This window comes from Microcaecilia unicolor, chromosome 8 (genome assembly GCF_901765095.1).
Source record: "Microcaecilia unicolor chromosome 8, aMicUni1.1, whole genome shotgun sequence".
Classification (NCBI taxonomy): Eukaryota; Metazoa; Chordata; class Amphibia; order Gymnophiona; family Siphonopidae; genus Microcaecilia; species Microcaecilia unicolor.
The window spans coordinates 41606415-41728229 of record NC_044038.1 but is presented as its reverse complement, the minus strand read 5'-3'; the positions used below and the strand labels follow the sequence as shown (position 1 = coordinate 41728229).

General features: G+C 42.3%; 1 protein-coding gene across 2 annotated transcripts; it reads left to right on the top strand.

Moving 5' to 3' along the window:
- The first annotated feature begins 14004 nt into the window (after window positions 1-14004).
- On the top strand, window positions 14005-119562 carry ABAT (4-aminobutyrate aminotransferase). 2 transcript variants are annotated; one of them, XM_030212166.1, is made up of 16 exons: window positions 14005-14100; window positions 42889-43012; window positions 52911-53008; window positions 66030-66059; window positions 71887-72004; window positions 86667-86716; window positions 89006-89086; window positions 89919-90011; window positions 92251-92313; window positions 94661-94724; window positions 94842-94990; window positions 99889-100026; window positions 110299-110466; window positions 111080-111226; window positions 118251-118362; window positions 119183-119562. In XM_030212166.1, the coding sequence occupies exons 2-16, from the start codon at window positions 42943-42945 to the stop codon at window positions 119302-119304; spliced, it is 1503 nt and encodes a 500-aa protein (XP_030068026.1). In that variant the 5' UTR covers window positions 14005-14100; window positions 42889-42942; the 3' UTR covers window positions 119305-119562. The 2 variants fall into 2 exon arrangements, with proteins under 2 accessions (XP_030068026.1, XP_030068025.1); XM_030212165.1 differs by lacking the exon at window positions 14005-14100 and adding an exon at window positions 22249-22467.
- The last annotated feature ends 2253 nt before the right edge of the window (window positions 119563-121815 follow it).

Below are 121815 nucleotides of genomic sequence, written 5' to 3'. Positions count from 1 at the left end.
CTCCATCAGTTTGATAACTAGAGGTATCGAAGCCACTGGGCGATAGTTGGAGATGACATCTGGCTTGATCTTTAAATTCTTTGGGATTGGGGTGAGAAGGATGTTTCCATGGCCTGACGGGAAAAAACCGGCGTTTAACATATGGTTGAGGTAACAGGTCAGATCTTCAATGTAACATTTTGGTGCAATTTTTAGAAGATGGGTTGGACATACATCTAATCTACAGCTTTTATTTATGAATTTACGTAAAGCCGCAGTCACCTTGTCAGGCAACAGGCGATTGAATTTGATCCATTGTTTCTTTGAATCTTTCCAGACTCTAGTGGGGCTTTCAGCACATCCCTAACTTTCACATGTCTACACTGCTGACTGGTGTGCTGCATCACAATACATGTGGCTTGAAAAATTTGGGAAACAATTATGTGGGGGTATAAGATATGTAAACAGCATTATCTAAATGGGTTGCACCCCCATCATTAGCTGGGCAAGAATCATTTAGGCTATTTTGCACCCTGCCATCACCTCCCTGGGAATAAAAATATAGCACAGTATATCCTTCAGTGCTGTAAGGAACAGCTCCAGAAAACCCCAGCCTGAACGTCAAAGAAAAATTACCACACGATGCTCAACACTAACAACATGCAAATTATATGCACGCTGTTAATTTTACCACACTAAAGGCGCAATCAAATAATACTTTACAAGCAATGTGGTGTATCACAATTATCATAGAATATCCACACTTGTGTATAAGAGCTTTCCAAACTTTTCTTCATATATCTTTCTAATGAACAAAATTTAAAGGACCTCAGCATGGGTGTCTAGCAGTCATTACACTTCAATACCGCCTAGAACTTTCCCAAAATCATCATCGGTCCCCAAGCTATTATTTTATTTTATTTTGTCTCTTCCCACTTTTCTATTAATTAAATGTAGTACTTAGCTTTTAGTAAGCATGGCCGGCTATAGGGTTTCTGCAATCTGACATGTCACATGTTTCACCGGCAAGTGGCTTTTTCAAAGATGACCCCCCCCCTCCCCCAATATTAAATGCCTGCCATTCATGCCAACGGCCACACTCTAATATCATCAAGATGTTAGTGTTGAGCATTGGAAGTTAAAGGGGGAGGAGAGTGCCTAGCGCATGCCCACAAGAGCTGTGCAGTAGGCAAAGCTCTTGTGCACATGCCCAATCAAGAGAAAACAGCTGTGATCTCTGGAGCAGAACCCCTGGGCAATAAGTAAACCAGATAGCAAAAAATGTAAAAATATACAAGTAAAAAACATTTTTAAAAACATAATACTGGAGACGAGACTAGAAGCAAGTTGCAGAAACTGCAGAGCTGCACACAGAGCTACAGCTTTCCAATAGCCACAACCTCCTGCATCAGGAACTAGAGATTAGCGAGGGACCCCTGAGATTAAGCAAAGATCAGCTGCCCCCATCCTTCCCTCTACTCCCAGGCACCTCTGTAACTCTGCACACTCACCTGAATGCCTGCTCAGAGCTGTCGATAGGTTTTAGTCATTAGGACAGGGGGATTTTGTATGCCGTTTTCTCCGAGCATTGGAGGGAATGGCAAATGACCTGAGCGTGCCCTGTGGTAGTGGTTTTATAACTTGCGGTAAGCACACATTAATGCTTACTGCAGCTTAGTAAAAGGACCCTAATGTCTATTAAATGCTCTCAGCTGGCTTAATTGTTAAAATATTTGATCATTTGAATAACTACCAACTTCTCTTGCTGTTACTATAAGACTTCATTGTCCAGCTAGACCTTTAGGCTCAAGTACAAACTGAGTGGGGGGAGGGGAACTCCCCAGGTTACTTCAGTTTCCCAGTCAAGGCAGCCTGCATGTTCTACTTCTTTGGTTTCTCCTAGTAAGCCAGTAGGGCTCCTACACCTGTTGGTCAGCATTTTACAGGACCAGGACACTGTATCAGTGACTTCACAGTGAGAATCCTGAAAGGTAACTTTAAAACCATACAAGAACGTAAGACCTTTGAAGTCAGAATGATTGAATATTTTAACACCCAACAGAAAGGACTTAACAAGGATCTGGGTTTCCTAGCCCATAATAAACCATAAAGCTGTATGTCTCTGTTGATCACCCCATCCCTCACCTATCCACACCCATCCTGTTAGAATATCAATGATATGCTTTGATGTCCCCATGCATACCTCCGACCCACCCCATCCTCCCACCCTGTCAGACTGTCATAGTAATGCTTGAATGTTTTCACTTATATACACTGTCAGCTAGCACATTTGCTTATTTCCGATGTGACGAAGAAGGGCAACCTTCGAAAGCTAATCAAGAAATGTATTAAAGTTATGTCCAATAAAAAAGGTATCTTATTTTCTTTTCCATGTTTTATTTTGTTTGACTTCTATTGATAATCCTAGTAAGCAGAGAGAGAGAGTGGCTAGAGCATACACTGCTAAAAAACAGTAGCAAGCCAGCACGGAAAAGAGGTCCATGGTAAAGGAAGGATTGGCCAGGAGGAAGAAAGGAGCCCCAGCCCCCATTGAAAGAAGGGCCAATTACCTGAGACAAGAGGGAAGAAAGGATTTCCCTGGGAGGGAGCCACAAACTGCAGCCTGCCTGAAGGAAAGATTTCCCCAAGGAGCTGTGTGAGGCAGAGAGGCCTGTAACAGGTGGATTCCAAGGAATGGCAGAAAGGCTAGTAGAGACAGTGAAAGGGAATGCGTGTCCCTGTTAGCTGGCTGAAGTGTGAACTCACAGCTTCCTCAGAAGCCTGGTAAGATAGGGTAGGAAAGGGAGCTGTGCAGCTGGCTAAGTTACTTGAGTACGGCTTAAAAGGTTTCAGCCCTTCTCAGAAGAATGAAAGCAATAGACTGGGTTGGAGGGACAGGAATTGCTGGGGGTCAGAAGCCTGATTAATTGGGGTAAGACTAACACTGTTCCTAGGTTGTTAAAAGAGACTGGGGAGGAAAGGTCTAGGGACTAGGAGTCCAGGAGCCTTGCCTGACCAACTATCTCTGTGATTGCATGTCAGCTTACCCATGTTAAAAGGAAGCCATAAAACCACTCTATCTAAGTTGGACCTATACCTGGAGATAACAAAGATTGTTCAACTGTTTTAAAGAAGTGTGGACTCTCAGGTCTGTCTGGAGAAAAGCAGCATGGCGGGAGCACGACCCCTCTTCTTGTCACACTCGGTATCTCTGCAGTCTATCCTTGTACTGTGAAATGACCGGTCTCATTCGAAAACATGGCATTCACTAGCAATGCAAACAGATCATGAGAATTATAGCCTTTTGTGTTGGTGTCTCTGATCTGTTTAATGTTGAATGAAATTGCTTTTCATTTACAATTGTTTGATGAACCCCTTTGGGTAAATATTGACCCTTTATATCTGTAAGCACAGCTCATTCACAGATAGTAGAGAGTGCATTTATTTGTTTATCTGAGGTACATTTGACTTGTAGTGTGCAGCTAATACTAAACATGTTCTACACTACAGTATTTCATTTATTCAGACAGTCATTTTGTCCAGAAGATGTGATTTATGGACATGATCCAAGTGTTGGAAGTAATTTCAGCCACAGGGCTGACTGTTGTTGGAAAATATGCATCGTGTAGTATTTATTTATTTTATTTATTTGCTGCATTTGTACCTGTATATATATGGCCGCCCTTGCTCTCAGTAAAATACAGGTCAATGGCTCAGGCTAAAGAGCTAGGCCTCTACAAGCAAATGGCTCATAATAAGAGCTGGGCTTCTCTTAAAAATCCAAAGTCATCTCTGATACAAAATACATTTTTCTGCAGCACAAGCTGAACTGAGTTCTCAGGGAGCTGGCACGGGAGGGGGTCTTTTGCTCTTATAAACATGCCTGGGACTGGCATCAGTGAAGAGTCATGAAAGATGTTTTGGGCTAATGAAAGTAGATAAGGGGGTAGATGTACGTAGTTAGAGAGTACTCAGAGGGAGGGGGAGCTGAGAATAGCTGAGAAGAGCAGAATGACCGATGAAGTCATCTCGCCACCTGTGCTTTGCACCCCTTTTGTGTATAGTTGGAACCTGGGACCTAATGAAGTCACCCTTATCGGTTCCTTATCAACTGATAAGAGATAGCAAGTTCTGCTGACAAAGCTGGATCCCATTGGAATCCATTGGGTTGAGACAGTATAAAGGAAGCACCCCGAGAAGTGTAAGACGCAGAAGGAGAGACAGAGAGAGAGAGAGAGAGACAGACGCAGATGCAGATGCTGATGGAGGAGAGAGACAGAGTACCACTGAGAGCTGATGTGTCGTGTGATTCTGTTCCACTGTATGATTGACTGAATTGCTGGTATCCTCATTATTGGGTAATGTATCAATGCTAATTAATACTAATAAACTATATTTCTTTAACTAATTGAAACTGGGTTCCTCTTTAATTACAGACTTAGCTACGGCTGAGCCTGTACCTAACTGCCATGAGCAGATTCAAGGTTGGGAAAGCTAGATATTTGGAGGGATATGTAACTTTGCCCAGAGAGAGATGAGACGGGCCACTGCTTCCGCTGCTTGATTAGCAAAGGCAGATTCTGAGAAAATAAACATACCCCACTTTTCCCCACCTGTTTGCAGGCTCAATGTGGCTTACACTATGTTGCAAAAGGTATAATCATAAACAGAGTAAGAGGTATGGTCTAATTTAACATATTACTTTGTAAGAAATTAGGTAGATAGGTCAGTAGAATTATTTGCATAACACAAAATAAAACAGGTAAGATATAATGACCAATAGTGATAATGTGATTAACATTATGTTTGGCACCACTGCTCCGGTGCTCTTTAAACAGGATTTTCTTTCTTTTTTCTGAAGGCAACTCATTTGGTAACATTTTGAAATCAGTGTTCTGCTGTTGTGGAACCAACTTTCCGGGGAGATTGGACTGCTAGAATGAAGTGTATCCTTTTCACATTAAAAGACTTGATTGTTTTAAGATTGGTCTTAGTTTTGCTACTTGGATTGTTTGCTGATGAAGTCAATCCTCTGTTAGATAGTGCACGAAAACATGGTGGCTTTATATTGTCACCTTTGCAACTAATTGCTGATCAAATTTATTGCTGTGTCTTGGATTCTGTATAAAGTCTATGTATTATTAGACTTTGGTTATAAATTATCAGATATGCCCTGTAATCTCATGTGGGTATTTTTTATTTATTTTATTTTTTGTTACATTTGTACCCCGCGCTTTCCCACTCATGGCAGGCTCAATGCGGCAGGCAATGGAGGGTTAAGTGACTTGCCCAGAGTCACAAGGAGCTGCTTATGCCAGGAATTGAACTCAGTTCCTCAGTTCCCCAGGACCAAAGTCCACCACCCTAACCACTAGGCCACTCCTCTACTTTCAGTTAATGCACAGAAAAGCTCTTTACCATGTGTTAACTGAATGACAGGTGACCTGTTAAAGCGGGCACATCTAGTGCCACCTGATCAGCCACGTTAATAGTTAACATGTGGAAACTTACATGTATTAACTGTAAGATACAGTTTACACCCATTTTGTGTCTGTCCCATTCTGCATTATGTTGGGAGGAATGGGGTGGGGGGGGGACTGAAGGTCTGCCAGACATCCAGACCCCATGCTGCTTTCCTGGGGGGGGGATGGGGGGGCACTAGGCCACCAGGGCCTTGCAGTTGGAGGAAGCCCCTGTGTTTGACAGTTCCGGGCTGTCAACCAAATGTGGGAGGATTTGAGGCACAATCCTCTCACACTTTTACCCCATGATCAGAGATAATAGTGTGCTTAAATTTGCATGCTGTTATCTCTTATCATAGGGGCAGTATAGCCCCCCACTGTTCCAGTGCTATTTTTAGAGCACTGTTTGGAAAGGCAAGGGGCTTCTGATCATCCACCTATCAATGCTGAGACTTGGCAGGTCTGTAGGTGCCCTGTTATAAAACCACCCTATTTGTGCCCCGAGGTTCTGCTGGTTTTCAGACTTCCCACCTTTCTCCAACTCTTACTCCTGGGAATCGGCCCCACTGCTGGCCTTTCCCTTCTCCACCTTTCCTCCTTAGCCTCATGGGTACAAGACTAAGGTGCTGGTGAAACCCAGTGCAAGAGACCCACAAATCATGTTGCTAAATTTCTAAATTGCATCTTATCCAGGGCTTCTTCCTTTCCACAAGGAACACCCTGCACCCAGGTTTTATACCTTCTTCCAATTCCTGACAAATCTACTGCTGTTGGACTTCTTCAGAATACACCACCCCTCATTAACTTGACTGGCACTGCTCTGGAGCAGGGCCCTAGAATGTTCTCCTTCCACTGCATAGGAAGACACATATTTATTTATTTAGATTTTGCTCACACCTTTTTCAATAGTAGTTCAAGGTGAGTTACATGCAGGTACACTGGATATTTCTCTGTCCCAGGAGGGCTCACAATCTAAGTTTGTACCTAAGGCAATGGAGGGTTAAGTGGCTTGCCCCAAGATCACAAGGCGCAGCAATCGGATTTGAACCGGCCACCTCTGGCTTACAAGACCGGTGCTCTAACCACTAGGCCACTCCATGAAACAGACCACCACAGTGTATGAGGAAATGTATGCTTATGGTAGGCAGTGGGTTTCCCCTTTGATCACTGCTGCTCACTTGAGTAGATATGGTCTACTTCTGAACACTGAAATTAAAAGCAGAATTCCAGATTTGGGGTTTGTCTTTATTTCAAAAGCATTGGCTGACTTGTATAATATATCCTAACTTTTTACTCATATTCCCCCTCATTCTATATAGCATGCCTAGAGATTGGCACCAAAATCAGTGCAGGTTCTATACAATGCTCGTATTTTAAACAGGTTAACAAGCTAATGAGCGCTGACAACAGCACTTAACAAGCAATAATGAGCACTAATTGGCACTGATTAGAATTGAGGCACACAACCCCCTAAGCGTATTCTGTAACGATGTGCGCTGAACTTCTAATGCACGCAGGCAAAAAGGGGCATGTTATGGGCGGGGAAATGGGCATTTCGTGAGCATTCTGAAATTTACATGTCTAGTTACAGAATATGGTCCAGTGCGCCTAAATTTACGTGCTGGGTTTTACACCACATTTTCGTTGGTATAAATGGATGCGCGTAGATATAGGCGCTAAAATATCAACTAATTGTATTCCATAATCGGCGCCTAAATCTAGGCACCGATTATAGAATACGCTTAGTCTACACTGATTTCAGCGCCGATTTTTTAGGCGCCATATATAGAATCTCCCCCATTATGGCATCATTATTCGCGCGTGCCTCTTCAGTGTATTTATGCCTTTGCTTTTAATTCAGACTGTCTTCAGGCTCTGCCGTGAGGTTTCCTAACTAATCTTCCCCTTCCCTCATCTTTCTAATGCTTGAGCAGATTCCCTCCATTCGATGTTCTTCAATTAAGAATTTCTCCTAGAGACCCACACAGAGGTATAAAGCACTGACCTTTTCTTCAGGGTTCCTGCTCTATCAGTGAGATTGTATGGAGGGAAAGTCACTGGCAAGGGAACAAAAAATATTAGATAAGTAAATGATGCACTTAAACATATTAAAAAAAACCCCATGCTAATATTTGATGAAAACCACAGCATTGTCTCTTTCCTGCCAAGTGCTGAGATTTTGTTGTCTTACATAATTTGCTGGATAGCACAGAACAGGAAACTTGCAATGCAGCAAATGCCTTTTATACAGCTCATAATTGTAATTAAAATTATTACATTTTCTATTTCTGCTTGTGATTTTTTTTTTTGTTAATTCTTGAGGGCTTATTGTTTCAAGACTGTAGGCTTTAAGTCAAGAAATCAGTTTGCTGCTGTTTTTATTCTACTGATTCCCAATGATTTTCTAGGATCCTTGTGGAACTCTCTAAACATCATTCATCCCACGGTATATATAGATATGCAAAAATACAGCGGAAGCAGAAAATGTAAATGTTACTTAGATGTACTATGCAAATATCAAGGGGGGAGACTTTTTGACCAAACCTGATTTTAATCTTACTTCCTAAAGCAGTATGGTACAGTATTTGTACTCCTTGATTCTGCTTATTGAAATCAGTTCTGCAGGTCCCATAATGCATCGGGTCAGGACTAAAATTTCCCACATTGAAGTGGGTAACTTAGAAGCTCTGATAAAGGCTCCTGTCTATTAAAGCACTGGTGAGGCAAAGGGGAACTTCAGGCCAGCTAGTATCACTTTGTAAATTGGAGCTAGGAGGGCGCTGGTGAACTTCCCAGAGGCTTGTAGGACTTCATCAGTGCAGATCACAGTTGACTAATTTTTTTTTTAGTTTACTGGAAGTCTTGAGTTTGTGTATTTCTATTAATCTAATCTAAACCGACACTTTTAGCCTGCTTATTCCCTATATAGGTCTGAAGCAGCTTACAATTTTAAAACTATATAGTTACAAGCACTTATAAAACTTACATAGTTAAATCCATTTAAATATATGAATTCACAAATTTATTAAATAAATGTTTTCAAATCCTTCTGAAAGAAAACATATGAAGGTTGATGCTTAAGACCAAGTTGTAGATTATTCCATACTTGAGGAGCCTGGTATAAGGAAGAGGTCTCCAAAGCTCTTTTGAATTTAATACCTTTAAATGATGGGTCGACAAGGTCCATCTGGTGTATTGATCAATTAGAATTTAGTCTGGATGAGCACAAGACAAATTGAGTGATCTGAACTAGTATTAAACTGTGCGTGCCAGATCTTAAAAATTATGCAGCAAGCTTTAAAAAATATTTGTGCCTGCAACAGCAGCCAGTCTGAGAGTGGTCTGGGCCCCCGGGCACAGAGGACCATTGGGCTCACCCCTGGTCCTGCTGCCGCCCCCTCCCCCTGCCACTGACCTTTTCCTCTAGTCCTACATCTAAATCAGCCATCTGCCACTGACACCGGAACTCCCTCTGCCGTGGCCCGTGCTTGTGAAAGAAGGAAGTGGCATCAGAAGGGGCGGGCCGCAGCAGAGGGAAGTTCTGGTGTCAGAATCAGATGGAAAATTTAACTGCTGGTGCCCCCCGCCTGTGAAGGGGGGGGGGGTCAGGGATGGGAATGCAGGAGGGGGAGAAGACAGGGGCATCCCAGTTCCGGAGAGAGAGAAGGATGTCACACCTTGGGCATGTGGAAGGGAGGCACTGGACCCTCCCCAAAGCCCTGGGCCCTCGGGGGGGGGGGGGGAGCCCATATGGTCAGTCCACCCTTGCTAAACAATGATTTTGAAACAGTGTCTATCAAAAGCGGAGAAGTAGAACCCTGAATAATTTGGAACAATAAACAAGCTGCCTTAAATAATATACGTTCATTCACAGGAAGCCAATATAATTTAGCCATATAACATGAAACACTGACATATTTATGCATCCTAAAGATTAATCTTACTCTGGTGTTCTGAATAAACTGAAGCTTCCTCAAATATCTTGAATTCAACCCTGAGTAGGGAACATTGCAATAGTCCAGATGTGGAAGTATCGTCATCTGGACAAAAGTGCAAATGCTTCTGGATGGAAAAAATGTCTCAACTTGAAGATTGCCTTTCTCCAGAGCTGACTGGACCTTATGTCAGAGAAGAATCAAGGATAATCCCCAAAACTCTACACTTGCATTCATCTGGTTTAGTCATGTTCATTTTTCTCACCCTGTTTAGAAACACAAAAACAGATTTGATATTCATTTTCTTTTCTTTTCTTATTTTTGAAAATCATTTTTATTGGTTCCAATACAAGCGTACCATACAACTAAGCAACAATGACAACAGAACACGATATTTGTACAAATACCAACTTCCCAACTCCCTTCAACCCCTCACCCCCTTCCCAATGCTCCTGGTTCTTCCAGTTCGTAGTTGCCAAAGACAAAACAACGTCACTGGTTAAGAATTATAGGCTAATTGTGTGAGAGAGTTCCAAAAGGGCTCCAAGCGAAGTTGAAACTGACGTACCAGAGTTGAATCCATTGAGGCAAACAAGCCTCGCTCCATGGCAGCCAGCTTTAGCATAAGTGAATGCCACTGCACCACAGTAGGAGGTTCAGCCACCAACCAAGTTTGTAATATACGTTTCTTCCCCAGCCAAACAGATTGTTTAACAAAGCCCAAAAAAGCCTCAGGGCACAGGCTGCACAGTATAGTAGACGTCGGACTCTATTGCCTGCGCCAAAGATGACTAACATGCAAAGATACAAGGTTCCAAAAGTCAACATCTTAGGACATCTCCAAAACGTGACCTAACGTTGCCCCATTCTGTATTAACTTTAGACAGGCATCATTCAGTCGAAGCATGGCTAGAAAGGCTCCATGGGGGGAAACACATAGTCGTAAGAGAAATTTATATTGCAACTCACCATGCAAAGCATCACGTATGATAGTCCCCCTGCAGGGCAGCCAAGAGGGGGGCAAGAGAGGCAAAATTCCCTGGGCCTGGGCCTCTAAGGGGGGGGGGGTCTGCACCAGGGTCTCTCTCTCTCTCCTGCTCCTGACAGGACCCGAGTGATCGTGTCCTGACAGGAGCAGGAGAGAGAAAACTCCAGCGCCGGGCCCCCCTTGGTGGCTGAGGAGGACCCAGAGCTTCCTCCAATGCTGCTCCTCTGCCCATTGCTTGCTGAGCGGCTGCTTTTCCTCTCACCGAGCTTGCGCGCCTGAGAGGAAAAGCAGCCACAGGAGCAGGCAGTCAGCACTGGAGGAAGACGTCTTCTGCTGGTGGAGCCTCAAGATCCCCGCCAGCCAAGGTATTTAGGCAGCGGCAGTGATCGGAGGGAGGGGGCAGCAGAAGACGACAATTGGGGGGGGCAGCAGCGGCCCTGCCCCAGGCCCGGTTCAGTCTGTTAGCGGCTTTGCCACCTTGTTAAGTTCACATCTTTTAAATTGCTCTTCAGTAAGGGAGATTCCAAAATCCATATTCCATTTATCAACATATTGTGCATAATTAAGGTCAGATGTTAAGTCTTTAAGGGGTCCTTTTACTAAGGTGTGCTGAAAAATGGTTTGTGGTAGTGTAGGTGTGGGTTTTGGACGCTCGACGATCCATTTTTCAGCGTGCCTGTAAAAAAGACCTTTTTAAAATTTTTGCCGAAAATGGACATGTGGCAAAATCAAAATTGGCACACATCCATTTTGGTTCTGAGACCCAGCCATTGACCTAGCAGTAAAGTCTCACATGGTAACCGGGCGGTAATGACCTACGTGCATCAAATGACACTTGGCGCACATCCGCTATGCGTGTCCGGAAATAAAATTTATTTTTTGGCTGCGCGTATCAGACACACACCAGAAATGAAATTACCGCAAGAGTCACTTGGTAGCCAGGTGGTAACTCCATTTTGGCGCGCATTGGGCAGGCATAGATGCTTAAGCGGCTTAGCAAAAGGGCCCCTTAGGATTTCTTTTACAAGGCTGCGCTAGCGGTTACCACACTGCAAATGAGAGGAAGCTCATAGGAATTGAATGGGTTTCCTCTTATTTGCTGCACCGAGAATTGGTAGCACGGCTTTGTAAAAGAGGCCCTAAGTTGCTTGTGATAACATTTCAAGGGTACCAGCAATTGTGCATCTAGCCAATAAATGTCAGTATAAGTTTCATGAGCAGACAAGGAAAGCACTTCAGGTTGGCCCACGTGAGCGCCTTAATTGATAATATTGGAAATAAACTCGCACTCCCAGACGATACTCCTCCTGTAAGTCATGTAATGGTCTAACCTTAGATATTCATTTTCTTAATAGAACATAGTAGGAAAAGAAAAATATTCCTTAGTAATGCAAATATATATAATGAAAAAGAAACCAGGAAATCTATCAGGGTGAGCAGACAAGGTTTGTGTAGATTTTTAGGCTATGTCACTTCTTCAGTGAAGCCATCTTTCATGCAGACAATGCAGCTGAAAATCCAGACCACCTCAGCGCTATTCAGGTGATATCAAGGCAGTCCAGGGGTGAAGCTAAAGTAGAGCCTGGAGTTACCAAGTTAGGGCCTGATTCTACATTTGGTGCTGTGAATGGAAAACATGCCTACACGTATTTTTAGGTTGGTTTATAGAATATGCATAGCTCTGTCCAAGTGACTTAAATTTAGGCACGGCCATCTACACCAGTGAAAAGCTGATGGAAATACCCACGCTAACTTTAGGCACGGAACGGTTTATTCTATAACTGTGCATAAATTTTAGGAATGCCCTCGCTCCTCCCCTGGCCACACCCACTTTTGAGATCCACGTGGTAGAATTTACACAGCCTTTATAGAATACGCTTAAGTGAGTAGTGCATGTAAATTCTAATGAGTGCCAGTTAGTGATGATAATTGCTTGTTACCATCCAATTATCAGCTCTGGTTGGCTTGTTAACCAATTGAGTTGCACGCGCAAATCAGAATAAGCCCTGATTTGCACATGCCACTCCTATCACACTATCAGGGGCATTTTCGAAAGAGAAGGGCGCCCATCTTCCGACACAAATCGGGAGATGGGCGTCCTTCTCTCAGGGTCGCCCAAATCGGCATAATCGAAAGCCGATTTTGGGCGTCCTCAACTACTTTCCATCACGGGGACGACCAAAGATTCTGGGGGCGTGTCGGCAGTGTACCAAAGGCGGGACAGGGGCGTGCTTAAGAGATGGGCGTCCTCAGCCGATAATGGAAAAAAGAAGGGCGTCCCTGACGAGCATTTGGCCAACTTTACTTGGTCCCTTTTTCTTCACGACCAAGTCTTGAAAAGGTGCCCAAACTGACCAGATGACCACCGGAGGGAATCGGGGATGACCTCCCCTTACTCCCCCAGTGGTCACCAAACCCTCCCACCCAAAAAAAAAAAAATTTTTAAAACATTTCTTTCCAGCCTCTATGCCAGCCTCAAATGTCATACCCAGCTCCATCACAGCAGTATGCAGGTCCCTGGAGCAGTTTTTAGTGGGTGCAGTGCACTTCAGCCAGGCGGACACAGGGCCATCCCCCTCTACCTGTTACACTTGTGGTGGTAAATGTGAGCCCTCCAAAACCCACCCGAAACCCACTGTACCCATATGTAGGTGCCCCCCTTCATCCGTAAGGGCTATGGTAGTGGTGTAGAGTTGTGGGGAGCAGGGTTTTGGGGGGGGGGGGTTGGGGGGCTCAGCACCCAAGGTAAGGGAGCTATGCACCTGGGAGCAATTTGTGAAGTCCACTGCAGTGGCCCCTAGTGTGCCCGGTTGTTGTCCTGGCATGTAAGGGGGACCAGTGCACTACGAATGCTGATTCCTCCCATGACCAAATGCCTTGGATTTGGTCATTTTTGAGATGGGCGTCCTTGGTTTCCATTATCGCCGAAAACCGAGGTCGCCCATCTCTAAGGTCGACCATCTCAACATTTAGGTCGACCATGTCTTAGGTCGACCTAAATGTTGAGATTTTGGGCGTCCCTGATCGTATTATCGAAACGAAAGATGGACGCCCATCTTGATTCAATAATAAGGGATGCCCCAGCCCTTCGTGGGGATGTCTTCAGAGATGGGCGCCCTTAGAGATGGTCATTCCCGTTCAATTATCCCCCTCCACATAGAATTTGCAGGTTAGCAAATTGAATCTGGATAAAGTTAAGACAAGCAAAAGGCTGGGTACTGGTCTGAGAATCTCCAGTACCTAGATAAATGTTAGTGCCCACTTTATACATGGATGTTCAGCACTGGTATCGGGAATGGCCTTGAACTGAATATCAGATGGTTTTTGTTTGTTTGTTTTACTATTTTTTTTAAAATAAACGCAGTGGGTGGTGTTTAGAAAAATGCAGACTGCTGCGGGCTGAATATGTCTTAAAAATCCCTGGGATCATAAGTTCATTGTTACTATTTAACATCAATGCGAGAGTCCAAGAAGTACTGAAATTAGCTTACTATAGCACAGCTAGTATTTGGCAAGTGTACAGTTCAGAAATGCTGAAACAAGGGACTTACTAGGCAAAGTCCATGGACTTTACGCAGCCTTTCCAGGCTTTGGCCAGCTCAGAGAACCATTCAACTATCGCAGGATGCTCGATCAGTGAACTTTTTTCATTGCTGAGAAAAATTATTTGAATGCATAGAGGGCAAATTGGATTCTGCCTGATCCATTCATTGCATATTTGATGCAGGCCAGCAAGGTATTGTTTGACAGCGTTTTTTTTTTTTTTAAATACATAGTAGATAGTAGATGACGGCAAAAAAAGACCTGCATGGTCCATCCAGTCTGCCCAAGACAAACTCATATGTGTATACCTTACCTTGAATTTGTACCTGTCCTTTTCAGGGCACAGACCATATAAGTCTGCCCAGCAGTATTTCCCGCCTCCCAACCACCAGTCCCGCCTCCCATCACCGGCTGTGGTGCACACATTAGTACAGCTTAGTGGATATGGCCGCAACATATGTGTCATACCTCCCAGCTTATCCTTCTGGCCAGCAACATTGATATTTCTTCCCATTTTCCAGGATCTTCTGTGTATTGTTTGGATTATTTCCAAGCAGATAAAAGTATTCATGTGTGAGTCAGGGGCAAGTTTCCTGGACTACTCTTTGGGCTCCTTTTACTATGGTGCGCTAATGGATTTAACACATGCTAATGATTAGCACGCGCTAAATTCTAAGAAGCCCATTTTATTCCTATGGACTTCTTAGAATTTAGCTCGCACTAATCATTACCATGCACTAAATCCATTAGCGCATCTTAGTAAAAGGAGCCCTTTGAATCCTCAGAGCCATCCTATTAGGAAAAGAATGGAAAATAAAAATGAGGACGTTATAATGCCTTTGTATCATTCCATGGTGCGACCGCACCTCGAATATTGTGTTCAATTCTGGTTGCCACATCTGAAAAAAGATATAGTGGAATTAGAAAAGGTACAGAGAAGGGCGACGAATATGATAAAGGGGATGGGACGACTTCCCTATGAGGAAAGGCTGAAGCGGCTAGGGCTCTTCAGCTTGGAGAAAAGATGGCTGAGGGGAGATATGATAGAGGTTTATAAAATAATGAGTGGAGTGGAACAGGTAGACGTGAGGCGTCTGTTTACTCTTTCCAAAAATACTAGGACTAGGGGGCATGCAATTTAAAATGAATCGGAGAAAAATTTGTTGCCAGAGAATGTGGTAATGGTGGTTAGCGTAGCAGGTTTTTAAAAAGTTTGGACAGCTTCCTAAAGGAAAAGTCCATAGACCGTTATTAAATTAACTTGGGAAAAATCCACTGCTTATTTCTGGGATAAGCAGCATAAAATGTAATGAACTTTTGGGGGGGATCTTGCCAGGTATTTGTGACCTGGATTGGCCACTGTTGGAAATAGGATGCTGGGCTTGATGGACCTTCAGTCTGTCCTAGTGTGGCAACACTTATGTACTCATTTTCAGATCTCTGGGAACTCTCCTGCTCCTCTAAGTAATTTTAGCAGCCAGTGGTGCAGCCTTCACCTCTCTAATCCGCCTTTCTACTGTATCTGGTCTGATTCTCTTTTGCCTTGTCCACATTCATTTAGGCCAATTTTATGTAGACTCACACAGAGCAGGAACTGTTTGCCATCCGTGGGGGTGATTTTAAAAGGGACTTGCACATATAGAACAGTGTTTTGTGTTCACATAGGCTTTTAGAAAATTACTCAGGGTGTGCACGTGTAAAAGTAGGTGCACAGAAGTCATTGTGTTCTTTTGTGTAATATATGCATAAGTATTTCCAAGGATGGAGAATAAGAGGAATAGGAGCCAGCCTGATACTTATCTGCATGCTTCATAAAATACTTGTGTTTCTTCTTACATAGTAACATAGTAAATGACGGCAGATATAGACCTGTACGGGCCATCCACTCTGCCCAACAAGGTAAACTTATTTTACATGGTATGCAATGCTTTATATGTATACCTGAGTTTGATTTGTCCTTGCCATTCTCAGGGCACAGACTGTAGAAGTCTGTCCAGCCCTCTTCTTGAAGCTAACATTGAAGCCCTTTAAAATTTACACTCAAGCCCATCCATATCTATTGAGTCACGATCAGGGCGTAGACTGTAGAAGTCTGCCCAGCACTGGTTTTGCTTCCCAATTACCGTCATCGCCACCCAATCTCAGCTAAGATTCCGTGGATCTATTCCTTCTAAACAGGATTCCTTTGTGTGTATCCCATGCATGTTTGAATTCCATTACCGTTTTCATCACCACCTCCTGTGGGAGGGCATTCCACGTATCCACCACCCTCTCTGTGGAAAAAATACTTCCTAACATTACTCCTGAGTCTGCCCCTCTTCAACCTCAATTCATGTCCTCTAGTTCTACCGCCTTCCTGTCTCCAGAAAAGGTTTGTTTGCAGATTAATACCTTTCAAATATTTCAACGTCTGTATCATGTCACCCCTTGGCAACTGCTAACATTTTATCTCTCCCACCCCAGTGCTGCAGGTTTTCTGCAGACCATGTGAGGGCTATATGGCTGCATCTACTTTAGGTTGCAGGAACCATGTGATGTTTCTTTTGGCTCTTGGTGCTAGCTTGGTGGCATCCATTCTGCCACTGGGCATTGCTCTGCAGTATGTCAGTTTTGTGAATCAGTTAAAATCTTGGACTGGTGCACTTCATCCTGAATACTCACCAGATATGCCAGCCCATGAGATTTGAACTTGCCAGTGCAAACACTAATGGCTCTTTCTGTGCTAGCTGGGGGGAAGGGAAAAGACGATTGCATATGGGACCAGTGGAATGGGAGGGGAGGGAGAGAGAGAGAGAGAAGAGATGGCAGCAGTGCTTGATGTCTGCAAGTTTAAAGAAACTTATAAAATTCTTGATGTGTTAAGTTTTTACTTACACAGTTGGTAGTATGAGAGCTTTTCTTTAAGGGTGTAATTTATTAAAAAAGAAAAGAACACAGCTAAGGTGACAAGATGGATGACGCCAAACAAACTTCTACTGGACTCAGAAAAAAGTTCACAGCAAGAGTTTATTCTTTAAAAACTGGACCACAGCAAGAGTTTATTCTTAAAAAGTCCAGTTTTTTAAGAATAAACTCTTGGTGTAATTTATTAAAGACACATGGTGTAATGCATTTTATATACCCCCTTTCTGTGATACAACCCAAGTGGTTCACATATTATATACTGCACTGCAACCCAATGGAGCCCCATTCTAATTACACCAGAAACCAAAAAGATGTTGGAAACTGTTGAGCTAAAACCCCACTTCAGAAGTCCCCTATGCAAGCATTCCATAGGTGAAACAGAGAAAACCCAAAATATTTTAGTATTACTTTACCCTCTTCCAAATTAGGTTGAAGTTAGGAGTGAAATGAGCTGACACCCCACCCCCTAACATAGGCGCCCCGTATAAGAGGCTTGTTGGGGAAGCTAAGCCTCCCCAGCCCAAATGCAACCTTCCTCTACTCTTTTGGAGTGCTGCTTCGTGCTTCCCAATCTAGCAGAAGCATGAAATATAAACTGGAGTTTCCCCTCCCCGCCCGATTCTCTGTTCCCCGATTCAGCGGCTGTCAACAAACAGAGTGTGCGCAGGGCCATAAACAACCTCCTTGGCCATAAAGCTCTGCACGTCGCTTCCTGGAATCCTGCCTGAACAGGATGCTGCATCATAGGGGGTGGGACCAGAACAACTGTCAGCAACGTGCAGAGCTCCATGGCCCCGCACACAGTGTCTGTCCACCGACGGCCACTGAATTGGAGGGGCAGCGGGTCTAGAAGAAAGGCAGCTTCTTTTTCTTTCTGTGGCTGGGGGAAGAAAAGAAAAGAGAGACGGTAATGTTGGAGATAGGAAAAAGAGAGGATGATAGGGAGGGAAGAGACAGAGGCACAATGCTGGATATTTGGGAGGCCAGACAGAGGAGCAAGGCTGGATATTTGGGGGGAGAAGAGGCAGATGGGCAAAGCTGGATATTGGGGGGAGAGAAGAGACAGAGGAGCAAATCTGGATATTGGGGGGGGGGGAGAGACAGAGAAGCAAAGCTGGATAGTGGAAAGAAAAACAGGGAATACTGCATGGTGGACGAAGAGAGGCTGAGATGAAGAGTGGTGAGTGAAGAAGAGAGAGGGAGGAGCAATGCTGGATGGGGGGGGGGTAGGGAGAGAGAGAGAGAAGAGATGTTGGATAGTATGTGAGGTGGGAGAGAAAGAGAGAGAGGAGATCCTGGGTGCCTGGAGCAAGGGAAGAGAGAGAAGAGATGCTGCATGGCAGGGAGGAGGGAGAAAGTTGGATGGAGGGAGAGAAACAGAGAGGAGATTATAGCAGGTGGGGAGACATACACACACACACACACATACACAAAATCTTAGATGGTGGGGTAGGAGAGAGAGAAAAAGAGGAGATTGTGGATGTTGGGGGGGGGGGGGGGGGAGGAGAGAAAGAGAGAAAAACAGATCCGATATGGCTGAGGGGGAGTTGAGACACACACACACACCCTGGGTGAGGGAAAAAGATGGAACGCAGGGAAAATGAAGCATGGATAAGTCTGAGTGGTCAGAGAGGCAGAAAAATGGAAGAAAGCAGAAAAGAAAATATCAGTGTCTGGGATGGATGTAGTGGAAGATGTGAAGAAGACATGCAAAGAGAGAAAAATGATAAATGGAAAGGAGATATAGAAAGAGTTAAAAGAAGTCAAGTCGCAGGAGGAATGTGAACGATTACAGGAGGACCTTGCGAGACTGGGAGAATGGGCGTGCAAGTGGCAGATGAAGTTCAATGTTGACAAGTGCAAAGTGATGCATGTGGGTAAGAGGAACCCGAATTATAGCTACGTCTTGCAAGGTTCCACGTTAGGAGTTACGGATCAAGAAAGGGATCTGGGTGTCGTCGTCGATGATACGCTGAAACCTTCTGCTCAGTGTGCTGCTGCGGCTAGGAAAGCGAATAGAATGTTGGGTGTTATTAGGAAGGGTATGGAGTCCAGGTGTGCGGATGTTATAATGCCGTTGTATCGCTCCATGGTGCGACCGCACCTGGAGTATTGTGTTCAGTACTGGTCTCCGTATCTCAAAAAAGATATAGTAGAATTGGAAAAGGTACAGCGAAGGGCGACGAAAATGATAGTGGGGATGGGACGACTTTCCTATGAAGAGAGGCTGAGAAGGCTAGGGCTTTTCAGCTTGGAGAAGAGACGGCTGAGGGGAGATATGATAGAAGTGTATAAAATAATGAGTGGAATGGATCGGGTGGATGTGAAGCGACTGTTCACGCTATCCAAAAATACTAGGACTAGAGGGCATGAGTTGAAGCTACAGTGTGGTAAATTTAAAACGAATCGGAGAAAATTTTTCTTCACCCAACGTGTAATTAGACTCTGGAATTCGTTGCCGGAGAACGTGGTACGGGCGGTTAGCTTGACGGAGTTTAAAAAGGGGTTAGATAGATTCCTAAAGGACAAGTCCATAGACCGCTATTAAATGGACTTAGAAAAATTCCGCATTTTTAGGTATAACTTGTCTGGAATGTTTTTACGTTTAGGGAGCGTGCCAGGTGCCCTTGACCTGGATTGGCCACTGTCGGTGACAGGATGCTGGGCTAGATGGACCTTTGGTCTTTCCCAGTATGGCACTACTTATGTACTTATGTACTTATGTAAGACAGAAAGGCAGTAACCAGAGACTGCGACCTGCACAATTAGAAAAATTAGATGCCAAACAGCAAAGGTAAAGTTATTTTTAATGTAGAATGAAGTAGCCATATTAGTCCACTTTAAAGGTTAACAAATAAAAATAAAACAAAAAATGTAAAATAAGAAGACAACCCTTTATTGGACTAAATATATATTTTTGGCTTACTTCAGTGGTCTAAACCTCCTTCCTCAGGTTAGTAAACTCCAAAAAGCTAGTCAAAAAATTTATTAAATTAGTTCAATAAAAAGGTATCACCTTATTATACATTTTTGTTTCAAATATTTAGTCATTTTTAATTTAGTGAGTGGAATGTGTCCGTTTTTTTTTAAATTTCAATCTGTTATCTTTATATTTTGCAAGTACAGAAGAACATGCATCAGAGTTTTTATTTCTCTGGTATTGCACTATATGCAGAATCTGGTATATTGGTGTTTCAGTTAAATTTTTGTCTACATATTTCTATTTTAATTTGGGGTTACCTATTCTTTACGCGGTGAGGGCCTGTTTATGTTTGTATGTGAATAAATATTTAATAGTGTCCCAGTGCTTCAAATCAACACAGTTTTTTCATTTTTTCTTTCAAAACGGGGATCTTCAGATTTAAACCTTCCCGCCATTCGGAACAGCTGTTTCCGTACATCGGCGTCTCATACATCCTCATTGATCCACCCGTATTGAAATATTTTTTCTACTATTTAATTCCTTATTAATATTTATATACGTATATGTACTTCTGAATGATTTTATATTCAAAATTTTAAAACTTAGCTAAGTTTTAAAATTTTGAATATAAAATCATTCAGAAGTACATATACGTATATAAATATTAATAAGGAATTAAATAGTAGAAAAAATATTTCAATACGGGTGGATCAATGAGGATGTATGAGACGCCGATGTACGGAAACAGCTGTTCCGAATGGCGGGAAGGTTTAAATCTGAAGATCCCCGTTTTGAAAGAAAAAATAAAAAAACTGTGTATGTGAATAAAGCCAGGTATAGTGTTAGCACTGAATGTCTGAATAAGATGGATTCATACTAATCTCACTTGTTCAGATTTCCCAATAGGTGTATTGATGTTCTATTGAAATGTGTATGGTGCTGCCTTTTAATAGGTAAGCCCTTTCTGTGTGACTCGTGGAAGTTAGTGCTATTATAGACAAGTTCCTAGAGGAAAAGTCCATAGTCTGTTATTGAGATAGCCATAGGGGGAAGCCACTGCTTGCCCTGGCATTGCTATCATGGAATGTTGCTGCTATTTGGGTTTGCCAGGTACTTGTGACTTGGATTGGCCACTACTGGAAATGGGATACTGAGCTAGATGGACCATTGGTCTGATTCAGTATGGCTATTCTTATGTTCTTATGATACAGTCAATTTGCTTTATAGGTCCTGAGTGACATTAAGGTTTTGTATTACTTTTCAATATACTACTACTACTACTACTTATCATTTCAATATGCCCATTGTTAGAATTTGGACTTGATTTAGCTCATAGCATTCTCAGTAGTAGCTCAACTTTCACTTGCTAACTTTGAATCTCACAAATTAGGGTGGTACTTTTCACATTTGGGATGGGACACCCTTGGTATCTCTGCACTCTGGAAATTGGACCTTGGCACTGGTGCTTTTGTGTCATCCAAAAATTCTGGCTGCCCATTCTGTACAAATGTACTTTCCTTCCAACTATACTGTTCACTTATCAAGCTCGCAGACAGTTTGAGCAACCACTTTATACTTTGACATATGATACATATCTAATATCTAAATTTAATAAGAGGTATTTCTTGTGACTATTTTAATTTTTTTTTCTGTGTTGTCAGATAATTATGGATGTAAGCACCACCCCTGACCCCGCCCCCTTTAGCCTCCCCAAACAGTTGGGCCACCGACCGCCTATACATCCACACTTTCTTGCACTATTTAAAAGATTTCCTTAGTGCAGCTCTGAAAGCAGCTGTGAGAGAAACTTGCATGACAGAGCTCATATCTTCAGCTCTTCCTGAGTCAGCACCCATTAAAGTTCACTCAAACAGCAAATGACAATACTTTCCCTCCCACATACACAATCAAGAACAAGACTAGAACCTATGCAATAAGAAACATGGCAGAAAAAAAGTATTACAGAGGTTACATGTTTATGTATGTTATAAATTCCTTTTGCACAAGAACGCCAAATCTTGTGATCATAGTGCATTAAATGGCTTTGTTTCTCTTTGAAAAGTGTTGTGCAGTCATTGTGGGATCATCTTGTTTTCCAAGCTTTCTAGCTTCCATGATGCATTCCCATGGAAGACACAAAGCTTTGGAAACACTAATTGCTCTTCTGCAGTAATTGACATGGGGTGGTGAAAAACTTGGAAACGAATATCTCTAAGCAAAAAATATACTGAACCTGGCTGTCCTGCTCCTATTTGCATGGAGGCAGATTGCTTGCTGTTTAAGTATATGTGAGAAGCATTACTTAATAGAAGGTTCAGTTTCTGTATCTTTAAATAAGATAGGACTACAAATATCTCTCATTCTGTAGTTTTATGTGAAAGGCTCGTCCTGAGCACATGCCCCAGTTCCCTGTGTCTTGTGGGTCTCTCCCTATTGGGTAAAGGTTCTCTAAGCTTGCTGGGTAGGTGGCTTACCTCCCCTCCCCCTTTTCCTCTCTCCATCCAGTAGAGGGAATCTGCATGCAGTGTACTTATTTTATGAACCGTAATTACTGTGCCTTGCTGCATTAGCCTTTTAAAGCTTTTGTAAGATCATCACGTTTTCATTAATAGAAAAGTATTTACAGCGTCACTCTCAACTTGTTGAATTCTGTCCAGCTCACGCTTGGAGAAAGAGCTGGTTGAAACACACTCCCAGTTGCAAAGGCGAGACGCTTGTGCAGTACTTCTAACTGTAAGTTATGTGCTTTTTGCTTGATTTTTGCATTAAAGAAGTTTCTTGGATTCAAGTGTTCCGAGTCTCTTCAGTGACGTTATATACTCTGGTTTATCTGAGAGTCAGGCTTAGTGTTTTGCCTGAGAACATGTTTGCAAGGGCTGCAGCACTGGCCCTTGGTCTTGGTCTTCCAACTTGAGAAATGCTTTGGCATGGTTGCAGACAATTTCTCTATACTTTAGTAAGAGGACTGGCTGTTTATGCCATGTCACAGTGCTTTTGAAACTCTAAAGCATCACCCTGTGTGCATTTACGCTATATTTCTGGGGGGATTCTGCACGACTGTGGTACGCAGAACTCTCTTCTGTGAGGAATTTTGTACTTGCTTCATAGAATTCTGTACAAGCGGCGGTAACAGCAGCTTGCATTTTGGCAGTTCTGCCCGCCCGGGTGAAAATAACGATATGTCATTGTGCTAGCCACAGTTCTGATTACCAAACGACAAGGAGAAAGCAAACATCTGTGTGCTAGGTCGGGTCGTTGCCTGCCTCCTCTGCTCGTTTGAACTGCCGTAGGGCACGTACAAGCCACACGGTTCTAACGAGTAGCCCAACTCCGGGCTGCGGGGGGAGGAGGATGAAGCCCAACGCGCAGCTGCTTTCTGCCTTTTATCAAGTGATTGGCACCACAAGGGACATTGAAATATTGATACTGTATTTTTGTCCCTGTGCGAGAGAGCAAGTTGGGGGGGGGGGGGGTGTTTAATGTGTCTTGGCAGAGAGGGTAACGCCGAGCACAATTATAAGGCCACTTTAACTGAACCTTTTTCTGGGGAAGGACTTTTTAGGCTTTCATGACATTATGGCAGCAGTAACGCAGTACTGGATCAGATGTATGTGGCGTTATGTTGTCCATTCCTGAAAGAAATTTGAACGCCCACACTATGCAAGTGCAACGTTCCACGGTAAAAGGAATACCCTGGAATAGTCTACTAAACAGACGCTTAGAGGGGAGTGTATGCTGGGGTGGTACATAACAAGGTTGAGTGAACAGGATGGGCCAGTCCTGGTTTTGCATGTACTTTAATTCTGAGCTCTAGAGAAAGGACAAGGTAGGATTAATTTGTACCATGACTGTGCTCTGAAAAATTGGGATAAATCAAATTGTTGTACCCATCACCACCAGCACTACTGTAGATTTTTCCTGCTCCTGCACTTCTTGGTGCCATAGGGGCAGTATACAGGTGTGGTCTTTTTTTTTTTTTTTTTTGCTATTTAGTGCAGAATCTTATAGTAAACCCTAGTTTGTTGCACTCACATAAAAAGAATGTTGTCCTCCCTCTTGATTCACAGATGTATAGGGTGAGACCATGTACCTCTCATAACACAGATGGTGGTTTGGAACATCAGCCACAGACAGCCCTGAGGAAAATGGCAACAAATCTTTGCACTACTGTCAGCGGCGTCTTCTCATCTCCCAGGCCAGTGTTGCATATGTTGGGAGCCCAGAGCAGAAATGTATTATGGGGCCCTAAAGCTCACCATAGTAGGCTGCATCTTTTAGGTTTGGGCCTGGGGCTTCCTGTAACATGGGGGTCCAGGGAAATTGCCCTGTTTTTCACCTCCTCGCTCCCCATGCTGGCCCTGCTCATCTCCCTTGCTAGACTATGGAGGTCCTGCAACTGTGGAGCAGATTGCTCAGTAAGCCTCAAGACTCTGGTGGTTTGGAGAGCAGCAGAGGTTCCAAGTTATCAGTTCCAGGCTGGAGAGTTTGAGATAGTCCTGGATTTCTGGCCACCCCATCCTGGTGTATTATGGGACTTGCAGTACTGATTTCAGTGGGCAGGATCAAGGTTACAAGTTATTTATTTATTTATTGCACTTGTATCCCACATTTTCCCACCTATTTGCAGGCTCAGTGTGGCTTACAAAGATCTGTTATGGCATCACCATTCCAGGGTAGAGATACAATTGGTGTTACAAAGAGATCGGGGATGACAAAAAAGAACTAGGCAAACAGTGTAGAAGGAAGACGTGCAGAAAAGGGAAGAGTGGTAAGTGTTATAATTTAAGCTATGGATTCTCGTGGTAGGCCTTGTTGAAGAGAGAGGTTTTCAGAGATTTGCGAAAGTGAATTATATCGTTAATTGTTTTCAAGTTAGTTGGTAGTGCATTCCACAGCTGCGTGCTCATATAGGAAAAGCTGGATGCATGTGTTAGTCAAGTTATTGGTTCCAGAATGGAGATTTTGGAGCAGTCCTGAATTCTGGCTTCCCCCATCCTGGTGCATTATGGGACTTGCAGTACTGATTTCAGGGGGCAGACTCAGGCACTACAAATACCACACTGCTTTGGAATGTAAGGACAAAACCAGTACTGGCCAAAAAGAGTTCAGCCTGGAATTGGGTAACTTGACATGTCTGGAGCAGAGGGGAGAGTGAACAGCTAGAATACTGTGTCCTCCTCCCCAAGGCTGTTGTAGTGCTTGAATTGTTCAGCTCTGTCAGTGTTGATGGGCATTTGATCTAATAATTATAGGTTTTCCTTCCGTGGTTACCATGGTAACATAGTAGCACCTCTGAAAGCTGTCATAGTGATTTAAAATCAAAATGGCTTACCCTGTATGGTATACTGCTCCCTCGCTTCCATTTCTACCTGCTCCATAGTTGCTATGGCAACTAATTAGAGACACGCTTATGATTTTCTCAAGGTATTTACTAGCAAGTAGGAATCCACACTGACATCTGAAACATTTTGTGATGCCTAGATTTCTTGTTGGACTAGCAAGCCCTAACCAATTACACGGCAGCTCTTAAAATGCCCGATTACACTGTTCTCCTTCCCCCAATAAGATATCCGCTGAATTGAGCTAACATAACAACAAAGCTTCGCCATACTCAGACAAACCGAAGGTCCTTCAAGCTCTGTATCCTGTTTCCAACAGTGGCAAATCCAGGTCACAAGTACCTGGCAGGATTCCAAAACAGTAAAACAGATTTTCTGCTGCTTTTCCTAGAAATAAGCAGTAGATTTCCCCAAGTGCTTCTTAATAATGGCTTATGGACTTTTCTTTTAGGAAACTATCCAAACCTTCTTTTTTAAACCTTTCTACATTCTGTGGCAACGAATTGAAGTTTAATTACATGTTGAATGAAGACTAATTTTCTTCAGTTTGTTTCAGATGTACTTAATATTTTCAGTGTGTGCCCCTTAGTCCTAGTATTTTTGGAAAGATCAAGCAAGCGATTCATGTGTACCCATTACACTCCACATAGAATTTTTTAGACCTCTATCATATCTCCCCTAAGCTGTCTGTTCTCCAAGTTGAAGAGCCCTAGCCTCTCTAGCCTTTCCTCATAGGGAAGTCATCCCATTCCCTTTATCATTTTTGTCACTCTTTACCTTTTCTAATTCTGCTGTATCTTTTTTGAGATGCGGTGACCAGAATTGCACATAATATTTGAGGTGTGGTTGCACTATGGAGCAATGTAAAGCCCTTATAGCATTATTATTAGCATTTGTATAGCGCTACCAGTCGCACGCAGCGCTGAACATTTTTGTTTACCATTCCTTTCCTAATTCTTAATATTCTGTTTGCTTTCTTAGTTGCCACTGCACACTGAGCAGAGGGTTTCAACGTATCATCAACGATGATACCTAGATCTTTTTCCTGGGCAGAGACTCCGGATGTGGAACCTTGCATCACGTAGCTATAGTTTGGGTTCCTCTTTCCCAAATGCATCACTTTGCACTTGTTCACATTAAATGTCATCTGCCATTTGGATGCCCAGTCTCGTAAGGTCCTCTTGCAGTTTTTTTTACAGTAGGTGTATTGATGTTCTAGTGCTTGCTGCAGTGTTTAAGATGCTGCCTTTTCCTCAGTGTACACCTATGTGTGACTCATGGAAGGAAGTTACTGCTTATGGTAGACAGACCTTGAGGTGGGAGGGGGCCAGAGCCCAAAGTGGAGGGGGGCACATTTTGGTCCCCAACCCCCACCAGCTGAAGCACCGCCAGCCAAATCAGGGGCCCAGAGCAAATTTGGGGGAGCCCAGGCCCCCATGGCCTCACATAGCTATGCCAGTGCTTATGGTATGGTAGACTTGCTCTGTAGTTCCTGTGTGACATTTGTTGTGTTTTTGTATTAATTTCCACTGTCTACATTTTCTGACCATTCATTTCATTTCATCATGATTAATAAAAATACTAACTTTCTCATTTAGAGGAGGGGGTGTTTAAAAAAAAAGAGCCCCTGGTGTCATGCTAGGTACGCCACTGATTTTTAGCATACTTTAGTAAAGGGCCACTCAGTCTGTCAGCAGATCTTTTCTAAAATACCACCGAAAAGGATATATACCGACCTGGACGTTTCAGTTCTGATTTCTACATTCTATGTAAATTAATTTCCTTTTCTTCCCTTGGTGACAGCAGAAATGTTGCTGCATTCTTGCCAATAATGAACGTCGACAAGAAATATGATGTTTGTGTCAGTGTGTACATTGAACTGGGAACAATCCAGTAAGAGAAATTTTTTTGCTGATCAGTAGCAATTTTGGTCCAAGTGACATGCTGGATAAAACCAGTTTGCTAAAATTTTAGCACATCAGTTAATTCATCAATAACAAAGCAATATAAATCTCTAGTCCAGCCAATAGATCCAGCTTAGTAAGGCCTTTCTTTCATATTGTCCTGAACCTTTGCCTTTTTTTTTTTTAATGGACTGGACAACAATTCAGCTCAAGCCATTAGAGAAGCCTTGCTTTAAGGTGGTTCAAAATGCTAATCTTGACATCATTGCATTTTGCAAAGCTGAAAGCAAAATTTAAAGAATTTCTGGGAAGTCCACCAATAGACAAAGCAATAGTCCAAAAAGCAGGTATGTTGGTATTAAGAATCCAGTTAATAGTGCTCTTTTACAAGATAAAAGATACAAAAAGGACATTTCAAAGTCCTAAAATTTTGAATGGAATTATTTCAACTGGTGTCTCTTGTCCTGACCAGTGAAGAGGAGAGAGAAATATATGTAGCATGGTCATCCTTTAACTTAGGGGGTCTTTTACATCCATATTGACCAATTTCCGCAAACTATTGAAAACCTATCTCTTCAACAAGATATATCACAAAGATCAACATGTATAACTGTATAGTCTTAAAACTTCCAGACTGTCTTATAATGTTTTATAATGTCTTTCTGCTCTAACGCCCTCATGTATTTCACCACCATGTAACACAAAACCCTCTGTAAACCAAATGTATATTCACTGCTATTTCCAGTATCCATGACGAAATGTAAGCCACATTGAGCCTGCAAAGAGGTGGGATAATGTGGGATACAAATGCCATAAAATAAATAAATAAATTCCTATGGACATCGCTAATGTTTAGCGCGCCCTAAATATTAGCACTCTCTAAAAACGCTAGTATGCCTTAGTGAAAGAGGCCCTTAGCTACCTAGTGCTGCATCTGGTGCCTGCAAGGTTTTAATAAGAATTACATGTGCTTTGAGGACATTGCAGCTGTATTTATTTATTTAGATTTTGCTCACACCTTTTTCAGTACATAAGTAATGCCACACTGGGAAAAGACCAAGGGTCCATTGAGCCCAGCATCCTGTCCACGACAGCAGCCAATTCAGGCCAAAGGCACCTGGTAAGCTTCCCAAACATACAAACATTCTATACATGTTATTCCCGGAATTGTGGATTTTTCCCAAGTCCATTTAGTAGTGGTTTATGGACTTGTCCTTTAGGAAACCCTTTTAAAACTCTGCCAGGCTAACCGCCTTCACCACGTTCTCCGGCAACGAATTCCAGAGTTTAATTATGCGTTGGGTGAAGAAACATTTTCTCTGATTTGTTTTAAATTTACTACACTGTAGTTTCATCGCATGTCCTCTAGTCCTAGTATTTTTGGAAAGCGTGAACAGACGCTTCACATCCACCTGTTCCACTCCACTCATTATTTTATATACCTCTATCGTGTCTCCCCTCAGCCGTCTCTTCTCCAAGCTGAAAAGCCCTAGCCTCCTTAGTCTTTCTTCAGTAGTAGCTCAAGGTGAGTTACATTCAGGTACTCTGGATATTTCTCTGTCCCAGGGGGGCTCACAATCTAAGTTTGTACCTGAGGCAATGGAGGGTTTAAGTGACTTGCCCAAGATCACAAGGAGCAGCAGCGGGATTTGAACCGGCCACCTCTGGAGTGCAAGACGGGTGCTCTAACCACTAGGCCACTCCTTCACTCCTCCTCCTCCAGGCTGCTTTGTGTATAAAACTCCCTAGGAGCAAGATGTTTCAGACAGGTTATAGTGCTAATTTAAAATAGTGATAAATGAAGCCCATCCAGTCCTGCGAGTTCTATTCTTGGTGCAGTGCCATAGACCTAGTTAGTGTCTAGCATCCCCCTCACTTTTTTTGTGTGTGTTTTCTAAAAGTCTAAGATTACTTGTGTTGCTGCAGTTCTCTGCACGATTGTCAATCTTATGTGTTTTCCAGCAGCTGAGATGAAGCCTCTCCATGAATATAAAGCAGATTGCTGGATTGTACGAATATGAGGAAGCCTGTGGGGAAACAAATGAAAATGCCAGCAGTCAGAGGCTGTTCTGTTTTTCTGCCTTCTGACCTGTTGGTGGCTTAGAGATGTTCTACCCATTCCTGCATGTGACTGTTACTGGACATGCTCTGAATTCTGAGAGGGATCCCAGTATACTAGAATAAGCTTGGATTGTAAAGTCAGATTTGATTGTTCAGATGCACAGTCTGGTCAGTCTTCTTACACCAGCGTCAAGAAGACTAGTTTATTAATTTATAATCCAGCAATCTTGCAGGGTAAACGTTGCTTTAAGCTCATTTTTGACCTTTTCAGGCTGAGACTGAGCATGTTTTTTATGTTGACTTTTAGTCAAAGGCCTACCATAGAGTATGCCTCACTTCTTGGAAATGAAAACACTTGAAAGTTAATGCTTGCATAATTGGTTAGTTTAGTACCTTCTCTGACCCTTGCTTGCTGGCCTTATCAGTACTGAGTGGGTTGATCAGTGACTGGGCCAAGGGTACACAAATAGTGAAATTAGGAAAATGAATGATCTGTTGCAACAAATTATAGCTCTTATAAAATAGTGTGTATTTCTATATCATAAGAAAAATCTCCTTTAGAATACCTAGCGTTAGATTTGGACTGTCAAACTAGAAAGATTTCTGATCTGTTTTTCTCTTAGAATTGACTTTGTATTTGTGTTCATCAAAATGAATATAGTCTTTTTTTCATATTCAGTATGCGTTTTAGAAATTTATGGTCCTTAAGAAAATTCTCTGGATCCTGAAATAGTGACAGAACTTTGTTTAATCATCCTAAATATTAAATATTCCAGAATCTTCTTGACACCGCTAACAGAGGTGCCCCTTACAGCCCCCAGAGATAAAAAGAGACCTGTTTATTAAGGTGTGTTTACTACATGCTAAAAATTAGTGTGCGCTAACCGTGTAGACGCCCATTATGGGCATCTACACGGTTAGCACTCGCTAAGCTAAAAACGCTAATGCGCCTCTAGTGTAGCTTAGTAAACAGCGCCCATAGTATAAGAAGGAAAAGATCTTAATTGTCATTTTTTTCACTTAATTAAATGCTTAGTAATAAGTATGTTCTTGCACTTGGGATTGTAATCAGCTATATGTACAATGCAGCAACAAGGTATCGGTGTTTCTGATGAGACCGCTGGTTTTACTTCTTGGTTATATGCCGCATCAGGCAATATTTTTACAATTAAAATCTTTCAAACCTTTATAATTTCACTTTTACTGGTTACAGTAGAAAACCCATTGCTTAGAAGTTAATTCCATTGCCTGTTGAATCTTTTGGAAAAACAATAAGGGTGCAATTATATAAAACTGCGCACCACAATTTAGCCACCCAACTATCACTTAGGGGGTCTCTTACTGAAGCTGCATTTAAGCATCTAGCATGAGTTTATCGTGTAATGGTTAGTGCAGGTCCATTTTGTCTACCATGCAGTAAAAACAGCTAGCAAAGTAAAAAAAATCTTGCACTAGCTACTTAATGCTGGTAAGGGTGGGCACAAAGTGTCACTTCAAGCAGGTCAGAGGCATGGTCAAGAGTGATAGCTTGTGCATGGGTCTGTACCGCACATTAGCTATCACAATTGCCGATTAGCTGGTAGCTGCATGTAGTACCACCTCAAGAGAAGACGGTTAGTGCAGCTGTGCTACCAGCAGTTCCAGTAGCATGGCTGCTGTGAAAAGTAGGTTTGTGGCATTGCTCCCCCTTGCACATCGTATGCTTCCCCCAACACCCCCTTGATCAGTTCCACACCCACGCATAAATTCCCCCATGAAGACTACTGAAACTTGGATCCCACATCTCCAGAGAAAACCTTCTCCCCCGAGAGGCTGCCTTTTCCAAACCTCCCTCCTCCCCCAGCATTTCCCCTTTGCTCCCACCCAGTCCTTGGCCGGGCTCCAAAATGGCTGTTGTGATAGCAAGACTACCGCTAGGGGTTATGGCGGCTATTTTGGAGCACATCTGAGGCCTGAGTGGGAAAAGAGAAAGACTGCTGTGGCCTGGTCACCACTGACCACCATGGACGGTCACAACTAGATCCCGAGAGGGATCGTGATGGCGGGAGAAGGGTTTCTGTGCAGAAACCCTGCCCCTCTGTAGAAGCTGAGTCAGAGCTTCGGGTTGCCTTCATGGGAGGATCAAATGTAAGGAGGTTGGATCCGGGACGCCTGGCGGGTAGGTGGAAACAGACAGTGGGGACTGGAAGATGCATCACCACATCTACCATTCCTTTATTTCTTTGTGCGTTCCCCCCACTCCCGTTTGTTACATGCAGTGGTAGAGTACCATGCTATCTGGTCCTGAATGTAACATGGTGCTGTGCAATAAGGCTCTGCCCTGTGTAGTAACATAGTAACATAGTAAATGACGGCAGATAAAGACCTGAACGGTCCATCCAGTCTGCCCAACAAGTTAGTAAATGCAGGGCAGATGCTGGACACACTCCCTGCATCTACCAAACATTTACTGTACCTTAGTAAGAGTCCCTTAGGTGTGAAAGTGTTCTTATGGAATACTAGTGTAAATTGTACCCACTCAAGCCAAGTCTGTGGCTGGCGTAAATGTGTGCACCTAAATGTAACACTTCAGATCATAACTTCTGGAATTCTGTAAGTTAGGGGCCCTTTGTCAAGCCCTTACGATGCAGTTAGCACATGCAAATTGGCTACCGCAGAAACATAGTAAAGTGTTTTGCAGTATTTTGTATGCTTGCTCACATTACCCATGCATTATGGATTCTTTTTGTTATGTTAATATCTTTCTGAGGAGGTGTGTCATGAGCGGAAAGTAAAAAAACAAAAAAAACAGCACCACGGGCCTTTAAAAATGGAACACAGTTCTTTAATGAATGAGCCTTGACAAAAAGACCCGACACGGGCTGTGTTTCGGTGACTAGCACCTGCGTCAGGGGTCTCAAACTGTATTGCCAAACAGAAGGGTTTCAATAAGTATAACAAACCATAATGCCACAGACACTACCAAGAGGATTGTGCAATTGATACTGAAAATGCAGGGTTAGCGCAGCTTAGCGCCTCATAAATAGGGTTTAGGAAAGCAGCTAAAAACATCATGACATCTTTGCTAAGTGAACTTCACTCCCACTTTGATCAACATAAACTGTTTCTGGCGGTCTCCCTAGATCTCTTGGCTGCCTTCGACTTTAATCGCTCTTTTCTTCTCTCTCATCTATCATCTCTGGGAATTTCAGATATAGTTCTGGCCTGGTTCACATCCTTTCTTTCCCACCGCTCCTTTTCAAGTGCTTATTCCCACTGCTATCTCTCAAAAATGGCAACTTCAGTGTGGTGTTCCCCAGGGTTGTATCCTCTCCCCATTACTTTTCAGTCTGTTCTTGGGTTCTCTTAGTGGCTCTTATTCAATTATTTGGTATCTCAGCTTATTTCTATGCGGACGACATTCTTCTTATTTTTCTAACTCATTCCCCTCTCTTAATTGCCCCGCTGCAGGCTTGTCTTAATGCTGTAGCAACTTGGCTCTTTAAACATCGCCTTATTCTTTAATAAGGATAAAACTGTAGTGTGCTGGTTCTCGGGATTCACCATCCTCTCCTATCACCCTTTTTGGATCTCTGTTCCAACCAGTGCTGTCATTTTGCTATTTAGGTATCATTTTGGACTCCTTCCCTCGCATTCATACCTCAACTCTTTCATGTATCAAAACTCTGCTTCTTCACTTTTGTCGTTTCTTTGACCACGATAACTTTCACACTCTTGTTTTCTCACTCTTCACGTCCCATCTTGACTACTGCAATATCATTTATGCAGGACTTCTCCGTGCCACATTGAAGAGACTACAAACTTTATAAGATTTTGCAATAAGACTTTTGTACTGTGCTCATCGTGCCGATCATGTCACTCCCTTGCTGAAGTGACAGCACTGGCTTCCTGATGAATAGCAGATCAAATGCAAATAGCCCTTCTAACTGTCAAAGCTTTTAGGACCGGCATTCCTGACTATCTCTCACATTTTACGATACCCTATTCTCCTGCTATAGTTCTTCACTCCATTAATGATCACCCTTTTAGTTCTTCCCAGCCCAAATTTGCTCACTTAGAATCTACCAGACACAGTTCCTTCTTTTTCCTCTCCCCCCACATTTGGAATACACTTTCCCTTTCCCTCTGTAGTGACCCCTCCCTGAAATCCTTTAAGGTCAATCTAAAGACCTGACTTTTCAAACAAGCTTTTGGGGATTGATGGCTCCCTTGAGATTCCCTGTGATAGTTGTGACCACTACATTCTATATCTCTGTTTTATTGTTCTGCTCCTCTATCCTCTCATTTAATTAAAATCAATTTGCACCTTTCCCATCATTAAAGGCGCTCTGCTCTGTTCCTGTCTAAATTTTTAGATTGTACACTGCTCTGCTTGGAAGTTAGAGCAGTATAGCAAGTTTTAATAAGGCATAAACCGTACTTTATAATTAAGGGTTATGTGATTCGATTTTTGTGAAGTTTCTTATTTTGTTTTACTTGTGCTTTAACTGATTTCAATATTTAGCCTGTTCTCCCAATAAAGCCCAGAACAGGTTATAAAAGAACATATATCAAGGGCTCCTGTGTTAATTTTTTGTAAGTGCTGCTCACTATTAGGAACATTAGTGCATGACCTGCAAAAATAAAAATGGTCATACAAAGTGCCACATTTAAGTCCCAGATTAGAATGTGTTAAGCCCAGATTTTACTGCACTTTAGTAAGAGTCCCTTAATATGCGTAAGTGGGAGCTGCCGCCTGTACCCTGCCAACGCTCTTCCCCATTGAATGCCCCTTGCATTTGAGTACATTCTTTATAGAATACAGTACCATCTTGATTATCCAACCTTCGCTGATCTGACCAATCCATTGAGACCCCTGGTGATGTCAGACGGCTTCTCTTTATGTTTTCTGAACCCAAGACCATGCTTTTACTGCCTTTGTTTCTGCGTTGTTTGAGGGGTTACCGTTGTTTTCTGCATTATCTGACCTTTCATTTATCTGACAACGGGTCTGTCCCATTTAACTCTACTGATGTGTTTTACTAGCATTTATCTGAGAGTATGTAAACTTCTGTACATTAACTGTATTCTGTAAAATGTTAAGTGCACATATGGGACTATATTCAGTAAATGGTGCAAATTCTTGCGTGTAAATTAGGCATGGATCCCTAGAATTCTATAATACTGCATGCAACATTAGTGAATGCCCCTGACCTGCCCCTCCAATGGCCACGCCCCTTTTCAATTAAACGCTGAAAGATTTGTATGTGCATCCAGAAAGATGTGTGCACAAATACAAATTGTTGCCAATTAACACCGAAAATTGATATTAATTAATGGCATACATTTCAATTTTGAGCACCATTTATAGAATCCATGGGATGGTGCTTAAAGGGTGTACATTCACTTAATAAAGCAGTGTAATTTTCTGTCTTATAGAACTGTAGGAAGTAGGACAGAAAAGGATCTCAGGATATCTAGAGCCTGTACTGCTTTACTAGACAGAAGTTATTGTCTGACTTGCTATTAAGAACCTTTAACGATGGAAACTCCGCCACCTGAGTTATCTGCAGCAGGCCCCATTTTATTCCTTTGGTCCTGCTGCATTTAACGCGAGCTAATATTTAGTAAAAGACCCCCTAAGTAACTAACTTATTCCAATGCTTGAGTATTTTTGAGATTATATAAGAATGTTCTATCTTCCTTGCTGTAATTTAAGTTCATGATGGCGTGGCTTTTCCTCCGCGGAAAAGAACCATCAATTTCTCATGATAACCTGCTATGTATGTGAAGTCTGTTCCAAGTCACCCCTCGGTTTTCTCATTTCCGTACTAAATAAACCCAACTCTTGACCTTTTCTATTGGCTCCTATTATAGGCCTTTTTAATTTCTGTTCCTCTTTTCTAGCCATTTTCTGGTATTTCTACAGGGTTCAGAACTAGACACAGGACTCCAGGAATGACCTTAAGAAGTGCTGAGCACAGCAGGAGTGTTGCTTCACATCTTACATGTAGTATTCCTATTAATACACCTCAACATGTGGTTAGATATTAACAGTCCTGCAGTGTGTTGCAAAAACGTAAGATCGGCTGACTAGAATAATTTCTATCCCATGCAAGACGTTATGTGCATCGCAGAAAGTTTCTGATTTGCTGGAAGAGTTGATTGCTAATTACATTTTACAGTTTATAGTAGTTCAAAGCACACCATTATGGTTTTAATAGCTTACTTAGGATTTTGCAATCCAGTTGGCTCTTTCAGAGCAGTTTGGGTTAATGTGTTTATGGATGGTATGAAATAAAGATAAACAGTTGTATTACACTAGAGTTTGCCAGCATTTAGTTTAATGTGTGTGTGTGTGGGGGGGGGGGGGGTTGTCTTGATCTTGGACGCTGGTTTTTTTTTTTTTTTTATTATTGCTGACTAGGTTGAATACTTTGTGCCGTTATATAATGGTGCTGGTGGAAGGCCCAAATATTTAAGATGGGCGGTGTAGTGGAGACCCTTTGTTCAAAATGTGGGCAACAGACAGGCTCGTTCTTTCACTCTCTCTGGGACTGCCCTAAGGCATTTTGGACTGCCGTGTTCCAATATTTGGAAGCTCTGATAAAGTCATGAATATTGCTCTCGTCCCTTGGACCACTCCTAGATAAATATGAACTTTTTGTGTTACAAAGTAGGAGTGTGCAACAACTAATTCGTAAACCTTGCATATTGAGCAAGAAACTTATTTTGAGTACATGGAAGAGTGAGTCTCCATTAGAATGTTGGCATTGGTGGAACAAATTCCATGAACGTCTGCTGATGGAACGCCGGGTGATTGGGTCCTCCCTCTGGAGACGAAAGCAATTTCTTGCAAATTGGGAACCATATATACAGGCTTTGACCCCGAGAACTCGCAGCTTTGTAGTAAATTCCCTTTAGGAGATCGTTGTCTCTCTCTCTCTCTCTCTCTGGGGCGTAGCCAGACTTCGGCAGGAGGGGGCAGAGCCCCAGGTGAGGGGGCACATTTTAGCCCCTCCCCTTTCAACCCCCCTTCCCCCGCCGCCATCAGGTACCTGTAGTGGTGGGGTCCCCAACCCCCGCCAGCCAAAGTCCTCCTCAGCCGGTCTCCGGGCTGGCGCGTTGCTGCAGCTGATGTGGAAGCCTAGGATCAGCTACAGCAATGCGCCTGCTCGGAGACCAGCTGAGGACCGGCTGGCGGGGGTTGGGGACCCCTGCCAGCACAGGTACCCAATGGCGGAGGCGGGAAGGGGGGGGGGTCGAAAGGGTCGGCAGAGGCCCAGGCCCCACGTAGGTACACCCCTGCAGTGCACTCCATTTAAGTGCATGTCAGATAAGCGCATGATCTGTTTAACTGCATGCCATACTTCAGTCCCGTTTTTGGCGCCATCAGTTTCTATGGGGACAAACTTCGGTTTAGCGCAACACTGATAAGTACAAGATTCGCTTATATGCATGGTTTAAGACCGCTCCTCTGCAGGAAGGACTCTGCATAAGCGCCCGCACGGAATATGGAAGCCAATTGGCACGTGACAAAGGGGCGGTAAATTTGAAATCTTGTTGGTTAACTGCCACAGGTAGAATAAGCGAAAGAATGTTGTTAGAGTGTACACTGGAGTCGTCATCGCGCAACTGTAAGACTTAACACTGGCTGAACGAATAGAAGTTCTTAAAAAAAATTAGAACATAGTAACATAGTAGATGACAGCAGAAAAAGACCTGCACGGTCCATCCAGTCTGCCCAACATAGTAGATGACAGCAGAAAAAGACCTGCACGGTCCATCCAGTCTGCCCAACAAGATAACTCATATTTGCTGCTTTTTGTGTATACCCTACTTTGATTTGTACCTGTGCTCTTCAGGGCACAGACCGTATAAGTCTGCCCAGCACTATCCCCGCCTCCCAACCACCAGCCCCTCCTCCCAACCACCGGCTCTGGCACAGACCGTACAAGTCTGTCCAGCACTATCCCCGCCTCCCAACCACCAGTCCCGCTGCCCACCACCAGCTTTGGCACAGACCGTATAAGTCTGCCCAGCACTATCCCCGCCTCCCATCCACCAGCCCCGCCTCCCGATCTTGACTAAGCTCCTGAGGATCCATTCCTTCGGCGCAGGATTCCTTTATGCTTATCCCACGCATGTTTGAAAACAAAGTCAAGCATCTATTGGTAAAGAATATGGTGTCAATCCCAGTCAAATTTCACGTATCTTGAAGCAGAAAGACCAGCTTCTGGAAGACTGGCAAATCAATACAAATCCACACCAGACACGAAAACGGGCGGGAAAAGCTGAGGTGGTAGAAGATGCTCTTTTTCGGTGGTTTTCTCAAGTCAGGAGCAGACAGTTTCCTGTCAGTGATCCACTGCTTATGGAGAAAGCTAATCGGCTAGCTGAAAGTCTTGGACTAACTGAATTCAAAGTCGCTGTTGGATGGTTGGAAAGATGGAAGGTGAGGAACAACATAAAATTCAAGAAACAGCATGGTGAAAAACAAGACGCTGATGACTTTGGTGCTGAAAATTGGGTTGTTTCAGTTCTTCCTACCATCTTGAATGAGTTTGCACCTCGTGACATTTTCAATGCTGACGAAAATGGACTCTACTGGCGAGCCATTCCTGATGGAACACTTGCATTCAAACATGCCGAAACTACAGGAAGTAAAAACGTTGAAGGACCGACTGACGATCCTCCTTTGCTGCGATATGTATGGATGGGAGTGAGAAGTTAGAACCACTCGTCATTGGAAAGAGCAAACAACCCCGTTGCTTCAAGAATGTTAAGCGACTTCCTGTGTCATACGAGGCTAACGCAAATTCATGGATGACTGGGGAAATTTGGAAGCAGTGGCTAAAGAAGTTAAACACTAGAATGCGGGCACAAAAGCGTCAGATTTTGTTGCTTTGTGATAATTGTGCTGCACACAGTGATGATGTCAGGCTAACGTCAAGGTGGTCTTCCTGCCACCAAACACTACCTCTCTGATCCAACCTATGGATCAGGGCATAATAGCCAATTTCAAACAACATTATCGGGCTCTTGTGCTATGTCGTCTGATGAGCATTATGGATGACCAGACTGGCAAGGATAAACGTGCTGTTGAACTGGCCCGTAATCTATCACTGTTGGATTTCCTACATATGCAGAAAGAAGCCTGGAATCATGTTAAACAGGCAACCATTGTGAACTGCTACAAGCGGGCAAGCTTTGTTAGGGATGTGGAGAGGGACGAAACAGGTGCAGCTGTTGCAAACGCTTCAGATGAACAGGCTATTGACATCCTAGCCGATGTTACTGAAGAGGAGTTTCATCACTACGTAGCTGGTGATTAAGTTCTACAAACAGCTGACGACAGCACTGATGTCCAGATATGTGCCTATATGCAGGCAACGGCTGATGATGAAACAGATGATGAAATGAGCAGCGAGGCACATGCTGATGAAATTCACCAACCTCCTGTCACTTTTGCAAGAGCGCTGGAGAGTCTCAACACCGTGCGGGCCTATCTGGAGGCCACTGGATGTCAGTGCTATGACAGTTTTTATCGTCTGGCAGACGTAGTCTATGGCACTCACAGACACAAGAGTGTACAGAGGACTATGACTGATTACTTCAAGTAAGCCTAACATCAGTTAACGGAGACTGTATACTGTACGTATAATAAACAGTACTGTACATATGTTTATCAGATGTAAAGCTTCTTTTTTGGGTCACAATGGTTAAGAGCACGCTCCAGTTAACTGCATGTTATTTCTTTGGTCCCAGACCCTTGCACTTAAGCAGATTGCACTGTATATCTTTATCTATCTATCTATCGAAAGGGAAATGGGACTTGATATACCGCCTTTCTGAGGTTTTTGCAACTACATTCAAAGCGGTTTAAGTAGATATATATAGATATAGATGATTTTTTATATTTACATTATGATCTTTTAATTTACAATATGATCTGGTGGATAGAAAAGGGATCAATACAAAGTAACAGAATAGCAGTAGTAAAATTGAGAATACCTGATTTACTGATCTGTAAGTGATGACATGGAAAAATGTACTCTGTTAGTCAAGTTGGTACGTAATGGGAAGGGTCGAGTAGGTGATGGGGTGGGGAATGGGAGTTTCTACTTTTGAAAACATTTTTGATGATATTTGTTTCAGTATTGCTTGTAACGTACTTGTTCCTTTTCTGAATGTCATCAACAAAAATGATTTGAACATATTGGTGCTGGTGATTTTGTGAATCTGCACTCTTGACTCTCCTCTGTGTTTCTATTGAAGAACTGCCTGGAAATGATGAATTAGACAGAACTTAGAGCATTGGAAACTCCTAAAATTAGAGAGAGAACTTTTAATGAATGGAATATATAATATAACCAGCATATTACAGGACAAGAACATATCTGAGCTGCTAGGCCATCACACAGCCCATGGGGCTTCTAGGGGGTTCCACAACACTGGAATGGACTACTGCAGTCTTCACCAACAGATGTTGCTTACAAATTTTAAATCTGAGCTTAAAACGTTTTATTCACAGATGCAGACCTGCTGGGGGGGGGGGGGGGGGGGGGGAGATTCCATCCAGTCTGCCCAACAAGCTAAACTCATTTTACTTAATATGTGATACTTTATATGTATACCTGAGTTTGATATGTCCTTTCCATTCTTAGGGCACAGACCGTATAAGTCTGCCCAGCACTCTTCTTTTACTAAAAGTTCTGAAGCTAATGTCGAATCCCCTTAAAATTTACACTCGAGCCCATCCCTATCTATTCAGTCACAATCAGGGCGTAGCTCGTAGAAGTCTAGATGTCTTAGATATTTAGGAGTCAATTTAACCCATGATTTGGAGGGGGTTGTATGTGGCTAATTTTCCTCCAAGGTTCCGGAGCTTCTTTTGGAGCTGGAGCGATGAGAGGGTTTAAAACTCTCCTGGATAGGCCACATTCATGCTATCAATGCTGCTTCCAAAATTGTTTATATCTATTTATGGCACCAGTAGCATGGGGGGCCTGGGCCCCTCCACTTTTGTCTTGGGCCCACACAACTACGGTACCTTCATTGGCTGATGGTGATGCCCAAATCTCACCAGCCAAATGGCTCCAAAGTTCGAACCTCTCCTGGTGTAAGGAAGTTGGCAGCTTGCTTTCTAGCAGCTGATGTTGGCACTCCGTGCATGCTCAGTTCACGTGTATGAACTGAGCGTTTGCGAGGAGTGCCAGTGTTGGTGGTTAGAAAGCATGCTGCTGACTTCCTTACACCAGGGGAGGTTTGCCAGCCAGCAAAGGTAACATTTTTAATAGGGGAGAGGGAATGGAGTTGAGGAGAGAGCAGAAAGAAATAGGTGGCCCTAGAGTTTCTTCCCCCCCCCCCCCCCATGGACTGCTGGCTATGCCCCTATGTTTCCTGATGGTGTGGTGGGGTGAGGGGGCCCTCTAAGACTGTTTGCCCAAGGCCTGCTTTTGTATCTCGGCAGCCCTGCACGGATGGCTATACCTGAATGCCATTATGATAAGCCAAGTCTTCTTCGCTTATGAACATGCAAAATAGTTTCTTCTAAGATGATCTTATTAAGTATTCCATATTGAGTTGGGATAGTAATATAAAGAAGGCAATTCTATATAAGCATGCCTGCATTTAGGCACATCTGATGCATGTAGATGCAGAAAGACTATCTGTGCAGAGAGGAAATGATATGAAAATATTGTAACGAACTCTCTGTAATATATATATATATATATATATATATATAAAATTTTAATTGTAAAAATGTTTTGTTACATCACAAGCAAGATGAGAAATAGGCAGATAAAATATACAACAGAAAACTTAATTGAAATCACATTACTTCCTAATAGCCCACATTAAGGGAGGCCAATGGAACTCAATTGGAAAAGGACGTAGGAAGATAATCAAAGAATGTACAGGCTTTAATATTAACTGAATAACCTGTAGATTTAATATTACTGAATAACCTGTAGATATATTAAATCAAAGATCTCACTTTTTATTAGCAACAAAATGCTCCAAATGCATGAGATCTAAAAAGAAAACAAAAAACCTAAGAAATGTTACCCCAGGTAACCAGGCACTTGCAATAAAACTTCAAAACGTTTTTGGCAAGAGGAAGGCCTTACCTTTCTGTGAAAGAGTATTTCCTTAGATTTCTCCTAAGCCTATTTCCACTTGGGTGTCCTTCATTTGAAAAAGGCTCACCTCCTGTACATTAACTCCACTGAGATATTTAAACGTCTCTATCATATTCCCTCTGTCCCTCTCTTCCAGCGCCATTTCTCCACGACTCCTGTAGGAGATCATTCCTGTGCATGCAGTCGTCAAGATATTATGTTAAAACCCCTGAAGATGCCATAGCGTGAAACGCATCGATTGCGTTGGGTTTGACAAACTGAGGTGCTGGAGTTTGAGTTCTATTTTCTGTCATCAACGGATAGAACTTTCTGATTGAAGTTGAATAGCCCAGTTGGGATACAAAGAAGGTTTTGAGGGAATTAAGCATTACTGGAATGTAAGAAGTTAATTCTTCTTGGAAATACCAGGGAGAAGTGCAAGCACGAAATTGATCGTATCGGATAGAGGGTGTATAAGCAATTTGAGCTACTATCACTGGGGTGTCATGAACCTCAGTAGAGACATTACGTAATACATCTACAGTTTGTAGTAACAACATGAAAAAATATCAATAATAATGTTTTGTAATTGCAATTGTCTGGATAATACTTGGTCCCCATGGTACTAGGTTTGTGAAGAAGAATAATTGAATGCATGAAGTTGTGAAAGGTAGAGTTAGAATGAATGCAAGTATCTGAACCATAACATGGAGTAAAATTATTTAAATAATAGAGAAAAGATTCTTACATATTTTTTGTAATTAAAGGAGATAATATATAATTGAATGGTCATTACAGTGTTATTTTATCTAATCGTGTGACCAAAGAAAAAAATAGAGCTCATACAAGGGATCAATGAATATTCCCAATTTCACTTTGCAGCGAACTTTCTTTGAAATCTTTAAAGTTAACCTGAAAGCTTTCTTTTTTGAGCAGGCGTTCGGGGACTTGGAATGAAGGGATTATCAGCATGAGATTATAACCTGTACCTCTTCTCTGACTCTCCCCTGCCCTTACCTTTTGTGTGAATGTGTATCTTTGCTATTAAAATTGACATTCCTTTCCTCTCTCTATATGATTATAGTTTTGTAAACTACTGTGCTCTGCCTTGGCAGCTAGAGCGGTCTATTAAGTCAAAGTAAACTAAACTTAAATTATAGTGAACTCGGGCCACAAAGTATAATAACACAGGAGGGAGAGAGCCTCAGAACCCACCCCACATTCTCAAAGAATTGGGGTTCATGGGTAATAAAATCATTGGCATAAAACAGTGTTTCCCAAGTCCGGTCCTGGAGTACCCTTTGCCAGTCAGGTTTTCAGGATATCCACAATGAATATGCATGAAAGAAATTTGCATGTAATGGAGGCAGTGTATGCAATTCAAGTTCTTCCATATTCATTGTGGATATTCTGAAAACCTGACTGGCAAGGGGTACTCCAGGACTGGACTAAGGAAACTGGAATTTAAAAAAATCTCCTGAAAATACAATTGTAAAAATGAAGTTCTCTGTGCAATACAAGTAAGTACTGTAACAAGTAGTGGTAGCTGAAACTTAAATTGTGTAGGCAGTTGTCAGTCTGAGGCTTTTTCCTCCTGTTATACTTTATGGATTAGGTTCACTATATGGTTTATCTTTTGAAGAGTGTACATAGGTTATTTGTTCAGATATTCTCTTCTGTCCTTTGATATACTTGATACATGATTATAAAATTACTATAAACAGTGCTTTTTTTTTTCTTTTGTAGACCATCGGCTACAATTAAGGAACATCTCTGCATCTTTGTTAAAAGAACAAAAAAATGTCGTACTTGTTGCTCACTCAACAAGTGATGTTTGCTCTTAAACAGAGCTCAAGGATAGTAGCGCCTGGTAAGTATTTTGCGGCCTCTGTTAAACAATTGTAACTTACTAGGGCAGCCACCTTGGCTCAACTTGTGTGTGTTTTATCTATACTTGTGAAATACATTTTTTTTAGAGAATATTAGCAAGGATAAAAATATAAGGCATACCAAATTGGATCGGAAGAGTGGTCCATTGAGTCAACAGTGGTCATAGGTGCTGACTCTTCAAAATGATTGGGGTGCTAAACACATCACAAATTAACCTTCTCTGGGCACAGTGGATAAACTTGCTCAGTATTCGGGGTACTCAGCAATCACTGCACCCATAGACCTGGTACCTATGGTCAGGGTCATTTGAAAGTACAGTACTCAGATCACAAGGAAAAAAACTCTCTGATTATGTAAGTGGCTTTATTTAACGAGCATGAAGCTTGGAAGAATGTATTAAGCCTTCTTTATATATATATATATATATATATATATATATATATATATATATATATATATAATTTCACCACTTGCTCTTCCAAGCTCAGTGAAAGATAGGTATAGTTGGGAATTCCCTTAACCTTCTGGGTGAAGTTGCCGAGAAGATTCTAAAGGGGGTGGGGTGGGTCTGACAGAGATGCATATGCCACAACGCACCTACCATGAATACGCCACTGGCAGTTAGCTATATCTCTTATTTGCCATGCATTTAACACGCAGTAGCAACTTTTTCTGTATTAAATGCTCAAATGAGAACATCTCTAACGCTTAATGCAGATATTGCACATTAATTTTAGCAATTACCCTATAGTAACTGCTAAAAAGGAGCTTTACATTGCCCTCCTTCCTATATAGCTTTCTCCCTGCAAGCATCTAAATTGAACCAGAAGCTCTCTAGTCTTTTGTTTTTACATACTGATATACAGCCCTTCGCAAAGGATGCTGGCTTATTGAAGATGATTTGTTATACCTCTAATTGCATGATTGAAGGTTGTATCAAGGTTGCAGATGCTTCAGAATGGCAAAATAGAACATTGTGTTGCTGTCAGTCTCCCTCAAAATAATACTGTGAAGGAAAAAATCTGGATGTGCTATTCAACTAGGAAAATCTTCATCTTGTAAAGAGGTGCTTTTCAAATAATTTTGCATAGCCTTTGAAAACTAAGAGACAGGGTGACGTTCTAGATAGTCTTGCTTCCATTTGTGTACAATATTACCAGCTGATGTACAAATCAGTATAACAACTTGTGTTCAAAACTTTTGATATAACCAGTTTCCAAGTATGTTTTGCCTTCTTAAACATGTCCTATTTTATTTTCAGACAGTAAATATGTACTGAACTTCCATTGCACATGATAATGCTAATGAAGCTTAGTATTCTCCACTTTTTATGTTTAAATCATATTTATTGATGACATAAAAGGAACAAATACAGTGCAAGTAGCATTGAAACAAATATCAAATAAATTTCCAAGGTTATTAATCCTTATATTCTCCCCACCTCCCTCCCAACCCTTCCTGTACTTTGTACCGATCCTGTCTCTATCTACCCTAATAATAATTTTTAAAAAAATTCTCCACTTTTTAAAACTAAGGTGAATTTTCAAACAGTACTTAGACATTTGACACTGTATCGGACAAGTCTTAAGTGGCAGTTTTGTTTCATTTTCAGAAGCACATATATAAAACTGTGCATGCAAGCCGGCGAATGTCTAGTTTTATATATACACACACAAAAAACAGGCATGGGAAGGGCATGCTAGGATGAGGCCCACTGTGGGGTCAATTTATAAAGTGCACTAAAATGCAGCCTGCTGAGTGCAAATTCTTTAACACCATTTGGACACCCAGATTCCATTATAAAGTACTAGAATATAAGTTGGTATTTATATGCTAACATTTAGGCGTGCCCACTTATGCCATGTCAGTATTCTATAACCTACATACATAAATGTTTGATATGCCCAGCCCATATACCTACCCCTGTGCACACCCCCTTGCACTTATGCACTATGGGCCAGATTCTATATATGACGCTAAGAGTTACGCACATTAAATTGACCATGCACTCAATTTAATACGCATAACTTAATCGAGTAACGAGCCAAATAGGCACTGATAATTGGGTGATAGCCAATTATTCACACTAATTGGCATTAATTAGGATTTAGGTGCATATTGGGTTCTATAACGATGTGCGCGTAAATCCTAACACACGAACATATTTGGTGGCATGGATGGGGGCATTTCTGGGGGTGTTCCCAAATGTTAGGCACAGTTTGGCCATATTCTATATCAACGTGCATAACTGTAGGCACCACAATGATATTAAGCTCAGCTCCTATCAATATTTCTTATTTACAACTATTGAATTACAGTTATGAACATACTATTGGATTCGTCAGATAAACATGCTTCAACAACTAGGCTAATGTCATTTGAACCTGGCATAAGTAAGGGTGAGCATGTAATCGTCATCAATCCACTGTAGAACTTTTTTTTTACTTTTTCATTTGCAATTGCATTGTCTTCCCACATGTAACATAAAACGATTGCTTAGCTTCTTCTCATCTTCACGTCAACGTTAGTCTTCATTATAAAGTGTTTGCTAAGTTATTAAGGAGATGCATCACAACTGGCATTTAAGCTTCCTCGTAGCAGGCCTAATTACAGGTGCCGAAGTTAGGCGCAGTTTGTGCCTAAGCGTGATGTTATAAAGGATGCATACTCCTTATAGAATTCGCTAAGTGTATTACATTTTCGGCACCGATTTTTAGGCACTACTTAACAGAATATACACTTATTCAATGTATGTGCTAAAGTCATAGAATTCTACCGAGTGCATGTTTACCACGTACATGTGTGTTACATTCACCCATGGATGTTGTAATATTATATATTGTTTGAAAGTAAATTGTGCTCACATTAGGCATTAAGGCTATAGAATTAGGCGGTATATGGGTACTCAAGATGTATAGGTACAGATATTGGGCATTTATGTCTGACAAATGCATTTGCTTTTCCTAATTTATATGTATTTTGTATCTCATTTTTCTTTACTCAATTTATTAGCTGGGGCCATCGTAAGTAAGGCTCAGAATTCAGTTCAAATACTTTAATAACACAAAAGTTTGGCAGTGAAGCTTGTAATCATTAGTCCCTTTATAAAATTACTTCATAAAGTACTTTTTGAGTGAATTATTTGTTCCAATATTTGAACAAGAGCGCATTAAATTATATATCTCAAAATAGTCTTAGAGTAAAAACATTTGCCCCAAAGGCTACTTAAGTTCATTCAAAAAACACTTTACCAAGAAAACCAACCAGCATGATCATATTTCAAGCCAGAGCCCTGCCTCAGGGATGCACTTGTCAATTTTTTACATAGAACTAAAGAGTTGAGGTGTAACTTTTTTTTTTTTTTTTTTTTTTTAGTTACTGTGCTCTTGTTCGAGAGATGAACTAATACATATAAATATATAAAGAAGTGCTGTTATGAAGAGAGAGTGTTATAATTTCACTTCTGTTGTGGAAGTTTAATATGGACTTTTGATAACACATATTTGTGCTGGATATGCCAAACCTAGGTACAGCCCAAACATATAAGCACCCAATGTCTGTACCTATACATCCAAAATAAGCCTTTAAGCAGAGTGTACATACAGCATTGCTGAAAATGTGACTAATACACATATGCCCGGGTGAATTTAGTGTTCATTACAGGACATCCTGTTTCGAAGATTGACCCAATTGTGTCCAAAGTTAATTCTGTTTTGTAGTTTCTTGAACCATTCAAATTTACTGTCACTTTTTGAAATTACAATTTGATAATTACAAACTAAAGCTTAAGCAAAGAGCACTTTTCACAGTCCAGAATTTTGAACGTATTGATAAATTAAAACCATCATATCCCGTATTGAGGAACTTCTATGTTGTCATGAAAAAACAATTGGTAACTAAAGAACTCCAGTACAATACAACTGGCATTTCTATCCCCTAAATACCCTTAAGAGTTCTATATTTCAATCTGCCTAAGTACAGACCATTGTACACAGTGGTCAGATATAAAATTTTGTAGCATGATCTAGCAGTTAATACAATATGATGTATTGAAAGGAAGCTCGGGGGTCGTAGGTGAAAGAGGACAGATTCAGGAGTAATCTAAGGAAATGGTTCATGAAAAAGGTGGTGAATATGTGGAATGACCTCCCCGTGGAGATGGTGAAGACAAAAACTGTACCGGAATTCAAGAAGCTTGGGACAAATGCATATGATTTCTAAGGGAGAGGAAGGGATAGTAGATGGCATGGATGGGCAGACTGGATAAGCCATTTGGTCTTTATCTGCCTTCACACTTGTCTCTCATAAATGTATAATATGGAGTTTTGGGTTTGTTTGTTTTTTTATTTAATCCATTCATGCCCCTTTCACTCTAGTGAGCTTTGAAAAGTACAAACGTCAGATGTCCTCCCTCCCCTCACCATAGGAGCCAACTTTTCAAAATCATTGGGGATGCTAAACTGAAAACAACTTGCCCCTTATTGGACACGGTGAACGAGTTAGCTTAATATCGAGGGTGCTCAAGTATCCACAGAGCTGGCTCTTATGCCCCTCGCCCCACTCCCCTGGGACTATTATTTGCAAAACTTCAAATTTAGCAAAATATCAGATATCTGTTTCTTAGAACAGAGGATAAAAACTTTATGCAGAAAAGTCTCGTGTATGTGTCAATTTTTCTGTACTAGTTATTGCTCATGGGCAACATTTGAGGAGTAAAAAAAAGATCTTTTATTTTTGAAGCAGCTTAGAACCAAAACATTGTATCAAGAGTGAGAGAATGGCAGTCTTTGCCACATAGTGGAGTTTTTGTTTGAAGTTTTTTTTGTTTATTTGTTGCATTTGTACCCCACATTTTCCCACCTATTTGCAGGCTCAATGTGGCTAACATAGTACCATGAGGTGTTAGCCACCTCCGGTGATGAAACAAAAACAGAATGATGTTGTCATATTATAGAATCAAGAGAAGAAGAGTTATATAATGTTCATTGCAAGTTTTGGTTTCGTTGTGTTGCTGATTGGGAGCCAGTGTAGTTTTTCACGGAGGGGTTTTGCGTTATCAAATCGTCTTTTTCCAAATATTTATTTATAAGCCTGGCTGCCATGTTTTGGGCAGTCTGGAGTTTCTTTAAGGTTTGTTCTTTGCATCCCGCATATATTCCATTGCAGTAGTCTAAGTGACATAGTACCATTGATTGTATCAAGTAGCTAAATTACTACAGTTACATACATAGTAGATGACGGCAGAAAAAGACCTGCACGGTCCGTCTAGTCTGCCCAACAAGATAAACTCATATGTGCTACTTCTTGTGTATACCTTACCTTGATTTGTATCGGCCATTTTCAGGACACAGACCGTAGAAGTCTTGCCCAGAACTAGCCCCACCACCCAAGCACCAGCCCTGCCTCCCAATCTCGGCTAAGCTTCTGAGGATCCATTCCTTCTGCACAGGATTTCTTTGTTTATCCCACGCATGCTTGAATTCCGTTACCGTTTTCATCTTCACCATTACTACAGTTAAAGATGAAATATACATCAGAACCATAGACGTTAATAAATTGATCTGAACTCTGGACTGGTTCTTTTGGTGAGTTTTATGAAACCGAAAACCTGGGCTGGATTAGTTTCCGGCCATGGATTGAACTCCTGGAAACTAAAGTGGTTCTCCTGATCTAAAAATGGCCAGTACTTGAAATTGCTGGTAACTCATGTTGAGGGCGACCAGGACCATCACATGAGGAGGTGGAAGATGGACCTGCTTATCAGTGTCTTCTGTTTGCTTCGGATGGTGGAAGAAAAGATAAAGGCATTAGTAAGCTGCTTCCTACAATGCTGGCACTATCAATTTACTCTTCTGACCCTGCCTCCCCCCCCCCCCCCCCCCCCCCCCACACCGAGCTAGTAGAAAAGAGAAGCTGGGACTAGCCATGGGCTATGGAAGAGGAGTTAGAAGATGTGGGGTAGGTGAAATAAAATTTCTGTTCTCTTAAAAAATGTCTCCGGGAAAATAGGTGGGGAGGGGGGACACATGAGCATGGAAGGGCCCATCCAAAATACTGCGTCTGGCTACATCTCTGCTCTCCTCTGTCCATCCCTGAGATCTTGTGCTCTTTCCCCCTCCCCTCCCCCCCAACAACAAAATAGTTTGGAAAAGTGTTTTATTATGCAAAAACAAATTGGTATTTAATGTGCAAATTGATGCAAATATGTCACAATTTCCCAAATTTACGTAGAATCTGCCCCTGAACTGCTGTAGGAAATCAAGGGCTCTAGCTATAATTATAGTATATGTAATAAAGAAAAACATGTGCCCTAGGTTCTAATAGTCTTGAATTGAAGGTCCTATGTAAATGTCACCACAGTACCAAGATATTGGAACAAAGAATATGTGTTTTGTAATACCTCTCTGAATGTCATCTTTTTACAAATATTTGTGGCAAACATTTAGGTGTCCTTTTACTAAGGTGCTGTAATGGATTTTGTATGGGCTAAATATGCCCATTATATTCCTATGGGCATCTTATCGTTTAGCTCATGCTAATTATTAGTGTGTGTTAAATCTGTTATCGCACCTTAATGAGAAACTTTCAAGCTCCACCAGAATTGTTATCAAGAAACATGTATTACCACAGTTTATAAACTAAATTCTACACACTTTTATGAGGTAATGAGCAGTATAATGTTCATAATACAGTCTAATATACGTCAGTGCGCTGTCCTTTTTTTATATTTTATTCCAAGTACTAGTTATATTTGTCGAGAGTCAAATCAAAATGTTTTCTAGGGTAGACGAATGCCCCCGAGGGATATGTAATGAAAAACTTGTTTCAGCAAATGTAGTGCTGATTGGAATTTTCTTACAACTCTTTTGGGATGCTTGCCAAGACTTTTGAAAAAATGCCTTGTAGCTAACTTGTCTCGTATGGCCTGGTTTACAAAATTGCTTCCCCCCCCCCCCCCCCCCTCTATTGGCACAGAACAGGAGAAAACATGCCTTAGTAAATCTGGCCCATATTAATGAACAGAAGTTGTTGACTGTGTTCTCACACCATCCTTGCAGACAAGTCATCATCATCCATGTGCTTAATTCCTTTCTGTTGCCAAACACAAATGATGTTATTGAACAAACAAAAGCTGTATATGCTGAAGTCCACAGAAAACAAATTGCTGCTGGTGGTGGTCTTTTCTGGAGAAAGTAATGTTTAAATAGCTAATAGCAAATCAAAAGAAAAAAAGCAGATCAAAAAAGACAAAAAAATAGAACAGGAGGGTAACAGAAGAAGTGGTTTATTACAAGTTACCCGACGTGGCCACGTTTCGCCCTCAGGCTGCGTCAGGGGTAAAAAAACTAATAGGGGTAAAAAGCAAAGTGAACCCCTAAAAGTAGTCATACAACCACCTTACATAAGTGCTTCCCAAGCTTACTCAGCAAACTTCACAATGCTATGTTGACTGGCAGCATTCAAAGGAAGTTTCTAAGTGTTTGGGAGGGATATATTCAGCCTTTGTCGCTAAGGTTTGGAAGCTATAAACAAGCTCATTTTCAAAGCACTTAGCCTTCCAAAGTTCCATAGAAACCTATGGAACTTAGCCTCCCAAAGTGCTTTGAAAATATGCCTCAAATTGTTCTAGGAAGATTGCTGAGGAAATTGAGTATAGGTTCTTGAAGGAAAGGTATATGGTCTGAGAGAGCGGGATTCCTTTATTTTTAGTATCCTAGTAGTGCTTGGAGAAGGCCCCCTCAAGTTTTGGTTGAACTATTTATAACTTGGAGGGGATGGAGTTGGCAGGAGGAAGGCAGAAGATGGTAATTGGGGGAGGGTTGATTATAATTTAAACATGGTCTTGTTGGAAGGGTGGGTTGGGGTGGGAAGCTAGGGAAAGGAATGGAAAAGATTGAACTACACAGGTACTTCTTTGATCAATAAAAACTGTTGAAACATAAAAGTTAACTTCTGCCATTTCCTAGTTTTTTTTTTTTTATTTGATTTGAAGACTGAGGAGAAGCTTGGGCCAAAATTTTGGATATCGTCTAACTCCTAAATACTCCAAGGGAAGCTATGACAGCACCTGGTCATAGAATCCTCAAGGATTTTCAGATGAAATATACAGGAGACCCCCTCTATTTGGCCTATAAATAAGAATAGATTTTTATTTTGTGCACCTGTGCTCAAGAAAGTATGCACCCTAAACTCTATGGTCCATCTTTTCTCTGCAGTAGTTAATAGTTAAATAAAGGAAATGGTTAACTTGTATAACCTCATAACACAAGTGAACATGAAAATGCTTGAAAAGGCTTTATATATAAAAACCTAACAATGCAGGTTTATTTTTTTTAAAAATAACAGGAGGAAAAGACCTCATCAAAATTAATCACTGGTCTGAAAAACCTTCCTAGATGATGTATTTATTTTTACATATAAATGGTCCTGTGCATCTGTGTACATCAGAGCTTTATCACACAGCACTATAATTTATATTGTCCCTCACGTGTACAAAAAAAGGTTACTTATCTGGAAACAATTTCCTCATGTGGTTCAACAAGCGCCAAAAAATTATTCCTCTGCTCTTTTTACATGGCGTCCTGCGATCATGAGCCCAGGAGCAAAATCGGTGTCAGTCCTGAGAGGGACCCGTTTCGCCACGTGCTTTCTCAAGAGATTTCACCACACTGATGTTCTCAAAGTCTTCTTGATTTATCCAGCCATGTCTGGTCCTATTTTAGCGGTTTTGCGATTTTGGCTTTGAATTGAAAAATGACCTAATCTAGCGCAGGGTTCTTTTCTTCACAGTGGAAATAGATTACAAAGCTCAGGATGACATTATAAATAATTATAGCACACAAGGATTATCTTATCCGATTGCATCACCACCAAAATCAAGGTGTGGGTTATCTGTGGGACTTAGAAACACATAGACCTCTCAATATGTCCAAAAAAAAAAAGACCATGTGCTAAAAAAAACATCCAAATCACGATTTTGGAATGGCAAAATTTGTACATCCTACACTGCAGTTCTTCCAAATAGCAAGAGGGCTCAAAATTAGGACATACAACTGCGATAATTGAATGGGAAGAAACGTCCAAGTCTAGAAAAAAATATTTTTATTTAGACCTGTCTGTCTCGGTCGTGTCCAGGGTGTAAAAGGGTGCTCTGATTGAGCAGCTGACCACTGCACAGATTAAGACATGACGGGGCCGCCGAGAGACCCAGCCGAACCCAGGGCAGGATTGGACCACTGTTCCGCCCCTCCACACTCAGACCGCCACTGCACCAACTTGTTACCACCCGTCCCCTTACCAACTGCTGCTGTCCTCTCCTGCTCCTGTTGCACGTGCCACCCAGGACCTGGATGATTGTATTAACCTGATAATTGTGTTAATACAATCGTCTGGGTCCTGGGCAGCACGTAGAGCAGGAGAGAGACCAAGAGAAGACAGATCCGTCCCGGAAGCAGGAAGGAAGAAGCTTGCCTGGGTCCCCCCTTGGAGGCCGGGCCCGGGGAATTTTGCCACCTCTTGGCCCCTCCCCCCTCTCGGCCCTGAGACATCCTTCATGAATCCCCCAGTGGTTACTGTCCCTCTCCCTTTTCCCTGACAGTGAAACCAAAAGGAATGCCAGGCCGGATGATGAGGGTGTCTGGTATTATCTGCATTCTGAACAAAACAAAAAGCAAGTCTGAGGTGTGATGTGTGTCTGCAGAGTGAGACTTCTTGGAAGCTCCTAGAAAATGTGTTCAATCAGTGATGTCACTTATTTGTAAGGACTTGTATCCTCTTGTCCACAAAAAACACCTGCTACAGGTAAGTAAACTTGATTTTATATGCAATTCCTTTTTATAGTGAGATATTGACATTTTTTAAATCTTTTTATATTCCAGGCTGCAGGTATGTCAGTCAAGCAGCAGCAAAGACAGCTGTAGACTTTGATTATGATGGACCTTTAATGAAGACAGAGGTCCCTGGACCAAGATCCAGGGTAAGTTCATGACTTAAAACAGTATGGGGCTGTTCTATAACTGGGGACTTCCATTTAGATTCACCGAGGAGCTTTTTCTATATAACTCCTGGATGCCAAGGTTCCATTATAGAATTCTAGTGTAGCTTCTTTAGGCACACCTAATATTAAAGCCATAAAATTCATTTACAAAAATGTGTATTCTGCGCTATCCACAGTATTCTAGGCGGAGAACAAAGTAAACGTACATAATAGCAGTAACAATATAACATTGCAATAAAAAACACACAATAACAAAATACAATGCATAAAACAAAAATGCAGCTGAAACTAAAATCATCAAGAATCTTAAAATATGTCAAGATGTTTGGTAAGCCTGTTTAACATATTAAGTGTCGGCAGAAAAAGACCTATTCAGTCAATCCAGTCTGCCCAACAAGATAAACTCATATGCGCTACTTTATATGTATACCCAGGGCTTTTTTTGAGGGGGTACTTGGGGGTACTTAGTACCGGCACCTTTTCCATTGTCTGCTAAAATTGACCCATGGACCTCAAGTTTTAATGAAAGAGCTCGGGCTCTACACAACAATTCTGCCTTGTCATAGATTCTGTGACTGGTTGCGGGGGGCCTAGCTATTATGGGATGTGTCCCTCAGTGATCACCCCACCCCTGAAGGGTGGCCTGGCATTTGAGTACCGGCACCTTTTTCACTAGGAAAAAGTGCACTGTGTATACCTGACCTTGATTAAACAAAAGTCTTGTGCGCCGCCTTAAAATCTTTTAAGTCTCTTAAGGCTCAAATATTGGTGGGCAAAGAGGAGGCCCTAAAGAAAAGCTGTAGTAGTAAAGAACTAAGGCAACAAAAATAGTTGATCCATTTAAACTCCTGAGGTTCGTTCTAATCTGAGGACATCTTAGCTCCACCAGTATGCCTTTTCTACATGTCATGTTTGCCTTTTAAGCAAATGGTATCATGACTGTGTGCTATGTGCTAATGCATCTAAGAAGTATTTTTCTATAAGTGGATGCCCCCATTTAGGCGCCCCAATGCCATGGGGTGGGAGCCTGTTCTATAATGGCATCTGAACACCCTGAAGCAACTACAGAATACCTGGCGTAGCCTGCTATTAGAGTACCTAAAATCTAGGCGTCCACATTTACAGGTGTAACTGCAGGCACTCAGATGTGGCAAGGGCATAGGTAACAAAGTATTCCATAAGTTGTGTCAGCCCTGTCCATGCGCTGCTCCTGTGCATACCCCTAGCATTTAAGTGCCGTGCCATACAAGTATGCCCGTACAGAATAGCACTTAGGGAGAAAATTCACATTTACGTGCCTATGTACGTGCACCAGTGTTCTGTACATTTATGCGTGTAATGCACTTATTTTATTTTTATTTATAGAATTTTATTTTCCATTCCAATCCAGAAAAAAAGAAAAAGGCATAAATCATTGAAACTCGTGAAACAAATTACCTTCAAGCCCACATCAAGGAGAAAGATCACCAATACATAATCCTAAGCAACAAAAATCAGAACAGGAGGTGTTTACAAAAAGCCAAATTGGGTCATACACATATGGTTCCTATCATTTCTCATGACCTTTAATGAAACCTAACTGTAAAGGTTCCCAAAATACAAACTTCTTCCCCTAATAAGTGATCGTACGTTTACTTGGAAACGTAAAAATAAAACTGCTCCCAGGGCTACTACCCTGGGCTTCAAGCCCAAAAAAAGCCTTACACCAGAGTTGAGGAGCCCTGGAAATTAATTTTGCACCACACGTGCACTTATCCTATATAATAATTCTCACCTCCAACAGGATGTGCCTGGGACCGTGCCTGCAGGAAGTGGTCTGCTAGGCAGGCACTCACTGACCTCAGTGACATCAGTGACAGACAATTTGGCAAAGCAAAACAATCTGAGTGCTGGCCATTAGGACACAGGGTTGATAGGAGAGTTTTAAAAGACTGAAGGAACCGAAAGTGTTAAATGGGGGGAGGGGGGGAGTTCTGAACGACTGAAAGACATGAACATTTGGGAAAGGAAAACAATCTCAATTTTGGCCATTAGGACACAGGGTAGATAGGAGAGTTTTAAAAGACTGAAGGAAACGAAAGTGTTAAACTGGAGAAGGGGGGGGGGAGTTGTGAATGACTGAAAGACTTGCAAATTTGGGACAGGAAAACAATCTCAATGCTGGCCATTAGCACACAGGGTACATAGGAGAGTTTTAAAAGACTGAAGGAACCAAAAGTGTTCGGGGTGGGGGGGGTGGGGAGGGGGGGGGCAAGTTCTGAATGAATGAAAGAAATGAAAATTTACGAGAGGAACACAATCTGAATGCCGGGCATTTGTACACAGGGTAGATAGGACAGACGACGTGAAAGTATTACATCTTGGGGGAGGGTTGAGGAGGAAAGCAGTGGGGTATCCAGATACTGGGCGTTAGGGCCACGGGGGTACATAGACTTTTGAAAGCCTTAAGGAACCCAAAGTGTGGGAAGGAGGAGGAAAAGGAGGGGAGGGAACGGGGTGAGGGGCATTAGGAACAGGGGAGGGGGCCCTGTCACACACTCTCATTCTCACACACACACTGTCACACAGACAGTCTCACTCTGTCACACACCCACACATTCACTCTGGCTCTCTCTCTCAAAGATACACACTCCCAGGAAAACCTTGCTAGCACCCGTTTCATTCGTTCCAGAAACGGGCCTTTTTTTACTAGTTATCCTATAATAGGGGACTTACATTTGTCTCTCTAATGCTATCCTGTTCAGTAGTGAGTATGATGTGAGCTAATGGATTTTCCTGAATTCTGTTGTGGCAAGGTGAATGGGTTCAAAATTATGTAGCTTCTTGATGATTTGGTCCTTCCAGTTGAAACTAAGGCCCTATGAGGAATGTCAGTAGCAAACAGAAGCAAATGGTAGTCAGACCAGAATACTTTAAGTGAAGGATGCTGGAGGATGTGGTCAAAGCATCTAGCATATGAGGCAAAATGAGACCAAGAATATTATTATGCCTCTGTATCGCTCCATGGTGCAACCTCACCTTGAGTATTGTATTCAGCTCTGGTCACTGTATGTCAAAAAAGATATAGCGAAATTAGAAAAGGTTCAAAGAAGAGTGACTAAAATGATAAAGGGGATGGTACTCCTCATATGAGGAAAGGCTAAAGAGGTTAGGGCTCTTCAGCTTGGATAAGATACAGCTGAGGGGGGAATATGATTGACGTCTACAAAATTCTGAGTGGTGTAGAAGTGCATCGATTTTTACTATTTCAAAAAGTACAAAGACCAGGGGACACTCAATGAAATCGCATGGAAATACTTTAAAAAGAAATAGGAGGAAATATTTTTTCACACAAAGAATAGTTAAACTCTGGAACTCACTTCCAGAGGATGTGGTAACAGCAGTTAATATATCTGGATTTAAAAAATGTTTGGACAAGCCTATAAGACTCCACATGCTTGTGTTGAATGTGTTTCATTTGCTAAATATGCGCTGTAAGTGAGATGAGTGGAGTGCCAGGTGGGCGTGCCGTCGTCTTATGGTTCTCATAGACTGGTGCAAGAGTTTTTAAGAGGGTAAGTGTAGAATATGTTTTGAAGAAATTGTGAAAAATGGGCTCAACTGATTGCCAGTCTGGAAACAGCACGCCCAATCATCCTGAATAAAACATTGTGACAATAGAAGAACCAGGTAATAAAGTGCTATCGTTTAGGTGAGATGGCCATCATGAGTGTAGGCTTATTGCAAACTAGTAAAAAAGGCCCGTTTCTGTAGGCAAGGAAACGGGCCTTAGGCAGGCAATTCCCCCCCCCCCCCCCCACCCGTGCTATGGCCCCCTCGAACCCCCCTTCCGCGAACCTGTCGATTCCCCCCCCCCCCCCGGAACGCCGAAAACCGCACTCCCCCTCCCGCCACTGTTATGCACTACCTTCGGGTGGGTTCTTCAATCATCTTGTCTGGAAGTTCCTCTGCGTGCGTCTGACGTCAGACGCACGGAGTTAAACTTTCTGAGATGATTGAGGAACTCACCCGAAGGTACTGCACAACAGCGGCGGGAGGGGGGGTGCGGTTTTCGGCGTTCCGGGGGGGGGGCATTGACAGGTTCGCGGGAGGGGGTGGGTTTCGAGGGGGCCGTAGCGCGGGGGGGTGACAGCTGATTCCGAGGCAGTAGGAGGAGTAGGGAAACACGCTGCTCGTGTTACCCTACTCCTCCCCTTGCCTTGGAATCAGCTGTGTTGACGTCAGTGACGTCCGTGCGTGTCTGCCTCGCAGACCACTTGCAGCCAGGGAGCCACGGTCCCAAGCATAGAACGTTGGAGGTGAGAATTATTATATAGGATGTATTCAGGATGATGTGGCCTAGTGGTTAGGGTGGTGGACTTTGGTCCTGGGGAACTGAGGAACTGAGTTCGATTCCCACTTCAGGCACAGGCAGCTCCTTGTGACTCTGGGCAAGTCACTTAACCCTCCATTGCCCCATGTAAGCCGCATTGAGCCTGCCATGAGTGGGAAAGCGCAGGGTACAAATGTAACAAAAATAAAATGATTCCAAATTTTATTGAAATTGGTCAAGTTTTGACAGTTAAGCAGAAAACAAGCTTTGTTTTGGGTTTTTTCCCTGAAACGGTGTATATTTGTTGCTCTTCTTCTCCAGGGTAGGCTAGATCTCAGAGGTGCTACCTTTTTATAGTAGTTTATTTTAAATCTTTAAAAAAATGTGTTTTTCCCCAACTTTTTGAAATACAGCTACAACATTTTGGCAACCAATGAACCTTTATTTTTATATTTTCACTACAAATATTTATAATCTGCCCATCCATAGTTCTGGGCAAGGAACAAAATAGCATATATAAATCTTCATAACATAAGCAAGCAAGCAAACATTAAAAAAAGAAACAATTATTTTATGTTTAACAGTTTTTTATTGATGACCATTCCAAAAGTACAAATCCACCTGAACATGGCAGTCTCAAAACATTTGTATAAAACTCAGTGGAACATCACTGAAAACATGTATCATTACATATAGCCATCATTTTTGTCATATAACATTGTCCCTCCCTCCCCCCAATCCCTATTCTGTATTATTTTAGAAGAGAAAAAATTATTCTATTGATGTTACTGTCAATTGTAAATATTGTCAATAAACATTTATCTAATACAAGTCTTTGTCTGTTTCCCCCCCCCCCCCCCCCCCCCGTTTAGTCTTTATCATGATCGAATCTAGAGTGTCATCAAAAGGTTTCATTAAAGGTTCCTTTCCTCCCCTTCCCCCCCTCCCCTCCCCCCCTATTCCTATACCATGTAATTCTATATTAGCGTTAACCATTAAACATATAAAGCCATTTATCTTCCCCTACCTTCCTCTCCCATGAGTGTGTTCACCAATAAACTGCGAGCTCTGCTGGATAGAGCCTGTACGTATGGTTCCCAGACTTCCCAAAATCGTTGTCTACTTCTAGGGCTACTAGTCATAGCACGTGCTTCCATTCGCACCAAGGAATGAAGCGAGCTCCTCCATTGCCAGAAGGAGGGCCCTATGTCTTGTGTCCAGTGTTGTAATATACATTGTTTCCCAACCATTAGTACCTTATAAATAAATAGGTTTTCTTTATGTCGTAGTATTGACCCTCTTCCCCTTAATCCAAGCACAACAGTTTTAGACTCTAACCGAAGCTTCCTGTGTAGCATGGCCTCACAATATTCCAGCACTGGGCCCCAAAAATCTTGTATGACCGGACATCCCCAAAACATGTGATATAGTGTTGCTCTCTGAAAATGACATTTACTACAATGTGTTTCTTGCAATCTACCTGCGTAATAGGCCTGTATGGGAGACATATATGCCCTCAGAACAATTCTAAATTGTATCTCCCTATATCTGGCACTCTCCACTTTATGTACTATCTCCTTTAGAGATTGGACTATATCTCCACTGCTGATCTCTACCTTTAAATCCTCAGACCATCGTCTTGCCACTGCTTCATATCTACGATGCTTGGCTATCAAATTTAACTGTTTATATAGTATGGACACCGTAGTCTGTTCTCTTCCCTTAGGCAAAAACAAATTCATCAGCAGCTCATATATCCCTCTATCACATTTTCCCCTATGTAGTTTCTCAATATAACTGTGGATCTGGCAGTAAGCATACCATGTCACATTCTCTGCCCCCACCATGTCCTCTAAAGCCTCTCTTGATACAATCTTTCCCGTATCTTGCATAACATCTGCCACTAGTACCACTCCCTCCTGTGCCCACTTGACAAATTTCGGACAATTATTCCCCGGTCCGAATGCTCCATTCCCTACTAGTGGGAGGAGATCCGTACATCGTGGGTTTTTATTTAATCTCCTCAATATGTACTGCCATATACTTCTCATTGGGTCCAATAAGATATGATGTTTCCATTCCTTTGGTATCATTTTACTCTCTACATGCATCATATAATAAGGGTGATATGGTCTAAACAATGCACTCTCAATATTCCATTCCGTATGCTCTTCTGTTTCCATAATCCAATCTGCTAAGTGTCTAGCTAGACAAGCCCAATTATACTGTTTAATGTCAGGCAGCCCCAGTCCCCCCTCTGTTTTTTTCCCATAGAGATATTCCAATTTAACTTTAGCCTTTTTCCCACTCCAACAGAATCTAGTCAACATTCCACGGATCTTCTTTATATCTTTAGTCTGTATGACTAGTGGCAATTGTCTTAAGACATACAGCCACTTTGGGAAAAGTATCATTGTAAACAAACCCACTCGCCCACTTAAAGTTAAGGGCAGTCCCTCCCATATTGCTAATTTATGTCGCGTATATTGCAGTAACTGGTCTATATTCTGTCTATATAAGCTACTCATATCACTTGTTAGTATTATGCCTAAGTATTTAAATTCCTTGTTCGCCCATCTCAATGGGAACCTGCCCTTCCATTTCTTCTTTACCAGATTGGTTGTGGGCAATCCCTCTGACTTTTGAAAATTCAATTTAAATCCCGAAAAGGCCCCATATTCTTCAAAAACCTCCATCAATACCGGTAACGATCTCTCCGGTTTAGCTAGGTGAACCAAAATGTCATCGGCAAACGCCGATATCTTAAATTCTCTGGTTCCCAGTTTTATACCTTCAATCTCTGGGTTACTTATGATTTCCCGAATCAACGGGTCTAGCGTAATAGCAAACAGTAAGGGAGACAGAGGGCATCCCTGTCTGGTACCTCTATTAATTACAAAATTTCGAGAGTACGCTCCGTTAACCATCACTCTCGCCATAGGATTCTTATATAATATAGAGATTGCTTGTGTGAAGTAACCTTCAAATCCATACGCTCTTAATGAAGCAAACAAGAACTCCCACTCTACTCGATCAAACGCCTTTTCGGCGTCGAAACTAATCAATAAGGAATCTCCTCCCTCTCTGCGTACGTTCTCTATTGATGCCAGTATCAGTCTAATATTTTTCCCACTCTGTCTCCCCTGTATAAATCCCACCTGAGGGGTCGCCACTATGCTTGGTAATACTTTTGCCAATCTTGAGGCCAGAATTTTAGCTAGCAGCTTGGCTTCATAACTAATCAGTGAAATTGGTCTATATGAGTCTGGTATGGTCGGATCTCTCTCAGGTTTTGGAAATACTATTATATCCGCTAATCGCAAAGACTGTGGAAGTTCACCTAATTCAACTGATCTATTAAAGAACTTTGTTAAAGGGCCTCCTATATCCTGCATTAAAATTTTGTAGAATTCAGCCCTATATCCATCTGGCCCCGCCGCTTTATGCAAGGCACTAGCTCTAATTTCTTTAAGGACCTCCTCAGTCTCAATCGGTTTATTTAGCTCCCTCTTCTGTTGTTCTCAGATCTTTGTCTTATTGATATTTTCTAAGTATATGTCAGGGTCTAGATCATCATCATCATTTTTGGCATATAGTCTAGCATAATAATCTTTAAATACGTCTCTTATCTCTGTATCATCATGTACTAGGTTCCCCCTCTGTGTCTTGATCACCAACACTCTCCTCTGCCCCTTCACCTTCCTCACCAGCCCTGCCATCAGTTTCCCGGGTTTATTCCCAAATCTATGCAATTGATATCTATAATATTCAACAGATTTAGTGGCTCGCTGATGTAGCAGTTCATTTAAATTTACCTGAGTGGCTAACAGTTGCTCTCGGATATGATTTGCTACCCCTTGTCCATAAGCCCTCCTCAATTGCACCAACTGCTCCCCCAATCTAATGATCTCTCGATCTCTCTGTTTTTTCTTTCTGACACTGTATGCTATAATCTCACCTCTTAACACAGCTTTCCCAGCCTCCCAGAACAATATTGGTGTATCCATGTGTGCATCATTATATAGTGCATATTCTTCCCATTTTCTCCTAATATATTGCCTAAAATCCTGATCATAATACAGATCTAAGGGGAATATCCATCTGAACTCTCTACTTTGCGCATTCAGATCTTTAAACTCAATCGATATTGCCGCATGATCCGAAATTATCGTGGGATCTATTGCTGCCTCCAAGATGTCTGCAAAACTATCTTCATCTATCAGTATGTAGTCTATTCGCGATTGCGTGTGATGAGCTCTAGAATAGTGCGTATAATCTTTAGTATTAGGGTTAAGAACCCGCCACACATCAACCACTCCCAGAGCCCCACACATCAAATTGATACCTTTATCTATCCCTCCCATCGCACCTGCTATATGGTGTGATTTATCCATGGTGGGATCAGCTACCATATTGAAATCACCCCCAATTATCTTCTTCGAAACATTAAATTGCTGTATCTTACTTATGAGAGAGTGGAAGAATTTCTTACTGTACACATTAGGGGCATATATGTTACTAATAAGGTAGGTGGTGTTATTCACCTTGACCTGTGCCAGAATATATCTCCCTTCAGAATCAATACACATCTGCCCCACCTCAACCTGGAGTGATTTATGGAACAATATCACTACCCCAGCCTTCTTCCCCACCGCTGGGGTCTCCAGTACTGTTCCCACCCACCAGGTTTTAAGCTTAAGGTGCTCCTGAGACGATAAATGTGTCTCCTGGAGAAGTGCTATATCCGCTCTTTTCTTTTTGAGACTATGTAAGATTTTCTTTCTCTTAATGGGAGATGAAATACCCCCCACATTCCAAGAGTATATCCTTAATCCCATCAGTCTCCTAAGTCTCGCTTATGCAGCAACCAATGTTCCACATTCACATAAGAGCAGTCATGGTGTCCCAGCAGCACCACTCCTGCTGTTTGTGTACGCAGCCACTCCTCATTCAACTCACTCATATTTCTCTTCTGACTCCATATGTCTGATTGAGGTTCTGTTAACCTAATTTTATATAACCCCCTATCTCTCACCCCCCCCCCTCTCTCCCCCCAAGCTCCCATCCTTCAAATCCTCCCTCCCTCCCTCCTGTTCCAAGAACTAGTCACTTATTAACCCCTACACTCACCCTGCCGTTATTATTTACCCCTCTAACTCTTCCCAGTCTTAACCACCAACATATTCACAAATTTACACATCACTTTTCGTATACCAGTCTTTGATCATCTTCTTTCACCACATCCTGGCAATGGTTCAGCATACTGTGCTGTAATTCAGTTCTGTGTATTCTTTCAGCCTTATTTTGCATTCCGCCTCTCCATGCTCATACGACCCTTGTAATTCAACATTATATTCCACAGTCCATGTCTGATTCCTCTGTTGTATATATGTATTATATCATCCCCACTATCCCATATGTTCAAGCATTGATCAGGACTTAACTAAATCTCTTTTCCATCCTTCAATGTTCAATCTTTGAGAAATCCATAAGTTTTCCGGGGGTGATTTCCCATAGCAAATTAGTTTCAAATAAGCCCCTGTCTTGTGGAGCTCCCTCAGATGCTTCTGTAGTTATATCCTTCCCCTTTGAGGGTCTATTCACCGCCATGTTGTTGAATGTATGCTTTAGCTGCTTCAACAGTGTCCAAAAATTTAGTGACTCCATTGATCGTGAGACGTAACTTAGCCGGATACAAGAGCGCAAATTTTATTTTTTTATTGAAAAGGTCCGTACATAAAGGTGCAAAGGACTTCCTCCTCGCCTGCACCTGTTGAGAATAATCCTGAAAACAAAGGATCTTCTTGTCTTGGTAGGTGAGAGTTTTGCCTCCTCTTATCGCTTCCAGAATATGTTGTTTATGCCGAAAGTTCAGAGCTTTTAGTATGACTACTCGCGGCCTGTTCTCAGGCTGTCTCGGAGGCCCAACTCTATGGGCTCGTTCAATACAAAAACTCTGTAGTTTGTCCTCTATATGTAATGTTTTCGGCAGCCAATCCTCCAAAAAGGTAGGCAAATCTTTATCTAGAAGCGATTCTGGTAAACCAACCAAACGGAGGTTATTTCGCCGGCTCCTATTTTCCAAATCATCAATCTTTGTCTCCAGATCCTGTACTTTCTTCTCCAGTTTCTTGTTGATCTCCTTCTGTGCCTCCACCGTCTCCTCCATCTCTGAAATCCGCTGCAAACCTTCATCTAGCTCCATATTTATACTGTCTATACGCTCATGTGCCTCCTCCGCCCGATCGAGCAATTGCTGAAGCTTTTTGTCCAACGCGGCCTCAACCGCTGCTGTAACCTCGGCCGTGATCTCCGTCAGCCATGCGGATCCCACCGCTAATTCGCCGGGATCTCGCTGGTCGGCCATCTTGGTTTCTGGCGGTTTCGATTTGTCTCGTTCTTTTCTCACTGATTTCGCTGCCATTCTCGGTTTCTTCGCTCAATCTCTACTCGCCAGTCGCTTTCCCACCTTTTATGATTGAAATTGTGGCGTTTCGCTCCTTGGGTAAGTCTAATTATCTGATTTTCGGGTGAGTGTGCGCGGAGCTTAGCTTTCCAGCGTCAGCCCCGCACCATGGCGTCACGTGACCTTGAAACAATTATTTTAAAAAAATGCCTTCAGTCAGTGTAAATGCAGTTATAATCAGTATTATTAACAGTAATATAAGCTTGTATAGGCATTTTTCTATTAAGAACATGCTCATATGTGTAGACCTCTGGAGTCACTAACAAATTAAGTGCAACCCATGGCCGAACATCTTTCAAATAGTCATTTTGCATCCTCTTGTTTATCGGTGTCTCTTGAGTGCCAGTGTGTTAGCCTTCGGATAAGGAGAGAGTTTTCATGTTTATGAGCGCTTTAAAATTCTGTGTCCCAATTGACCATCCCCATGAGCAAAATGCAAGGAAACAGTTTTCCAATTAAATGGCTCAACATCTAGAAACAGCAGTGAATTAAATTGTCTCATAAAAGGTGTTTGTTAGGTGTCTTTCCCCATTATGAGAGAGCATTAGAGATTTTCTGTTAATAGAAGAGCACGTACAAGTTTGTTAAACACTTGACCCCTGCACTGCTGTATCTGAAGTGAATACTGAGAGGTCAGGCCCTACTTTGCTGATGTGCAGAAGGGATTTATATACTGGAATCAGGGCCAAGTTGTACGCATGAGCAGCTGTTTCATGCATGACCCTGCTTTTCAGCCCCAACAGATTTATTAAAATATTTATGGAAATGAGTCACACAGGAAGTCTCTGCACATGGTCCTGCATCCCCCACAGGCCACCCCTCACTAGAGCAAGACAAACGCCCTGAACAACTTTTGTCTTTGATGGAATGCCCCTAGTAACTGGCACACAGAATGCGCTCTTGTGGTTTAGATGACGCTCTGGGCAAACATTGTTTCCATGGAAGCTGTAAGCACGTTAATAACTAGAAGGCTAATGGAATAGAGGAACTGTTTATGCTCTGTAAACATAATTAGCAGTGTGTCTGCACCCAGTACCTGCACCCCGATGCTCAAAAGCAAATGTGGGCACTAGAGGCCATTAGCGCCGGACTAGCGCAGAACGCTCAGAGACCCTTACTGCAAAAAACAACGAGCTTGGCAACGATCTATGCAAATAGCTTGCTAATGTAGTCAAAGGAATGTAAATAAGGTAACTTCCTAGTCTCTCCAATGCTTATAGAACAGGGCATTGAACAAGGGCGCCCGAACCATTGCAAACCTTATGCCAGCTCGGAGGCTTCTGGAGAGGCGGAGAAGCATCCACTTAAAGGGATGCAAACAATTTTTTTTTTTAATGTCTAGGGTTTTTCATCAAATAATGCTGAGCTTCTCATTCTTCCTTTGTACGAACCTCTGCAGGACTTGAAAGAGGAAACACAAGCGAGCAAGGCCAGCTAGGTTCCGGCGACTGGCGAGAGAGGGGTTTTCTGTGCATGCGCCAGGCACAACCCTCCCCCTTAACTTCGTAATGCTCAATGCTATCAGCGCACAGATGATTTGCATACTGTTAACGCTGAGCATTAGAAAGTTTTTTTTACGGTGCTGTTCTGGCGTTATTTTCCTGTGCAGTTTTGTACAGCGCCGGACTTTTGAGCATCAGGGCCCTGATGAGGTATGCTGGTTAGTCTTGAAAGCAGGGGCAGGGGGGACAAAATTCCTCAGGGCCCAGCCTCCAAGGGAGGCCCGGCGCCTACCCAGCACTAGCATGGCTGTCCTGCTCCTGTGTTCTGCAAAGCACAGTTATTGCATTAACTGTGCTCTCTGCTGGCCACAGGTCCTTCTTCCTGCCGCATCCTACCTCCTGTGTAAAGTACTTCCTGTTTGAAGCGGCAGGAAGAAGGGCCTGTGCAGCAGAGCGGAGCTAGCAGGAGAGAAGACAAGCAAGTAAGCAGGCCCGGGATGGGGGTGGGGATATGCGTGGGCCCGTGGAGGGGGCAGTGCGCAGGCTCGGGAGGAGGGGTTTGCCCCGGGTCTGGCTTTGTCTTTTGGCGACCCTGCTTGAATGGTGGCTCTTTAATTGTTCATTTGTGCTATGGAGATAGCCTCTTCACAGAACTATTTTGTTGTAGCAGCTTTTATTCCTTCTGCTAAGCAAACGTTCACCACAGCGATCCATTTATCTAGTGCTGTATCCGTCTTTAAGAATTGTACATTAACATGGTTGGATTCTTTTCTTTTCCAGGAACTAATGAAACAGTTAAATGAAATTCAGGTAAGCCATAAGGTTAATTAACACTTTAAGAAATAAAAGAGTAAATATTCAAAAGGACTTTGCCTGCTGCAATCTATGTACAAAAAGTGTTCAGAATATTTTGGCCAGAGGTGTATTAAATTTTGAAGTATTTATTGGAGCTTTCATTAATGTAGATGTGCTATACACTGTTTTTAAGGAATACAGTCCAGCTGATATTAAAGCCCCCCCCCCACCCCCCACTACCACCACCCTGATTCCCACATCCAGCTTGCCACCATGCCGGGCCTACCCTAGACTATGTGGGCGGAGGGAATGTTCAGGGAGAGGTTGGGGGGGTTCTGCATGGCAGTGAGTTGGGGAAAGGTTATCCTCAAACCGGCCGAAACAGGTTATTCGATGCCAGTCACTGGAAACGGCTCGGCATTGAATATCCATGTTCAGTGCAGATCATGGTAGACAGCATAGTTATCCCCTGTGGTTTGAATATCGGGGTTTTTTTTTTTTTTTTTTTGAGGAGACATGTCAGGGAGCAGAGAGTGGGCATTCCTGTGCTAACTAGTTAGTGTGTGATAATGTAGCTGCATTAACCGATTAGCACAGGAATTCTGCTTGAGCCCTTACCACCTACAAAATGGATGGCAGTGAGTGCTCACGTGGTATTTTTTTTTAATGTCTATGCGCTAATGGCATCATCACATGGTCATTAATACAAAAAAAAAAATAGAAAACTGGCCATTTTATGGCTACAGTAAAAATGGCTGTATTGTACGGAAAACACCCGCAAAAGAGTGTGCTAAAGCCACTCTTGATGGAAATGTGGAAAGGTTTCTGGCTTGGATAGTGTGACAATGTGCTCAAGGAAAATGAGCTTCTGTTAGAGAAATGTAAGGTCTTGCAGCTTTACACTAACAAATATGGAGCATATAAACCAGATGGCAAAGAAAACAGTTGTACTGAAAACGGTTGCAATATCAGCCCAGTGACAGCCATCAAAAAGGAATAGGATCCAAGTATGTCCAGTTCTGTAAAACGAATTACAGCTGTTTCACGTAGGAACCAAAAGTAGATCTGGCCAAAGAGCAACATTGACCACTGGAAGAGAATCTAGGGCTGTTAGGAGGAAGGTTTGTAAGTGGTGTGGTTAGTGCTACTGGAAACAGATTACCTTTGGTTCGATCCAGTATGGCAGGCCTTACGTTGCTAGAAAGTCAACATGTTCCATTTAGCAATATGTAAAAACTGAGAATTAGACACTCTGAAAAGAAGAAAAGTCTTAATGTCGATTTTAAGAAAAAACTATTGTTAGGATGGTCAGGTTGTGAAGTTTTTTTTGTAAACACCATCACATGCTTTAAGAAACCCTTCCTCCTGGACCCACTGTAGGCCCTCCTCCAGGCCTGCCTTACAGCTCTGGTGGTCCAGTGGATGAGCTGGAACAGGAACGATTCTCCTATGCTCCTGCATATAAGGTCTCTGTACTAAAAATCACTGCCGCATGTTTCAGTGACAGTCTTGTGAGATTGTCTGCATATTTCTATTTTTACTTTGTGGTTACTTATTTTGTACATTATGAGGGGCGACCTCTGTTCATGTGTGAAAAAGGCCAGGTACTCTGTTATCATTAAGTGTCTGTGTAGGGCTGATCTGTACTAATCCAGCTTGTTTTGTTTTCCGCTAGGTGTCTTAATGTCCTTTTGCCCTTTGCAATGTTCAGGGTGGTTTTTTTTCTAGGAAGTACCTTGTGTGACCCCCTTGAAGTTAGCTTATAATCACACTAGATTCTGTGGTCCAACTTGTTAAGAATACTTTGTTTTGTAGTAAAAAAAAAAAAAAAAATGTAGTTTTAAGAGCTGTACTTTATTACTTTTACTTGAGTATTTTTTTTTTCGTTTATAAAGAGTTTTTACTTTTACTTCACTGCTTTTGAAGCCAGTACTTTTTACTTAAGTACTTTTAAAAAGTAACGATTCTCTGCCTGTGCTTTTAAAAGTGCGTGGGCTTATGAAGCGGCTGGCTAGCTGACAGTACCCCAAGTATTTTCCAGACTGCCAGCCTAAAGCCCCCAGTTCTTTAAGTTGGTTGGGGCTTTGAAAAATAGATGGGGAAACTGCATTGTCTGAGTCGAATTTATTTATTTGTTTGTTTGTTTGTTGCATTATGTCATAGTTTGACCCAGGCTGTTCTGTTTCAGAAACAGTTGAAAACCTATTTATTCCAGCAGACATTTGCAACCATATTGTGATGATATTGTTACGGCAGTTTTTGTAGATGTTACTCCCCGTTCGAGTTGCAGTTAGCAGTGCTTTAACAGTAAAGTCATTTTTATTATTATTTTTATCTGTAGCATTTTTACTTTTTTATGTTTGTGTGTTATTTGAACCCACCTAGACTGCAGGATATACATGTTTAAAACAAATCAATATTTTCTAAAACTAGGGCTGCACTTTAATCGCAGTTAACTCTGCGATGAATGCATTAAATCATTGATTGCGATTTTTTAAAAAATCGTATTTCTGTGTCTCCTGTCTCCAAACATCTCTTCTACTCTCTTCCGCTCCCAATCTCTGTCCTCTATGCAATCCAGCATCATCCCCCCTCCATCTGCGATTCAACATCTCCCACCCCTACTCCTGCACTAATCTACCTTAACGGTGGTCTTGTGTTTTTTCCTCGCCAGCGGCAGCGTTGCTCATATGCTGCGTGGTCTATAGCTTTTCCTTTGACTGTTCCCACCCAGACAGAAATGTGAAATGATGTCAAAGGTGGCGGGACAGGTCAGAGGGAAAGCTTCAGAATAGGCTACAGGCAGCATACATGCAAAGCTTCCACTCCCAGGACCAGCAGTAACCAGCAGTAAACCACTTTTAAGGTAGACCAGCAGGGGTATTGAGGTGGTGGGGAGATGATGAACCCTGGGTGGGGGGAGAAGTTTAAGCTGCAGACCCACAAGCAGAACTGGAAGGGTCACTGATGGAAGCTGATCATGACAGTGAGCTCCAGAAGTCACGTTAAGAGCTTGGTGCTGCTCACCGCCAAGTTTGTGTCGCTGCTCATGGAGGTGAAGGAGAGGGAGGAAGAGGTGCTGGGAGGGAGAAAGCAGGGAGAGACAAAGAGAGAGAGATAGTAGACCCCAGGAAAGAAAGAGAGAGAATGGATCTAGAGGAAGTAAAGGTTGAGAAAGGGAGAGATATTGAATCAGGGGCTGGGAAGGAGGGAGATTATCAGCTGTTAAGAGATGGGAAGGGGGATGGGATTTAATATATTGCCTTTCTGTGGTTACAATCAAAGCAGTTAACATATTATGTACAGGTACTTATTTTGTACCCAGGGCAATGGAGAGTTAAGTGACTTGCCTAGAGACACACAGAGCTGCAGTGGTAAATAAATAAATTGAATACCTTTAATTATGCAATTAATTGCAATTAAAAACTTTAATCAAAATGCAGCCCTAATTAATATAGATTAGACACATGTATACACACACACACACACTGCACATTTAGCGTGGTTTTTAATGAGATTAATGTGTTAATCACATTCCGCCTCCACCTGGCATCCCTCTGAATCTGCCTGTACAGATGGCATTGCTAAGCACATGCTGCTTCTCTCTAGTGTCCTGCCTCCTCTGATGAAACTTCGTTTCCTGCCGGCGTGGTGCTAGAGAGTTCTCCAGCATGAGAGAACCAGTGCATGCTTAGCAGTGTCCTCTGTACAGGTAGTTTCAAGGGTTGCCAGCGGGATGGAGAGAGAGAATGAGATGCCAGCGAATGTGGGGGCAGTTAAAAGAATAAGCTGCCGGAGAGAGAAAGATGGCAGAACACGGGGGGGGGGGGGCCCCCACAGCAGAGAGAAAAATATGTTGGGGGGGGGGGGGGGAAGAGACTTGGACCAATTACTGTCTCAAGTGGGGTTTATATGTGACATGGTGCCCATACAGAGGAGGGAAGAGAAATGGAGGAGATGGTGCCCATGAAGAATAGGGGAGGAAATGGGGAGAGGGGAGGGAAGGGAGATGGGAGGATATGGTGTCCAAGGAGGAAAGGGAAGGGAAGGCAAGAGAGATGGGAGGAGGTGGTGGCCATGGAGAGTAGGGGAAGGGAGATGGAAATAAGATAGCTTTGAGAAGTAGGAAGAAAAATGGAAGAAAATTGAATGTGAAAGATGGATATAGGGCAGGAAATGAAGGAGGAGGAAAAAAATTAGTGAATAGACCGTGGAAAGAGAGTTCAGAGCACAGGAAAGTAAAACAAGAGACGGGGGGGAAAAAGTGGTTAGAAAGATAAAATCACTAGACAATAGAGGTAAGATAAATGATTTTATTTGTATTTCAGAAATAGAAATGTAAGTTTTTATGAGTTTACATGTTATCTATATATTGCATTGTACAGGAGGCAGTGTGTGAGGGGGACGCTTTATGAGATTAATCATGCAATTTAAAAATTTTAATCGCTATACATCCCTATCTAAAACATCATTTTTGAATATAAAAAGTGGCTCATCACACAAGTATGTGATCTTTTTGTTTGTTAGGCCACTGAGCTGATTTCCTGAGCGCTCTGAAAGGGTGACACATTTCATTCTGGAGCCTCCCAGCCAGTGGAGTTGATAGGGCCAAAAAAAAAAGTCTGAATTCAAAAGGACAAGAAATAAACAAAAAGAAGCAGCCAGATATCAAATGCAGTAGGTGCCAAAACAAACATCTCTGTGTGTCTAAGTGTCACACTTGGGTTATTCAATGAAAAACAAACACATAGTTAACAAGGAGCTTTCAAAAATATGGCCTCAGGTATGCACTTTGCGTTATTGTTTGACTCTTGAGGCAAGGTACGTAGCGGAGCCATATTTATAAATGCTTCTTTCTGTATGAATATTTGGTTTGCATTGAGCTACCTAAATGTAAATTGAGACGCTTCTTAGTGGTCACATTTTATTACATCATCTAATCTGTTTGCTTTTTTTTTCCCCTGGTACAACTTTTTTTTCAGTTTTTTTTTAATGTATAATATAGGCAGATCCTCTGATACCAATAGGAAATATGATCACCGATAACCTGAGAACATGTTTGCTTGTATGAGAACTTACCTTATAGCTGGAGGACTAGCAGTTAGAGCAGCAGGCTGAGAACCAAGGAAGACTTTGAAATCTCACTGTAGCTCTTTGTCCCCTAGGTGCCTATAAATCATGTGTGTTTAATTTTTCAGCTAATTAGGGATGTTTTGAGGATACAAGAAATGTTTTCACACCACAGGGGTACTATTCTACTAAAAAAAAATAAAGCGTGTTTGTGTCACTTAATCGTTGGTATAGAAAGCACAAAAACTGAGTGCAGGTTACAAGAAGATGGGGAGGAGTGAGAGAGTACTAGAAGTGGTATTTTTCCAGTGTCTGTCCAATAGAGACATAATAATTTTTTGCATCAGGGGTGTTTATCCATTAAAACCTAAAATCAGGATCCCTATGTATGTTAACAAATCAGAGTATAGAAGGCTTTTCTTAGAATAATTTCTCTGTATATGTTAATAAATAGAAATAAAACAAATAAAAAAGGATACCTTTTTTTTATTGGACTAACATGCATTTTTTTCGATGAGCTTTCGAAGGTAACCCTTCTTCAGATCGGAAATTCAGAAATGAGCAAATGATGGCATATATCAGATTATATCTGTGAAATATAAAAGCATTCCATGGGGAATGACAGTCTCGTGGGGAAGGTAGGGATGGGTGGGGAAGGAGGTTGAGAAACAGGGAAAGATAGATAGGTGATCAGAGGGTGACAAGCAGCGGAAGATGAATGTTCTGTAAAGTATATAACCATGCAAAAATGTAACCACCTTTCCCTATACAGAATGCAGATGCTGTACACTTTTTTTGCAACTATGAAGAGAGCCGAGGGAACTACTTGGTGGATGTGGATGGCAATCGGATGTTGGATCTTTATTCTCAGATTTCTTCCATTCCGATAGGTAAGTACTTTTCCTTCTGGGAGGTGTTTCTGAATGTCTTTTGACCTTGCAGGAGAACAGGATGAATTAGAGGAATCCGTGACAGTCCTATATCACTAAGGGGCTTATTTTCAAAGCACTTAGATTTACAAAGTTACGTGGAGGGGCATTTTCAAAAGAAACGTCGTAAGTCAGAATTTGGACGTTTTACAAAGACGTCCAAATTATGAAGCGGGGAGAAGGTAATTTTCGAAAAAGATGGACGTCCATCTTTTGTGTTCGAAAATACCATGGACGTTTTGCGATTTGGAAGTCTTTGATTTTCAGCCATTTTAGAAAAATAAAAGTCCCAAGTCTAAAACATCCAAATTCAAGCCGTCGGAGACAGGGTCCTGTCTCAGCATGGCGATGCTTATGTACTTATGTAAGCCATGTAGACGTGGGAGGAGCCAGCATTTTTAGAAGACTGGTCCCTCTGACACGCCAGGACAGCAATCGGGCACACTAGGCACTGCAGTGGACTTCATCAAATGCTCCCAGGTATACAGCTCTCCTCTTACCTCGTGTGCTGAGCCCCCCAAAGCCCACTACTCTCAACTGTACATCACTACCTTAGCCCTTACGGGTGAAGGGGGCACCTATATGTGGGTACAGTGGGTTTTGGAGGGCTCACAGTTTCCTGCACAAGTGTAACAGGTAGTGGGGGGATGGGCCTTGGTCCACCTGTCTGAAGTGCACTAAACTACTCCAGGGACCTGCATGCTGCTGTCATGGACCTGAATATGACATCTGAGGCTGGCAAGTAATGTTCTTCAACATACTTTTTAGGGTGGGAGGGGGTTAGTGACCACTGTGGGAGTAAGGGGAAGTCATCCCTGATTCCGTCCAGTGGTCATTTGGGGCACCTTTTTGTGCCTTATTCGTAATAAAAACGGGTCCAGCTCAAAACGTCGAAGTTTTAGTGCTAGATGTTTTTGCTTTGTTCCATTATGGCTCAAAGATGTCCTAAGTCTTAGGAATGTCCAAGTCCCACCTTAAACACGCCTCCGATATGCCCCCTTGAGATTTGAACATCCTTCTGATGGACTTCTGAGAAACATCCAAAATGCGGTTTCGATTATACCGATTTGGACGTCTCTGTGAGATGGATGTCCAAATGCCGATTTATGTCACTTTTTGGACGTCCATCTCTTTCGAAAATGAGCCCGATGGTAACCTAGGGTACTTTGTAAGTCTAAATGCTTTGAAAATATGCCTCTACCTGTCTTAAAAAGCAAGTACTTGGGGAGATGGAGAGAGATAAGTATAGACCTAGTTTGGGATGGGAAGGGGGGGCAATGCCTTCCTTCCCCCCCCCCCCCCTAAGTTTTGTGTGCCACTGCTGAATTGGTTACCCTCTCCTTACTTATAATAAGACTTCTTTACCTTTTCTTCTCTCCCACCCCCCCCCCCCCCCCCGAAGTAAGCTAACAAACAACACTTACAAGTCAGTATTTGATTTACTTGACTTCCTTATGTAATTGGAATATTAGGGGGGGAGTCTTCAGTTTTAAGTATTACTGGGATAGTTGAGCTATATTCTCATATTTTGAGCCCTTGTTAAATACATGAGCCTCTTTTTTTTTCTCATGTACTTAAAGAAATGCTTGCTATAGGAGACAGATGAAACAACAGATTCAAAATATGAGTAGTTTTTAATGTCCACATTTTAGACAGAAAGTTAGGCACGGTGTCTAGAATAGCGCAAAGCACCGGGGAACACACCTACATTTAGGCACAGCCATTTATGCCACTGAAAACCTGGTGTAAATACCCACTCCTAAATGTTGGTGCGTTCCCATGAATTCTATAATGCACGTAAATTCGAGTAACGCCCCCCAACACACCCACATTCCTCCCATGGCCGCGCCTCCTTTTCAGTTACACAAGTTAGAATTTGTATGCCTCTTTTTAGAATACACTTAAAAAGCGCACATAAATTCCAGTTATTGCCAGTTAGTGATAATTGGTTTTTATTGGTCAATTATCACTGATTGGCTCGTTACTCAATTGAGTAGTGCATGTAAATTGTCTGCATGCACAATTTTAACACACATTACTTGCCAAGAGAAGGTGTATGAGCTAAAGGCATCCACATACTTTGCATCTGCTATGTGTGTGGTTGGTGCAGAGCCTTGATAGGAAAGGGAAAGGGGATGGGACTTGATGTACAGCTTTTCTGTGTTAACAATCAGTGGTTTATATATTACATACTGGCACTTATGTTGTATCTGGGACAGTGGAGGGTTAAGTGACTTGCTCAGAGTCACGTGGAGCTGCAGTGGGATTTGAACCCAGTTCACCAGGATCAAATCCACTGCACTAACTACTAAGCTACTCCTCCACTCAAGTGGTGTCCACTTATAGACTTGCCTCCTTTCAAGTGCCCTGATACTGTGTGGTGAGATCATATTCTATAATAGCATCTGGGTGCCCAGATACCATTATAACAAGCATGTCAAACATGGCAGGCTGCACAGAACTTCACCTAGTATCCAATGCACATTCTAAATTTAACATCTGGTTAATTGCATAATGTAAATTTGGCTCCTAAGTAATCTTAACGGGGAGAATAGGGAGGACAAGTATTTTAGTGCGGCCCATCGATGAATGCACGGCTGCCATGGTGGCCCATCGTTAAATCATGAGGTTGACATAGTATGTTATAGAATTCTAGCATAACCCGGCATTGGCTTACCTTTATTTAAGTGCACATAGTTCAGCCATAGACCTTGCATAACACTGGACATCTGAATACGGCATGTCATAATGTGCAGTATTCTGTAAGCTACACATGGAAGTGGGAGCCCCACCCATGTTCAGCCCATGCTTCACCCATGTGTATACCTCCTTTGCAGTTGCACTTATGGGTAACCTTATAGAATAGCTCTTAGGACACTTAAGCAGATAAGTGCTACTTCTCTCTTCACTTATGGGTACGCATCCCTTTGTTCACATAAGTGCCTAGTTACAGAATTGCCCTTTTTAACCCTGGATTCTATATATGGCAGAGAACAAAAAAGAACGGAAGAACATAAAAGGACCAGACTCCAAGAATAGATAAAAAGCCAAATTTATTGCACGAGACCCTACACGGTCCGTGTTTCGGCCTTAGGAGGCCTACCTCAGGGGTCTAAAAACAAAATAGCATAAATAACAATATATTAAAAAGAGAACATACAAATCTAAAAAACTAATATATAGATAGTGCAGGTATATAAATTTAAGACGAAAATCTAATGATGAACCGCCGAAAAAGCTATTGCTATATATAAAAATTTTTTTTTTTTAATTTTATAGAAGTCTTTATTGAACATTGCCAAAACAGTACAATAATCACTCTATGCACAACACCATACTGTGGTACATTATCCAGCAAGCTTTACATGAGTGTGTTACAATAATACCATCCATTCCATGACAATGTTAGTATAAACACCAATTCTACTTCAAGTTTTTTAATTTTTTAAACTTTTAACTTCCCTTATTCTACTCCCCCTTCCCCCTCCCCCCTCACCTTTCCGAATGCTCTGTCATCATACTCATTAGTCAGAACAATTTTGTAGAAAGGGTTCCCACACCCTTTCCCATGCAGGCAAAGTTTTAGCTTTCTGGGCAGTCAATCTCTCCATTTCACATATGTATCGCACCTTGGTGTTCCACCGCACCATTGAGGGTACCAAAGGTGACTTCCAGTGTTGTGCTAAATTCAAACGGGCTGCATGCAGGGATCCTCTCAACAGAAGCCACTGGTCTGAGGTGAGGCCTATTGGTCTCTGCCCAAATAAGAAGGTTAGAGGATGCCACCTCACAGATTTGCCAACCCAGTTCTGAATACGAGCTTGTATCCCCTTCCAGTAAGCCTTTGCTTTAGGACAAGACCACCAAATGTGCCCCATTGTCCCCTCACCCCCGCAATTTCTCCAACATTCCTTTGGCACCCTAGCAAACATGTGGTGCAGTCTAACCGGGGTCAGATACCATCTGTAAAATACTTTAATAGCATTCTCTTGCATACTCACTGCTCGAGCTGATTTCAAAATCCTTTTCTCCAATGTAACCCAGTCCGCCTCCGGTAATGTGAAGTGTAGTTCTTGCTCCCACCTCCTCCTATGTTGTACGTATGGTCTGGCAGTAGCCATCAGCTGTGCGTATAGGAAGGATATCAGTCCTCGCTCAATCTTAGAGTCTACGCATATTTCCTCCAATGGATGCGTATCCCGCTTCAGACTTCCTTTGTAAGCCTGGCCTGTCAAAAAGTGTTGTACCTGTGTGTAGGCATAGTGATCCTTATCCCTGAGCCCAAAGTCATCCACCAGCTGTGCAAAAGGCACTAGTTTCTCCTCTTGATGCATCTGTCCCAGCAACTCCAGCCCCGAGTCTGCCCATCTCCTAAATGTGTTATTGCCTATACCTGGCTCAAACATTGGGTTTTCTGCTATGGGAGCTAAGCCCGATACCGGCGGTTGACGTTCTGAGAACATAAGATCCCAGTAGTAAAACGTGGCCTGTACTGTGGGCGGGAACATGTCCACTCTTCCCCTATATTTGTTAGGAAGCCACATTAAATGGGCTAATTTCCGCGATCCCACTAAATCCTGTTCAATGTCAATCCACAACTTATAACTATCTTTCCTAAACCAGTCCACCGCCGCTCTGGTCTGTGCTGCACAATAGTACCAGAACAAATTTGGCACTCCCAGCCCTCCCAGCCTTCTACTTTTATAAAGAAGAGCCCGTGATAACCTTGGTCTTTTCTGATTCCAGATAAAGCGGATCAACTTATCTTGGAGGCCCGAGAAAAATGTTCGGGGTACTTGTAATGGAAGAACCTGAAATAAATATAAAAGACGGGGCAAGATGTTCATCTTAATCGCTGCGATCCTCCCGAACCACGATAATCCCATATTAGCCCATCTGTCTAAATCTGTTTGCACCTCCCTCTTCAGAGCTGGGTAATTAGCTTCAAAAAGCTCAGCTAGGTCGTTCGTGATCTTGACTCCTAAATAGCATATTGCACGCCTCTCCCATTTAAATGCAAAGGCTGTCTTCAATGTCTCCATCAAACCCCGTGGGACCCCCACTGCCAAGCCCATAGACTTGCTGGCATTCAATTTATAGCCTGAGACCCGTGTGTAGTCCCCTATTTCTTTCATTAAGTTAGGCAAGGAAACCAGTGGGTTCGTTAGTGACAGCATCACATCGTCTGCAAATAGCGCAATTTTATACTCCTGCCCCCTAACCTGCACTCCAGTAATGTCATTATTCTCACGTATAGCTGCTGCCAGAGGTTCCATCGCCAGAGCGAACAGTAATGGAGACAGCGGGCATCCCTGTCTGGTTCCGCGCCCCAATGCAAATGTCCCTGAGTTCCCCCCGTTAACTCTCACACAAGCCCTCGGCAAAGAGTATAAGGCCTGGATCCAGGCTCTAAAATGCTGTCCAATTCCCACTCTATGCAAGACCTTATCTAAATACCCCCAGTGCACCCGGTCAAACGCCTTCTCTGCATCCAGACCGAGTAGCACTGCGGGCCTTGTTTTTTTCTGTGTTGTGTATATAAGATCTATTGTGCGGCGTATGTTATCCATGGCCTGTCTCCTGGCAATGAATCCCACTTGGTCCGGATGGATCAAACAGGGGAGCACCCTCCCCAAACGGTTAGCCAACACCTTGGCCAGAATTTTGACATCAGTGTTCAATATCGAAATGGGTCTGTATGAGGCACATTCAATATGATCCTTGCCTGGTTTTGGTATTACCGCCACCCATGCTTCCATCATAGACCTAGGGAACGGTGCCCCCTCCCTGACAGCATTGATTATCATCGTCAGGTAAGGCGCTAGCTCCATCACATATGCCTTAAAGAACTCATTCGTGAAGCCATCTAATCCCGGCACCTTCCCCCTTGGTAATGCTTTCACCACTTCTATCACCTCCTTTACCATCACTGGGTCCTCCAACTCTCTCTTTTGTGTATCAGAGAGCGCCGGTAGGCCCCTTGCCTGTAAGTATCCCTCTATTTCCCCAGTCTGTACTGTGGCATCCTCTCTATAGAGGTTCTCATAGTATTGGGCAAAGCAATCCCTTATCTGTGCTGATTTGTGCGTGATGACCCCCCCAGCATCTCTAATTCTTAATATGTGTCGATCTGCTCTCAGTTGTCTCAATTTGTTAGCTAGCAAGCGTCCCGGTTTGTCAGTGCAAGCGTAGTGAACCTGTTTCATCCTTGCACTCACAAACTTCAAGCTTTCCTCATGTAGCCCCGCTATCTCCAATCTCACCTCTTGCAATTTTCGATAATCAGCTACTGAACCTGAAATTTTGTATTTATCTTCCAATGTAGCCAGTCTATCCATGCAATGTCCCAGCCTCTGCCGATGTACTCTGGCCTTCTGACTGGCACATTTAATAAAATGTCCTCTTGAGACTGCCTTGAATGCATCCCACACGGTACCCAATGTAGGCCCCGAGTCCAGATTAATGACAAAGTACTCTCTAAGTAAGGGAATAAAACTGGCTACTGTTTCAGGATCCTGCAGCAAACTGTTATTAAATGTCCATCTTTTATCTCGCTCCTCCTCCCTCAGGGAAGGAACAGCAAGCCAGACCGGGGCATGATCCGATATTGTGATATGACCTATATCGGCTTCTTCCCCCCCTTCCAATAACGTTTTATCAAGAAAAATGTAATCCAATCTGGAGTAAGTGTGATGCACTTGGGAAAAAAAGGTAAAGTCTCTCCCTCTAGGATTTCTCAAACGCCACCCATCACACAGCCCCATCCCCTCAACAAAATTATTTAATGCTCTAGCAATTCTACAGTCTGCCTGGGCAGGAGGAGTCGACCTGTCCAGGCCAGGTTTCATGGTCGCATTAAAATCCCCGGCCACTATCAGCTTCCCTCTGGCAAAGGCCTGCAGCTCCTTCTGAAGGTGCCGGAAAAAACGCTCCTGTCTTTCATTGGGCGCATATACACTAACAAGTGTATACTCCTCCTGCTCCAACCTGATATGCAAAAAGAGGAATCTTCCCTCCCTATCTCTTCTAGTGTGCAAGATCTGGACTGTGACATTTTTATGAAACATTATGGCCACCCCTCTTTTTTTAACTCCTAAGACATCTGAAGCACACACCACCTGTGGATAGCATTTGGAATACAGTAGTTTCTCATGCTTTTTTAAGAGATGTGTTTCTTGTAAAAACACCACTTGTGGTTGCGCAAGACGCAACTCACGCCAAAGGGCATGCCGTTTATAAGGAGAGTTTAAGCCCTTTATATTATAAGTGAAAAACTTATAGCCCACCATTTACCAATTCTGTTCTGTCAGCATGTTCTAAGAAAGATGTATAGCCATCCCCCCCTCCCCACGCTCCCCGCTGACTTTCGTCCTCCCTCCCTCCCCCCCCCTTTAACATCCACTCACCAGACAATACCCTCCGGCATTGCATGGGTAACCAGAGGAAAGCGGCCCCGAAGGCCAACACCCCACCCAGTTCTGTCCCCCTATTTCACACGTATCCCCCTATTCAATTATACAGCATTTGAACACCTCCTCTTCCATCCTACCAGCTCACCTCACACTAGGCAACAGTCATTCTCATTCACTCACTCTTCAGTTCCACCTCAATTTAAACCTTATGAACAGTCCATTCTTAACCAGAGTCCTCTTTGGGCTTTCAAGTCTGAAGCCTCGATGTCTTCGCATTCGCTGTAACTCTCTTCCACTTTTGCATGCGTGCTTTTGTTGTCACCGCCAGCTCCGTGGGCACCGTCTCCGACGTAGTCAACCCGGCCTCGTGTAGGCTTTTCCAGGCATCAGTCACCTTCCTTGTCCTGCACTGTTGCCCCTTGATCACAAAACAAATAGCAAATGGAAAGGCCCATCTGTAAGCGATCTTTTCTTTAATCAATACTTCAATCACTGGTCGCATAGCCCGTCTCTGCATCAGTGTAAACACCGAAAGGTCTTGAAATACTGAGATCCTGGCTTCATTATATTCCAGGGTTGGAAGCTGCCGGGCTTTTTGCAACACCATCTCTTTAAATGTATAAGAGGAGAATCTCACAAGTATGTCTCTGGGTCTATTTTCAAGTCTCTGGCCCTGCACTCTATGTGCTCTGTCCATACCCGCAGCACTCGGGTCCCAGGCCTCTCCCATAATTTTTTCACATAGGTTCCTCACCAGCATTTGGATATCTTCCATACCTCCGCTTTCAGGGACTCCACGGAACCTCAAGTTGTGTCTTCTTCCTCTATTCTCAAGGTCATCCATTTTATACTTAAGTTCCTCATATTGTTCTTGCTGCTTTAAAATGCGTGAGCTCAACAGGCTTTGCTGCTCTTCCTGCTCATCGAGCCTTTCCTCTATGGTTTCTACTCTGCCACCCAGCTCTCTGAGATCCAAGCTGATAGCGTCGACGTGCTCCAGTATTTCAACCCGGGAAGCCTTTATTTCCTCTCTAATCGCTTCCAGGCATTTCGCCAAGTCCGCTGGGGAGTGCTCCCTTGTAACAGCGGGACTCGGCGCCACGTGTTTAGCCGGCGCTTCCGAGTCCGCCATGCCGGGTGAAGCTGGGCGCGAGAGGTTCTTCCCGGCTTGTTTCTTCGGCGCTTTATCGCTTCCCCGCTGTGCCGCCGCCGCGGTTTTACTCATTTTGTGGAGCCCGGTGTATAGCTCGTCGCCAAATGTGGTGCTGGTCTAATTTTTTTTTCCAATGGCTCTTTTGGTGCTGCTTAACGGTGGGGATGTGCAGGAGCTAACAGACTAGGCAGCCATTCACCTCCGTGACGTCACTTCCTCCCTCTATATATATAAAAATTTTTGTCGACCAAAAGGCTATAATGTTAGGAGTTTAAAAAGATATCTTAAAAGGTAATAATATGAACAAGAACATATACAATAAACAATAATAATATATCAAAAAAAGTGTTTAAATGAATTTATATAGATGTAATCTTATGAAAAAATTAATTATTGAGATATTAGACAATAACATACCTATGATTTGGCCTATATAAATATTCCTATATGCATCCAAATATTCTTTCAAACTTGAACAGATCTAAATAAAAACACATATACAGAGATGAATGTGCAAATATATGAAATAAATATAATAACCACCACATTTAGTGAATGACATGAACTGTATAGACATATAAATATAGTCCATCCTAACAATGATATATATTCTTGGAGTCTGGTCCTTTTATGTTCTTCCGTTCTTTTTTGTTCTCTTTCATTGTTTTTTACAGGAGATTTGGACTCTCTTTGTTTTTTCTATATATGGCACCCAGATCTGAGCACGCTGCTGAGATGTGTGCACAAATTGGTTAGCGAGCTCTTAACCATCAATGATTGGATGCCAACAACCAATTATTATTAATTGGCACTCATATTTGCATTTTCATGCTGTTGCACGCTATTCTGTAAAGCAGGGCACCTAACTCCAATAGCATGTATCCCAAAAGGAGGCATGGCCATGGGTGTATCTGGGTGTTCCAAAAAGTTGCGTGGATAGTTATAAAATACTAGGTAAGCACACCTAATATGGACACCAGCATTTACCCCAGGTTTCAGCAGTTGCGTGAGAATTAGCACATGCCCCTTATAGAATAGTGCTTGGTGCCTATTTTTGAGCACTGTTTAGAGAATTCCCTCCTTAATGCGTATTAACACTCGCCTTAACTGCAAGGTACGTTCCCACCTCCTAATATGAACCTCCAAGTGTGGGAGCTAATTTTGTAAAGTCTGCTTTTTATATGTAGAAAAAGCATTATTAATAAAAGTTGTATGGCAAGGAGTGTCATATAAGTGCATATGCCAACAAGGTGGTACATGATTATATATGTTCCACGTGTAATCCTTGCCACCAAGTCAGACCAAAGATTGATTCAGGCCACAAGCACCTGGCTGGATCCCAAAAAGTAGATAGATTCTATGCTTCTTACAACTGTAATGGTTGAACTTGATTCCAATGAGATTATGGGGCTCATTTTCCAAGAGAAAATCATATAAAAAGTGGCATAAAGCAGTATTTTGATGTTTTTCTCACCAAAACGTCCAAATCGGTATATTCAAAACCCATTTTCCAGACATTTTCTGTGTGGTTCATCTGCAGTGCATCCAAATATTAAGGGGGGGTGTCGGGGGCGTGTTATGGGCAGGATTCGGGTGTTCCTAAGACCTGGATGTTTTTCAGCCATAATGGAACAAAACAAAAACGTCCTGGACTAAAACTAAGACATTTTGAGCTAGAGCTGTTTTAATAACAACTAAGTCCCAAAAAAGTGCCCTAAATGACCAGATGACCACTGGAGGAAATGACCCCCTCCCACCCCCCAAAAATGTAAGAGAAACTACATTCCAGCCTCTATGACAGCTTCAGAGGTTATGGCTAGTCATGTTAGAGCAGCAAGCAGGTCCCTGGAGTAGTCTGTGCAATGCACTGTAGAGAAGGGAACCCAGGCCCATACCTCACTCTTCATGTTACAATTGTAGTGGAAAGTGTGAGCCCTCCAAAAACCCATCAAAAACCTACTGTACCCACATATGGGTGACACCTGCAGCCATAAGGACTATTGTAGTGGTATACAGTTGGGTACAGTAGGTTTTTGGTGGGTTTTGGAGGGCTCCCCATACAATATAAAGGAACAACGCTGAGATATGTAGCTGGAGCTGTTAGGTGAAGTCCACTGCAGTGCCCCCTAGGGGATGACTGTGTGGCCAGTTTTCTAAGAATGCTGGCTCCTCCTACATACCAATGGCTTGATTTTGTGCATTTTTCACTTGGATGGGTTTTTTTGTTGTTTTTTTTTTTTTTTACAAAAATGGACCAAAAAGGTAAATGCACAGAGCACAAAAACCATGTAGCAAGTGGCCATTTTTGAAACAAAAAGATAGACGTTTTGCTGTTTCAGAAATTGCGGTGACCAGCATGTCTATCTTCCTCCTCCTTATCCCCCGCTCCCCCAAAGTGACTGGCATTTCTCTTACCGGCAAGCCTGGACGCTAACTGACAGATGTGAAAGTAACTGCAAGCAGGGCCAGTCTGGGCCTTGCTTGCTAACTTCCGAGGGGGAGCTGGCAGGCCTTGTGCATTTGCTGATGCTCAAGGTCCCAGGCTGGCCTTGCTTGCCATTACTTCTGTGTTAGCATTGGCATCCAGCCTTACCAGTAAGAGAAACATTGGTTACTTTGGGTTGGGTGTGGTGTGAAAAAAGACATGTTACATAGTAGATGACGGCAGAAAAAGACCTGCATGGTCCATCCAGTCTGCCCAATAAGATAAACTCATATGTGCTACTTTTTGTGTATACCTTACCTTGATTTGTACCTGTCCTTTTCAGGGCACAGACCGTGTAAGTCTGCCCAGCACTATCCCCGCCTCCCAACCACCAGCCCCGCCTCCCACCACCGGCTCCGGCACTGACCGTATAAGTCTGCCCAGCACTATCCCCGCCTCTCGCCACCGGCTGTGCCACCCAATCTCGGCTAAGCTCCTTAGGATCTATTCCTTCTGAACAGGATTCCTGGTCACTATACCAGATTGGGGGGGGGGGGGGGAGAGAAGTATCGGTCACTGTGGGAGGAGGAAAGGTGGGGAAGAGGGAGTGAAATGCCGGTCACTGCAGAAGAAGGAGGAACAAGGGAAAAGAGTAAGAAACAACGGTCACTGTGGCAGAGGAATACTTGAATATAAGCCCTCTGCTTATATTCGCGTTAACATTTCTCCCCCCCCCCCCCCTTTTTTTTAAAAGGGAATAATGTTATCTCGGCTTATATTTGGATGGGTATATATTTGCGTATATGTGGTAATCCAGCTGAGTCTGGAGCTCTGGTTTTATGCAGCCATTGATGTTTCTTCCCCCTCCCTTCTGTTTGTAATTGCTCCGTGCTTATCCTCTGTTTAGTAGAGGCAAGATTATGATAAAGCAGCAGAGCTCTTATTGCTGAAACACAGTGGTTAAAAGGGGTGTATGATGATGTCGTCCATGTATTTTTGAAAACGTGAACCTGAACGATAACAAAATGGTTCTCTGGGTGGAAAATGAAACAATAACTCTGGGCAGCAGAGTCCAGCGTCTGTCTTAGAATCTGAGCAATTTGAATAACAAATTGGGCAAACGTTATATCAGTCTTCTAAAAATACTTGAAAAACAGGTGTATTCAGTCTGGTACATATACGATTGGGAACTATCTATTTGGAAATAGCTGCAAAGATCTGGAAATAACTAGATCAGACTTTCACTGCCTGGTAAATCCTGGAGCTGCAGCTGCATTATGCATTCCCTCTTTAGCATTCAGTTTGCTAGTCACTGCTGTGTTAAAAGTAGCACACTTGTCTAGATTTCTTTTATTTTCCTGAAGATTACAATATGAATTGAAACCTTTTTTTATGCCTCAGTAATGCACATTCTTTTTTCCACTTGACAGACATTTCAGAAAGACCTGGGATACCCGTAAGCTGAGGCTCGCACTGCTTGCTTCCTCTAATAGCTGCAGTTTTTACTATTTAACTGCAATTTTCATCCCGACTTAGCCAGTGTAATTGCAGCATGATCAGACCTTCCACAGCTGGTGCATTGCTGTTCGATAAAGGAAACTATGGTGATTGATAGGCCGGGATATGCTGCTCCCAGCATGACAAAGTTGGAAATAATCATAGAACACATTGGGATGGTGAAATGTAAAATCAAATGGCAGAGAAATGCTATCCTTTTTAAGAATGTTCCATGCCAAATAAGAGAGCAAATATTTCTTCTTTTCGCTAGTAGGATAGGGGATAGGACTTGATATTCCGCCTTTCTGTGGTTACAATCAAAGTGATTTATAAATAGGTACTTATTTTGTAACTGGGGCAATGGAAGGTTAAGTGATTTGCCCAGACTCACAAGGAGCTGCAGTGGGAGTCGAACCCAGTTCACCAGGATCAAAGTGCACTGCACTAACACTAGGCTACTCCTCCAATCACTCCTACCTACTGTAAGAAATGACATAATTAGACATCTATAGCATAGTAACAAGCAGACAGATTTGGACACATGGCTATTGCAGTGTTATTTGCAATAGCCCAAGGGCCAGTGGTGGCCCTGGCACTACATCCGTAGCAGTTCTGCTTTCTAATTGTGCCCTGTAGCTTCTCTCTAAATTTGAGCAGGTTCTTTCCAAACTCCTACACTTCAGTGAAGCAATGGGAGCACCATGCAGCTCAAACTCACTTGAAGAGTCAAATGGTGTCTTCCAGAAGCCAAAAAAGCCTCCTCATAAAATATAGCAGTTTAAAAACTGGATTAAGCACCAGCTGGAAGGGGTTAAAGGTAGAAATATGATGATGAAGGTTGACTGAGAACTAAGACTGGTTGGGGTTTAGTTAGAGAAGAATGCAGTGCAAAGAAGCTTGGGGAGAACATGGGGTGGGGGGGTACAGGGGGACATGGATAGAGAAAGTGTTGGGGAGGGAAATATGCACTTGGGGAAAGAGTGTAGGAAAAAGGCTTTGTTTTAGTTACACAAGTCACTGTAAATGTGCATAGCAGCCAGGTTGACCACATCATAGGGGGAAGCCACCAGGCCAACTGTGTCATTTGAGGGGGAATCTCCCTATGCCTGCCCAATGCCACTTTGCTAGATGCCAATCTTGATTCTCACAGTAAGGTGTGTGGGGTTTGTTTGTTTTTTTGTCAATGGCCTGCACTGGACTGTTGTAAGAGAAGATGGATAGCATTGTAAAGTTTATTCTTGCCTTTACCCAAGTTATTTTAGTGCAAGTACGCCAACATTTTCTACTTACCTCTCACAAAGGAACTTCACTAAATGTGCGAATCTCTTAAGTGGATTATCTAGCCTGTGGTAATCTAATGGTAGACCTAGTAACTAGAGTATAGCTATCTTAAGGATAAAAGTTTTGAATGAACTTTGCCCTGTGTGACATTTAAAATGGTAAAACAGAATAGCAAGAATGTAGTTATCTTTAATATAAAAGAATCAAGAGTCCAGAAGCAGGCAAGTTGACATTTTGAGGAGTCTAACTGGAACCTCTGTGTTAGACGCTAGGGTGGTATATATGTTGAATTTTGACATCTCCCAAGAGAGAGTTTGGGTATTGGCAAGTACAAGAACTTGATTCTCTGGCCCTTGCTGGGGATCACTGTTCCTTGTAAGCTGAGCTGGTGTCATCAACTGCATTTCTACCAGCAGGGGTTGGGGCTTCAATTCTGTGTTTTCAGTGTCTAGGGACAGGCAAGTTCCCTGGAGTCCTACAGAACTTGCCATCCCTCACTACTGAAAATGTGATAGTGAAACAGCACCCCCACCCCCCCCCCCCCCACCCCACTGGCAGGACTGTACAGGGAGGACTCCCTGCTCAGAGGGAACAGTTCTGGGGATGTAAGTAATGGACATTCAAGACACACAGGATAAAAATGTGTAGAATCTGTGTTTTCACTTTTTTCCCAAAATTGTAAGTTTTTTTTTTTTTAATTTTGAAATAATTGAGAGAAAATGATGATTCCTTCAGTTGATTGATGTTCATAAGCTGTCAGGCCTTGCTGTTTTAATAAACTTTTTTTTTTCCTAGGAGGTAGATAAAAGAGATTCATGAAATAAAAAAAACAATATTTTTATTTTCTTATGTTAGGATATAACCATCCAGCTCTGGTAAAGCTTTTACAACAGCCACAAAATCTGGTAAGTAGCTTAAATAAAACCCAAGAAATAATTGAGGAGAATTTTGTGTTGAGTGAATAATTTAGATTTAATAGTCAGCAGCACTTATCCGGCTAGGATGGCTGCTACCTGTTCAAGTATCAGGGCCAGCCACTTATTTTTCAGCACCATTATCCAGATATTGCTGCTGTAGTAATTACTGACCATCCTACACATTTCAGATAGTGTTGGGGTGAAGCCAAGGCAAGCATCGAATATTTATTTATTTATTTGGATTTATTTACCACCTTGCCTTTTTGAAGGAATTCACTGAAGGCGGTGTACAGCAAAAATAAGTGAAACTTAAGCAATAGACAATTACAGCAGTAAAACTATTCAAATAACAATACAAAGTAAGGCATAGTATGGTATATTATAGTGTCAACACAGTATGCAATAACACTTTTTTTAATAGCATAGAGTGTAAGCAATGGAACATATAGATAGAGAAACAGGAATTAGAAAACAAGGGGAGGTCAGAAAGGTGCTTGAATATTAGGCTGAGATTTTGCTACCATTGATCTGTTGATGGTTCTAGCTATATGTAGTGTTTTATTTTGCATTACTAAAATAAAAGTTGGGAAAAAAGAAAAGTGCATGAATATTATCTTAGCTAGGGTAGGAGTGGATAAACATGTCCTATAGTACGTGTAGCTGGTGTCACTCCTTGTGAGTGAGACTAGCAAGTTAGTTACTACTTCATTAAAGGCCTTGGTGAAGAGCCAAGCTTTCACCTGCTTCCTGAAGTACATATAGTCTTGTGTTAGGTGAAGCCTTCCAGGGAGTGCATCCCAGAGTGGGGGCTACTCCGGAGAAGGCTAACTGGCAGGTATCACATTGCATGATCTCCTTTGGAGAGGGTATGGTTAGGGATACTCCTTTTGGAGGACCTTAATGACCTTGGAGGTATACAGAGGGAGATCCAGCTATCGCTGATACTCAGCACTGGTACCCAGATAACCATCTGGGTAAGTTAGGAAGGCAAAATAGCTCTTTTTAACTTGTCTGGATAGTCATCCAGTACGGATGCTGAATATCGATGGTAACTTCAGGCAGCCGCCAGAGCTGGATATTAAGCGCCAGTATCCTAGTACGACTGTGTTCAATGTCCAAGTGCAAATGTAAATGTGTAGTCAGCGTTTAAATAGCAAGGAGTTAAACTCTAGTAATTAATACAGCTGCATAGATTGTATCTGTGTGTGTGTCATGGATCTGTATGCCAGAAGCAGGGCTACCAGTTGGCTCTATTTTAGGGCAAGTTGATCCAGTCCACTGCGTACATAAACTTTTGTAACCCTGCTTTTCTTAGAGAAATCAGAACTACCGCTCCATGTAAGCAATAGGGTCCGTCAAGGACTGAATCTGTACGCCTCTACTTGGAACTCCTGACACCAGAATGTCATCAGAAGGCCGGCCGATTTTTTTTTTTTTTTTTTTTAAACGAGGACCCATCCCGCACTGATCTCAACAGCTCGGGCTCCAGATTTTCCCTTCTTTCTCGCTGCCTCAAAGTCCTTTTTCTTTTCTTGCATGGCCGGGCTCTGTATCTTTCAAGTCTTGCAAGACTTCCCTAACTTCCTGCAGGATGCAGCTCATGTAGCTGCAGAGCCCAGACGTGCAGGGGAAGAAAAAGGACTTTGAGGCAGCGAGAAAGAAGGGAAAATTTGGAGCCCGAGCTGTTGAGATAAACGTGGGTGGGTGGGGTCTGCGTTTAAAAAATCCAGGGGTGGGGGATGAGAGAATCTGAGTGAGGGCTGGGGAGGGGGGGAATGAGAGAATCTGGGTGAAGGCTGGGGAGGGGGCATGAGAAAAAGAAACAGGGTGAGAGAGAGAGAAAGATGATTGTGTTCAATAAGAGAGAGCCAGTAGGAAAGGGCGAGAGAAATGCCCAGAATGTATGCCGTGAGTAATGATGACCAATTGTGCGATTAAACTTTTTAATCGCTCGGTTTGTCACAATTACAATTTTTAATCACCCCTACTTTTCAAATGTCTTTACTGTCTTCCTAAAGGTATTGTAATTACGTAACAGTCTTTTGTTATATGTGTACAGCTTTATTAGGCAGTTTAGCACTACAAGAGAAAAAGGATAAATACTTTATTCAACTATGCTTTATAGAGTAGATATTTTAAGTTTGTTTGCAATTGGGTGAATGTTTTATCGATCTTCTAAAAATATTAGATTAGTAATAGTACTTGAAAAAAGGTGTATTCTGTTTGGTACATATGCGTTGAAAACTGACCACCTCTTTATCCAATTGTGCTTTATAGAGTACATTTATAAACAGACCAGCTCTAGGAATCTTGCCTCCAGAGAACTTTACAAAAAAACTCAAGGAGTCCTTACTGTCGGTAAGTAACGGATGTCAGCATGTAATACCTGTGCAGTATCGTTCTCAAGTAGGTAAAAATAAGACACATTCCTCTTCCAAAGGTGAACGAAAACTGCTGGCACATAACCCCTTGGATTTTATATAGGTTGCTAAAACTTAGGCATGAATTTGCACACACTGGGCAGATGCACGCACAAATCAGTTGGTTAATGAGTGGCAATAATTTGGAGGGTTTGTATGCACAGCTGCCCTAGGTGCTATTCTGTAACATCCGCACCTAACTTTTCTAGTGTGCAACTCAAAAAGGGCATGGCCATGGGAGGCTGATATGCACTGTATAATGATTGACAAATAGTTGCAATATAATTCTATATAGAATCATAGAAAAGTTTTTTTATGTGTGCTCATAATATTTCAAGGACACTCAGACCAAAGTGGCTATATATTGAGTGTTACTTTATTTTTCCAGAAATTATATAGCGTTCCTCTCATTTGTGTAATTTGGTGTACAGTGATTGAGGCAGGTGTGATATAAGGATGGATGATTTTTATTAATTAACTTTTAGATTGATCGCTGTTTATGCATTGTATAGTTGATATGTATAAACTGTAGGTTGTTTAATTTAGATTTGTTAGCTACATTGAGTGATCTGTGTGACTGAAAAGGCAAAATACGAAACCAAATAGAAAAGTTGTGAACAGTCTCCCACACAGGTGCAGAATTGTGTGTTGGTGAGATCATTGCTGGAATATATGAAAATGGAAGTGAAGCTCTGTCACCAACAATAATGTGACTGTTTCATTGTGGTAACATGTGACCTCTGCTTTAATCCTGTAAATCTTCTCTACAGGTGGCACCAAAAGGCCTGAACCAGATTATTACTATGTCATGTGGCTCGTGCTCCAATGAAAATGCCTTTAAATTAATCTTCTTGTGGTACAGAGTGAGTATATACTTAAAAAATAATTTTTATGCTACAACTGATCTTCATCTTCATTGACTTTAAGAGGGATTATGAATCAAATTTAATTTACCCCAAGAAATAGTTGACTGAACTGTGTTGCAATTTGCCTCTGTTAAATTGTCTCCAATCTACTATAACGAGTACAACTGGACTCCTCATAAAAAAAAACTTGACACTGATTACAAGTAGAATCCTCCTAACTTGATTGATATATTAAAAAAAAAAAACATGCAGTCTGATGTGAAATAATTCAAAATATCACATGGCAACAGTTTAAAAATAAACATCCTTCTTTTGTGCGGTTGTGGCCACATCAGAAAGGGAGTCAAGCCACCCCACTTGGAATGAAGGGCTGTATTCTTGGAGGTCTGGCGCTATTTAGAGGGCACGTATAATTGGCATTCTATAAACTTACCTACTATGCCGCCAGCCGCTCCATGCTTTGGACAGAATATATATCCCTTTGGAAACGCTTTTCGATACTCAGTTCCTCTGAAGCTACTGGAGATTTCTATGGATCTTGAATGCAAATTCTCTTTTATTTGTATGATCTCCATTCTTATCACTTCTCTTACTGTTGCCTCTTTCTGCTTGTAGGTTGAGAGAGGGCTGGTGGGGAGGGGGGGAAGTGTTGGGGGGGTTGAAAGTTTGTATCATGCCTAGTGGTGTTTCCATACACTTAGTTGGCCTGTTTTTTTGATTTTGCCTACTATTGCCATTTGATGTTACCTTTGTATTTTTCCGATTTGACGGAATTGTTTTGATGCAAAGCTAATAAAAATGACATTAAAAAAAAAAAAAAGTAAAGCTGTAGCACGCAAGTTTGAAACCACATCTGAGCTGAAGATATAGTATTATCTTTATTTATTTAGACTTCTGATATTGCCTTTGCTAACAAGCAGTTCAAAGTGATATACAGTAATCATAAAACATACTCAAAGTAAGGAAAAGGAACTACAGTAGTGGATAGGAAAGTGAAATACAGCCAAGCATACAGCAACATGGAGAAATTAGACAAATGTCTAGGTGGGAAAAGAGAAGGAGGGGAAAACACTTAGGGGTAGGATTGAGATTAATTGAATGTAAAATAAAATCCTGAGAACCTAACCCTAAGGAGCAGGAAAGGCTTGTTGAAAAAGCCAGATTTTAACCAGGGATTTAAATTTCTGATTGGTTGAACAAAAGGTGAACTTGTGAAGAATCCAGTCTTCTTCCAAGACCAAGATGGCTACTAAACTTCAGGCACCTAGAATGGAATTTGCTTGTAGCATGGAGGGCATCGTCTATGACGTGATCGATATATACCAATCTGATAGAATGCATATGAGATCATTTTGAAACTCTCCACTTCAAAAAGTTTCTAGAGATGCAGCAGAATCATAGGAAGTTGCTTTAAAGCATTTCAAAAATGATTTAGGACTAATTTTCACTGATGATGCTTGTCACATATGTCTTGTGATGTAAGAAAAAGTTTTGAAAACATTCACAAACTACAGAGAAGGTAGTGCTATGGTGATTTTACATAGTAGAAAAAAACACTCTGTATAACATAAATTCAATGGCATACTGAGGGATCTGTGTTACGTTTACTTCTGTTGCTTCTCTTGAGAATTTTGGCAAGTAGCTTGACGTGAAGTACTATAAAGCCAGATAAAAGATATTTAAAGGCTAGTTCTATAGCTGTGTGCTATAACTGAAGAGATTTGAGTTAGTTTCCTGCCCTGGCTGGCAAGGTCACAGAGGAATTCACTACTAAGGGAATGGCACAGAGGGACCGTCTCAGAATGATGCCTCTTGGGACATCGGAGTATGAGAGAAGCTAGTTTTATCTCCCAAGATGGAGGTTTTATTTTACTTTTTGTTTTTTTAGACACTATATAAATCAAATTAAAAGCCTGCCACAAAAATAAGTCTTAGTATATAAAAGTGCTGCCCATTATTGGAAAAACATTTTATGCTGAACAGGTGCAACTCAGAATTATACCTCCTGTAAGTTATAGCTTTAAGGATTTTCAGCCATTTTGTTGTTTTCCACCTTTAATATGTTAAGTCAAAGAAACCTAATATGATGTCCTTTCTGGGTTTATTATATTGTGTAATTTTTCTCTCAGCCTTTTAAGATTGGGATGATTAAAATCTAATTATAAGGCTAATGAATGTGTTATTTCCTTTATGCTGAACAGACAGGGCTAATGGATGTTTTATCTTAATTTTTCAGAACAAGGAAAGGGGAAACAGCAGTGCCTCTAAAGAAGAGCTAGAAACCTGCATGATTAACCAGGTAACTCTATTACTTTTCTATGATCTGACCAACAGTCCTGACATTGCCACTTTGTGGGAGCAATCCAAACATTTAAGTATTCCTGAGGGCAGTGGTGTGCTGGAGCAGACTCTCACAGGCTCGCAAGAGCCGGTTGTTAAGTTTTTAAGAATTTTGGGAGCCGGTTGTTAAAGTAGGGCCCTTCCTGGCTACTTTAACAACTGGCTCCCAAAATATGGGCTTGGGCCCCCTGCTGAATTCTCTTTTACTTTGCTGATGGAGATGCCAAGCCCTGCCAGCCAAGTAAATAGACTGCTGCTGCTCCCCACTCCTTGTTTCCAGCTCTGAGCAGCAGGCTGGGGCTTCTCGAGCATGTGAGATAAGTTCCAGCATGCTGCTCAGAGCAAGACGTTGGGAGTGGTGGCAGTCCATTTATTGGCTGCCAGCAAAGGTATGCCTAGCGAGCCCACATGAAGGGAAGGAGGAGAGAGAGGCAAGTGTTGCTCCCCCCCCCCCCCCCCCCCCCCCCCCCCAGCCACCCTTGGCCCTTCCAAATGCAGAGCTGGCTACGTCCAGAGAAAGAGCCTGTTGTTAAAAATTTACCAGCACACCCCTGCCTGAGGGGCAGGTGGTTTGGCTTGGTCTCTGCATGTAGCAAGGGGAAAGGGGATTGAATTTGATATATCGTCTTTCTGTGGTTATAATCAAAGCAGTATTTTTATACAGGTACTTGTTTTGTACCTGGGGCAATGGATGGTTAAGTGACTTGCCCAGATTCACGAGGAGATGCTGTGGAAATTGAACCCAGTTCCGTGGTTCTCAGGCCACTGCACTAACCATTAGGCCAGGGGTTCCCAAACCTTTTCAGTTCGCGGCACCCCCCCCCCCCCACACCACAACCACCACATGGGTCTCCACACACACACACCCCTTTTCCTTTAGCCCCCTCCTCTAACACCAGCCACCTTCCCCAAATTCAGCATCACTCCTACCTTCCTTCCTGCAGGTCCAGGATCGCTGCTGCTTCCTTCTCCTTCCCCTGCCGCCGCTGCAGTGCTTACAGCTTACATTTTCGGGCCGTCCGCAATTCACACAGGCACTCCAGGGCCTTCCTAGTCTGCCGTGTCCGGCCCTCTCTGATGCAACTTCCTGTTATGAGGGCCAACGCGGCAGAGAGAAGTCCCTGCAGTGCCTGTGTGAATCGCAGACTGCCTGAAAATTAAGCTGCAAGCGCGGCAGCGGGGGAAGAAGCAGGACACGGCAGATGCCGGACCTGCGGAAAGGGAAAGTAGGAAGGGATGTGCCGTGGCACCCCTAAGAGTTCGCTACGGCGCACAGTTTGGGAACCGCTGCATTAGGCTGCTCCTCCACTCATTTTTTTTTCTAAACATGACTACACTAAGAATATGTTGTATATGATGAAAGAGGTTTTTAAAATGATATAGTGAGTTAGTTGGATCAGAGGCTGTGAAAACTTTCTGAGACAAAATACAGACCTCTGGTTTTACTTGGCTCCATTTAACCACTCTAGAGGTAATGTCACCATGGAAAGAGGCTTTTATAAAATTTCCCCACTGACACATGAATAAGTGTACACAGTGACAAAGCGAATACTTTTATGTGACCTGTGCATAGGTGTGTTTGGGGCTGTAGTTTGGACAGTCAGTATGTGCATAGTTTATAAAATGTGCACATAGGCACATAGTTTGCCTGAGCAGCTATAAACATGTGTGTGTGCAGTTTAGCTATTGTATAAAGACACATAAACACCTGTGTGTCTGTCTTTATAAAATAACCCTAAAATAGGTGCCTACTTATACTCCTAGCTAGGTGAGCTTTTATAAAACTACTCTCCATGGGAGACAAAGTTGTGCTGAGCATAAGAAAAATAAGAAGGTAAAACGTGCCCATGGTGTCCTCAAGGCCAGAATCCAGTGTCTGACAGTAGCCATTTCAGATCTCTTGGAAATACCCAGTAGGATGTGCTAGATAAGCCAAGGAGGTTTGATTAATAGGAGACAGCAGGAATGTGCTTGGCCCATTATCTGGCCTGAAGCCAGTAGGCGGAGCTTGTCACCCTATCAATTACATGGTTTTGAGTGTACCAAGATGGCGGCAGCTGTATTGGGGAGAATTGAAAGCTCCTTTGGTGGACAGACGTCAGACTTGTGATATGATACCATCACCTGTTAATCAAACCTTCTTGGAATAAACTGATTTCTTCTTGCTTCCCTACAAGGGAAGTTCATTTCTTTAGTAGTTCAGGTAAGCCAGTATGTGTCTTTTTTTTTTTTTTTTTTTTTTTAACCACACTGCCACCTACTGGTTGCTGCTGCCTGAACTGTCTAATTCATTGCATTGTCTTTAGCCTCCAGGTTGTCCTGACTACAGCATCCTGTCCTTTATGGGGGGATTCCATGGGAGAACTCTAGGTAAGGAAAAAAAAAACTCTTTCATGCTCTGCTCCACAGACCCGCCATGCCTCACTTCATAGTTCATTTCTTTTATAATAGTGCCAAACTTATGCCATTTTTGTTCTCGTGTTTTAGGTTGTTTAGCTGCAACTCACTCTAAACCAATTCACAAATTGGACATCCCTACCTTTGACTGGCCTATTGCACCTTTTCCACGGCTAAAATACCCCTTGGATGAATTTGTTAAGGAGAACGAACAGGAAGAGGCGCGATGCTTGGAAGAGGTATTTGAATGAAAATCCCTGTGTCAATTACAAGCATCTTGAAAATGGGTCTGTTCAGCCACCTTTGAAGTGATATTTTTCAGAACTTGCACACTCCTGTAGAGTACCCATAGGAAAGCAAAGGTACCCCCTAGTATGGGCAATCTGTTTTTGGAGACATTTTGAACAGCTGAAACTATATTGCAGCATTTTCTTTTAAAATTTGATTTTTAATGAATTGTTCAGTGGCATTATGGAAGATTCTGGTTTAATTCCTGTGCTCTGCTGGAACTGGTGATGCTATGGCGGTAGCATTCGTAGACCCTGTGGTTGGAGGGAATTGAGGGGAGGGGTGGTGTCTTAATGCAACCTCGGTTCATGCGTACCAGCTTTGGAAGATGCTGCAATATGTGACGTCCTGTTAAAGACTTTTGCTACATTCAAAAGGCTAGATGAGGTCGGGAGGGAGGCTGTTATAAAATAGGGGGAGGGGAGGGCGAAACCTAGATAGTTATGAATTAAGTCTCATGGCACTGCAGCCTGATAAAGGTTGGTTCTGATAGAGCTGAAAGCCTAAATGAGCAAAGGGAAAACTGATGGGCCAAAAAAGTTTTGCATTTGGCCATTTTAGGCATGGACGTCTTTGGTTTCAAAAATCGCCGAAAGTCAAAGACGTTCAAATCCAAGGACGCCCTTGGTATTTTCAAAACGAAAGATGGATGTCTATCCTTTTTCGAAAATGAGCTTTTCCACGCCTCCGAATTTGGACGTTTTACAAAGACGTCCAAATCCAAACTTAGACGTTTCTTTCAAAAATGTCCCTCTGTAACCACTATACTAAAACTTGCGCAACACATTTTGGAACAAGCAGCAGTGGCGGCATCACTGAATGAACTTAAGATTAAGTGGGCTCACAGATCTCTTGGGAGGCCAAGCTCAAATGCCCCATGAGAGATAGTTGTTTGCTTACACTATTTCACCACTAAAGAGAAAATCACAGCAGCTGCAAGAACATAAGCGTTGCCATACAGGGACAAACCGAATGTCCATCAAGCCCCATATCGCCAATCTGGGTCACAAGTACCTGGCAAGATCCCAGAACAGTAAAACAGATTTTATGCTGGCTATCCTAGAAATACAACAACAATAGTTGGGTTAAGAGAATATATTGCAATAAGAGCCTTATTGACTACGGAGGTTATCTCATAACTCATTCAATGTCCACATGTGTCATCTATTTATGTGACTCAGGGGACTAAATGTATCTATAATCATAGATTACCTCCAGCCAACCAGTAGTATCCAATAGTGCTCATACATATACACAAACTGGGGTGCCTAATTGATTTCTGCTAATTGAATGCGGCCCCAGAGCATAGAGCACTGCAAACTTCAAATGTACTACTGTTCAATAGGTTCGAAAATTAAACATTACTACTGGTTGGCTGGAGGTAATCTATGATTATAGATACATTTAGTCCCCTGAGTCACATAAATAGATGACACATGTGGACATTGAATGAGTTATGAGATAACCTCCGTAGTCAATAAGGCTCTTATTGCAATATATTCTCTTAACCCAACTATTGTTGTTGTGTTTCATACAAATTATCTAGGGTTAAGGTTTAGCCATTTATTTTTCTTTTTTGCATATCCTAGAAATAAGCAGTGGATTTTCCCAACGCCATCTTAATAATAGTTTATGGACTTTTAGGAAATTATCCAAATCTTTTTAAAACCCTGCTTAGCTAACTGCTTTTACCACATTCTCTGTTAAAGAATTCCAGAGTTTAATTATACGTCGACTGAAGAAATACTTTCTCCAGTTTGTTTTAAATTTACTATTTAGTATCTTCATTGCGTGCCCCACCCCCACCCCTTAGTCCTAGTATTTTTGGTAAGAGTAAAATAGCGATTTACCTTACCCGTTCCTCTTCACTCAATATTTTGTAGACATCTATCATATCTCCTCTCAGCCATCTCTTCTCCAGCTGAACAGCCCTAGCCGCTTTAGCCTTTTCTGTTAGAGAAGTTGTCCCATCCCCTTTTTATCACTTTCGTCGCTCTATTCTGCACCTTTTCTAATTCCACTATATCTTTTTTTGAGATGCAGTGACCAGAATTGCACACAGTATTCGAGGTGCAGTTGCACCATGGAGCAACAGAAAGGCATACTAACATTCTCATTTTTGTTTTCCATTCCTTTCCTAATAATTCCTAACATTCTATTTGCTTTCTTAAACATCGCTGCTTTCTGAGCAGAGGTTTTCAGTGTATCAACGATGACATCTAGGTCCTTTTCCTGGGCGGCGATTCCTAATGAGGAACCTTGCATCACATAGCTATAGTTTGGGGTCCTCTTTCCCACATGCATCACTTTGCACTTGATCACATTAAATGTCATCTGCCATTTGGATGCCCAGTCTCCCAGTCTTGTAAGGTCCACTTGCAATTTTTTGGAATCCCCTTGCAATTTAGCAACTTTGAATAACTTTGAGGAGCATTTTCAATATGATGTCTAAATCTGACTTTGGATGTTTTGCAGAAAATGTCCAAAAATCCAGTAGCGAACATAAACTTTTTCAGGTTCTAAAATGGACATCTTTTTGTTTTTGTTTTTGTTTTTTTCAAAATTGTCCATTTCCTAGACATTGTTGTGCTCAGTGCATCTATCTATGTGGACCCATTTTGGAAAAAAATCTTCCAAATGAAAAACGCACAAAGTCAAGCCGTTGGGATGGAGGAGGAGCCAGTATTCTTGGTAGACTGGCTACACAGACTTCCCAGCAGAGTAGTGGAGCACCCGGGGGGGGGGGGGCACTGCAGTGGACTTCACATAAAAGATCCCAGGTATACATCTCACTGTTGCCCTCTTCTTATATTGTGTGGTAAGCCCTCCAAAACCTACCAAAAACCTACTGTACCCAACTGTACACCACTACAATAGCCCTTATGCCTTAGATGGGAAATATTGAGTGGGACTCGTATAGCATAGAGGTTTTTGCGGATTTTTCTGCGGATATTTCCCCCCAGAGAGATGCGGGATATTGTTGGCAAACTGAAAGAGGAGCAAATTCGGTACTGGTGGACTTTCCCATTAAGTTTTGTCATTCAGGAGAAAAATGACTGCGCCACAAACAGGGAAGTGGCGATTGAGATTCTGCTGTCTTTAGGCTGGTGGTCGGGAACCAATGGTCCAGAACTAAATCCCTCTAAAACAGCACCACCAGTGCTTCAGTGGAGGACTCACCATACAATATGAAGGGGTTTAGTTGGGTTTTGTACCTGGTTCCCTTTAAGTAAAGTCCACTGCATTGACCATTAGGCTGCCCCTCTGCATTGCTGGGATGTCTGTGTGGCTAGTTTACTAGGAATGCGGCTAGACAGACATTCCTATGGTTTGTTTTTCTACATTTTTTTCCCTGGGAATTTTTTGGGGTTTTTTTTTTTTTTTGAAAATGGTACTAATTGGTGGATGTGTGGAGCATGAAAACGTCTAGCTCACAGCCATAATAAAAAAAATGTAGATGTTTTCTGCTTCGATTATGGCTATGAGCAAGACTTTTGAGACATTTTCAGTAAAATGTTTCAATTTGGGTTTAAAGATTTAAAATGCCTCTCATAGAGGGGCATAATCGAACGAGGGCGCCCAAGTTTTCCTGAGGGCATCCTCGTAGGATGTCCCCGCGAAGGAGCGGGGAAACCCGTATTATCAAAACAAGATGGGTGGCAATCTTTAGTTTCGATAATATGATCGGTGACGCCCAAAGCTCCTCATTTAGGTCGTCCCTGATTTTCGGCGATAATGGAAACTGAGGACGCCCATCTCAGAAACGACCAAATCCAAGCCCTTTGGTCGTGGGAGGAGCCAGCATTCGTAGTGCACTGGTACCCCTGACATGCCAGGACACCAACCAGGCACCCTACGGGGCACTGCAGTGGACTTCACAAATTGCTCCCAGGTGCATAGCTCCCTTACCTTGGGTGCTGAGCCCCCCAAAACCCATTCCCCACAACTGTACACCACTACCATAGCCCTTAGGGATGAAGGGGGCACCTAGATGTGTGGGTACAGTGGGTTTGTGGTGGGTTTTGGAGGGCTCACATTTACCACCACAAGTGTAACAGGTAGGGGGGATGGGCCTGGGTCCGCCTGCCTGAAATGCACTGCAGTACCTACTAAAACTGCTCCAGGGACCTGCATACTGCTGGCATGGAGCTGGGTATGATATTTGAGGCTGGAAAAAATATTTTTAAAGTTTGGTTTTTTTTCTAGGGTGGGAGGGGGTTAGTGACTACTGGGGGAGTAGGGGGAGGTCATCCGGTCATTTAGGGCACATTTTTGTGGCTTGGTTGTAAAAAAAAAAAAAAGGACCACGTAAAGTCAGCCAAGTGTTCATCAGGGACACCTTTCTTTTTTCTAGTATCGGTCGAGGATGCCCATGTGTTAAGCACGCCCCAGTCCTGCCATCGCTATGCTTCCGACACGCCCCCAGGAACTTTGGTCGTCTCCATGACAGAAAGCAGTGGAGGGCGCCCAAAATCGGCTTTCGATTATGCTGATTTGGGCGACCCTGGGAGAAAGACACCCATCTCCCGATTTGTGTTGAAAGATGGGCGCCCTTCTCTTTTGAAAATGAGCCCAATAGTGAACTACATTTTATTATTTGAAATAAAAACATATAAACCTAATGATAATTTGAATGTTTGGGGGTTTTTTAGGGCATCACTTATTTACATAGCCCAATTTTTCAGCTTAAAATTACATGAGCTCTAAACTTATTTCAGCTTCTTATTTGTGTAGTTGTGTCAATCCAAGCTGTGTTAAGAAGGAAAATATAGCTCTGAAATTTTTGTTTTCTACTTGCTAATGAGCTGAAAAGACTAATTTTTCTGATTTTTTTTTTTTTCCTCTCCAGGTTGAAGATTTGATTGTGAAGTACAGGAAAAAGAAGAGGACTGTAGCTGGAATAATTGTTGAGCCAATTCAGTCCGAGGGAGGTGATAACCATGCATCCAACGATTTTTTCAGGAAGCTGAGAAACATTGCTAGAAAGGTAATTCATGAGGATCAATGCTCACATAAAGATCCTTGGCATGTCATGGAGAGTTACTGGACCTGAGAAGCTATTGTCTCTACTACTAGTGCAGGCCAACTTTTCTCTAGACTACACCTCAATAGACCATTACCAATTAATTGAATCACTTATTTTTCTAAAAAAAAATGCAATAAGTGCTTGGTGTCGGCGTGCTTTATGCCGCTAAAGGATAAAATCACCTTAATCCCATTATAGCACTATGGTTATATCATAGTTGTCCATTGTCCATCAAAATTAATTTTGTCAAAAGTGGAAAAAAAACCACTTATCTGTCACAGCCACAGCAGAGTCCATTGGGATATACAGTGTTCCACTTGTTTTTTTTTTTTTTATTTTATTTATCATTTTCAAAATAATACATTCACAGAGTAAATGTGGAAAAATAGGCAAATATTCCGAAAGACAATTTAAACCTCCATTACATATTCATGGATTTAAGAAAAATTAAACAAGATTACTTACAGTGGTGGAAATAAGTATTTGATCCCTTGCTGATTTTGTAAGTTTGCCCACTGACAAAGACATGAGCAGCCCATAATTGAAGGGTAGGTTATTGGTAACAGTGAGAGATAGCACATCACAAATTAAATCCGGAAAATCACATTGTGGAAAGTATATGAATTTATTTGCATTCTGCAGAGGGAAATAAGTATTTGATCCCCCACCAACCAGTAAGAGATCTGGCCCCTACAGACCAGGTAGATGCTCCAAATCAACTCGTTACCTGCAAGACAGACAGCTGTCGGCAATGGTCACCTGTATGAAAGACACCTGTCCACAGACTCAGTGAATCAGTCAGACTCTAACCTCTACAAAATGGCCAAGAGCAAGGAGCTGTCTAAGGATGTCAGGGACAAGATCATACACCTGCACAAGGCTGGAATGGGCTACAAAACCATCAGTAAGACGCTGGGCGAGGAGACAACTGTTGGTGCCATAGTAAGAAAATGGAAGAAGTACAAAATGACTGTCAATCGACAAAGATCTGGGGCTCCACGCAAAATCTCACCTCGTGGGGTATCCTTGATCATGAGGAAGGTTAGAAATCAGCCTACAACTACAAGGGGGGAACTTGTCAATGATCTCAAGGCAGCTGGGACCACTGTCACCACGAAAACCATTGGTAACACATTACGACATAACAGATTGCAATCCTGCAGTGCCCGCAAGGTCCCCCTGCTCCGGAAGGCACATGTGACGGCCCGTCTGAAGTTTGCCAGTGAACACCTGGATGATGCCGAGAGTGATTGGGAGAAGGTGCTGTGGTCAGATGAGACAAAAATTGAGCTCTTTGGCATGAACTCAACTCGCCGTGTTTGGAGGAAGAGAAATGCTGCCTATGACCCAAAGAACACCGTCCCCACTGTCAAGCATGGAGGTGGAAATGTTATGTTTTGGGGGTGTTTCTCTGCTAAGGGCACAGGACTACTTCACCGCATCAATGGGAGAATGGATGGGGCCATGTACCGTACAATTCTGAGTGACAACCTCCTTCCCTCCGCCAGGGCCTTAAAAATGGGTCGTGGCTGGGTCTTCCAGCACGACAATGACCCAAAACATACAGCCAAGGCAACAAAGGAGTGGCTCAGGAAGAAGCACATTAGGGTCATGGAGTGGCCTAGCCAGTCACCAGACCTTAATCCCATTGAAAACTTATGGAGGGAGCTGAAGCTGCGAGTTGCCAAGCGACAGCCCAGAACTCTTAATGATTTAGAGATGATCTGCAAAGAGGAGTGGACCAAAATTCCTCCTGACATGTGTGCAAACCTCATCATCAACTACAGAAGACGTCTGACCGCTGTGCTTGCCAACAAGGGTTTTGCCACCAAGTATTAGGTCTTGTTTGCCAGAGGGATTAAATACTTATTTCCCTCTGCAGAATGCAAATAAATTCATATACTTTCCACAATGTGATTTTCCGGATTTAATTTGTGATGTGCTATCTCTCACTGTTACCAATAACCTACCCTTCAATTATGGGCTGCTCATGTCTTTGTCAGTGGGCAAACTTACAAAATCAGCAAGGGATCAAATACTTATTTCCACCACTGTAGTCCACTAAACATTGATCAAGATACAAGGAAATGTTATGAAAAATTCAAATATTCAAAATACATATTTGGAGGACGGGGTCTCAAGCTCAGTCAGCGGTTTTGGCTTCCTACTGGTGATTCCAAGACTTGAACATCCCCACTTTCTTTAACCATTACTAAATGCTTCAATTTTTCTGGGTCAAAGAATACATAATGAACATTATTAAATGAAACTAAGCATCGGCATACAAATTCCAATTTAAAAGTACCACCCAATGAAAGTATCTGAGACCTAAGTCCCAGAAACTCTCTCCTCTTTTTCTGGGTTGCCTTGCTAATGTCCGGAAAAACCTGTATCTTTGCTCCATAGAATTGAGCTGCCATGAATCTGAAGTAAAGTCTTAATACATTGTTCCTATCGGTTTCAAATGCGAAAGAAACTCAGTGTTCCACTTGTAAATGAATTTTTATTCTTTTTGAAGCAAAATCACCAACATGTCTCCTCCTCATTTCAAATTAACTTGAAGCAAAACCACAAATTTGAATTCCTTAACTTCATGATTTGCTTGCTGTCAATTCTGCACTAATGGAGCTTCTTGACAATTCAAATGGAAGTTATTTAGGTCTGCTATCTGTTTTGTTTGATCTATATACCATAACTGGCAAGGGCATTTAATTGCATTCACCACTTGTAGAGGAGTAGCCTGGTGGTTAATACAGCAGCCTGAGAACCTACGGAACTGGATTTGATTCCCACTGCAGCTGGGTAAGTCATTTAACCCTCCATTGCCCCAGGTACAAAATAAGTACCTGTTGATAATGTGTAAGCTGCTTTGGTTGTAACCACATCCCCTTTCCCTTGTTGGGAGTTGCAATCCATATGTGAATGCAGCTCAATTTTTCCAGTTTTAGGATTTGTAACAGCCGTAGTTATTATTAAATATTGACAGTGTGTACATTGGTTGCCACTAGAATGATTTCAAAATCTCTATTAGCTGATAATATTTCTCCCAGATTGCAACGTCTAGTAGAAGCAAATCTTGGTAGGCTCTCAAACATTGGATGTAATTTCAAAATTGGCCAGTATTTAGTGATCGCCCTCCTAATCTGATTTGCTTGCTAGGAGTGAGATAACATGCAAGTAATCTTCAATTTGAGTCCTTTTCCAGAATCCTTGGGCTTATTGAATAACCAGCACCTATGAGCATTAGAAGCTCTCTTAAAAGCTTTATATACAATGTTATTGGGATATCCCTGTTGCTTATATCTTTTTTTTTTTTTTTTTTAATATCTTTATTGAGTCAAAGGCATAGCAATTACAGTAACAGCATTGTTCAAACAGCTGAGTACAACGCTATTCGTACATCAATATAATTTAGTTACACGTTTTTTCAAGTGCAACAAAAAACGCTAACCAACATCAATAATGCAACACTTAGTAGAACCACCCCTGACCCTCCCTTTTTTATCTTTTTCTCCCCCTAAAACATTAATGTAGAAAGTAAGCCTCCCCCTGCTATAATCTCCCCCACCCCCGTCCACTGAGTCTGGACACTAGATACCTGCTCCTTGGATATGTTAACCAAGAGTGCCCATTCTTTACCTCATTTGTGTAGACTGATTTTATAAATATCGCCCGATTTCAGTTGCAAAAATTACCCTACTGTTGTATACTATCTTTCGATTTTTTTTTTTTTAAGGATAGTCACTTTGATAATGAAGAAGAGTATTGTCAATGAGATAATAAATGGTTTCATTTGGAATTAATTTTATGTTGATATTCACTTACAAATGTTTTGTAACCTTTTCCACTTATAAATATACTTTTTTTGACCCAGATCAGTTGAAGTTGTTTTTGGATGCAAAGAAGACAATCTCCTGTGCCTAGTAGTGGAACACTAATTTGTTTGCTTGTATATAATCCGTAGCATCTCTTTAAGTATTTTTTTAATTATATTTGCCTTAATCCTAGCTTCAGGGATTTTTCTTTTCTCTTAGATCTCCTCTTATTGGTGGACTGTTAAGCACTAATTTTTCCTTGTTTACTTTATTATGTTGTATTTCTGAGACGTGCATTTCTGTATCGAGCGTTTTCATTTGTATTACTATATAAAAATTGTGAAATGCAATATAAAATAAGAGGAGGGAAAACAGGAATGTATTGTGTAAACTTATTAAATCAAAGTATACCTTTTTATGGAGATACAATGGTGGCAATGACACTCTCATAATCTCCTTCGTATTCCCAATAAATCAGTCGCCCTGCTGGATAAGAGTCCTTTAGACCATTAGTATCCGCTTCTCTCCTTAAAACTCCACACACTTCAGTAGATTCATTTATGTATTTAGAGGTTTTAATTGATCATCAGCTCTCCTTTTCCTCATATAGTTCAGCAAAACTCAAACCATGTTTAGCAGGCCTTCATCAGTTTCAGACAGATTTCATTTATTCATGCTTTAATTACTTCACGATTGGATCATGCTAATGTTTACGCAGGTTTGTCTGCATTGAAAATTAAATGATTACAGACCATGCAGAACTGCTCTCTGGTGCGAAGAGATTTGACAGTTTAACTCCTCATTTCAATGTCATGGGCTTCGAGAACAATTCTGAATCCAATATAAAATTCTCACCCTTACACATAAACTTATTTACTCGGACACCCATCAATATCTCTTCTTCAGTCCTCTTCTATGTATCAGCACGAATGCTACGCCACTGTATCCACACTGACGTCTACTGGAACGTTGAATGATTTTTGCCTAGTTTTTCCTCCCCCTGCACAAGCTTATCTGGAATGAATAAGACATTCTATGTTTTTTTCTTTGAACCACCCCTTTGGAATTCTCTCCCTCGATCCCTCAGAGAAGAGCTTTCCTACACAAAAGTCGAAGTAGCTCTAAAAACATATTTATTCTGCAGAACTTTCTTGGAATCTTAGGCTGCTAGTATGGTGGCTTGGCAATTCTCTAACCTTTTAATGCTTTTAAATGGGTTGGTTTTCCTTTTCTTCTTTGTTTTAATTTTCTCTGTCCTTACAATACAATTGGAGGTCCTTTTTCTTTTTTTTTTCATAAAGATTTAGCTCTTCTTGTAGACAGCTTCAACGCTTAGCCTGAAATACAAAAGCACATACGCAACAAGCTTCCGTTATATCTGCACCAAAATCTGGAATTCCTTACCAAAAAACATAAAACTAATAACCATCTACAGTTCAGAAAACACCTGAAAGCACACCTGTTCAAATCTCTCCTCTCAAACGACATCACATAGTACAACAGCATACGGGACACCACTCCCAACTCGAACATGAATGATCTAACTGGACTTTTCTGATTGAACAATATTGTTCACACCACATCAGTTCTATTATGTAAATGGTTTTCTACCAAGCTAATTGTGAGCCACATTGAACCAACCACCAGGTTGAAAAATGTGGGGTATAAATGCAATAAATAAATATCAAAAAATGAATGTAAGCGTCGTAGATCCTCAAAATCAGATGAGTGCTTTTTGTGCGTTCTGGGCTGCGAAGATCCGAACTGATTCCTTAAGACCTCAGGTTTGAGCTAACTCATGCTCAGTTGATATTGTTGCAAGCGCAGTCATAGTGGAATGCAGATATGTTTTTATCAGCTTTGGGTTAAAGAAGCTGCACTCTCCGCTTGCAGCAGTTACTGGAAGTGTCAAAAGTATATGTAGGGCAGTGGAAGCATTTGGAAATACGTTGGTAGGATTTTTGTTAATGTATTCCAGAACGTCCTTTAGAGTTTAGTCTGCAAATACATGTCTTAAAAGTGTCCTCAGTTTGTCAAATAAATCAGCTGCATTGGTGTCATGCAGTTCACCACTGGAGAGTATTTTTTCAAGTTGAGCAGACTTACAGTGGGGGAAATAAGTATTTGATCCCTTGCTGATTTTGTAAGTTTGCCCACTGACAAAGACATGAGCAGCCCATAATTGAAGGGTAGGTTATTGGTAACAGTGAGAGATAGCACATCACAAATTAAATCCGGAAAATCACATTGTGGAAAGTATATGAATTTATTTGCATTCTGCAGAGGGAAATAAGTATTTGATCCCCCACCAACCAGTAAGAGATCTGGCCCCTACAGACCAGGTAGATGCTCCAAATCAACTCGTTACCTGCATGACAGACAGCTGTCGGCAATGGTCACCTGTATGAAAGACACCTGTCCACAGACTCAGTGAATCAGTCAGACTCTAACCTCTACAAAATGGCCAAGAGCAAGGAGCTGTCTAAGGATGTCAGGGACAAGATCATACACCTGCACAAGGCTGGAATGGGCTACAAAACCATCAGTAAGACGCTGGGCGAGAAGGAGACAACTGTTGGTGCCATAGTAAGAAAATGGAAGAAGTACAAAATGACTGTCAATCGACAAAGATCTGGGGCTCCACGCAAAATCTCACCTCGTGGGGTATCCTTGATCATGAGGAAGGTTAGAAATCAGCCTACAACTACAAGGGGGGAACTTGTCAATGATCTCAAGGCAGCTGGGACCACTGTCACCACGAAAACCATTGGTAACACATTACGACATAACGGATTGCAATCCTGCAGTGCCCGCAAGGTCCCCCTGCTCCGGAAGGCACATGTGACGGCCCGTCTGAAGTTTGCCAGTGAACACCTGGATGATGCCGAGAGTGATTGGGAGAAGGTGCTGTGGTCAGATGAGACAAAAATTGAGCTCTTTGGCATGAACTCAACTCGCCGTGTTTGGAGGAAGAGAAATGCTGCCTATGACCCAAAGAACACCGTCCCCACTGTCAAGCATGGAGGTGGAAATGTTATGTTTTGGGGGTGTTTCTCTGCTAAGGGCACAGGACTACTTCACCGCATCAATGGGAGAATGGATGGGGCCATGTACCGTACAATTCTGAGTGACAACCTCCTTCCCTCCGCCAGGGCCTTAAAAATGGGTCGTGGCTGGGTCTTCCAGCACGACAATGACCCAAAACATACAGCCAAGGCAACAAAGGAGTGGCTCAGGAAGAAGCACATTAGGGTCATGGAGTGGCCTAGCCAGTCACCAGACCTTAATCCCATTGAAAACTTATGGAGGGAGCTGAAGCTGCGAGTTGCCAAGCGACAGCCCAGAACTCTTAATGATTTAGAGATGATCTGCAAAGAGGAGTGGACCAAAATTCCTCCTGACATGTGTGCAAACCTCATCATCAACTACAGAAGACGTCTGACCGCTGTGCTTGCCAACAAGGGTTTTGCCACCAAGTATTAGGTCTTGTTTGCCAGAGGGATCAAATACTTATTTCCCTCTGCAGAATGCAAATAAATTCATATACTTTCCACAATGTGATTTTCCGGATTTAATTTGTGATGTGCTATCTCTCACTGTTACCAATAACCTACCCTTCAATTATGGGCTGCTCATGTCTTTGTCAGTGGGCAAACTTACAAAATCAGCAAGGGATCAAATACTTATTTCCCCCACTGTATGTTGGACTTTGTGTACAGTTCCTTGGAGTTTTGGAATACTGAAAGGATCTCTGACATCCTGCTGTGCTCTCTGAGCTGCAAGAACCGTTCATTGACTGACTGAATTGCAACATCAAGGACTTTGAAGAAGAAATTTACTTTGAATTTCTGTTTGAGGTCTGTGATAGGCGCATTTCATGATTCATAATCAAAATGTGTCTTTTTTTTAATGGCGAGATCTTATGGGCTCAGCTGGGAAATTGACATCAATATGAAGTTTCTCGGCCATCATCTGTGTACTTTTCAGGACATTTTCAAATGTGTTCAGAACAGTTGTTTTAGAGGAATAATTTTGCAGCTTTCAATTGTGTTATAGCTCCAGAAATGTCCATCTGACCTCTCTGTGGTATCTTGCTTGTTAGATTTATTTCTAATAATATATCATGCCATAATACCAACACACACACATTTGAAATTGCAAATATTGTTTGCTATTTCTGTTCCTTCTGCAATGGTTTTCATGTGATTAGCTCCTGTTAATGCTTCATCTTCCATGACTGCAGTTATGGCATCTTCCACTTTCCCAGTCTGGTTGCAGAGAGCCTTTACCGCCTCCACACGACTTTCCCATCATGTTGTATTCAGTGGTTTCAATGCAAGATGTGATGTTCCCAGATGCCAACAATGGTTGGAGGCACTGTAAAATGTATATGTACTTTGAATAGAGTCAAAGAACTTACAGGCTTCAAGAGACACTGAGGCAACTGACCACTAAGCTCAATGAATATGACCCACAAGGGCCAAACATTCCAGTGGATCTAGCTCCTGCATCCAAGCCTGCATACCACTCCTTTTCCTTTCATATGGGCTCCATTATCATAGCCCTGTCCTGTTGTGTCTGCAATCTTAATGTCCATTTTGTTCAACTTTTGAAGCAGTACATCTGGCATCCCAGCTCTTGTACTGTCATCTAGTATAGAGCACATTTGACCCCCATCACTGTGGAAGGTGTTCATTCTTTATTGCCTAAGCTTACAAATTGTCTTAGTGTTCTGGATATCTGTCCTTCTTGTTTGTTAGCTAATCCACCTATAGATATAAGTCTGTGGCTTGTTACATAAATCTTTTGGCCTCAGTCAGGTTTCCCATAGAGAAACGGCAGCAGTAGCAACAGAAGGCAGGCTGCCTGGTGGGGGTTGGAATGGCAGCAAGCAAGCAAGATAGAGCTGTGGAGCAGCAATTGCAATCAAACGGCTGCATGTACAACACATGTTGCGCGGTATGGCTCCTGCTCTTTGCCTGACGCTCATTTGTAAGGCTCTTTGCTATTCACAGTAATCTCCCCATCTTTTATTTGAATAGCAGAAGACTGACTATGTGCTACTCCCTGAAACCTGCTGCCTGAGGCCAAGCCTCAGTCAGCTTCATTATAGGGCCTTCCCTATCAAGAAGTCAGCGAGTTGCAGGCTCTAGTTCATTATTCTCCATGCACTCAATTTTTCAATAAAAGGGATGTTTGTGCACCAGTGAGTGGAACTTGGGACCACTTTGTGCTAGACACACAGTCTGCATTTAAAAACAAGACTAAAAGTGCTAGGACGTGGTGTCGCAAGGTATGCTTGGTAGCCCGTAAGAGTGTGCTACAGCGGTGGATATCTCCAGAGCCACCGGAGTATTGGCAATGGCGGAACCAAATACATGAACTAGCTACCTGGGAAGCTAAGGAGGCAAAAGGGAACCCCAAAAAAGAAAAAAATCACTTTTTACTGATCTGGAATCCATATATACAGGGGTTAAGCCCACGAGGACGCAGCTTATTGTTAAATATGTTGTAGACCTGCATGGGGACTACTGGTTAAGCGATGATCTATCTCCACGGAGTAGGTTGACAAGAGGGGGAGAGTAGGGACCCACCTGGGTTATCAGAACACAAACCCAGGGGGGATATCGGGGATAGGGGCTCGAGGGGGGGAGGGGAGGAAGGGTGGAGATACAGGGAGGAGGAGGGGAGGAATGAGGGGGGAGGGGGATTCCATAAGGGTTGGCAACATGTTATGACTTGCAATATCGATGGGGAGGGAGTTTGAATTTGATCCTTGCAAGAAGCTTGGAAGATAATAAAAAGAGGTGAGTTGGGGATAAAAAGCTAAAAGATTGGTGCCGGTAAGCAATGACACATTATTGCGCAGTGTACTTTAATATAGGAATTTTTCTTGTGTATCCTCAGAATGTGGACCTTGTAAATCTCAGTATGACACCAATAAAAATGTTGAACATAAAAGGGATGTTTGCGAATGCATCTCAAATTCCAAAATAATTTCAGATTTTCATCTAAACCAATCCATCGACTTGCCTACATTTTTATTTTATTTTTTTACATCCATCTCATCTAACCCAAGCAGGGGTTTTCCTCTCTATGCACAGGAGCTGCACCCTTCCCCCCACCCCACGCTCAAAAAAACTCAAATTTTAGACTGCTCTGAGCTACAGGAGACTGACACACAAGGCTCCATCAGATGATGTAACCTTAGTGTGGCTGCATTCCCCTGTTGTGTACCTTAATCCCCATTTCAGGTAAGCAACTTCATTTTACCCTTTGAAGGTAGTCACGTGAAATAAATATAGTTTGCATTTATCTATGTGTACAAATAACATTTCTGTTGAGCAAGAGAATAAACATGTATTTCATCATGAAGTGTTGGATTTCTGACTTCCAAATTTTTGATGTATCTGGACAGCATGGTTGTGCATTTTTGGTGGATGAAGTGCAGACAGGAGGTGGTGCCACCGGAAAGTTTTGGGCCCATGAACATTGGGGCATGGAGGATCCAGCGGATATAGTATCATTCAGCAAGAAGATGATGATTGGAGGATTTTTTCACAAGAACGAGTTTAGACCAGATGCTGTAAGTATTTCAATGAAAGCTTCCCTTCAGGTGTGGCACTCATCATGAGCAGAGTTCCACTCCAACCCAGTGACTTGAAAAAAAAAAAAAATAGACGCATGATCAGGTCCCCATTACAACCATTTAAACAGCCAGGGTCTACAGATCTAGACTGGCAGGTACAAATGTTTGTTAATCTGAAAGTACTGTGCGTATATCTACTATATCTATGCATCTACACAGGTAGAAGATAGAAATGCATGCATTTTGTATTCATAAAATTCAGTACATAAATTTGAGGTGCTAATTAGCAGAACCAAATTTATATATTATACCAGTTGTAGAATTATCAAAATCTTTATGAACTCCTACAATTCTAAGCAGTAACCTACAGATTTTAAAGCAGGGGCTTAGAGTTGCTGTGTCTTCCACATTGAAGGTTTTCAGTGATCAGAATCATTTGAAAATACTTGATTCATTTCTAAAATATATTTTAGATTTGAAAGTTGGCCCTTAAGTGTTGATTAAGGCTGTTCAGGGCCACCATCCATATAAGTATGTTTCCTCACTGCACCATTAATTGATTATAAAGCATTATTTCTTGATTCTAAACGTTTCCTTTTTACTTTACAAGCCTTTTCGGATTTTTAATACCTGGCTTGGAGAGCCTTCCAAGAACCTGATGCTTAGAGAAGTCATTGATGTTATCAAGAAAGAAGGTCTTGTAAACAATGCTGTGCAAGCAGGGAAGGTTCTACACAGAGGACTGTTGGAGTTACAGGTAACAAATTTTCAGTCAATATGTTTCATTGGGTGAAATTTTCAAACTATCGTATTGGACAAGCAATATCTGTATTTACAACTTTCATACACTGGAGTAAATTCTGAAGGCTCTTATTTAAGATCAAATTGAAAGGGTATGATTTAGAGTAAAGGGGGAATTTTTATTCCAGAACGGGGCAATTTTAATTCAGTGATAAATGTTTCTTATATGAAGTGTCACCCTCAGAGTGAGCATCTAATGGAGGGTTAGTATCTAGCAAGTGAAGCTTCTTAATCCATTTCCCTCTGATTTCTCCAGTGTTATAAAACCCCTATTAAATTCTGCATGTGGGTTCTGAATTGAGGGGATTTAATTGAATGGGTGTGCTTGCAGCTAAATGTTGAAACCACTGCCAGGATATTTGTGTTGCATTTGTATCCCACATTATCCCACCTATTTGCAGGCTCAGTGTGGCTTACATTGTAACATAATGGCGATCGCCAGTTCCGGATCAAGAAATACATAATATTAGGTCTGCATCACCTGCTTTAAAATTTATACTTCATACTGCCTAACCCAAGTGTGATTTTCCAAACTGCTTCACTACAAAGTCCATGATTAATTTTCACTCCACAGATTCCGTGTTCTTTCCCTTTGAAACCACCCAAGGACAACTATAATTAGATTAGTTAAGGAGAATTAATCTAACAGTCCAGATGCTATCTGGTAAGGACAGTGAAGTACACAATTTCAGAGAAACACCTACTGGGCAAAAAAAAAATTAAAAGGGTATCTCAAAACCAGGGGCGTATCTGCATGGGGCCACAGGGGCCTGGGCCCCCGCAGATTTTGCCCCGGACCCCCCTTCCGCCATTAACCCTCCCTCCCTCCCTCGCCTACCTCCGTCACCTACCCCGAGGTCCGCTTCCTCCGGCTTTTTTAAATATTGCTTCAGCTGGCGGGGGACCCCAACCTTCCGCCAGCCCAGCCGTGATCTTTAACTTTTTCATCCTCGTCGTGCAGCGCGCTGTGAAAGCTGCATGCATCTTTAGTTCCAGTTGGATGGAGTCTGACGTCGCAGCACGTTGACGTTACAACGTGCTGCGACGTCAGACTCCATCCAACTGGATCTAAAGATGCATGCAGCTTTCACAGCGCGCTGCACGACGAGGATGAAAAAGTTAAAGATCGCGGCTGGGCTGGCGGGGGGTTGGGGTCCCCCGCCAGCTGAAGCAATATTTTTAAAAGCCGGAGGAAGCGGACCTCGGGGTAGGTGACGGCGGTAGGTGAGGGAGGGAGTGTTAACGGCGGCGGGGGGGGGGGCTATAATGTGCCCCCTCACTCTAGCCCCTGCCCCCCCTACCGCCGAACCTCAGATACGCCCCTGCTCAAAACATACCTTAAAACAGAGTGTGAGAAATTTCTCTTAACTAATTGGCTAAGAGACCAGAACTTATGTTACTCTACGAGGTTTAGTGTTTTCACCAGGCTTAAATTCTTCCACTTTAGTGCATGTTCGTGCAGAAGTCACTAGTTCAAGTCCCAAATCTAAGGCAGGATTGATACATAAGAAAAATAGACACATCCCTAGGGCCCAAAGTCAGGGAACCCATAGACTGCATTGTCTCCCATCTTAGAATGGTAAACTTCTACCTTCTGGCCTGTCTGGGGCTAGAGTTGCTGTACAACGAGCATTCTTGGTGGGGGTGGGGGGAGAAATTAATCATCACCCATGAGCATCACCTACTGGGAGCTCTGGAGAACGATCCCTGACTAAGGAATGTTTGTAAGTTACTGAGCTAAGGGGGCCCTTTTACTAAGCTCCATTCAGGGACGGCGTTAGAGGGTAGCAAACAGGTTAATTGCCCTGGGCCCCCATACCATAGGAGACCCCAAACCTGCCTTAAGCTAAAGGAGGCATAGGCTAAAGGCCAGCTTTTGGGCCCCCTCCCCGCTTTCTGCCTTGGACCCCTAAATGTCTAACACCAGCCCTTGCTTCATTAGGCGCTAATGCATGCCTAACGCACCTTAAATTGGCATACCAATGGGACGTGCTCAGGCATCCTGCTGTAACTGCCAAATTATCGTGCACTAACTGGTTAGCACAGGATACCGCATGGGCCCTACAACATGGATGGCGGTAAGTGCTCACATGTTAAATTTTTTTAATGGCAGCAGCTCATGGCCATTAATACAAAAAAGCCAAATTTATGGCTGCGGTAAAAATGGCCTTAGTGTGCGGGGGGGAGGGGAGAAATCCACGTAAGGGCATGCTAATGACCCTAACTTGCATAGTATAAAAATAAGGAGGAAAAAAAATACCAGACTAGTTTTGAATGAAACTCATGGTACCAGATCCCAGGGCTAATTCCAGTTTAGCTACATATGCAAAAGAGCAGGAGGAACCCGTTCTGCCCACAAATACCTATTACTTTGTACTAGTATTTTTTTTAATCGCATACCTAACCATTAATACTAGTAACTTGGTGATTGAGATGAGAAATGCCTAAGGGCCCTGTTTACTAACGTTTGCTAGCGTTTCTGTCGCACACTAAAATTAGCGCGGGCTAAATGCTAGACACCCATATATTCTTGTGGGTGTGTCTAGTGTTTAGCTTGTGCTAAAAACACTAGTGAGCCTCTAGCGTGGCTTTGTAATCAGGGCCCTTAGTTTCATTTTTAGGAACAGCCATACAAATGAGAGAGCAATGTTATTTTCAGAGTTTCACTTTCTCCTTAAATCATCCTGCCAAACAAGGAGAGAATAGACACTAGTAATATATTCCTCTGATATTTATGGTACAGGATCAGGAAGTGTTTACCCAGCAGAACGTGCACAGACAAAGGGAGTGAGTTATGTAGGCACATAAGATACGCTGCAGAAAATGAGAGAATGTCTTATTTATTGATTTTCTTTAGTACGAGAACTAAGCAGAGCAGATATTAGCACTATAAAGGCCAGCTATACTGAAACTTTTGTCAATTAAAAATCCTCTTAAGTGAGCATAGGCACAAATTTTCTACCTTTTGATTTTTTATATAATCAGCTGTTTTCTATAGTGCCTGCCTGTTTTGCTTAAAATGTGAAGTACAGGTTAGTCTTAGCAAAATCACCTGAAGTATGTTATCTTTCCAAAACTGAATAAAATGAAGACCAGTTAGCCAGGAGGGAAGATAGTTGCTTGTACTGAGGCCCTCAGGACCTGCAATTTTCCTATACCACCCCCACCCCCAAGCTGCTGTCCGACGTTGACAGTGGGAAGAAGGGCGTTTGAATGAGGTAGGAGACCTTAAAATCAATTCACTCATAACAGTAGTGCAGTTCTTATGGGCCTGACCAATTGTTAATCTGTGAAATTTTTAATCTACACAGGAAGTTATACAGGTAAATTTCTTGGCAATGGAAAGTTTTAAATGGGACACAGGTAATGTTTGGTCTAAATTTTAAAAAAAGGTGTCCACCCATAGCATGGGTGTCGCTATGGAATGGCTATGACACCCCAAAAATAAGGCTTTGCCACCCAAAGTGGCCTGCGCTGGTGTAGATGCATGTATTGGACGTGCACAGGTCCATTTTTTTTTTGCCTGAAAATCGACATGCGACAAAGAAAATTGGTGTGCTTGCATTTTGGGCCTCAGACCTTACTGTCACCCACCCATTCACTTAGCAGTAAGGTCTCGCACGTTTACTGGGCGGTAATCGTCAGCACTCATACAGTGCCGATTACCGCCTGGTTAGTGCCGCATGCCGGAAAATAAAATAGATTTTCCAGCGTGCATAAAAAATGAAATTGATGCCCAGGCCACACGGTAACCGGGCAGTAGATCCGAAAGGGCCCCAAAACAAAGGGCAGCCTGCTCTGTCAGGCTCTAGCGCCCTGCCCTGCTCCCTCTGACGCATTGTTCCTGCTGCTGTGGGGGAGGGACCAACAGGGCCTGACTGAGAGCCGCAACATAAGGCTCTGTGCCAGCTCCCTTTTCTTTAGTTTGTCATTTTTCATAGTGCTGATAGTCCCGGAGCAGGAAGTAGTTGCAGGAGGAGGGTAAGCTTGAGGGAAGAGGTGTAGACCACCATGGGGGGGGGGGGGGGGGGGGGGCAAGAAAGGGTGATGCTGAAAGGAAGGAAGAGGGAGATGTTGCTGAACCAAGATGGGGGGGGGGGGGCAGGGCATGACAAAAAAGCTGGGACCATTTTGGGGTTTGAGAGGGTCTGATATGGGGGCCGGAAGAAGAAGGCAAATTTGCAGACTCTGGGGATGGTAGAACGGCACGTGCTGGGGCTAGGGGTTGAGAACGTCCTGATTTAGGGAGAAGAATTTGACGCTGGGGCTGAGAGAAAAAGGGACAAAGGTTTGGGGCTGATCTATGGAGAAGGGTCTGATGCTGGGAGAAGGGGGTTGAGAGCTGACACATGGGCTGGAAATTGAATTAATAGAAGGGGATTTTAGGAGTATGGGGAAGATGATGGCAGTGAAAGAAGGGGTTGATGCTGGGGGAGTGAGAAAGAAGAACAGACTGTGGCAGGATTGATACAAGGGCATTTGCAGCGGAAGGTGGAGATGGAACAGTAGAGAAATAGATGCTGGGACAAATAGAAAAGGCAGGGTGAGTTAATACTGGAGGAGGCAGCAGGTGCCAGGGAAGAGATGGGAGAATGAATACTAGAGATGGGACAATGGATGTTTTTTTTTTTGGGGGGGGGGGGGGAGGATAAAGAAGCAGAGTGCTATGAAGAGGGTGAGATAACAAAGGCAGAGGGGGCAAGTGTTTGAAGGAATTGAGAAAAGATGGAAATAGGGAAGTAAGAGGGAATGGAAGTCTGTTTAAAGACATAAGAAATGGACTGGTGGTGCAGCGGAGATGAGTGACGGGGAAGGAATGGGGTTGGTGAGGGGATAAGAGGTGGAGTTAGATGAGGCTGAGTAGGCAGTGAGTACAGAGAGTGGAAATAAGGAACTAGAAGACAGTAATAAAAGACATGTAGAAATGGAAGGACTAGAGAGGTAAGTCTATGGAGGGAAAACGGGAAATAAAGTCTAGGTAAAAGAAGATAAAAAGGCAATTAAGAGAAATGGCAGGAAAAAGGGGTAAGTACAGAGAATGGAAATGAAGAACTAAAATAGAGATTACATTAAATGTAGAGGGGTGTATGACAGAGAGAAATGGGACAATGGGAGCTTTAGAGATGAAAAGGCAAAGATGAGGATGAAAAACAGGCAAATGAGGGGTAAAGAGGAAAAAAGGAAACAGTGCCAGAGACATGTAGAGGAGGAATGGAACACAACAGTAGGAGAGAAGAAATTAAAAGGAGACCCTGAAAAAGAACCTAGACGGCTGACAAGAAATGGGGGGACCGGGGGAACAGAGAAATAAGATGATGAGTCGTGAAAGGTAGAATGCTGCCGAGTGGTTTACAGAACTGGGAGTGATAAGTTTATACTAAGATTCTGTCTCAACCTCTATAGCACTGCTGCTCAACCCAGTCCTCAAGGCACATGCAGCTAGTCAGATTTTCAGTATATCCTCAATGAATATGCATGAGACAGATTTACATGCACAGCTGTCTTGTTATGCAAATCAGTTTCATGCATATTCCTTGTGAATATCCTGAAAACCAGACTGGGTTGAGAACCACCGCTCTATAGTCTCTGGATTTCATTCCCATATAGAAGAATTAATCGAATGATGCTGTGAAATAATACTTTTATTTATGGCATTTATTAGCCTGAGTAGAACTTGGGTACAATGTGGATTACTGTTCTCTATGTGATTGAAACTGGATAAAGGGGTTTCTAAGGCCTTTTGGGACTTAAAGGGAGGGGAGGGGTGTGATGTGCAGAAATGTCACTTTGACTTGCCTCCTCTGTCCCCTCCCCCCCATTTTGTCTAGTGACACCACTGTGGGTATGAGAAGAGCAAACGGAAAGTGAAAGGGGTGAAAGGTCTAGGAGGGAGAGAGAAAGAAGAGGTGGAGAGGGCATAAAGTGTTGAACTGGGGTGGCATACACTCACCTTTAGTCCTACCACCTCCAAGACATTTTTTGGGAGAGGACCCACAGGAGTACATTACATTTTTCCCTGGTGAGTACTGGAGAGTAACAAAAAGGCCTTTAGTAACTTTTTATGTTTCAACTTTTTTATTGATGACAATTCGAAAGAAACATATCCAACAATATGAGTGTACAGAAATTCAAATATCAAATGTACACAATAAAAAAACATCACATTAAGGCAGTCATCAAACTTTTAACAATTTTATCCACCCACCCCTACCCTCTCTTTTTATATTTCAACGTTTATTAACTTTTCAACAGTTTTTATTGATGACATTGCAACACAATACATTCAAAAGCATATATTCATATCGATTAGCTAGTGACTTATCTTCCTTGTAAATATGCTTACCATCTGTCACCAACTTTCATATGTATAACTCTTTCCCCCCCCCCCCCCCCCTCCTCTCCAAGGCCTTTAGTAACTTTGATATGCCCTATGGAGTATGCTGTCTAAATTGGTGGTTTTCAACTTTGGGAACCTCCCAGCCACTTGGTTGTCAGGAATATCCATAGTACATATGTACAGGACTTCTACTGAGTCTGCAATATATGCAGATATCTCATGCACATTCATATCTTGAAAACCAGTTTGCATAGAGAGCTGTAGATCTCAAGTACTTTACAGACCTAGAACATTATCACCTGGACAATCCGTTTTACTAGTGCCCCTCACGTTCCCCACTCAGACCTGTTGATAGGATTCATCAAAGGAAGGAAGCCTCTGCGTTGATCTGGGTTCTGTAAGAAACTGGTCACGGAGTGCTGCCACATCTACAGTGTACTTAAAACTAGTTAAATGGTAAGCCTGTGGATATCATGTTCAAACGATGCCAACTGTTCATATGTTTTGTTTTGTTTTTTTACTAAACTGGAGGAAGAGCATCTCCAGGAATAGCTGAACTCCAAGAACAGATTAACTCACCTCTTGGAGTATCAATGGAATGGACAAAAGGAGAAGTAACGCACGTTGGTGGTGTTATTTACAGGCTCGATACCCACATCTGATGAGCAGCACAAGGGGGCAAGGGACATTCTGTTCTTTTGATGCACCAGACGATGCCATTAGGAACAAATTGATTATACAGGCAAGAAATAAAGGTAAGACTAAGACATACAGCATGTGTTCTCTGCCACATATTAGCATTTATAGAGTGGAAGAGTCATCTAATGGTTAGACTGGCAGGCCGAGAATGGGGAGTTGGGTTCAGATATCACTGCTGCTGCTCCTTGTGATCTTGGGCAAGCCACTTAACCCTCCATTGCCTCCAGTACAAACTCAGATTGTGAGTCCTCCAAGGACAGAAAAATACTTACCATATCTGAATGTACACTGCTTTGATAGCTTTCAGGCTTGTAAGCAGGATATAAGAAAAACCAACCAAACAAAAAAATACTAGAAAAAAAGTATACTCATGTAAAAGTTCATTCAATTCCTGTCCTTAAAAGTAAATGGTTTAAATCAGCAATGTAAGTAGACTTGCTTCTGCATTTTTATTGGACCAGACAAAACAATATGGAAAAAGACTCCCCCCCCCCCCCCCCCCGAATACTTGGAGTATTTTAAAACTGTCCTTTCAGATTGTTAAATATATTTTCTATTAGTAAGGCAGACTTGAGATTAACCACTTACTCAAAATGTTCTGTCTTTTAATCTTCTTCCAGTGTTAGCACTTATTCAAGGGTCTCTTTACTAAGCTGTGGTAAACAGTGGCCTGTGGTAGTATAAGTGCGTGTATTGGGCGTGTGCCAGGCCAGTTTTCACTGCATCTACAAAAAAAGTGTTATTTTTAATGGGACGGGATAAGGGCCTGCGGTAAAAATGAAATCAGCACGTGGATTCTGCATCAGTTTCTGAGCCAGTGATAGTGTTACTGTTCATAAATATTAACCTGTGTCTTTTTTTTTTTTCTATTTTTAGGCGTTGTACTGGGAGGCTGCGGTGAAAGGTCAATCCGTTTCCGCCCAACTTTGGTCTTTAAAGATCACCACGCAAACTTGTTCCTGAATATTTTCAATGATGTTTTAGCAGACTTTAAGTAACCTCAAGGACATTTTGAACACAGTGCAGCTCATTCCTCTTTAAATACTAAAGGAAGCTGACTTCATGGACTGAAGAGAGGTGATTTTAAGTACTGCCAAAGCAAAATTTCCTATGCCACAGTATTTCATGGGTAAACATAAAAGCTTTTCTGGGCTTCAGGTAGTGGCAAGCAACATAGTCCCCCCCAATATTCAAAACCATTTAACTGGCCAGGAACGGTAACTGGCCGGTTAAATGGTACTTGGCTATCCGGCGATAGTCAGCGGGAGATAGCTGGTTATCTCCTGCTGAATATTGCCAGCTAGTTGGCTATATCATGCGATATAACCGGCTATTGGTTTGAATTTAATTAGCCAGGTCTGAATATCGACTTTGCCGGTTATGTTGAAACAGGCCAAAAATAAACCGGATATTTAATACCAGTCACTAGAAATGGCCCAGCATTGAATATTCGGCATCACCGTGAGAATTAGCTGGGCTAATTGTCACGGTCTGAATATCGGGTCGATTGTGTACGAGTTTGGCAGTAGAAGCATAACAGCGTGATGTAGTTGTAATACCCTGAATGCCACAATTGAACTTAAATTTATTATGTAATCACGTGTGAAGGGAAGTGAATTGCTGCTACTGTCTGATGAAAGGTTCTGCTTTTCTGCCTCCTCTGCTGCTCTGCCAATTTGTGATATAACTTACAGCAAGACCGTCATAGCAAACAGCATATTGTCAAACTGAAAAAAAAAAAAACCACCCTCCCTCGCCCCTGGAAATTGTAGTATAACTTCAGTAAACAATTGGCCTGGTCTAGAGTGCCAACATCAAGAGGAGTCTGAAAATGAAAATGCAAAAGCATCAATCAAATGCACATACTATGAACAGTCCTAAGTCTTTGACTGCTTATACCAGTCTAAAAAGGGAGCTCATTGCTTATCGGAAACTTTCACTCTGCCTCCTTTCTGGGCAGCAAGTTTGCTCAGATAATTTCCATAGGACATTCCTCAGACCAAGTCCTCTGAGGTAGAACTGCAGAACACCAGTGCAGAGCCACTTTGCATCATATGGCTGCCAGACAAGGCATGGAATGGTGGCACAGGGCCTACGGAGTAAAAAAAAAAAACTGGATCAGCTATAGAAGGAACAGAGAAAATATCGGAAAACAACTTGGTATACTCCTCCCATAATTGTTGGATTTGGGGACATTCCCACCACACTTGCAAGTATGTACCCTCCATCCCATGTAGACGCCAACACTTATTAACTACAGAGGGAACAAAACAAGCTATGTGGGAGGGAGAGCGGTACCACCTGTAAAGTAATTTTACTCCATTTTCAACCAGATTGGCTGAAACACAGAGGTGAAAAGTGTTCAAATAAGCAGTAGTACAGACCTGATCTGTAAATGAACGCCCCAGCTCACTTTCAAAGTGCAATAAAAGAGGAAACTTTTGAGGAGTTTCTTTACCCTAGTAAATGGTATATTTGGGATATCATCTTTCTCTGTCAAAGCCCATGAGACAATAATTCCTTGAGATGAGACAAAGCCTGCAAGAACCTTCCCCTTAGCAGATCATCTTGGAGGAAATGTCTAATTTGTAGATAAGTTTTAGTTGGAATCTGATACATATGTATATCATTAAAAGAGCAAAAACTTCCCTTTAAGGGTTCCACAAAGGCATCATCCAGTGACTCACCATATATCGAAGGATAGGATTCTGAATTTTCCCTTGCCTAGTTATCTGGTAGGGTGCCCACAGAGCCTGTCAGCAGAAGGTAGAATCCAGAAGCGCCCCCTCAATTCACACCCAGGGCAAGGGGTGACTGGTTTCCCAAGATAGGATCTAATCTGAACCACCCAAAAGTATCTGTTTAGATTGGATACCCCCAGTCCACCCTCCGCTCCCTCTCATCAGCACCATCTTGGAAACTTAGGGCGGGTGTTTCCTCCAGATGTCTTGAAAAAGTTTAGTTGCTAAAGTGTTTAATGTTCCCCAATGTATCTATCATATATGGACCCCATTCTACTACAACCACACCTTGTACTTGTGCAGACCGGAACCAGCAAACGCCGCTTCGGTACTATGTAAACCACATTGAGCCTGCAAATAGGTGGAAAAATGTGGGATACAAATGTAACAAATAATAAATAATTTAGGGACAAGGACTTGGCAGGCTTTGACACAGCTTCAACAAAATTCAGGAATAAACATCACTTTGCTGATACAAAGACACCAATGTAGCTGGAATGGCATCCTTCTACATGGTGGAGCTCCAGGCAGACCAGTTACAGAACTGTGTTGCTGCAGATATCTTCCTTTGCCGTTAACAATCCGTTGCCATGTGGGATGCTCCCAAAGATTAGTGCTTGTGCTGTAAATCTTCAGTATCATCAGGAAACAATTTAATTACTTCTTCCTTAGATGTAATGCGAAAGAGCTGGCTGCCCTTGGTAAAAGTAAGTGGAAACGGGAAATGCCACCGATTATCTAATGCCCTCTTCCTGTAATTTAACAGCA

What these genes read in the sequence shown, in the direction of transcription:
- ABAT (XM_030212166.1), top strand. Translation starts at nt 42,943, where the DNA reads ATGTCGTACTTGTTGCTCACTCAACAAGTGATGTTTGCTCTTAAACAG. An exon ending in AAACCTGCATGATTAACCAG is followed by an intron (nt 92,314 to 94,660) that starts GTAACTCTATTA and finishes CATTGTCTTTAG; the next exon opens with CCTCCAGGTTGTCCTGACTA. An exon ending in ATTCCATGGGAGAACTCTAG is followed by an intron (nt 94,725 to 94,841) that starts GTAAGGAAAAAA and finishes CTCGTGTTTTAG; the next exon opens with GTTGTTTAGCTGCAACTCAC.